The sequence below is a fragment of the Acomys minous genome (genome assembly GCF_964271855.1).
Source record: "Acomys minous genome assembly, chromosome: 20".
Lineage (NCBI taxonomy): Eukaryota > Metazoa > Chordata > Mammalia > Rodentia > Muridae > Acomys > Acomys minous.
The window spans coordinates 17,298,225-17,430,589 of NC_140502.1; the positions used below are offsets into that span (position 1 = coordinate 17,298,225).

Below are 132,365 nucleotides of genomic sequence, written 5' to 3' on the forward strand. Positions count from 1 at the left end.
AGAGCATATAAATATTCCTGGTGCTGGGGGTTGTCAGTGGCAGAGCAGTTGAGCATGTGCCAGACCTGTCTTGCCTCTCTTAACACATCCAGAAAAAGCAGTCCATTGTGGGGTGTTTTATGACCAGGCCCAAAGAGCCTCCCTGATTTTTCCTATGACAGCAGCAGCATGGGCATTTCTAACCTCACCATGGCTATGAGTAGCTCAGGGGAATCTCAGTTACGGCAAGGAGGGCAGGGGCCATGGAGTCAGGGCAGCAGAGAGTGGACTCTGTTTGAGCAAACATTTCATCCGTGCTGTTTAGATTCAGGAGATCACCTTCAGGCCATTGCAGGCTTGGCACAGTGGCCAGACTCACCCAGTCACCCAGAATCACCTGGAATCACGAAGTCTCCAAATTATAGTTGTTAAAAAGGCCCAATCCAGGCCCACCTACCCACTGAGCAGCAATGTAGGCATGTTCAGGGCTATGGGTGCCGCCCACAGTGACCAGGACTGTGGTCTGCCTTAGGTCAGACACAGACACGGGAGCCTCCATCTTGGCCTCCAGGGCTCCCACAGCTGTGTAATAAGGCCGTGTTTCCAGGTGCCGTCCGTGCTGGATCTGTTGACATGGAAGTGTAGGGCAGTGGTGAGGATGGAGTACGTGGCTTTTCAGGGGGAAATAGTCCCTTTCAGTTTTAAATCGCTGCCAGTATGGGAAGGGTTTGAAATCCACTTGCTAGGAACCCGGGGTATAGAATTTCATTGACTATTCATGTAGGTGATGAGGGCATGAACAGTTGTCAGGTCGCAGTCGTCAGGGGCTAGACCTCATTGGAAGACAGCGTTTGATCTAGTAAGGAAGCCTGTCGTCCCAGCCCATAGGAACCCCTGTTCATATGAACCCCTTGGAGATTGAGAAAGCAGAGTAAAGCCCAAAGAGGTGCCTTTTATTAAAAATAACTGGGGCAGGAGATGTAGCTCAGTGGGGGAACACTTGCTTGTCAAGCCCCGTAGCCTCAGCACTAGATGAGGCAGTGGGATGAGGAGCCCTAGATCCTTCCAGCGTGTGCAGTGAGGTTGAGACCAGCCTGCACCGTGTAAGACGCTGACTCAGCCAACAGACTAAAAGGCCCCTGTACTTGTGTGTCTCCCAGGCTCTTACTCAGGCACAGTGAGTGTAGAAGGGTGCTTTTACATTTTCAGAATAAGCCTTTGCAGTCCTTCTGGTTTGTGTCTTGGGATAAATTGCTAGTGGTATTTCTTTCATTGTTCATTGTTGTGCTACAGGGTCAGGTATAATTCCTGAAAATACAGCACACAGGGCTGGAGGTGGAAGTGAGTAGGTGAAGTACTTGCCTAGCATGCAGGAGGAGGCCCCGAGTCCCATCCCTACCACGTGACCTGTGGTGCACACCTGTGATCAGCACGTAGAAGGTGGCAGCCGAAGATCCAGAGCTTGAGGGCAGCCTGGGCTACACAGGAGCCTGTGCAGAACTAAAATAACAAGAGATACACATTTTCTGAAAGAGATAAATTGTGTAGATGGTGCAAAACAAACTAGTGTGCAGATGTATACAGTGGATAAGCCACCCTCACCCCAGCCCCAGTTCTGCAGGCTCTGCCTCAGGAAACAATGCTATTATTAGGTTTGGGTATATTTTTCCAGAAATATTTAGTGTTTATATACATATGTGTGTTTCTATTTTTCTTGCCCTCTTTATTTATGTGTGTGTGTGTGTGTGTTTATGAGCATTTTGTATGTATGTCTTGTGATAGTGTTTCTTTGTATGGCAGTCATATGCCATATCCACTCTGTTCTGAAGTATGATAACACACTCTGTAATGAGATCTTTGTGGAAGGTCATATGCAAGGCATAGGATCAAGATCAGGGATCTTGGGTCCCCCAGAATGCTTTGCATGCTCCTGAATCTGTAGATTTCCTGTGTCTTAAGTGGTCACCTACCACCTAGGCAGGAAGAAGAAAAAGCTGCAGAGTCCGGCTGTGCAGGAGGGAGGTCAAGAAACAGCATCACCACACACTGCCCTCCAGGGATGGCACTAGCAGCGTTGCACCTGCAGACTGCTGTATGCGGGAGTCAGGGCACAGCTGTTGTCAGGGCAGCGTGAGAGTTTGCTCTCGGATAGCAGACTGGGTGGTATCTTTACTTCTTTCTTCTCTTCCCTTCTCCCCCAGAGGCTCATCCAAAATAGAGGAAGCATGCGAGATCTATGCCAGAGCAGCGAACATGTTCAAGATGGCCAAGAACTGGAGCGGTGCGTGCCCTCAGCCCACAGGCCCCGCCCAGCATGCAGCCTTGAAGTTCCCTCTTCAGCATCAGGAGGCCACAGCATGAGACCAAATGGGATGCTTTACCCCTAAACTGGGGTGGTGGGGGGTGGGAGGGGAGAGGACGAAGGGAGGACATCTTAAGGCAGCCCATCACCGTTTGAAGCCTGCCAAGCCTGACTTATAGCATGGTGGGCGGCGTGCAGAGGTACAAGGTAGACTCAGTTATTGCCACAGCCTATGAGTGCAGTTCCCAAAGTCTGGTGCTCCAGGGCCTGTTTTGGTTTTGTTTTTGTTTTTTGAGACAGGGTTTCTCTGTGTAGCCTTGCTGTCCTGGACTCACTTTGTAGACCAGGCTGGCCTCAAACTCACAGTGATCCACCTGCCTCTGCCTCCCGAGTGCCGGGATTAAAGGCGTGCGCCACCATGCCCTGCTCAGGGCCTGTATTTTAATCACAGGTTGCATTCCTGCTCCTTCCCATGTTCAAAACAGAGGTCTTGGGCCATATGTCCCCAGATCTCAACTTCCTTCCTTCCTTCCTTCCTTCCTTCCTTCCTTCCTTCCTTCCTTCTTTCCACTGTTTGGAACTCTATAAAAATAATTCAGGAGCCTAGCATGATGTCTGAGTACTGTCAGGAGGTGGGTCAGGAGGCCCCCTGGGCTACTTTGGGAGTCTGAAAGAGAACCTGTCTTAGAAAATCAAAACACTACTATAACAATGACAAATACTGCTACTGTTACTGTGTGTGGGCAGAGTGTTAGCCTGCCATGGGTGAGGCTGTGAGTTCAATCCTCAGGCCCACACGTGATCTTCAGGGTCAGCTAACGGTAGAGCTAAGCCCTGGCAGGCTTTGTATGTCCTGTGCTCAGGTGAGAGGACAGGACAGGCCTCCCACAGCTTGGAGGCTCCCACTTACCTGGGTCTGGAGGAGCATGCGAGGTAGCACCTTACTGAGCTGAGCACTGTCTGCATGGACTCTGCCTCTTGCTGCCCATGTCCTGTTTCCCCTTGTGGTCAGGGACTCACAGCAAGGGTGTCCCTGAGAGCTTTGAGGAGTTGTGGAGGGGAAAAAATGGGCAGGAAGCAAATGGGAAGTGTCACATGGGCGAATTTGACCTGTACCTTCCCAGAGCACCCCTCCCACCCCACCCCAACTCCACCTTGCCTTCTGTTCGTGTTCTGAGCTTCCCTGTTTAAGGGAAAAGCTTCTGATCCCAAGAGTCTGGGTATTGTGTGTTTCCATCCCTCCATACTGCCTGCCTTCCTTTCCTGTCTGTGGAAGTGGTGGCTCTGGAGCTGCTGGCAGAGGCCAGGTAGAGGACATGAGATTGGCACTGGGCTCACCCTGGATGCTTCTGTAGGCCTGGGCTCAGGCTCCCTGGGACAGCTTCCTGCCTTCCTCGTTCCCTCAGGTGTACCACTAGGAAGCTCTGTCTGGCGTGGGGCTCAGGCTATGTTCTTGGGAGCCTGAAGTGCCTCCTGGGGCAGTGACTGAAGCTGCACTGAAGCTCGGACAATCTGTTCTATTCTAGCTGCTGGGAACGCTTTCTGCCAGGCTGCCCAGCTGCACCTACAGCTCCAGAGCAAGCATGATGCAGCCACCTGCTTTGTGGACGCCGGCAATGCCTTCAAGAAAGCCGACCCCCAAGGTAAGGGCCTGTGTGAGCCACAGATGCCAGAGTGGCTGAGCACTGTCCCCACATCCTCAGGTGTTGACAAAGATCTGGGTTTTTCCAGTGACTGATACCTGATAGGCCATGAGCAAAACAAACCCTAATTTCAGAATTGACTGGTCCTTGGCTGGCACTGGCATCCTACCCCCACATCCCCACTTCCCCCACCCTGTTGTGCCACCCTCCCAGGCTTTGAGCATTTGGGAGTGGGAGTTCCATTTTAGACCCACTGCTTGCCAGGGAGCCAGACAAAGCTGTTCAGTTGTCAGAATTAGCATGCAGGAGGGAGCAGGGCAGTCCAGGATGAGCCAGGTAGAGCGGAAATCAGCCTGACCTGGCTTCTCTGCACAGAAAGAGCAGAGCCTTAGATGAGTTGCCAGAGCCTAGTTCCTTAAGGCAGACCCTATGAGGACAGGAGGCTGGTATGACCAGAGCACGGCCCATGGACCTCAGACTGAGATTTCCTGCACTGCAGAGTTTGCCTCACTGTTTTTATTCTCTTACTTTTGTGACGCTAGGGACGCAGCATGGACCTTTGGTGTGCTGAAAATGTGCTGTACGTGTCCCCAGTCCCTAGAATGGTCTTTGGGTCTGTTGTTGTTCTTCTTGTTTATCTTAGAGCCACATAGATTGCCAACTTTAAATTTCAGCAAGCAAAGATACTTGTTTTTTACTTGTCTAAGCCAGTCATGGTGGTGCATGCCTGTTATCACAGCATTTGAGAGGTAGAGGCAGGGAGTTCAGGCATTCAAAGACATCCTCGGCTCTTGGCTACATAGTGAGTTTGAGGCTAGCCTGGGCTACATGAGACTGAATTGCACATGTAAGTTTTAAAAATACCTAGGATTTTTCTCTCAGGAGAATGGAAAAGAAGTAAATACTCTCTTCAGAAGGAGATGCTTAGTGTTTGGATAAAGGCCCACCTCTGAGGAGAAGGCAAGCCCCCTGCTCTCCCTAGCATCAGTGGATAGTGCTATCATTGTCCCAGGACCTCCCAGTTAGAGAAATGACTGTGTTGACTCTGTCCCTGGGCTGACTGGTCACTCCTGTTTGTTTAGGTGTGATGTGGTGGCTCTCAAGCCTGACAAGCAGAGAGGGACGGCTGGCCTCTCGGCTGAGTGGGACTTAGGTACACCTAGTGGCTCAGGACAGCCTTCTTTTCTACACAGCCCTCCCCCAAGCTTTCCCTTCTTGCTCCCTGGGTAACTGGCCAGCCTAGAAATGCTGCTTGGCATCTGTGCCCCTCAGCTTCTGCCCAACCGGAGTGGCTGGGAGGACTAGTTCCTGATTGGTAGTGGCTACAAACCTGCAGGATGCCATAGCAACATGAGCTCTTTGAACAGAACTGTACTTCCTAGTTTGTGGCCATGTCCTTTTCCTCTGGGGACTCGGGCATGGGCCCTGACCTCAGCAAGTGCAGACTAATGTGAGTGTATTGAGGGCACTGCAGCCAAAGGTTTGAAGGTAGGGAGAGTAGACTTGCTAGAGGCCTTACAGGGCAGGGAAAGCACCAGTGTGAGAGGAGAGCTTTTGATGTTAAAGGCTAGGGACTCTTGCTGGACAGGGAGGGATGGCAGCTGTGTGGCATCAGCCCTACCGTCATGATGCCCTCTCAAGTCACAGTTCCACAGATCAGGGAAAAGGAGCACATTTGCATGGGTGGCAGCTCTTCTATCTGGGGCCAGTCAGGGTTCACAGAGAAGAGTAGCTAAGCAGGAGAGGACACGCTCAGGCGGCCCGAGCAGATCACGCCCCCTCCCCAAGGAACTCAAGGCCTTGTGCTGCACCACTGAGCTGCAGCCTAGCCCCATCACTCTTCTGTGCTTTGCTTTCTCCTCCGTGATAGCACAGGCCTACTGTGAGGTATGCACAGCAGCTCCTGACACCCAAAGGGGCAACTCTAAGCACTAGAGCCTCCCCTGTGTGGCTGGGTGCCCTGGGAAACAGCTGGATGGCTTGAACAGCCTCAAGTGGAAGCGTGAACACCCAGTTTGTTCAGGCAGGATTTCCTTTAGCTGTCTGGTCACCTGTCTTATAGTCGTACCCATCAGCCCTTTAGGAATCTCACCTGAGGCCTGGAAATGTTGTGTGTATGCATGGGAGGGAAGCAGGGTGGCCCCACATGTCTTCCACCCCACACCCACTGTTGTTTCCTGATGTCTACTTTGTACAAGACTCCTGACATCTTCTCATCCATCCCATCTCCTTATTTGAGCTTGCTGATTGTCCCTGTTTATTGTGGGCAGTGCTTACTTAGATCTGCATATGATCCGGGGCTTTAGGGTTGTGCCCAGGTGAGCTGGTCTCCGTACCTCTCTACCTGCCCTCTCAGGCTGAACAACTAGGAGGATAGGAACAGACCAAGGCCCTTCAGGGGTGCACTGAGGCATATGGCGTTAGATAAGCCCTGTGGTGAGAGCAGGCCAGAGTGTCAGCTGCCAGTCTACCACTTTCTAAGCTGTTCCTAGAGCAAGAAGCTGGCATGAGGAGAGTAGGCCCTGTAAATCCATGTCTCTCCCCTGCTTCTGTGGCAGGGGCTGCCCCACCAACAGGCCTTAGCTACTGAAATCCCCTCAGGAAGCAGCCTTAGCATCCTCATTCCAAAAGAGCCCAGTCCACAGCATCCCAGTGGGCAGCCCTGGAGCCTTCCCGGCATATACCCTGTGGTTCACCTTGGCCCTTGACCATGAGCCTCCCTTAACCCCAGTCATTGCCCAGTACTCCCCTCCTGAAATGCATCAAAGTGGTTAAAAGATACTGAGAGTTCATTTCCATCTGCTAGAAAATGCCTCCCACTCGTGCCTCTCTCCTCCAAATAACTTGTCCAAAAAAGAAAAAGAAAAAACCTTTTCCCAATTTAAAGTCTTAGAAGAGATGGTACAACAAAGGTAGTCTGATGCCATCCTGGTGTTGGGTACAGGTTGCTATTCAAACAGCCAGCGGGGCCAGGACCTTTTGGAGGCACTGAGGAGGCTCTTCAGTACTGAGGGTGCAGAGCCCCCATGGAGGAGCCCCAGTGCTCATGGCATCCAGCCTTTTCTGCCAGTCAAGCCAGTAACAGTTATAGGACCTACTCAAGGGAAAGCCTCCGGGACAGATGGTAGGCACTGTGGCCTCCCTCCCAGCTCAGCTCTGGCCATCAGTTTGCCCTTTGACAGTAGGGCTGTGCTAGACTGATCCAAGCTCTGTGGGCGTCTGGCTATGCTACTGTGCCCTGATCCTGCTAAGAAGCTGGAGGCATAGCTGCCGAGGGAAGGGCCTCCCTGGGAAGATGTGCCCAGCATGTCTTTGTGCACAGAGAATCCCAGTCTGGCCAGGCGGCCTGAGGCCTGGGACTCCCACTCTTTCCTTTCCGGTTGCTCTGAGAGAGCCCAAGGGCACTGAAGCCAAGGCAACTGTGTGCCTGTCCTCTCCCTTGGGGAAGTACAGTCTGCCTCCTGCCTTCAGGACTTGCTATAATGACCTCCATTTTCTCTTTCCTCCCTAGAGGCCATTAACTGTCTGATGAGAGCAATCGAGATCTATACAGACATGGTAAGGGTTGCTTGCTGGTCCTGCCGTGCTCTGTCCCATCCTGCTTGTGCTGTGCTGTGGGAGGCAGTGGATCTAGTCGCTGAGCTGGGCTACAGAATAGGTGTCTGCTGCAGCACACACACACACACCCCCTCACGTGCTGCCTCTGCCCGCTTCATCTTCCCCTTGCCTGCCTCTCCCTTAATGTCCCTAGGGACCTGAGGAATGCTCAGCCTCACCCTGGTCTAGGGACAGTGTCTAGGAGAGACAGCTGCTAGGTAGTAGGCCACACTAGGCCACTGCTCCTGTTACCCCTTTCACATGTCACCTCCCTGTCCGTGTGGTCAGGCCCTTTACTGAGGTGGGGAACCCAAGGGGGCTGGGCTGGATATGGGTGAGACTTGGCATGGAATGTGCCTTTGGTACAGGCATCCCTTTCCTGTGTGTTCTCCCACCCCCACCCCCTAGGGCAGATTCACGATTGCAGCCAAGCACCACATCTCCATTGCCGAGATCTATGAGACAGAACTGGTGGATGTGGAGAAGGTGAGCTGATACCAGGCTCTAGCACACCCATCCTCACCCACCGTGTGCTCAGTGGGAGGAGGGGCCGCTGCTCTACTCTGTGCCCCATTCCAGTGGCTTCATTCTCATGTCTCCCCAGGCCATCGCCCACTACGAGCAGTCTGCAGACTACTACAAAGGCGAAGAGTCCAACAGGTAGCCCCTCCCCAGCCTGCCCCTCCTTGTGGGACTTGCCACTGTCCCTTCATGACCCTCCTCCCCACAGCTCAGCCAACAAGTGTCTGCTGAAGGTGGCTGGCTACGCAGCACAGCTGGAGCAGTACCAGAAGGCTATCGACATCTATGAGCAGGTGGGCTTTGCTTGGCGTTAGCCTCTGCCACCCCCTCTGCCTGCCCCACTGACACCCTCACCAAATGCTGCTTCCACCTACAACCTGTGCGTGTCACAGGAGCTGTGCCCAGAGCCAGGTGTCCTCTGCAGAAACAGTAGGGCAGGAGGGGAAGAAGCAGCAGAGCAGGGACCCTGCTCCATGGGAGGCAGCAGGTGTCATGCGACACTGTGCTTGTAGGGATAGCCAGGCTGTGGCCAGAAGAAAGGCAGGCAGCTGGCCCAGGGGAGAGGGGCGGGCACTGCTTCTCATGCTCCCACAACTGCCAGCCCTCTGCCTACCAAGTGCCACTTTACTGTATGGCTGCCAGTGGCGCCTCCTTCCCTACCAATTTGGGAGAGGCCCACAGACACCTGGCTTCTTTCACCCCCACCCCCACCCTCATTGTGTCCTGATCACTCTGGCCACACTTGGTAAGCTTGCTGAGCTATCCCTGCTCCATCACCCTGAGGTCCCCAGGCCTCACCTTAAGATATGGCTTTAGCTCTAGCAGGCTTTAGTGCTATAGTGACCTTCACCCTTGAACTGGCTGCCTAAGCTCATGGTGATATGTGGCTACAGGTGGGGACCAGTGCCATGGACAGCCCCCTCCTCAAGTACAGCGCCAAAGACTACTTCTTCAAGGCTGCCCTCTGCCACTTCTGCATCGACATGCTCAACGCCAAGGTGAGTCCACACCTTTCCAAGCTGCCACTGTGTCACTAGGCCAAATCACATCTTGGTGTTAGAGGCCGGTTTATCCACTTGGCCCCTGCCCTTTGGTTACAATGGAAAACAATTTGTATCAATGTTATTCACCCCGGTGCCCCTGCCTAGGCCTGGATGCTTTTGTGCATTCCCAGCTGCTAGCCAGCTCCTTGCTGGCCTGTCCCCTTCATGGGTTACTGTAAATCCTGACTGTCCCGTTCAGCTGTGGTACAGAAGCCGCTGAGGCCCAGGCACAGTTCCTGCCAGGCCCTGGGCTCGAGGTGGCGTGGTTTTAACTTTGACTCTATGCCTGCCTACTGATGTCAGTGCTTTCTGGCAAGAGAGGTCAGTGCTAGGGATAGCAGTGGGTGGTGGAAGGATCTAGAAACTGGGTGTTGGGTTTTAGTCATCTGACGCTTCTTGATCAGACCACAGGGGCTGCATGATGTCTGGCTGCCCTGCAGCCTCCTCCCCTGCCTGAGTACAGCTGGCAGCTATGCATTTGGGGGAGGTGGAACAGTTTGCTGTTTTTACTTTTTGTGGTGGGCATGGAACCTGAGCCTCATGCCTGCTCTGCAGATGCTCTGCCACTAAGCCACATCCCAGCCCTCACTGACAAACTTCACGCAGGCAGTTGGGTTTTGTCAGAGCAGGCTGCACACCTACCCCACTGACCTGGCATCCCCAGTGTTTTCCTACTGTCGCTGACCCACCCAAGGTTCTGACAAGGCTTCCGTGTGTGAAGGCCTGGCTAGAGGCCTGCTGTGTGGGCCTCCTCCCTCACCCCCTGCCTGGGACACCTCATCCCCTTCCTGTAGTCATCTCTGCCAACTGGACTCAGCTGAGTTGGAGATGGCACCATCAGGCACACGTCAGGTGGCCCTGGAGGCCAGGGCTGGGCATAGAGCACCAAATCAGAACCACCAGCCAGTGTTTCAGTGCTCCGGTCATTTTTTACCTTTTCTCACCCTCTCTCCTGTTGCTCAGCTTGCTGTTCAGAAGTATGAGGAACTGTTCCCTGCCTTCTCGGATTCCCGGGAATGCAAGCTAATGAAAGTGAGTGCTGGGTCTGGCTCCCCCTGACCTTGATGTGGAATGGGCAGGGACACCTGATGCCTGAGTCTCAGCTGGGGTAACCACCAAGATTGTTTAGAGAGATTCCCAAAGGGATGTGTTTGATTTTCTCCTGCCTTTCTGCTCAGTGTTCTGCATGAGACAATGCAGTGACAGTGGAGGGGAATGGGCAGGGCCAGGAGCCTGGGGGTTCCCTCACCACACATGTATTTACCATGAGGCCTTGACTGGGGTGGAACCTGTCAGTGTGGGGTCCGCCTTGCAGTTATACCCCCCAGTATCTGCTGTGTCTAGCTGAACATGACCCTGTTTACAGAAGCTGCTGGAATCCCATGAGGAACAGAACGTGGACAGCTATACAGAGGCGGTGAGTGGCTGGCACAGCGGGTCTGGCCAGTGGATCTTCTCCAGTGTGCTCTCATAAATTCTACCCTACTTAAGCCAGCTGTGGTGGCGCACGTTTTTAACCCAGCACTTGGGAGGCAAAGGCAGGTGGATCTCTGAGTTCAAGGGCAGCCTGGTCTACAGAGCGAGTTCTAGGACTGCCAGGGCTACACAGAGAAACCCTCTTAACACCCCCTGCCCATAATGGCCCTACTTGAACCCTAGGCCCTGGGTCCTGACTGTAATTTCCTTTCTTGTGGGTCACCCTGGAACCTCCATTGTTTACCCCACTTTATAGATGATGGCACAGAGGCTAAGAAGAGAGACTGGTATCTGCCTTGGTCCTTTGGAATGTCAGTCCATCTCTGCCCCCAAAGCTATAGCCTCTTCACACCCCTTTAATTGCCCCTGGGGGCAGTGAGGCTGCCTAAGCCCTTGGGGGGTTGTTTCCCTTTCCCACTCCGCTCTGAATGTTTGTTTACAACTGTGTCCTACCTTAGTTCCCTAGCCAGTAGTTGCCACTGGTGTCACATTCTGGGTTCCCTCAGAAATTAGGTCCCAGAGGGCAGAGGTCAAGCTAGCCACATCCCACTTGGCACAGGGTTGGGAGATACAGTGCTTTCATGCCTCCAGGCCTCAGTTCCACCCACAAAACCAGGGAGGGACTTACTTATAAGCTACAAAGTGTTTTTCCTCCAACTCATGTCCCAAGCTTTGCCAACTTAGGTGAAACCTTGGGACTGGGGCTGGGGAGGGTCCCAGAAGGGAGCAGTGTGTCACTGGTCACTCTCCCTGTGCCACAGGTGAAGGAATATGACTCCATCTCAAGACTGGACCAGTGGCTCACCACCATGCTGCTGCGTATCAAAAAGACCATTCAGGGTGACGAGGAGGACCTGCGCTAGGCCTCCAGCCACTGCCTCCCACCTGTCTGTTGGTCAGAGAGGTGGGGCCAACCAACACTTTCCTCTAGGAGTCTGAAGGCCAAGTGGGTGCAATGTGGGCCACATCCTCCAGGGTGCCAGACGGGCTCTGCTGGCTGGCTGGTCGCCCCATGCCCACTGCATCCCTCACCCTGCAATTTATTTAAGCCCCTAAAGGTGTCCTCCTGCCCTGGAAGCCACCTGGACAGACTCTCCAGTACAGATCTCTCTGTGTCCTGCAGGAACCTGGGGCCAGCATCCGGTCCCATCTCCTGACTAGCTGTGTGCTAAGGCTGTTTCCATCTCTCTTACTTTGTCCCCTAGCAGAGATAAGAACATAGGTAGCTCTGAGACTTGCTCTCCAAGGCTAGGAGTGGCCTCTGCCCCTGGAGCCTTCCCTGCTCCCTACAACGCCAGCATCTCAGGTTAGACCCAGCCCCGGCGCTCTCAGGGGTGCCTCGGCTCTGCCCTACGCCTGCTTCTTCCTGCATCCAGGTCTGTCTATCGACCTGAAGCTGCAGCTGCCCAAGGACAATAAAACCTGCCACTTTTGCATGAGCCTCTTCCGCCGTCCCTTTTGCCCTTGGTGTTCTTCCCCTTGGGCCCTGGCTGTCCTCTGGGGAGTTAGAGGTTTCTCCAACAGAGCCTTGCCTTGCAGTCAGAGTGCTTTCTAGAAGCTCTGTCCTGGCCTCTGGTTCCTGTCCCCACTCCTCTCCTTCCACAATGCCAGAGAAGAGATGGCAGGGGCCTCATCCCCATTCCACCCCGCAGTGGGGCTGCCCTGACTGAAGCAGACCTCATAGGAGAAGTTGGCCTTCAGACACCCTGCTCTGCTCCTCTGGCCCTCCAGTACCCCCACAGCTTCAGTCAGCTCTGGAGAAACCTGAGGCTGAAGACTGACTGTTGCCCACCACGGGATTGCCAAGAAGGCTTGTGAGGCTCTCCCTTTTATGCCTGAGTCTGAGTCTCAGCCTGGCTCTGCTTCCACATCACTGACCCATCTACAAGCCAGGGCCACACCCTGCTGTGTGGTTAGACTATGGTCACCACCCTCTGCAGTTTGGAGGCTTCGTTAGTGGCACAAACACACTAGGGTGGAAACTAAGTGAGCATGGTTTATAAGCTGCCACATGAGTCAGAAGCAGCCTGAGGAAAATAAATTGCCCTGCCTGGAGAGAGGGCTCAAGCATGAGGCCTCATGGTCAGATATCCATGTTTAAAAAACACTTGTGTGACCACACATACCTATAAGCCAGTAAGGGGGAACAATGACACGATTGCTGAAGCTTGGTACTCAGAAGCCTAGCAGCAGGTTCAACAAAGAGTCTCTTACTCAAGGGGGTAAGGTGACAGACCAGGACAGCTGTTGTCCTGTCTTCCTGTGTGTGTGGACATGCACATGATGCATTCAGTACATGGAAATACACAATAAAAACTTAAGAGGCAGCCAGGTGTGGTGGTGCATGCTTTTAATCCCAGCACTTGGGAGGCAGAGGCAGGTGGATCGCTGATTTCCAGAGGCCAGCCTGGTCTGAATTCCGGGACAGCCAAGGCTACACAGAGAAGCCATGTATCAGAGGAAGAAACAAAACCATGTCAGCAGCCTTACCACCCCCACATCCGTTCACTTTGGATGGCTCACAAAGCAACTGCCGGCTGCCACAAGCCAGGAGCTCTTTCTCAACAGACCAGGAGTCTGGAATACTCCATCTCCTCGCTTCGCATCATCTTCCATAACCACACTGTGCCTAAAGACAGCCCATGTAAGGCTTCAGTGCTGACAACACACTGGCCAAGGGCCCACCACGTAGCTGGAGGTTTCTAAGTGTGTACACACATACATTATGGCCCCCCATGTTGAGCACAGAGGACATAGTCCTCTCTTTCCTCCTTATTGAGGCAGGATCTCACTGTGTGGCTTTGGCTGTAGACCAAGCTGGCCTCAATGTACAGAAATCTGTTTCTCCCTCCTGTGTAGTGGGAATTAAAGGTGTGGGCTACCGTGCTGGGCAAGGCAGGGTCTTCTTTCTACTAATGTTCTTAGTACTGCAAGCTAGCCGGCCTGTGAACTTCCAAGCTCTGTTTCTCCAAAGGGTTACTAGGATTACAGAAGAGCACTTCATCTGGCTTTCTACACGGATTCCACAGATTGAACTCGGGGTGCTGTGAAGCTTGTACATCAAGCACCTTTTATCATCTCTGCCACCTATCTGGCCTGTAGGTGGTGGGTTTTTTAACATGTTCACTGTGCCTGCATTGTGTCGGACCATGCATTCTAGGTGCTGAGGTTTGATTGTGACCATGAAGTGGCAAATCCAGGCTCCCTGGAGGCCTTGAAGTTGGGAGCACCTGGCTTATAACCCATCTCCCATCACTGAGAAGCATTAACCCAGGTCCAGCTCTCTTTGGCTCATCCTCTGTAAACCTTTGTACAGCTCTGGTGAGGAGGTTGTGAGGAACTCTCTAAAGGGTGTGATGGCACCAGGTGCAGTCTGAGAGGACACGGTGGTCGTGGGTCCTGGTAGACTGTCGCTATGAATGTTCAGTCTGGCAGGTTCTCGTCTGTCACCAGGATGGACAGACCAACACCCCCCCCTACCCCCACCCCGGGATAAGAATACACTTTACCATTTTAAAGGTGATAGTGTTTAAGTATGAGTTATAATTTGTTTGGGTTTAATACCAGCTATTCTTACTATCTGGGTGGTCTTAGGGAATTTACTTACCTCAGTTCACCTGTAAAACAGATGTAAGAGTTACCTTAGGGACAGCAAGATGGCTCAGCAGGTAAAGGCACTTGCCACCTGCCCTGACCACCTGAGTTCAGACCTTGGGACCCACAAGGTGGAGAGAACTGCCAGCTGTTCTCTGACAACATGCCACGGTTCATATGCCCATACATAGACATATACACAAATAATTGTTTAAAAAATAAGTCATGTAAGATTGTCACAAGTTTGAAGCCAGCCTAGTTTTGAAGCAAGATCCTGTCTCTAAAAAGAAAAGAGATAAGGTATGTGCCTCAGCCTCAGCTTGCTTGTGAGTTATATAAATTGACAGATGGAATGTGCTTATCCAAGGGGGTATTAATTAGGTTTTATAATTCTTTTGTCACTGGGTGGGTTTTGTTGGGGAATTAGTGTTTTTTAGAAATGCATGTATGTGTGTGAGAGAGATACAGGGAGGTGGACTGGGGGTCTCTGTAGACGGGCTAGCCTAGAAGCTACCTGTATATTTAAGCCTGGCCTCAAACTATGTAGCAGAGGATGGCCTTGAACTCCTTCCTGATACACCTGCCTCCGCTTCCCAAATGCTAGAATTGCAGGCGAGCACACACACACCGTTACTCATTCATGGTGATTTTGAAAATTATTTTTATTTTATGTACATTGGTGTTTTTCCCGCATGTATTTCTGTGTGAGGGTGTCAGATCTTGGAGTTACTCTTGGAGTTAGACAGTTGTGAGCTGCCATGTGGTTGCTGGGAATTGAACTGCGGCCCTTTGGAAAAGCAATCAGTGCTCATAACTACTGAGCCATCTCTCCAGCCCCCGATTTTTGCTTGTTTTTTGAAATAGGGTTTCTCCATGTAGCGTTGGCTGTCCTCGACTGGCTTTGTGGACCAGGCTGCCCTCGAACTCACAGAGATCTGCCTGCCTCTGCCTCCCTGAGTACTGGGATTAAAGGCGTGCGCCACCACGCTCGGCTTCATGGCGATTCTTATTCTTCTGTCCACACCGTTTACAAAGAGGCCAGGAGCTGCCTCCATCTCCCATATCAAGTTCAGTAATACCCACTCCACAGCCCTTAAATGGAAAGGACAGTTCTTGGAATTGCAGAAAGGCATTGATGTCAGAGCCGCCAGGTCAGGAAGCCGGGCGCCATCTTTATAAAGGGCACGTACGGCAGCTTCTTGACGTCATCAGCGTGCGCCAGTGACGGGTCCCTGGCAGGCTGGGAAAGTAGCCTGCCCGCTGGGACCGGCCGCGGAGGGCCGGGATGGGGGAGGCGGTCGTGGCAGCGGGACCCTGTCCACTCCGCGAGGACAGCTTCACGCGCTTCTCGTCGCAGAGCAATGTGTATGGGCTGGCGGGAGGCGCCGACGGGCGAGGGGAATTGCTGGCCGCCACTCTTAAAGGCAAGGTGCTCGGCTTCCGCTACCAAGACCTCCGACAGAAAATCCGGCCCGTGGCCAAAGAGCTGCAGTTCAACTACATCCCCGGTGCGTGGCGCTGTGGGGTCGGGGTCGGGGCTGGAGTCTGGAAGATTCTAAGTCAAGAGTCTGCCAGAGTTTGTCACTGGGATGCGAGGTCAGGGTCAAAACTGGTAATCATTAGGATCCGAGACATGGGTCGTCATGGCCTGAAAGTAGTTAGGTTCCGGGATTCCGCAAACAGAGGTCAACAGCCTGGTACTCAGTAGTGAGAGGTCGTGGTGAATGGTGGTTAGGACTCCTGTAGACCCAAAGGTTTTTTACTGCGGTGGTAGGAAGTCAGTGTAACTACGGGTGCAGACCTGCCTGGCCAGTGAACTTTGAACTCTCCTCATAGTGGATGCTGAGATCGTCTCCATCGACACCTTCAACAAGCCACCCCCAAAACGAGGCCTGGTTGTGGGCATCACATTTATAAAGGTACCGGCGCTCCCTCAACCTGCCCATACCCTCTTCCTTGCTTACGGTGGGTGCCACCATGTCTATCCCACGTGGCCTGGAATCTACTCCAAATGCCTCCCACCTCCCCTGAGGGCAGTTTCCATCCCCCTCAGGACTCAGGAGACAAGGGCAGTCCCTTTCTTAACATTTACTGTGACTATGAGCCTGGCTCGGAGTACAACCTAGACTCCATTGCAGGTGAGTGGGGCCTGCGGGGAGAGGGTGGGTGTAGCTGGCGAGGGCTTCTCTGGGCTCAACTTGTGTCCTTCTGCAGAGAGCTGCCTGAATTTGGAACTCCAGTTCACGCCTTTCCAGCTGTGCCACGCAGAGTGAGTGACCCTGGGCACTGATGCCCTCCCACCCCATCCTTAGACTCGGAGGACTTTGCCCCATCTGGAAAATCAAGGGCTTCTAATACAGGAGGGGTTGGAGACAGGTACCGCTAGAGGCCCAGGAAGTAACGGGAAGTATAGTCAGGAAGTGAGTTTCCAGGGACCGTAGCCGACTGGAACCCGCAGCAGTCTGGGTCTCATGGTGCTCCTCCTCAGAGTGAATGCAGCCAACATGGCTACACTGTCACCTCTCGGGTGAGCCATTCCTGTGACTGCATCGAGCACCTAGAACTCAAGTTCAGAAGTTCTAGATCCCTACTTCCCAGGCCTGGGGTCCTTGTCTGGCGTCATACGCCCTGAGAGTCCTGGATTTACAAGATAGAACCGAGGGCGGAGGAGAGAGCACAGGCCCAGCACACGTGAAGCTCTGGGTTCCACCCGCAGCACCACGTAGGCCAGTCATGGCGGTGCATACCTCTAACTCCAGCACTCAGGAGGCAGGTGCTGGAGGTTCAGAATCTTGTGCAGGGCCACCTTGGGCTGCAGAATGAGTTTAAGGCTAGCGTGGCTTATATGAGACCCTGTCTCAGAAAGAAAGGAGAAAAAAAAAAAAGAAAGAGGTTCTATCAAACCCAGAGTTGATAGAAAGACCTGTAAGGAGGCAGAATATGACTGACCATCTAGAATCTTCATGTTCTAGAATCCCAAAGAAGGTGGGTTCTATTCCAGGGCTTCAGAAGAACACTGATTCCAGAGATTGGCAAATTTTTTTGTTTTTTGGTGGGTTTTTTTGTTTGTTTGTTTGTTTGTTTTTTGGCAATTTTCTTTTCTTTTTTCTGTCAAGGCCTAGCTGGTAAATGTTAGTTTTGAGGGTCAGACAGTTGGTATCACAGATGTACAGTTCTGCCCCTGGAGCAAGCAAGCAGCAGTTGACACTGAATGGATGCTTGGGCTTGTGCCAATAAAACTTTATAAAAAGCACTTAGTGGGTTGGTTTTGGACTACAGGTCCTAATGGACAACCTCTGGTCTAGCAGGTGAGAGATATAAAGTGAAGCTTCCTGTGTGTGTGCGCACGCGTGTGTGTGTACACGTACATGTGCATATACAAGTATGTACTAGTGTATACATGCATGTTCATGTGTGTCCCTTATTATGAAGATTCTTTTATATTTACGTGTGTGTGAGAGGGTCCCACGGCACGCAGGTAGAGGTCAGAGAACAATCCACAGGAATCAGTTCTCTCTTAGGGACCTTGGGATCAAATTCAGATTATTCAGAATGGTAGCACTTGGGGCTGGAGACATGGCTCAGAGGTTAAAAGCACCAGCTGCTCTTCCTGAGGTCCTGAGTTCAATTCCTAGCAACCACATACATGGTGGCTCACAACCATCTGTAACGAGAACTGGTGCCCTCTTCTGGCCTGCAGGTGTACATGCAGGCAGAACACTGTATACATAATAAATAAACCTTAAAAAACAAACAAACAAACAAAACCAGAATGGTAGCACTGGCCTTTACCCGCTGAGCCATCTCACGGGACCTCGCTGTGAGAGTTTGCAGACTGATAGACGACCCTCTCCTATGCAGCTGGGGCCTCTCAGAGCAGGGCTGCCAGAGGTCTCACAGTTGGGGTTCACAGTCCTCAGACCACTAAGCCATTCATGCGCCTGCCATGTCAGGACTCTTGCAGGCAAGTTTGGCTTGATTTGGTGTGGTTGTTTTTTTTTTGTTTTTTGTTTTTTTTTACAAACACTCGTTTCAGGCAGGGTGTAGGAAGTACAGGTAGTAGGATCAGTTGTGGCTACATCGTGAGTTCAAGACCAGCCTGGGGTACAGGGTATCTCAAAATAAACTGACAGTGGCGTTTCTAAACCCCCAGAGGAACCCAGTCTCGCTCAGGCTCTAGCACAGTGTACATTTCTCTGCTTGCAGAGTCCAGGTTGGGGACCAGCTGGAGACCGTCTTTCTCTTAAGCGGGAATGACCCAGCCATTCACCTCTACAAGGAGGTAAGATGGTCATCCGGGCGGGTGGACATCCCTACAGCAGCGATGACCTATGCGCACGCGCACGGAGGCTATGGACTGACTCCATGGCCTGGCGTGACTCTCACTTCCCCAGAACGAGGGGCTACATCAGTTTGAGGAGCAGCCCGTGGAAAACCTCTTCCCAGAGCTCACAGACCTGACCAGTAGGTAGGAGGGGACACCCCTCCCTCCCCCTACAACCCCCCCCCCCAAAGAAGGGACCAGGGCCCTGACTGCAGAGAAGCCAGGCAGAGCAGGCTGCCCTCTAACACGGCACAACAGGAGGCTGTCCTTAGAGAAAGTCAGAAGCACGGTGGAGTGTTGCTCGCTTGGTAGGAAGTTTGCCTAGCATCACGTAGTATAGGCTACCACAAAAACCTAGGCATGGGGCCTGGAGAGATGGCTCAGCAGTTAAGAGCACTGTCTGCTCCTCCAGAGGTCCTCAGTTCAATTCCCAGCACCCACATGGTGGCTCACAACCATCTATAATGAGATCTGGCGCCCTCTTCTGGCCTGCGGGTGTACATGCAGGCAGAGCACTGTATACATAATAATAAATAAATAAATCCAGGCATGGTAGTGCACACCTGTAACCCCAGGACTCGGGTGGTAAAGACGGGAGAGTCGGGAGTTCAACTTCATCCTTGAGTTTGAAGCCAGCATAGGCTACATGAGATCCTGTCTCAAAAAACAAAGCAAAACAAAAAAGCAGCTGGTTAGCGTGTTCCCAGGTTTTTAACCTGACTTCATTGTGGGTGAGTGTCCCCAGAACAAGCAGGATGGGGCTCGGTGAGCATGTGTGGTGGGGACTGGCCACCTAAGGAATCAGGCTGCAGGGTCCTGGTGGCTCAGGGAGGGGCTAGGTGTTCCTGGAAAGCAGAGAAGGGGCTGGGCTCTGGGCTGTCCACCTGTCTGTCCACCCCTCCGTCACCCTCCCACCAGTGTCCTCTGGCTCGATGTCCACAACCTCCCTGGCTCATCCCGGCGGCTCTCAGCTCTGGGCTGCCAGAGTGGTTATGTGCGCGTGGCTCACGTGGACCAGAGGAATCGAGGTGAGGGTCAGGCCCGGGGTGGGGACGAGCCCAGGGATGGGAGGGAACAGGTCGCTGAGTCGCTGCTTTCCACACAGAGATCTTACAGACATGGACAATCCTGCAGGATGGGCCCATCTCCAGGGTGATTGTGTTCAGCTTGTCGAGCCCGGAGGGTGAGCTTGTTTTGCTTGTTTGTTTGTTTGTTTTGTTTGTTGAGACAGGGTTTCTCTGTGTAGCCTTGACTGTCCTGGACTCACTTTGTAGACCAGGCTGGCCTCGAACTCACAGCGATCTGCCTGCCTCTGCCTCCCGAGTGCTGAGATTAAAGGCGTGCTCCACCACGCCCAGCTGGAGGATGAGCTCTTTGCTAGGCCTAGACGGCTGCCTCTACAGCCTCAGCTTTCCCCACCCTAAGACCAGCCCTCATGCTCCCCCTGGGCCCCTTCTCCAGCCCATAAGCTGTGCCACAGGTTAGACCATTTCTGTTAGCGCCCAACCTCCCTCTCCCCGCTTTTGTCTACCCTTGAACTTTTTCTCTACTTTTTTCACCTTTCCCTTTTTGTGGCCTAACCTTCACTCCTCATATTATTATACATTGACTTCCCCCACCTGAGTCTTCTCCCTCCTTTTGGATTGACAGCTGTCAATCATGGTCTCGCCCGTCCCCAGGTGCTAGTTTCCCCCTATCCCGTGAGCTTGGTCTGTCCCACACTGACAGTCACCTTAACCTGCCCTTCGCCTTCTAAGCAGGGTTTTCCCTCGCATCCTCACACTGTGGTCTAACCTTAGACTTCTAACCTTTGCCTCTCCTGTTGTAATCTACCTTTAGACTAACACCCATCTAAGTTTGGCTATGGTTGTTTCAGAGTCTAACCTCTAACCCTCCTTGTGGGGCACAATCTTGGATCTTTGTCCTGAGGTCTAACCTGTACTCGTCACTGCAGAGGAGAAGGGGATGAGGAAGAACCTGTCCCCACAGACCTGCTAACTCCTGTCTCTTCCATAGCAACCAAGGACAGCCCCCAGCAGGAAGGATACAGTCTGCTTGTGGCCAGCATGTTGGAGCCAGCTGTGGTGTACTGGTGAGAGCACCTGCAGCTTCTGGGCACAGTTTAACCTCGTGCCTGTGTGGTGTGGTCTAACCTTATCAACCCTGTGAGGTAGTTAGGGTTAGGAGAGGTGCTGTGATCAGGGAGGAGGTGGGGGTGCTGGCATCTGGATCTGGTAGAGGGTTTGTTAAGGGCGGGTGTGTCTTCCCTCTCTCTGCACCCATACCCCTGGCATGGGTGGACCAGGGATGCCAGCAGATACTCGTTTGGGAATGCCTAGCCTTGCAGTGGCTGCCAGTTTCTATGGTGTCCATACTCCCGCCATCTTGGATCTTAAGCCACTACAAATCGTGCAGTTGCACTGCTAACTAACACAGGAAGTCAGCATTGTGTGTGTTGGGGATGGGGGTCAGATGGATCTCATGAGGTCAAGGCTGCCCTCCCAACTGTGTAGCTAAGGATGACCGAACCCTCACAATCCTCCTGCCTCTGCACCGGGGTGCGTCACCACACCTGGTTTATGCAGTGCTGCATCAGGCCCGGGCCTTCATTCATGCCGCTTTCTACCAACTAAACCGCATCCCCATCCCCCACACCCCGTCCACCTCTCCCACTCCACCAGCCCCCTCGCTCAAGTACAAGCACACACATGCGCACACACCCTCACTGGCTCCTGTGAGCTAGCTCCATCTAACTCTGGCACACTCTGGATTGGGATTGGGAATGTCAAAGCAAGCATAGAGTTCTCTGTGTTCTTAAGTCCCTGGCGTTTAGAAGGGAGGGTCCAGGGTACCTGTGTCTTCAGGAGCCACCATGTGGGTGTGTATCCCTGGGAGCACAGTAGGGCATCCAGAATGGGGTCTGCAGGATGGACACTTGACGGCCAGCCACTGGAATGGCAGTTTGGCCCTCTTGTCTGGGGACTTCAAAGGCACACACATTGAAACCAAGGCGCACAGCTTCAGAGGAGTGAGTCTGGACCTCAGGGGAAGCCAGTCTGGCATTACCTACAGTCTGGAACGGAAGATGCCAAGGTCCTGTCATCTGACCTTAACTTGCCCTTTCTGTTCTGGACCCTCAGGGACCTTCTGAACAAGGGCCTGGAAGACCAGCTTCTCCTGCCCGGCAGTGACCAGTTTGACAGCGTCCTCTGTGGCCTGGTCACCGACGTGGACCTAGATGGACAGCCCGAAGTTCTAGTGGCCACCTATGGACAGGTGGGTCTTGAAAGTTGGGCCCATCACTCCCCTGTTTCCCTGCAGTGACCCTCCGCCTGCGTGACCTCGACCCCTCGCCCCACAGGAGCTGCTCTGCTATAAGTACCACGGGCTTCCCGGGGCCAGCCGGGGCTTCCGCCTCTTGTGGCGCAGGACCTTCGCCAGCCCCCTGCTCGCCATGGCCCATGTGGATCTGACTGGAGATGGGCTGCGGGAGCTGGCCGTGGTATCCCTGAAAGGGGTGCACATCCTCCAGGTATGAGGCCTGCCATTCTGTGGCAGAGGCTGCCACTCACTGAGGGACCTTGCCAGGGATGGTGGGAAGAAGGTTGGAAACAGGGCGGCGGGGGCGGGTCCTGAGCCCAGCCTAATTGCCCAGCTACAGGCATGGATGGTGTCTTGCCTTTAGGAGGGAGTAGCCTGGTCTTGGGGGCCACTCTGTCAGCCAGGAGAATGCCACCCAGTGGCATCCGTGAGGGAGGTGTAAGCCTGGGAAAGGGGAGTTAGATACTTTGGGTGTTTAGATCATGTGTGTGTGTGTATGTGTGTGTGTGTGTGTGTATGCGCGCTCATGCATATGTGTGTGTGTGTCTCAGGGTGTCTTGTGTGTGTGTGTGTGTGCGCGCGCGCACGTGCACATGTGTGTGTCTCAGGTGTCCTGTGTATGTGTGTGTGTGTGTGTCTCAGGTGTCCTGTGTGTGTGTGTGTGTGTGTGTGTGTGTGTGTGTGTGTATGTGTGTGTGTGTGTGTGTCTCAGGTGTCCTGTGTGTGTGTGTGTGTGTGTGTGTGTGTGTGTGTGTGTGTGTGTGTGTGCACATCTGTGTGTCTCAGGTGTCCTGCTCCCCTCCACTACTGAACCCCAAGCTAGGCTGACAGCTCACAAGCCCCTGAGGAGCTGCTCCGAGGTCTACCCTCCACCCCTACCTGGTTCTTGCTCTGTTGACCTCCCCTTTTGTTGGCCAGGATCTCACCTTTATCTTTCCCACTGTGGTCTAACCTCATCTTCTCTCTAACAATTAAGCCTCAGATACCCTCTAATGCAGTTTGTCATTTCCAGCCACCTCTGACTCTTCCGCTGCTTGCTTTTGTATTCCTTCCTCCCCTCCCTCTTTCCACTTATTTTTGTGTGTGGTATTTGGTATCAAACCCACTGTGCTATGCCTGCCCCCCACCCCCTCACCCCAACCCTGCCCCAGCCCTTGGGTTTGGGAGTTAGAGTCACACTGTATAGCCAAAGGTGTCACCAAATTTGCAGTCCTTCTGTGTCAGCTACCCTAGCCTCATGCTCAGCCAGCCCTTCTAGGGATTGCAGCCCCCCCCCCTTGAGTCTAAGCTCCGCCCCTCCCACAGGAAATTGACCCAAGTCCCTCCCCCAAGTCTGGCTTCCACTCCTACTTGGGGGATCCAGTCTCACCCCACACCCATACGTCCCTCTGTTGTCACAGCTTACCCTCTTCTTCTGTCCCCACAGCACAGCCTGATCCAGGCCTCCGAGCTGGTCTTGACCCGGCTTCGTCGTCAAGTGGAACAGAGGAGACATCAGCAGGGCCTTGGGGACAGGGTGGGTCCCAGGCCTGAGGAGCCCCCAGCCTCCTGAGCACTCACTCCCCCTTGTCAGGCGTGGGCATCTTCTCACGTCTGTCATGGATTGGGCACGGAGGAAGCATCTCAGAAGAGGGGTGCTCCCCTCCCTCAGACTGCCCAGAAGGGAAATGCTGGGAGTCCCTGCCTCACTGCTGTGCTGTGCAACCCTAGCTGTCACTCCTGTCTGAGCAGCCGTTTGTAAAGGGATGTTCTCAGCAACCTCACCCCCCACCCCGGATATCCCACCAGGTGTCCATCCCCCCACCCCCCCACCCCCCCACCCCCCTACCCCCCCACCCCCCACCCCCACCCCCCACCCCTGTCCCCATCCCCACCCTGTGACTATTTATACATGCAGACTAACAAAGCTGTCCTGGCTCTCTTCGTTTCCTTTGTCTGGCGAGCATCTATTGAGTACCTACTGTATGCCAGGTTCTGCGATGCTGAATTCACTCCCAAAGAACCAAGGCTGGGGGATTTCACAGGGAGTCGCAAGGTTCGACCCAGAGGAGAGGAAGGATGTTACAGTTTAGGGGGGTAGTGCATTTTTAAGAGCCTTGGAGCCTTTCTCCGCTCTGGTGAGCTAACCTCAGGAAGTATGATGCCACGCTCAGCCAGAGGCTTTTGGGTCTATATTCTCTGCCTCGGATGAAGGGGAAGTGAGAACTCACCCAGAGGGGCCTCATTCGGGCTCTGGGGGTCTCCTCTGGGAGACTCACAGAGACTGAGGGAATCTTTTGGGTGGAGGGACTTGGGGTTTTTGTTTTTGTTTTTGTAGCATCTCCAGTGAAACCAATAAGGAGTCTGTAGACTCCCTCAGCCCAAAATTAGAAGTGCCCATGTTAACTGGCCCAATTGTGAGTGGGTGGGGGGTCTCGAAAGAAAAGTGACCAGACTCAGCAAGGGCCAAGGCTTGCTGCTAACAGAAAGTGACTGAGCAGAGAGTATGCTGGGGGGCAGGGGGTGGGCATGATGTCAAAGCTAGAACAAGGCAGACAGACCCCAGGAGGTACTGTGCTGAGGTGGATATTGGGTACAGCTCAGCTAGACAGCCCAGGGAGGTGGGAGACAAGCAGTTACCACCCCGTGGTTCCATCAGAACCTCCAGCCGGCCAAAAGCCCTGAGGAAGTTAGCCAAGTAGGAAGTGTTGTCTCCCCAACCCCAGTGTGGTTGGGGAGAAAAAAGTGTCAGAGGGAATCCAGGCTGGGGGTGGGGGTTGGGTGGGACCCCTGCTTCCTTGGGGTTACGTGTGTTTGGTGGGTTGGGCTGGTACCAGTCATTCCTGTTTGGGAAGTCTACCTTTGAATCCGCCCACCCTCCTTCACTGCAAAGGTGCAGCCTCCGGGTCTTGGGAGATCAGAGGCGAACTTCCCAGGCTCCAACCTCTAGAAGAAGCCAGGCCGAGGCGTGGGAAGCCACAGGGAGCTGGAAACTTCCTCCTCCTGGCAGCAGGCCTGAGAGTGTCCCTCCAGAGCTGGCAGTGGACACCGGCTGCTGGCAGGGGCAGCCTTTTCTCCCTTCTGCACCTGTCCTGTGGAGGGAGGGAGAGATCCTGGAGTGGGTTTTGTCATGGTGAGGGTGTGTGATGCCTGTGTCCTGAGGAAGGTGTGTGTGTGTGTGTGTGTGCGCGCGCTAGCAGCTGTGCGTGCTTGCGTGTGCACAGCTATGTGTGTTCAGCCACCTGTAGGCTTCAGAATCCTAGGACTTTGCAGTTTGGGGGGAAAATTGAGACGGGGTCTTACATAGCTCAGGCTGGCCTCTAGCCAAGGGTGACACTCAACTCCTGATCCACTTCCACTTCCTTGGGATTGCAGGCATGCACCACCATGCCTAGTTTATACAGTACTGAGGGTGCCACCGGGGCTTAGTGAGTGTTGGGCACGCATTCTACCACCTGCCCCAACTGTTTTGAGTCTAGGTCTTGCTGTGAGGATGGCTTGGGACTCAGTCATCCTCCTGCCTCAGCCTCTTCAGTGCTGGGATCACAGCTGTGTGTCACCATGCCGGGTGGTCTTGATCCTTCCTACCTTGTCAGCCCAGAGGCAGTCCACCCTGTGGTGGTGAAGATACAGAGCCTGGAGCCGCATCCGCTGCCTTAGTTTCCCTACCTTTGAAATGTCGAAATGGAGCTAACAAAAGTCCCCTCCGAGGGTGGGGAATAAGACTGTTTCGGCGAGGCAGGGGCCGTGGGGGTGGCTCTCGTCGTACCTGGGCACTCTGGTGGCAGTTCCTCACCTTCTCTGTTTAAGTTGCCCTGGGCAGGCTTAGCCTGTGAACTGCGGCCCGACGTCCTTGCCCTCCCCCTTCCCCCAGGTCTGCCAGCCTGTGGCTATTTGTAGCGATGACTACATCTCTGGGCCCTTGTATGGACAGGATGCTGCCCGTGCATGATGTCTGGGATTGTGGGGGTGGGGAGGGCGGGGAAAGAGGATGCCACAGACAGGTGCACCGTCGCTGTCCTTGGCTTCTAGTGCTGAACCCTGAGACTGGGGCAAACTACAGCCCCAGCCCTGCCAGGCCCCTCCTCAGCCCCCTAGCTTTCTTGGCCACGCCCCTTCCCGGGCAACTACTCCCTCCTGTCCTTTTGCAAGACCTCCTCCCAGTGTATGGCCCCGCCCCCGGCTCCCCTGGCCACGCCTCCTCTTTTTGGCTCCTCCCTCAGCGGCGGGTTCCCTCGCCGGAGCTTCCAGACCCAGCTCTCCCTCATAAGCCCTGCCCTCCCCTGGCTCCTCCCTCTTTTCCTCCGGCCTCTCTTATTCCTCCTGGTGGTCCTTTCCCCAGCTCCCCTGTGCCAACCCTCTCCTCCTTCAGCTCCTCCCTCCTCCAGTCTGTCCCTGTCCTCCAACCCACAAGTACTCTGTTCCCATCTCATCCCTCTTTAATTTCTTCCCTCCCACCTCCTAGTGGTCCTTTCCCCAGCTCACATGTCCCACCTCCTCCCCTTAGCGGCTTCTCCTCTTTCAGCCTAGTCCCTCTTCGCTGCTGATTCCCCCGCCCCTGGTCCTCTGACCCCGCCCCCTCCGCGGGCCTCCTACCTCCTCCGGAGCTGTACTCCCTACCTCTCCAATCTAGCCCCCTCCCCGGGGCTCCTCTCTCCGCTCCCCCACCCTCCCTCTTCCACCCCCAGATCCTCTGTCCCCGCCCCCTCCCCTGGACTCCGCCCTCCTCCCGGCCCCTCCCCGGTTCCCCTCCTCGCATCCCCTCTCCTCCCTCCTCCCTGCTCTCCTTCAGTCCCCGGCTCCTCTCCCTCTTTCTCCCTCTCCTCCTCGGGTGGAGGCGCCCACCACGGGGGCCCAGCGGGGACCGGACCGGCCGCAAGGCAGGTAAGAGCACAGCGCGGTCTCCCGGAGCCCTCGGGGCTGCGGGGAACCCATGCTGCGCTGCGTCGTCAAGTGCGGGGGGCTTCCTGAGCCCTGGCTGCCCCGCTTTCCGCGTGCGCCATGTGTATGGTGTGTGTCTGTCTGTCCATCTCTGGGCACCTGGGTCTCTGTCTCTCCCCCTTTCTCCCACTGCCTGCAGCCAATTCACACCCACACACCTCTGTCTCCGCCCCTGATGCACGGGGACCTGGAGGAGGGAGGCCTATTCCCCCCCCCCCGCTCCCCCTCCCCGCCCCGCAGTGTGGACGGACTCCCTCGAGGGCCTGGAGTGCCCCCAACTCCTCCTCACCTCTCCTTAGCCCAGGACTCCCCATCCTCCCAACCCTGATATTCTGAGACTGGTCCTGCCTACATACAGCCTAACCTGTGTTGTCACATTTGACCAGTCCTTCCAAAGTCTAACTCCAGCCTCTCAGTGGTCGTCCATTCATTCTCTGGACAACTCTGAGACACTTCCTGGCTCCTGGGCACTGCCCGGAGGTCAGGCTAGACAGGTCCTGCGCATAGTCTCACATCCATTTCCCCAGCCTCACACCTGCTTACAGCGGGGGGGGGGGGGGGGGGGGCGGGAAACAGCCACCTCCTGCGGGGGCTCTACAGAGGGGCTCAGTCTGACGTTTCTCCTCCCTCAAGAAGGGCTGCGGGGAAGGTGGGCGAAGTGCTGCCCAACACCTGGGCCAGAGCTGGGGTGAGCTTTCACATACCCACAAGATCCCTGCCCTGTGTGTCAAGCGTGGGGACTCCAGATGGCTTCAAAGATCACCGGGCTAGGAGCCCCACATCTTAACACCACATTTCTGTTCTGCCTCTGGTTGGCCAAGTCCTCTCTCCTCTCTCTCTCTCTCTCTCTCTCTCTCTCTCTCTCCCTCTACTGGCCTCAGTTTACCTGTCTGCAATAACAACTCTGTGTGTGGCAGGGGCCCGGTGTGGTTGAGGGAGGGAGGGACGATTGTGTGTGTTCTGAATTCTGTGTTCCCACTCTGCATTGCACACACACACACACACACACACACACACACACACACACCAGCAGTCAGGATACACCACAGGTCCTCACCCTGCTGTGGCTGTCTTGAGGGACCCCACGGAGGGGTCCCAGCTAGCTTCCCAGAATCTCCCAGAGGCAGGCCAGGTAGAACAAGACACTCACCACTTTACCTGGCTGGCCACCAGCCCACAAGGTTGGGGGAGAAGAGACAGCCTTGAAGATGCCATCACCTCCGAGCCCTGAGAGGGTGCTACCATCTGCCCTCCGGGGGCCCCTCCTGGCCTCAACCTGATCCATCCTTTCCACGCTCAGGTCTACACCCAGATTAGCTTTCAAGGCTGGAGGAGGAAGCCTGGAGCAGAAAGTGTGGCTGCCCCAGCCACAGACAGACAATGCTCAGGCCTCTTGTCCGTGTGTTTCACAAATATTTATCTGGTGCTTTCTCTCCTGGGTCCCTCTTCTAAGACCTGGAGAGAGAGGAGGGAAGTCTGGATGACAGCAAAAAGGATTGAATAGACTGGGTGACCCCGCCCCTGGGCAGGCAAACACTAGTCTGGTCTTCCTGTAAGACTGCAGCTGGAGGGACAAATGATTAGACTTGAGCTAAGGCTTCCCGGGTCTCCCCCTCCCCAAAAGAGACAGTTAAATGTAGTTAGATGGATCTGCCCTGTTTCTCCCAAACACCAAGTCCCGCTAGGGATCCTGGTGGGTTCGTAATTATGCTTGAGTGTTTGCTAATTAGGGGCTGCTAATTAGATATATCATTAGGGGCCTTGCCTAGGGGGCTAATGGTGCAGTGGCTCTTTAAGAATCACCCCTCTCCCCGCCCCTACACACACACACACACACACACACACACACACACACACACACACACACGCTCACTCCTTTTCGGGAAGTTCTGCCAACGTGCTGCCTCCCTCCCCCAGGAGAAGCCCGTTCCTGATCTGTGGGTGTGAGTTGAGGGCAGGCTGTGGGTTAGACTCGCAGAAGAACTTCTCAGCCTGACGCGCAAGGTGGAAATTCCTGGAGATTTGAGGCTTGGAGGTATACCCCCCAAGGCATCTCTTAAGAGGGCAGCAGGCTCAGGTGACAGCTCGTCTGGCCCGCCTTTTTCTCTATAATAGGCAACTGGGTTGCCATAGTGACATGAGGGCGGGGCCAGGAGCTCTGAGCTTGGGCACCTTCTGGGGTGAGTGGATGCTTCCGTTTCTCTGAGCCTTGGTCCTCTCTGAGCCTTGGTCCTCTACTTTATGAACGGAGTGAAACACTCCTCCCCTAAGGCTAGGGTGTCATCCTGAAGAGGATGATCAGGGAATCAGGGAAAATGACACAAGAGTGGACCCTGAAGGAGGGGCCCCCCCTCCCGCCCCAGGCAGAAACTTGCATGGTGTGAGGAACAGCAGAGGGTAAGATGGCTGGGACAGAGCAGGCGGGACAGAGAGAGGCCATGCAGACAAGGGAGGGGACCACAGTCCTCTGGGACTGGAGCTGTGGAATGTTCTGGAAGGAGGATGTATGGGAGCCTGTGTGTTCTTATTCTTTATTTATTATTTCATGGATGGGTAAGGTCAGAGGACAACTTTGTAGAGTCAGTTCTTTCTTTCACACCTCCTCTTTGGCCATGGCACACTGAACCCATCCCCCAAATAAATTAAAATGTAATAAAACATCAACACAGGAAGTCAAAAATAGACCCTCAGGCCCAGAACCTACCACGGCCAAGTTGAGATGATGAGAATTGCCCAGTGAACTCCTGACGTCCGGCTCCAGGTTCACACAGAGTGTTCTTTGTACCTGGCGTCCTTCACTCAGCCCTGTGTCTCAGGATAGGGTGGGTTCCTATCTGTCATGACATGCAACCATAGTCCCCTCCCTGCTTAGGGCAGTATACTATTCCATCTGCTGTTTCTGCATCTACTTGTTGAGAGGCCTCTGAGTTGTTTCGAGATTGGCCCTGTTAGAGAGAGAGAGCTGCTGTGGACATTCTCCTGGGGGCCTTTCGGTGAGCTGAGTGTATCAGTCTGTCCTGGGAACAAAGCTGCTGAATCATGGAGTGTGTGATGGTTGGCTGCAGGCTCCCAAGGTATTTTGACTACTTTATGTTTCCAGCATTTCGCAAGCCCCTTCTGTCCTGAGCATTCCTGTGTCTTTTCCTCTGGGTGTCTGTGTGGTGACAACTGCACTTCCCGGAGTCTCTCTGTCTCCTTTGCTGCTTCCCAGCTCACCCTTGTCTCGTAGCCTAACAAACTGGGACTTTATTGTTTGACAATGCTGTTAAGGAAATTCAGGGCTTTCTGCAGGCTAGGTGGGCATACAGTCTATCAGTAAGCCCCACCCCCAGCCCCTCACTGGGAGATTCTAGGCAGGGGCTCTACCACGGAGCCACGCCCCAGCCCCTCACTGGGGGATTCTAGGCAGGGGCTCTACCACGGAGCCACGCCCCAGCCCCTCACTGGGGGATTCTAGGCAGGGGCTCTACCACTGAGCCACACCCCAGCCCCTCACTGGGGGATTCTAGGCAGGGGCTCTACCACTGAGCCACGCCCCCAGCCCCTCACTGGGGGATTCTAGGCAGGGGCTCTACCGCTGAGCCACGCCCCCAGCCCCTCACTGGAGGATTCTAGGCAGGGGCTCTACCGCTGAGCCACGCCCTCAGCCCACCCTGTGCCCTTTGAGTGACAGGGAGGCATGTGATCCACTCACTTTGACCTCCTGCTCCTCCCTGCAGGACCCCACCACCCGCCATGGCTCCCTTGGCCTTGGTGGGGGTTGCACTCCTCCTGGGAGTACCCCACTGCTCGGGGGAAGCCACTCCGACCCCTTCCCTGCCGCCTCCCCCAGCTAACGACAGCGACGCCAGCACAGGCGGCTGCCAAGGTTCGTACCGCTGCCAACCGGGGGTGCTGCTGCCTGTGTGGGAACCGGACGACCCATCGCTGGGGGACAAGGCTGCGCGGGCCGTGGTGTACTTTGTGGCCATGGTCTACATGTTCCTGGGCGTGTCCATCATCGCTGATCGCTTTATGGCATCCATTGAGGTCATCACATCCAAGGAGAAGGAGATCACCATTACCAAGGCCAATGGGGAGACCAGCGTGGGCACCGTGCGCATCTGGAACGAGACGGTATCCAACCTCACGCTCATGGCTTTGGGTTCCTCGGCGCCTGAGATCCTGCTGTCTGTCATCGAGGTCTGTGGCCATAACTTCCAGGCCGGCGAGCTAGGCCCGGGCACCATCGTGGGCAGCGCCGCCTTCAACATGTTCGTGGTCATTGCCGTGTGTGTGTATGTCATCCCGGCTGGTGAGAGCCGTAAGATCAAGCACCTACGGGTCTTCTTTGTCACAGCCTCCTGGAGCATCTTTGCCTATGTCTGGCTTTATCTCATCCTAGCTGTTTTCTCCCCAGGCGTGGTCCAGGTGAGTAAAAACCAGCGCCCCAGGGAAGCCTAGTGGTTTGGGATATCTCTGGGTGTGCATGTGTCCCCAGGCGTGGTCCAGGTGAGTAAAAACCAGCACCCCAGGGAAGCCTAGTGGTTTGGGATGTCTCTGGGTGTGCATGTGTCCCCAGGTGTGGTCCAGGTGAGTAAAAACCAGCACCCCAGGGAAGCCTAGTGGTTTGGGATATCTGTGGGTGTGCATGTGTGTGTGTGTGTGTGTGTGTGTGCGTGTGTGTGTGTGTGTGTGTGTGTGTGTGTTAACAGAACCACCAGGTACTGCTGTGCCAGTTACGCTCTGCACCAGAGGACTGAGCCAAAGTCAGGAGCAAGTCAGGAATGCGGGTGCAAGTAGAGAGCGCTGTGTGTGCCCACACAGAAGGTAATTCCCAAGGCTATGCATGGGCTAACAGAGCCCAAGGTCCATGTAAAACATGCCTCAGCTCGACACGTCCTTATCTGGGAGCACTCCTTTTGCATAATTTATCCCTGACTTTGCAATAAGGCGTCTCCATTTGCATAATTCACACTACACTTGCATAGTCCGTCCTCCCCGGGTTCTGACAGCACAAATCAACTTAGTGAATTTGCATAATATATCCACGCACCGGCATCTGTGGTACCCGCATCTGTGTAATTTAGCTCCCTGTAGGGCCGGAGAGATGGGGACAGTTTGCATAGTTTATTCATTATTCATCTTCAGTTCAGAGACAGTGTAGTTTATACTCCCATCCAATTGGCAGAGACACCAGCAGAGGCCGGTGTCCACTCTGCATAATTTATTTCCACACCGAGACAAATTTGAGACTCAACAGCTGCCTGGCTCACACCCCGATTTCCACAACGCGCCCCCCCCCAATCTCTCCCTCATCCAGTGTCTTCACCTGCACCCCTACCTGTCCTCAGCTTCCTTTACAACATTTTGGTTAATTTATTTCCCACAAGGCTAAGAATGCTCCGTCTATTTGCATAATTTATTCATGTCTCTGGCCTAATTCGTTTCACGCACATGCATAATTTATATGCGGTGCCCAAGACTCACTTCATTCACGCTGCGTGTGATCTGTTAACTCCTGTCATTGAAGAGATCCTGCTATAGGAGTACCCAGATGTAAAAGTGCTTTACGGCTGACATCAAAGTGGAGACTGCAGGGATTGTCTGGGCATGGGGTTTAAGCCTGTAATCCCAGCACTAACTAGGAAAGATGAGGCAGGAGGATGGCTGTAAGTTCGAGTTCAACACTGGGGGTATCAGAGTGAGAACGTAGGGGTGGAGATGTAGCTAAAAGGTGAGGCTCTTCCCTGGCATTCCATGAAGTCCTGGGTCCTATCCCCAGTACAGAAAGGAGGAGGGAAGGGAGAGAGAGAGAGAGAGAGAGAGAGAGAGAGAGAGTGTTTGCACCTGAACCATGGCTGTAACATTGAGCTTCCTAGTGGCCATGGTGAAAAGTACAGGACACAGGACGAGGCATCAGACACTTTTTAGGTTCTCTTAAAAAGGACAGCATCCTGGCTTAGGGGCCACACTGGCCTTTGTGTGAGTGGGTGTGGGCGTAGGTTTTTCGCGCGAGTCTGCGCATGTGCACAGACGCAGAGGTCGATGTCAAGCGGCTTCCACCTTATTTTCTCTCACTTGCTTTCCACCTTATCTTCTGAGTCAAGGTCTCTCTCTCTCTCTGAATCTAAAGATCACTGATTGGCTCGATTGGCTGGGCCTCCTTCCTCCCCCTGCTCAGCACTGGGAGGAGTTACAGATGTGAGTCCCATCACTCAGTATTTTACCTGGGCTTCTGAGGTTTAAACTCGGGGCCTCGTGACAGTCACCACTTTACCCACAGAGCCACCTCCCAACCGTGTGTGTGTGTGTGTGTGTGTGTGTGTGTGTGTGTGTGTGTGTGTGTGTCCACACAGAGAGAGCGAGCTGTGAAAAGAGAACTTTGGATACTATAGGTGAGAGGTTGGGAGGAGCAGAGTAGAGGAGACATAAGAGCTTGTTGTGACCTAGAGGGTAGAGGGAAGACGGAGGACGCCATGGCTCCAGGTGGAGAAGAGGTGACCAAGTTCCTTCAGCATCATCAAGGAGACTGGGCTTCTCAGAAAGATCAGCAAGGGTCCAGATGCCCCCACAATTGCTGTGTGACCTCAGGAAAAGGCTATAACCTCTCTGGGCTTCCATTTTCACATCTGAACCATGAAAAAGGGATATCCTAGGTCACCATGGAAAAAGAGGCTTGAAAGTCAGGTGTGGTGAGGCACACCTTTAATCCCAGCACTCAGGAGGCACAGGCAGGCAGAGCGCTGTGAGTTCGAGGCCAGCCTGGTCTACAAAGTTGAGTCTGAACAGCCAGAGAGCCCCTGTCTCAAAAAAGAAAAAAAAAAAGGCAGAAAAGAAAGAAAGTGGTTCATAGACCTATAGACCCTGAAGCCAAGTGCCAGGGTTCAAACCCACCCTCTGCTAAATCTCGCTGTGTGACCTTTGACAGTTCCTTTGTGTACTCTGCCTCACTTGGTCCCCAGAGTTACCATCAGGCTAACTTTAAGCAGTCTGTGTGGAAGGGCTTGAAGTGGTGTGCCTGGATGGAGGAAAGCCAGGTCTGCTTCCCATGAATGAAAGCGTTGACGCAACTGGCTTCTTGAAAAGTCAGTGTTGAGCACATCCTGACAGGACGTGATGTCTCACAGAGCCAAGTGAGTGTGCCATGCACAGCACATCTATCCCGTATGTAAGGGTAATCTGGGCTGAAAAGAAAGAAGCAGACCAGACATGTTAGGGGTAGAGGCAGAAGAGCCTCACAGTTAAACATAAACGCCCTTGGCACCTGCAGAATCACGCAGAGGAATAGAAAGCACACCCCAGAACAGGGTCGAGCATGCACACCTTGATCCCAGCACTCAGGAAGACCAGCAGTCCAAAGCCAGCCTGGGCTACGTGAGACCCTGAGTTAAAACTTAAAAACAAAACAAACAGGGGCTGGAGAGATGGCCTCGGTGGTTAAGAGCACTGACTGCTCTTCTGGAGGTCCTGAGTTCAATTCCCAGCAGCCACATGGTGGCTCACAACCATCTATAATGAGATCTGGCGCCCTCTTCTGGCCTGCAGGTGTACATGCACCTAGAGTACTCATATGCATTAAATAAATAAATAAAATCTTTAAGATGTATTTTAACAAACAAACAAACAAAAATCAGAATTGAACCCCGCGCTCCAATGACCAAAACAGTGCCTTTAGGGACAGGAATGCCCAGTGTTCTGAAGGGAGCAGGCCCATTCCCTATGGTGTGGGGCTGTCCTCACACCCTCCTCCCCAACTAGGCTGCACTCCTGGGGGTTGACTAGAAAGGCCCTCAGTCCCAGGGTGGCCACATCATCACATCTGTTGTCAATGGCAGCTCTAGACGGTGAGAACCTTCCAGAAGAAGCTTCTCTTTGTATTTATTAATTTATACATGCTATACGTTATAGTATGTATATTTATACAGGAGGGGAATGGAGTGGGAGGAGCTGGGGCTTTCTGTTGGTTAACGGAGAAGCTCCAAGATGGCTCAGTGGTTAAAGGCGCCTGTGGTCAAGCCCGATGGCCTGAGCAACATCTGAGAGTTGTCCTCTGACCTCCAGGCCTCCTCCCACTTCACAACAATAAATAATGTTATAAAAAAATTTAAATCTTCTTTTCTCTCTCACACACATGAGAAACTTGGGAGAGCTGGGCGTGGTGGCGCACGCCTTTAATCCCAGCACTCGGGAGGCAGAGGCAGGCGGATCGCTGTGAGTTCGAGGCCAGCCTGGTCTACAAAGTGAGTCCAGGACAGCCAAGGCTACACAGAGAAACCCTGTCTCAAAAAACCAAAAAAAAAAAAAAAAAAAAAAAAGAAAGAAAGAAAGAAAGAAACAAACTTGGGAAGCCCCCTAATCTGAAATACACTTCCATCTTTTTCTTTTTACCTTTAAAGAGAAAGACGGCATTGTGGGTACTTGTGTGAAAGCCTTCCAGGTTGGAGAGATGGCTTAACAGTGAGGATTGCTTGCTGCTCTCGCAGAGGAACCAAGATGGGTTCCCAGCACCCAAATCTGTGGCTCGCAGCTGCCTGTAAAGCCAGTTCCAGGAGATTGGATACCCTTTTCTGGGCCTCTTTAGGCAACTGCACAGATATTCTCTCCCCGACCCCTACCCCGTGTCTCTCTCTGTCTCTGTCTCTCTCTCTCATACACACACACACACACACACTTAAAATTAAAATAAATATTTTAAAAATAGGAAAAAAAGAGAATCTTCAAGGCCAGCTAGCAAGTGTCGTTGGATACTGCCCAGAGGACAGACAGGCTGAATCTATGCTCTCAGCCAACCCAAGACTATTGGACTATTTGATGATACTGAACACTTTTGTTACTTTTTTCTTTTTCTTTTTTAGTTTTTTTCCAGACAAGGTTTCTCTGTGTAGCCCTGGCTGTCCTGGACACTCACTTTGTATAAGCCAGGCTGGCCTTGAACTCAAGAGATCTACCTGCCTCTGCCTCTCAAGTGCTGGGATTAAAGGCGTGCACTACCATGCACAGCCACTTTTTCTTTTTCTTTTTCTCCCCCCCCCCCCCGTATTGGAGATTAAAGCTATGTGGGGTACCCTGGCTTGAGTGCCACCGAGCCCGTCAATGGTAGATCCTAGGCAAGCACTCTACCATGAAGCCATTTTCCTTTTTTTAAAGGATTTATCTACCTTTATTTTATGTATGAATGTTTTGCTGCACGTTTGTCTGTGCAGCATATGTGTCTGCTGCCTGCAGAGACTAGAAGAGGGTTCTAGATCCATGAAGCTGGAATTACAGATGGTTGCAAACCTTCATGTGGGTGCTGGGAACTGAACCTGGGTTCTCTGGAAGAGCAGCCAATAACACACACACACACACACACACACACACATATAATATGAATGACAAGGTCTTTTGTTTTTTAAGATTTATTTATTTATTATGTATACAGTGTTCTCCCTGCATGTACCAAATCACATTATAGATGGTTGTGAGCCACCATGTGGTTGCTGGGAATTGAACTCAGGACCTCTGGAAGAGCAGCCAGTGCTCTTAACCTCTGAGCCATCTCTCCAGCCCCCGAATGACAAGGTCTTACTATGTAGTCCTGGCTCATCTTGAACTTGCAGAGATCAACCTGCCTCTGTCTCCCCAGAGCTAACGGCATGTACCACCACCCCTGGCTAAGCCCTTCTACAACCTGATATTTATTTGTGTAGGGGGCATATGGGCACCCAGCGAAAGGCAGAGGACAACTTGAATGAATCGGTTCTCTCCTATGGGCATCAGGCTTGGCAGCAGGTGCCTTTACCAAGTGGGCTTACGGAGAAAAGATTTCACCACATTTCCTGGGATAGACCAGAACTTGCTATCCTCCTGCCTCCGCCTCCCAAGTGGCTACTCTGTGTACTTCATTCCACCTCTTGAGCGCTGGGGACGCGCGTGTCATCTGGAGCTTAGAGGTGGCCATTTGCAGGCTGCCGAGTTTCCTCAGAGCTACCCGGCATGCCGCAGCTTCTGAGGAATGAAGCGGAAATGGCTGCTGCAGATCTAGAGCTTCAGGAAATGACCTTTTAGAGTCAGGCTTTGCCCATCAGAGCTGCTCTGACTCAGGAAAGAGAGTCTGGCCAGAGATGTGGTCACTGGTGGTAGCACGGGGAGATGGGGTGGGGGAGGGGGAGGGGGTGGGGGTGGGGGTGGGGAGAGAGGATTGTGGTGGTCAGAGAGCAGCTGTTCCAGGTGGAGGGAAGAGGTGGAGGTTGATGGGCAGGAAGAGATGCAGACTCTGACCCCGATAAGCCTGGACCACAAGTGGAGACATGTGTCGCTTGGTGGTGTCTAAAAATGTCTCAGTGTCTAGCACACGTGCAGCAAGGCATAGCACTCAGCAGGTAGATGGGCAAGAGCAAAGAGCACACAGGCACACGGTGCCATTTGGAGAGGCACACTCACTGGGAGGACAGAGGAGAAAAAAAACTTTGAAGACGCCTCAAGGGATGGGCACCTACCAAAAAATTAAAAAAAAAAAAAAAGGACACAGAGACAGTGGGACCTAGGTTAAAAAGAACAAGTGGGAGGGAAGAAGAGCGAGTTGATTAAAAACACCAGCTTGGGGCGGCAGGGATAGCCGAGAGAAGAGACAGCCATAGGGGCAGCGACGAAGAGGTAGGCAGATTGAAGATGGCATGAGATGGGGAAAGGAGGAAGGGAGGAGGGATGGATATGAGGGACACAGAAGAACGCGCGAGTGGGTGAATGGGCAAGTGGACGGCTGGCTGTGTGCACGCTTGGGTTGGCAGACAAGTGGATGTGTGGATGGTAGATGGACGTGCGAGTTGATACAGGGATGGGTAGGTGAGGGGTGTTTGGGTGGAAGGAGGATAGATGAGTTGGAGGATGGATGGATGGATGCATGGATGGATGCATGGATGGATGATGGTTGGGTAAGCAGGTGAGTAGATGGAGGGAAGGAGGGATGGACACATGGTGAGCGGACACATGGATGGATAGGACAGTTGGAGGAATGGACAGTGAGGTGGGTGTGTGGGTGGGCACATGATTGGATGGGTAGATAGGTGGATGAGTGGACATATGACTGTATGGAAAGATGAGTGGAGGATGGGTGAGTGGAGAGGTTGGTGGACACATGGAGGGAAGGATGGGAATGTAGACACAAATATAAATGGGATGGTTGGATGCATAGGATAGGTGAGTGGGCGTGGGGGTTGGATGGATGGGTGGGTGGGTGGATGGATGGATGGATGGGTGGATGGATGGGTGGATGGATGGATGGGTGGGTGGATGGATGGATGGGTGGGTGGGTGGGTGGATGGATGGGTGGGTGGATGGATGGGTGGGTGGGTGGATGGGTGGGTGGGTGGGTGGATGGATGGGTGGGTGGATGGATGGATGGATGGGTGGATGGATGGATGGGTGGGTGGATGGATGGGTGGGTGGGTGGATGGATGGATGGATGGATGGGTGGGTGGGTGGGCGGATGGATGGGTGGGTGGGTGGATGGATGGATGGATGGATGGGTGGATGGATGGGTGGATGGATGGATGGGTGGGTGGATGGATGGATGGGTGGGTGGGTGGGTGGGTGGGCGGGCAGATGGATGTGATAGATGGGTATGGGTGTGGAGAAACGTGAGCGCAGTAGAAGAAGAAGTGAGCAGAGGTGAGCAGGAGAGAGACAGCCTCTAGAGTGCTCACAGCCTGCCACCCGCAGGTGTGGGAGGCACTGCTGACACTGGTCTTCTTCCCGGTGTGCGTGGTGTTCGCCTGGATGGCGGACAAGCGGCTGCTCTTCTACAAGTACGTGTACAAGCGCTACCGCACCGACCCTCGCAGCGGAATCATCATCGGGGCAGAGGGAGACCCGCCCAAGAGCATTGAGTTGGACGGCACGTTCGTGGGCACCGAGGTCCCGGGCGAGCTGGGTGCATTGGGCACAGGTCCTGCCGAGGCGCGGGAGCTGGACGCCAGCAGGCGCGAGGTCATCCAGATTCTTAAGGACTTGAAGCAGAAGCACCCGGACAAGGACCTGGAGCAGCTGGTGGGCATTGCCAAGTACTACGCACTGCTGCACCAGCAGAAGAGCCGCGCCTTCTACCGCATCCAGGCCACGCGGCTGATGACGGGTGCGGGCAACGTGCTGCGCAGACACGCCGCGGATGCGGCCCGCAGGCCTGGGGCCAACGACGGCACAGCCGACGATGAGGATGATGGTGCCAGCCGCATCTTCTTTGAGCCCAGCCTCTACCACTGCCTGGAGAACTGCGGGTCAGTGCTGCTGTCGGTGGCCTGCCAGGGCGGTGAGGGCAACAGCACCTTCTACGTGGACTACCGAACCGAGGACGGCTCTGCCAAGGCGGGCTCTGACTATGAGTACAGGTGGGTTCTGATACAGGTGACTCTCGGGGTCCACCTGGGTCCCGAGTACAGATGGCTCCTGTTCCAGGAGCCTCTTGGGCCCACATACAGGTGTGTCCCAGGTGGGTTGCTGTCCAGGTTGTTTCTGAGCATAGTTGAGTTCAAGAATAGGTGGGTCCTGGGCAGGTCACAGGAGAAGAAGAGAGGCTGGTGCCTCCTTTTAGGCTGAGCCTCAGGACTTCCTCTAGAGGCGCCTCCCTTACCTACTATATGCAGATCTGTAACATCTATGTACGAATGCACTCACTCCTTCCTGATCCATTCATGGATGCGTGCATCCCTAATCCAGTCATTGTTCAATCTTTCTTTTCACTGAAGCATGCCCCCTCCCTAGGAGGTTCTAGATAGGGGCATTGCCATTGGCCCACGCCCAAGCTTTACTACGGGATATTATTTTACTCCGAGAAAATGGCCTCCCTGCTGCTGAAATACATTTACAGAGTGCCTGTGGCATGCCGTTGTCGCTGATGTGTTAATGGGGCTGTTGGCACACCGCTTTCCAGCTTGCCCCAGTTACCTGGGGTTCTTGGTGCGCAGGCATGCCTTTGTAATGCCTACAGTTTGGTCAATTTCTTGGCCACCCTGAGGACAGGTACTGGTTATTTATGTGTGACAAGTCTGCTCTCCAGATACACCCAGACACTGTTCTAGGGAAGGCAGGGTTGCCTCTGAGATTTTTCCCCTTCGACATTCACACGTTATCTGTGCCTCTTATTTCTGGACCATGCTGGGTTTTGTTTGTCTGTTTGTTTAAGACGGGTTTCTCTGTGTAGTCTTGGCTGTCCTGGAACTGGATCAGTAGATCAGGCTGGCCTCAAACTCAAAGATCTGCCTGCCTCTGCCTCTCAAATTCTGGGATTAAAAGTGTGCTACTACTGCCCGGCATGCCATTTTATTTTAATTAATGAAATTGAGCAGACTGTACATGGTGAATCTCCAGCACCTGCTTGCATTTCCCAGGGTCCCCGTGGCATCCTTTGGCATATGCTCTTCCCTATCCTCCCGTTGAACCCATCACTTGAATGCCGCATCGCAATGATTTCCTTCATTCTGAATGTTCTTTAGGCTTCCCATGAGTTTTCTGTGTCCCTTTCTCTCTTCCATTTTCATGTGTGTAAGTGAGTAGCGTGTTCATATGTGTGTGTGAATGTTTGCGTGTGTGCTGGTGCACATGCATGAGGGTGCATGTGACTGTGGGAATCATCCATGACCTCTCTCTTCCACCTCATTCATGAGGCAGGGTTTCTCCTCATCAAACTCAGGGTTTGCAGATGCAGCTAGTCTTCCTAGGCATCATGCTCCAGGGATGCAGCTAGTCTTCCTAGGCATCATGCTCCAGGGATGCAGCTAGTCTTCCTAGGCAGCATGCTCCAGGGATGCAGCTAGTCTTCCTAGGCAGTGTGCTCCCAGGATGCAGCTAGTCTTCCTAGGCAGCGTGCTCCAGGGATGCAGCTAGTCTTCCTAAGCAGTGTGCTCGAGGGATGCAGCTAGTCTTCCTAGGCAGTGTGCTCCCAGGATGCAGCTAGTCTTCCTAGGCAGCGTGCTCCAGGGATGCAGCTAGTCTTCCTAGCCAATGTGCTCCAAGGATGCAGCTAGTCTTCCTAGGCAGCGTGCTCCAGGGATGCAGCTAGTCTTCCTAGGCAGCGTGCTCGAGGGATGCAGCTAGTCTTCCTAGGCAGTGTGCTCCCAGGATGCAGCTAGTCTTCCTAAGCAGCGTGCTCCCAGGATGCAGCTAGTCTTCCTAAGCAGCGTGCTCCAGGGATGCAGCTAGTCTTCCTAGCCAATGTGCTCCAAGGATGCAGCTAGTCTTCCTAGGCAGCGTGCTCCCAGGATGCAGCTAGTCTTCCTAGGCAGTGTGCTCCCAGGATGCAGCTAGTCTTCCTAGGCAGCGTGCTCCCAGGATGCAGCTAGTCTTCCTAGGCAGTGTGCTCCCAGGATGCAGCTAGTCTTCCTAGCCAACGTGCTCCAAGGATGCAGCTAGTCTTCCTAGGCAGCGTGCTCCAAGGATGCAGCTAGTCTTCCTAGCCAACGTGCTCCAAGGATGCAGCTAGTCTTCCTAGACAACGTGCTCCAAGGATGCAGCTAGTCTTTCTAGGCAGTGTGCTCCCAGGATGCAGCTAGTCTTCCTAGGCAGCGCGCTCCAAGGATGCAGCTAGTCTTCCTAGGCAGTGTGCTCCAAGGATGCAGCTAGTCTTCCTAGCCAACATGCTCCCAGGATGCAGCTAGTCTTCCTAGCATACGTGCTCCAAGGATGCAGCTAGTCTTCCTAGGCAGCGTGCTCCAAGGATGCAGTCTCCACCTTCTGAACTGGAATACCACCTGGGCCACCATGTCCGCTTGGCATTTATAGGGGCTCCTGGGGACCTGAACTCTGGGGCTCATGCTGGTGCAGCAAGCACTTTTGCCACTGAGCCAGCTCCTTAGCTTCCTCCCCAGTGAATTTGAAGCTAAGCCAGGTTCTAGAACCATCTGCCCTTTGAGTTTGCCTCGTGTGTTTCCTCAAAAAGAGACCGAGTTGTGTGCACTTCCTGCAGGAGGCCAGAGAAGGGAAACTGCATCCTCGGTGCACTTCACAGGTGCATGATGCCTGCTCAGTTTTTCCTGCTAGGGTCCAGTTTGATTTATAAAGATGCAGCTATTTCCAAGTTATGCTCTCCCTTAAGTTGGGGTTTCAAGTACCTTATTTTAGGATTCTGAGAGGTTTGTTTTTAGATGAAAACCGTCAGTCGCTCCAGGCTGGTCTGGAACATTCTAAATAGTGTAGGGTGCTCTTGGACTTCTTATCCTCTTTTTGAGTGCTGGTTCACAGGCATGCTGCCACTACACCTGGCTTATGCAGCGTTGGGACAAAACTCAGGACATTATGGCTGCTAGGCAAGCACTCTGCCAACTGAGCCCCAACCCCAGCTTATAGAATCCTATGATTCTAACATTAATATGCAAACATCACTAGATAATTTGCTTTATTTCCCTTGAGGCTGTTCTGCCTATATGACCCAGGCAAGCCTCAAATTGGTGATCTCTCTCTCTCTTTTTTAAAGATTTACTTATTTATTATGTATACAGCATTCTGCACCAGATCTTGTTATAGATGGTTGTGAGCCACCATGTGGTTGCTGGGAATTGAACTCATAACCTTTGGAAGAGCAGTCAGTGCTCTTAACCTCTGAGCCATCTCTCCATCCCAAATTGGTGATCTCTTCTGCCTCCCAAGGGCTAAGATGACAGCTGTGAGCCACCACATCCAGCTAAATGTCACTGAGTGCTTCTGTACGAACTCAGTCCCCTCCTCAGGCAATGAGGTAGCCACTGTTATGAGCTCCATTGTACATCTGAGCCACTCGGGTTGGTGGTCACTCAGCGGGCTCTGTGGTTGAGCTGGGCTCACAGCCGGTTGGCTCACTTGGCTAGGAACCCCCCAAGGGCAGTGTCTAGCAAGGCTAGGAGCCCCCAAGGACAGTGTCTAACAAGGCTAGGAGCCCCCCCCCAGGACAGTGTCTAGCAAGGCTAGGAGCCCCCCAAGGACAGTGTCTAGCAAGGCTAGGAGCCCCCCCAAGACAGTGTCTAGCAAGGCTAGGAGCCCCCCCCAAGGACAGTGTCTATAAGGCTAGGAGCCCCCCAAGGACAGTGTCTAGCAAGGCTAGGAGCCCCCAAGGACAGTGTCTAGCAAGGCTAGGAGCCCCCCAAGGACAGTGTCTAGCAAGGCTAGGAGCCCCCCCCAAGACAGTGTCTAGCAAGGCTAGGAGCCCCCCCCCAAGGACAGTGTCTAGCAAGGCTAGGAGCCCCCCAAGGACAGTGTCTAGCAAGGCTAGGAGCCCCCAAGGACAGTGTCTAGCAAGGCTAGGAGCCCCCCCCCCAAGACAGTGTCTAGCAAGGCTAGGAGCCCCCCCCAAGGACAGTGTCTAGCAAGGCTAGGAGCCCCCCAAGGACAGTGTCTAACAAGGCTAGGAGCACCCCCCCCCAGGACAGTGTCTAGCAAGGCTAGGAGCCCCCCCCCCCCCGACAGTGTCTAGCAAGGCTAGGAGCCCCCAAGGACAGTGTCTAGCAAGGCTAGGAGCCCCCAAGGACAGTGTCTAGCAAGGCTAGGAGCCCCCAAGGACAGTGTCTAGCAAGGCTCGTGCTACAGTAACAGGGAGCCCTGTCTCTTCGTTCTTCTCTTAGTTCTACACAACCCTGGGTTTGCTGAGTCCTTCCCACTGACCTGGGATTTTCCTGAGGAACCTTTATATAAAGCTGATCACAGTAGTGGTGGCTACCACTTTCCAGCCCCAGACCCCAATCCAAGGTCGTACTGAACCCATCCTCTGCAGGGTTCAGGACTCACTAACCTCTGAGTCTGCCTAGGATGTAGTTTACCCGTAGAACACCTGTGTAGACTCCCCCAGTGAGGGGCTAGGGTGTGGCTGCACCACCACGCTCAGCTTTTGGGGCTTTTTGTTTTATTTTTCTTTAATTTTTAGTAAAAGGCGAGAGATTTTCGTGATCCAGAATATAATTTTTAGGTTACGTTTTAAAAGTCATTTTTTGCTTTAATTTATGTGTCTGATTTGCCTGCATGTATGTCTGCACACCGCTGTGTGCTTGACACCTACAGAAGCCAGAAGAGGGCATCGGGGTCTCCTAGTACTAGACTTATAAATGATTATGAGCCATCGTGTGTGTGTGTGTGTGTGTGTGTGTGTGTGTGTGTGTGTGTCGGGAATCGAACTCGGGACCTTTGGAACAGCAGCCAGTGCTTTTAGGGACTGGTTTAGGAATCAAACTCAGGTCACCAAGATTAGTAGCCATCATCGTTACTTCCTGATCCATCTTGTCCAGCCTTGATTGAATGAACGATTGAATGATGGATGATTATTTTAATCAGAGAAACGTCAAGGTCTATTTCAAAGGCCCTAAATCCTAGCTATTCACCTTTCGGTCCCAGCACCACCCACAGCTGCTAGAACCAGTTACAAATACAGAATCTAGAAGCCAACCGGCTTTGCACCACACTCCCGCTTCAGCAGATACTAAGTGGACCTGAGGGCTGAGAAGGACACTAAAGCTCATCCTCGGGGCTGGAGAGATGGCTCAGAGGTTAAGAACACTGGCTGTAGCCCCAGGGGTATGTCCCATGAAAGGCTTTACTTACCAGGAAAGTGGATCAGAGGGGAGGACATCCTTTTAGGACTTTAGGTGAGAGAAGCAAGGGAGAATGGGGAAATAGAAGGATCCAGAGGTCCGGGAAACCTACAAGAACATTATGACGGGCGGATCTGGGTCCTGAGTCCTGCTCAAACTATGGTACCAGCCAAGGAAAATATAGGCAGTAAACTTCAAACCCCTACCCAGACCTAGCTGATGGACAGGATATTCTCCACCGTTGAGTGGTGAGTGAGATCTGACTTTAATACAAACTCTGGGGCCCCATTTCTGACCACGTTCCCTTAATGGGGAGGCCCGGTGGCACTCAGAAGAAGGATAACAGATCACCAAGAAGAGACTCGATACCCTATGATCATATATAGGGGGAGGAGGTCCCCCTCAGTCACAGACAGAGGGGAGGGGAGTGGGGGGGAAGCGGGAGGGAGGGAAGAATGGGAGGATACAAGGGACGGGCTAACAATTGAGATGTAATATGAATAAATTAATTTAAAAAATAAAAAAAGTAAAAAGTAAAAAAAAAAAAAAAAGAACACTGGCTGTTCTTCCAAAAAGTCGAGGATTTGAGTCTCAGTACCCATGCAGGGAGGCGCACAAACGTGTACCTCTAGCCCCAGGGGATCGCATGCGCATGTGCACATGACAGTGATGGCACCCTCTGGTTCTCGTCCGCAGCGAAGGCACACTAGTGTTCAAGCCCGGAGAGACGCAGAAGGAGCTGCGCATCGGCATCATCGACGACGACATCTTCGAGGAGGACGAGCATTTCTTCGTGCGGCTACTGAACCTGCGCGTGGGCGACGCTCAGGGCATGTTCGAGCCTGACGGAGGCGGGCGGCCCAAGGGGCGGCTGGTGGCGCCGCTGCTGGCCACCGTCACCATCCTGGACGACGACCACGCGGGCATCTTCTCCTTCCAGGACCGCCTGCTGCACGTGAGCGAGTGCATGGGCACGGTGGACGTGCGTGTGGTGCGCAGCTCGGGCGCGCGTGGCACCGTACGCCTCCCCTACCGCACAGTGGATGGCACGGCCCGTGGCGGCGGTGTACACTATGAAGATGCTTGTGGAGAGCTGGAGTTCGGCGATGACGAGACCATGTGAGCGCGGGTGGGAGAGAGGCGGAGCCTGAGGGAGGGCCGGGGAGGGCTTGAGGAACAGCCCTGGTTGCGCGTCGGGTGGGCCTAGGGTAAACCTGACCTGAAGAACAGCCCTAAACAGGGCGGTGGTGGTGCTGGCCTTTAATCCCAGCACGCAGGAGGCAGAGGCAGGAGGATAGCTGTGAGCTCAAGGCCAGCCTGGTCTACAAAGTGAGTCCAGGGCAGCCAAGGCTACACAGAGAAGCCCTGTCTCGAAAAACAAAAAAACAAACAAAAACCCAACGAGAAACCCTGTCCCGAAAAAACAAAGACAAAACGAACAGAACAGCCCTGACAGGCGTTGGGGTGGGGCCAAGATGTGGGGGTGCTGAGGACCGGCCTTGGCTGAGAGTGGGCGGAGCCTGAAGAATAATTTGACTGTGGATGGGGCAGGGCTAACGAGAGCAGAGTGTGGGAAAGTGGGGTCCTTGGCTGGAGGAGGGGGCGGGACTAAGACGGGCGGGGCCTGAAAAATGGCCCTGATTGAAGGATAGAACGGGACTGTGGCTGGGTGTGGCACCGCAGTAGGCAGGTCCTGTGAAATGGACCTACCTGGGAGGTCGAGAGGGACTGTGGAGACAGGCTTGGAGCCCTGGGAATTCTTGGGTGGATGGAGCATGCAGAGAAAAGGAACCCGAATGGGTCAAGCAAGGGGTGGAGCCGGAACTCAGGTCTGAAGAGAGCCTAGGTCAAGTCTGAAGAGACAGCGTAGGATCTTGACAGTGGGAGGGGCCGTGCAGAGATAAAGTTTGAACCAGCCGAAAGGCACAGCTTGAGAGAGGATGGCCAGTCTAAGGATGGGAGGAGACAGGGTTGAGGAGACCCAGTGGGGCTTTAGGAAGGAGAAGGACTTGAATGGGGCCAAGCTGGAAAATGGAACTTGACTGGGAAGAAAGGGGAGGAGCCTGAGAATGGGCGGGGCCTGGGTGGACCTTGATTGCAAGAGTCCGTTGATATGTGGGAGCAAGGAGGCTGTCTCAGGGGGAGGAGGGGCTTTGGAAAGGGGGCGTGCTTGTGGTGGGCGTGGCCTGCCGAACCAACCCTGAGAAAAGAAGCTTGGCTGAGTAGAGGGGCGTGGTCGAGTGGTGGGTGGGGCCTTAGGTGTGGGAGAAGTTTGAGAGGTGAGGCTCGAGAGGTCCAGGAAAAACCCAGGGTGCTGGCAAGAAGAAACAAGATTCGGGGGTCCTGGGATACGGAGTCCTGAAGACTGGGAGGTACCTGGACGCACGTGTAGACCCTGCAGATGCACAGACGGACAGGGCATTGCAAACTCTGCTCCCTGGCACTGCCTCAGAGTCCCCGGAGGCCCATAGCTCACCTCCCCCGCTCCTGCCTGGCGCAGCCAGCACCGCTCCTCCGCACTCGCCACCCCCGCAGCGGCTGGCTCCCTCCTTTTGCCACCCACGCGCTCCCTCCAGCCTTGGGGCCTCCGCCTCGCCTTCAGCCGACCGGTGATGGCTTTCCACCCCTACATCTCTGACCTCCCAGGCTATTCCTCTCTGAAATCCTGGGCTCTGCCCTCAGTCTCTCGCTTTCTGCCTTAGAGCTATGCTTTAGTCATAAGCCCTTCACAGCTCTCTCCATTTCTCTCGTTGGGATGGGGAGGTGGGAGCTGCTTGGAGCTCTATCCTCATCTCCCAAACTCAAGAGGCCGAGAGAATGTTACGGTTGTCTTTTTATGGTTCTGGTCCTTCTAATCGTCTGACTTCCTTCCTCCTTGCTGCTGCAATCCCATGGGCCTCTCCTCCCACAAGACGGCTTCCCCGGCCTGGGACACCCTCTGTCCTCCCCCACCTCCCGCCTCCGCCCCAAGCTTTCCAGCTGTGGCTTCAGGAGACAGGAGAACAGGAGGCTAATTAGCGTTTAGGGAAACACATCCTTCCTCTGACGGGCAGGCGCTAATTAGAGGCGCTTTGAGGCAACCAGGCTGGAGTGGAGGCCTGGGCAGGATCAACACAGAGACTGGAGGAGTCAGAGACTTAACGGAGAGAGCCAGAGACAGAACAGAGAGACGCAAGAAGGAAGCAGGGGAGAGAAAGGGAGCAGACTAGGAAAAGACTCAGACCCAGAGAATCGGGGTCATCGAAAAACAAGGGAGACCAGAAGGCAGAGAGACTGGAGTCTTGGGGCGGGGGCAGTGAGGGATGGAATGGAGTTTCCAGGAACCGCAGGAGAATAGGCTGGGGAGGAAGACTGTTTCCAGGACAGTTTTCCTTCCCCCACCCCCACCCCTCAATGTCTAGCTGACTTTTTTACTGTCCTATCAATTGGAATTCTCCTGGTCTGCCTGTCAGAGCGCTAATTGACACCAAGCATCAGCTACTGTGTGGTAGCGGTTTGTGGGGTGTCTGGGAGAGTGCACGATGAATTGTGTGCCACCATGTCAGTGTGTCACTGTGTCTTGTCTGTGAATTTGAGGAGCCTAGTGTGTCTTGGGAGACTTCCCTCATGCCAACCCTCTCTCCCAAAGATGCGGTGTTTCAGCACCGCGGACAGCGCCCAGCCCACTCCGGAGGCCCTGGTTGCCTCAGCACAATGTTTTGATACCCAACTGGCCATGGTCTCGCTTGCCTGTAGTTGGTTGAGTGTTTAGCATGCCTGAACCCCTGTGGTCCATTCCAGGTGCCCACATCAGTGGGACACGGTAGCCCACATCTTTAATCCCAGCACTCAGGAAGTGAAGGTAGGAGGGTCAGGTGTTCCAAGTTCATCATTTCCTATACATCAAGTTTGAGTTTTCACTTATTTATCGGTGTGAGCATGATGTGTGTGCACTGCAGCCCACATGTGAAGACTATAGAACAGCTTTGGGGAGCCCCTTTTATCCTTCAACCTTTTACATGGTATCTCTAGGTCAAATTTAGGTCAACAAACAAGTGCCTTGACTTGCTGGGCCATCTTGCCAGCCTGTCACATAGAATTTAAGGCCAATCTGGGAAACATGAGATCCTGTCTCCAATGAATAATTCTCAAGCCCAAAGAGTGGAGGTGGGTGTCTGTCCCTACATGACAGTGCCTCTGTGTGCTGTGTAAATTCATCCGCTAAGATGTGTTGATTGAATCATTGCCTGATTAGAAGTCTTCTGCCTGATTGTGTTAACTTTATTTCATTTGGGAGCCCCTGAGAGACAAAGAGGAAAATAAAAACAGATAAAGAAGAGCCGAGAGAGGAACACGGCAGAGGCAGGGAAATGCAGAGACACAGAGAAAGGCAAGAAGGTGATGATGGATTGAGAGAAACACTGAGGGGAAGGTACACAGACAGCAAGTGGCATAAAAAGAGGAATCTAAGCCGTAAGTGATGGCATATACCTACCACCCCAGATTTTGGAGGCAGAGGCAGGAGGGTAGGGAACTTCAAGGCAGTATGGGCTCCCTGGTAAGTTCCAGGCCAGCCTGGGCTACATAGTAACATCTTGTCTCAGAGAAACAAAAAGTAATTAAATAACAAAAGAGCAAGGTACATGGAGGCCGCTTCAGAAGGGTCCCACAGGGTGACAGTGTCTGTCTCAGGCTGTGTTGGGGGTGTCTCTCAAACGAAGAGGCATCTGTTCCCTGAGATCATGCGCTGCAAGGGGGATGGCTGGGCGGATGGCTGTGCATGTGGGCGGGTGACTGGTAGAGCTTCCTCTATTGGTGACTGCGTGGGTGGGGTGTTTGTGTGGCTGGGATCTGGGGCCAGGCCTTATGGGGCTGGCTACGTACACTGTTCCTCTAGCCAAGAGTTGCTGGCACCCAATCTGTGAGCATTCCTTGCTGTGGGGCTTGGAGATTGCAAGGAGGGGTAGGAGGTGTGGGGGTTCAGTGCGTTAAGGGGGACAGGTAACGTTGGGCTATTCCCTGCCTCACCCTGGTTACCATGGCAACAGAGATGCTGGGGGGAGAAACTGGGCACATTAGGCTGATCTTCCAAATGTGGTCAGGATGGAGGGTGGAGAGCTGTGGGTATTTTGTACTGACAAATTTAGTTAGTTGTTTGTTTCCTTCCTTCCTTGCAAAATAAAGTATAAGTCAGATTTTCTATTACCCGTTCCAGCTCCAAGAAAATAACACAGGGACCTATTAGATTTATTAATAAGTTTCAAAGCACCACAGCTGGGCAGATATTGATCTATTCAAACCCGCCTATACTAGTCTGGCAACTTCCCAGCCATGTGTCCTGTGTTGCTTGCCATCTTGGTCTTGCCTAGGCTGCTTCTACTCCATCTGTCTGTCCTCATGGCGACCTCCTCCTCCTCCCTCTCTCTTCCTCTTCTTCTCTGGTCCCTACCTGAGACCCCCTGACTGGAATCGGAAGTCATGCCTCACGTCCTCTCTGTCCAGTTATAGGCTGATCAGGTCTTTATTAACCAATCAGACGATGGAGAGTTTTTTTTTGTTTTGTTTTTTGTTTTTTTGTTTGTTTGTTTTAAAAATTATTTATTTATTTATTTTTGGTTTTGTTTTAAAAATTATTTATTTATTTATTTTTGGTTTTGTTTTTTTGTTGTTTTTGGGTGTTTTTTTTTTTTTTTTTTTTTGGAGACAGGGTTTCTCTGTGTAGCTTTGGCTGTCCTGAACTCTCTTTGTAGACCAGGCTGGCCTCAAACTCACAGCGATCCACCTGCCTCTGCCTCCTGAGTGCTGGGATTAAAGGTGTGCGCCACCACCGCCCAGCTTGGAGAGCAGTTCTTACACAACATTGAGACAGGAGGTTCTTCACAGAAGTGACAACGACCACATCTGACTGCAGCTAGATCTCTGGGCACATAAATCAGCATCTGAATACACAGTGCTCAAGACCACTCCCCAACCTTCCTTCCTTCCTTTCTCTCTGTAGTTCAGGCTGGACTTGATCCCATGGTAACACCCCTCCTCAGCCTCTCAAACAGTTGGGATTACAAACCCAGTTTTTTTTTGTTTTTGTTTTTGTTTTTTGTTTTTAATCTGCAAATGTGTGTATGCACATGTAGGGAGTGTTAATGTATGTAGAGGGCAGAGGACAATCTCACATGTCCTCATCAGAGACACTGTCCACTTCTTTTGAAACAGATCCCATTGGTCTGCTGTTCATCAACTTAGCTAGGCTGGCCAGCCTGTTTCCACCCCACTGACATGTCACCCTGCCACGCTTCTTTTCTTTAAAAAGATTTATTTATTATGTATACAGTATGCATCAGATCACATTATAGATGGTTGTGAGCCACCATGTGGTTGCTGGGAATTGAACTCAGGACCTCTGGAAGAACAGTCAGTGCTCTTAACCACTGAGCCATCTCTCCAGCCCCCCCCCCCTTTTTTTTCAACATGGATGCTGAGGGTGAAATTGGGGATCCTCACGCTTTCGTGGTGAGCACTTGACCAACTGAGCCATCATCTCAGCTCCTTGCAGGGACTAGCTTCATTCTCACATTTTTGTTTTTTATTTTTTATTTTTTAAAATTTACTTATTAGAGCCGGGCATAGTGGCGCACGCCTTTAATCCCAGCACTCGGGAGGCAGAGGCAGGCGGATCGCTGTGAGTTCGAGGCCAGCCTGGTCTACAATGTGAGTCCAGGATGGCCAAGGCTACACAGAGAAACCCTGTCTCGAAAAACAAAACAAAACAAAAAATTTACTTATTAGGTATACAGTACTCTGCCTGCATGTGCGCCTACAGGCCAGAAGAGGGCACCAGATCTCATTACAGATGGTTGTGAGGCACCACGTGGTTGCTGGGAATTGAACTCAGGACCTCTGGAAGAGCAGTCAGTGCTCTTAACCTCTGAGCCATCTCTCCAGCCCTCATTCTCACGTTTTATCTGAGTCTTTGAGATTAGGATTTTGCTTTTTTTTTTTTTCCAAGCAACGGAGACAAATCATGATTCTGTCCTGGGTGGGTTCGCATTTCGGTAGCCCCTTCCTGGCGAAGGAGTGGCCGCTTGAACTCCAGCAGCCAATAGCATCGTCCCGCTTGAACTCCAGCAGCCAATAGCATCGTCCCGCTTGAACTCCAGCAGCCAATAGCATCGTCCTAAGGTGGCTGTGTTGGGAAGGGGGCGGTGCTTGATGCTTCCTTTCTGCCTGTGCTTCTCCCCAGGAAGACCCTTCAGGTCAAGATAGTGGATGACGAGGAGTACGAAAAGAAAGATAACTTCTTCATCGAGCTGGGCCAGCCCCAGTGGCTCAAGCGGGGCATCTCAGGTGAGGGGGGAAGAGATGGGCTATGGGAGAAGCAGGGGGGTCCAGGGTTGGGGGCCCACCCCCCTCTGGGGGGAACTCGCGAGCCTGAGCTTTGAGGAGAAGTGACTCTCTCATTGTGTCCCCTTGTCTCTGTCTCTCCCCAGCTCTGCTACTCAACCAAGGTGAGTGAAAGGGACCTCTGGGTGTGGAGGGGAGGAGCCACTGGAGACGCAGGGGTGGGTTTGGGGGGGCGGGGAGCAGGTTGGAGGTGAGAGGCGGATTTGGGGGTTGGGCGAAGATCGGAGCCAGCTGGGGACTGGGGTGGGAGTTGTGGCATTCAGGGTGACAAGTATAATCAAAGTTCGGGGGAGAAGGCTTGAGTTACAAAACTCAGATCTGAGTCTGTGGCTTGGAGGTTGTTGTCAGGGATTGAGATGGGATTAGGTTAGAACTGGGGTCGGTGTTTGTGCTTAAACAGCGTGGGAGCTGGAGAGATGACGGTTCAGCTGTTAAAAGCACTGGCTGCTCTTCCAGAAGAATCAAAATTCAGTCCCAGCATCTATTCTGGGTTGTTTACAACCACCTGTAACTCCAGTGCCAGGGTACCTGACACCCCTGTCTGGCCTCCTCAGGCATATGCACACATGTACACACGCGTGCACACACGCACGCACACATTAAAAAGTTAAAGCTGGCCGGGTGCGGTGGCACACGCCTTTAATCCCAGCACTTGGGAGACAGAGGCAGGCAGATCACTGTGAGTTCGAGACCAGCCTGGTCTACAAAGGGAATCCAGGACAGCCAAGGCTAGACAGAGAAACCTTGTCTTGAAAAACAAAACAACAAAACCAACCAACCAACCAAACAGATTTAAAGCTGAACTTGGAATCTGAGGAATCTGGGTTAGAGGTAAGGTCAGGGAAAGCTGCGGACAGCTCAGTCGGCAGGGTGCCTTCCAGTATCCACAAAGCCCTTGGTCCCACACCCAGCGCTATAGCATCGCAGGCCTGTAGTTCCTGCACTTGGGAGAGAAAGCACCAGAATCAGAACCTTAAGGTCATCCTCAGCCACACAGAGTTTGAGTCTAGACTGGGATGTCAGAAAACAAAACCAGACAGACTTGTTAGCCCATGTCTTTAGTCCCAGAGCTTGGGGGAGAGGCAGAAGCAAGCAGATCTCTGTGATTTGGAAGCCAGCCTGCTCTAAAGAGTGAGTCTGAGGACAGCCAGGAATACATAGAGACCCTGTCTTAAAACAGCCATACCATCAAGAAAAAGGAGAGATAGAAAAGAAGAGAGAGAGAGGGGGAAAAAAAAGGAATCCATACATAGCCAAGTTGTCAGAATTGATGTTTGCCTCAGGCTAATCCGGATTTTATGCTACAGTGCAGATCTTGCTTTTAAACAATCACTGTATCCAAGCTACTGGCTGTAAGTCATCCTGAGAGACCCAGTAAGCTAATGTAACAAACAGGCCTTTTGTAGCAAATGCACCAGGCATGGTGGCACACACCTTTAATCCCAGCACTCGGGAGGCTGAGGCAGGCCGATGGGTGTGAGTTTGAATCCAGTCTGGTCTACAAATCGAGTCCAAGACAGCCAGGACTACACAGAGAAACCCTGTCTCGGGGGGGGGGGGGCGGGGGGAGTAGCAAATGTGCCTGGGCTTGGTGGTGCACGCTTTTAATCCCAGCACTCAGGAGGCAGAGGCAGGCTGATGGCTGTGAGTTTGAGCCCAGTCTGGTCTACAAAGCGAGTCCAAGACAGCCAGGACTACACAGAGAAACCCTCTCTGGGGGGAAAAAAGTAGCAAATGCTTGCTACAGTACTTTATCTGTTGCTTAGTCAAACTTTCTGAGTCTTCCTTTGTGGTAGGTGGTTTTCTTTTCTAGTGTGGCCTTTCCACACTGTGCCTCCACTTGCCTTTGAGCTGTTTGAGTTGCCTGCAGGCAACTGGGCAAGAAGATTCCCAGGACCACAGGGGAGATCATGGAGGCTCATCACTCCACCACTCCCCCTCCCCCATTCTGTTGGTATTAATTCAGTCACTCGGCTGTGTCCAGCTGCAATGAATCATGGGAAATGTAGTCCGTCTCTTTGCTTTGCAATTTGGGTGAACTGGTAGCTGTCGCTGCCACATGGCCAAGTTTGTTGCCAGCAGTGTTGTCCAGGAGTGGAATTGGGACTGAGGCCTAGGTATGGGTGCAGGGTGCAGGACTAGAGTGTGACGTTAGAGTGGCACTCGGGATCCTATGAGGTAGATACTATCACTGTACCCATCGATGGGTACAACCTTGGTGGGCTAGGCGGGCAGGTGGTCAGAGAGAGAGAGAGAGAGATGGACAAGTTCACCAGTGTCCCAGACAGACTAGAGAGTGTTGCTGGCTGGCCCTGTTAGGCATGCCTCCTGGGCATCTGACGTCCATCCCTCATGCTGCAGGGGAAGCAGACAGGACGCTGACTGCAGAGGAGGAGGAGGCCCGGAGGATAGCGGAGATGGGCAAGCCAGTTCTTGGGGAGAATTGTCGCCTCGAGGTCATCATTGAGGAGTCTTATGACTTTAAGGTGACTTTCCTGGGCCTTCCTTTTCCTGAATTCTGTCCTGAGCTGTGCTTGGTGGTGGTGGTGGTGGTGGTGGTGTGTGTGTGTGTGCGCGCGCGCGCGTGGGCGGGAAGGGGGGTGGAGAGGAGGGAGGTGGAGAGGGAATCCCAGGAAAGGAAAAGCACATAAAAGCATATAAATCTCAAAGTTGGGGACCACAAGAGCACCCCGGGGTGGTCTCCAGCCCCAGCTTTAGCACTGTGGAATTCTCATAACTATCTTCCTGGACTGGATGAAGAGACTCCTTGAATGTGGGTTTGATTTCCAGCCCCAAAGCGCCCCCTATCACATCAGCCCCGGGGCCACTGGTGGGCAGCCGTTCCTCTCTTCCCCAGAACACGGTGGATAAACTCATAAAGAAAACGAACCTCGCCTTGGTGATTGGGACTCATTCGTGGAGGGAACAATTTTTAGAGGCAGTTACCGTGAGCGCTGGTAAGTTAAGGGGACCGGGGGAGAGCAAAGGGAGGTGATGGAGAGGCGGGGACACAAATGTACTTGGGGCAGGGAGTAGGGAGATGGGGGAAAAAGACAGATAAGGAAGCGGTTGATAGGCAGAGTGTGAGCATCCCCTCGAACCACGGAGAGTCAGAGAGGGAAAAGGCAGAAAAAAATAGAAAGGAGAAAGTTGACACTGTGCAGTGGTCCCAGCTGCCGGGAGACTCAGCTTTGACTTCCACCAGAGGTAGGTGAGGGACCAGCTTGGCCTTTACCCTCGTTGCATCAGGAACTTAGAAGATAGGTGAAATGGCAGCGGCCCTCCCCCGCCCCCAGACAGCCTTGGGCTCCTCTGTTGCCATGGAGACAGTCACCAGGGCACCGGGCTCTCGCCCACCTGCTGTGGTCCTCAGCCTTCTTAGTTCTCCCACGGACCCGCAGCGCCCCCGTGTGGCCAGAGGCACACGGTGACTGAATCCACAGAGTTCGATCTTGGAAATTCACACGCAGGCCCCTGGCGACACAGATGGGGAAACTGAGGCTCAGAGAGAGGAAGGGGTGGCCCAAAGTCTCTCAAGGAGTTTATAATGGGATCTGGAGCTGCAATAAATAATATCAAGTTTTCTTCTGGGAGGCCTTAACTGGAGAGATTAATAGTCAAGGAATTCTGGTTAAAGACAATGTCAGACAGAGATGGTTAAGCAGCTAAAGGCAACTCCTGTCAAACCTGATAGTTTAGTTCGATTCCTGTGACTCATGCGGTAGAAATGACTCCCGCAATTTTTCCTTTAAGCTCCACGCACCACGCACACAAAAGCCAAATAAATAAATGTAAAACAAAAACAAAAACTATTGATTGAATGCAGTTCAAAGTTAGGGCTGTGGAGATATGAGGCCAACCTAGAGATACCCGTGTAGCTGTCACATCCCTCTGAAGCCACTTTTATTTATTTATTTATTTAGAGAGAGGGTTTCTCTGTGTAGCCTTGTTTGTCCTGGACTCACTTTGTAGACCCTGCTGGCCACTGCCTCCTGAGTGCTGGGATTACAGGTGTGCACTACCTCCAGCTGAAGCCACAATTTTGTTGTTTTATTTGTTTTTTCAAGACAGGGTTTCTATGTGTAATAGCCCTGACTGACCTGGACTCATTTTATAGACAAGGCTGGCCTTGAACTCACAGAGATCCATCTGCCTCTGCCTCCTGAGTGCTGGGATTAAAGGTATGTGCCACCACGCCTGCCTTGAAGTCACAATTTTTAATGTATCTGGAGGATATACTGTTTGTGTGGGAGACAAGATGGAGAAATGGATGAAACAGCACTGTCCTCCCCGTCCCTGTGGAATTAGCAGCACAGTGGAGAAGACAGACCTGTCACAAAACAGTAACAACCTGAGGGTGCGGGTGTGTGTGACAGAGGTAGGAGGAGAGACCCCAAGAGCTCCCATGGAGCTTCTGACCCAGCCTGGAGGCCAGGGAAGGCTTCCTGGAAAGGGATGCCATGCTACGGCCTCAACTGGGGACAGCTGTGTGCAATGAAGAGGAGCAGGAGCAGGAGCAGGAGCAGGAGGAGGAGGAGCAGCAGGAGGAGGAGGAGCGTGCCTGTCCTGGGTAGAGTAGCCAGGGCGGAAGTCTAAGTGTTTGGGGATGGTATTGACTTGCGGTTTAAGGAAGGGTTTGGCCACGAGGCTAGGAAGCACGTAGAGCCTGGCTTTGAGGGCAGTAATGAGACATAGTGGCGTTTGGAGCAGAGCAAGGAGAAACCTTAAAGTGAGGCAGTTTGTTGCACTGTCTGCACTGGCCTCAGCTGTCTCAGGTACGGTGTGTTCAGCAGAAAACCCAATCACAAATAGCTGATGCTCACAGAAGACTGTCTGTCTGTCTGCATGCCTGCCTATCTGTCTGTCCTTCGGTATGTCCATCCGTCGGTCTGTCTGTCTGTCTATTTGCCTGCCTGTCTATCTATCTGTCTGTCCATCTGTCGGTCTGTCTATTGGTCTGTCTGTCTGTCTGTCTGGATGCCTATCTATCTATCTGTCTGTCCGTCCATCTGTCTGTCGCTCTGTTGGTCTGTCTGTCTGCATGCCTGCCTATCTGTCTGTCCTTCTGTCTGTCCATCCATTGGTCTGTCTGTCTGCCTGCCTGTCTATCTATCTGTCTGTCCATCTGTCGGTCTGTCTATTGGTCTGTCTGTCGGTCTGTCTGTCTGTCTCTCACTACTCATTATGTAGTTCTGGTTGGCTTGGACCTCTCCATGTAGACTAGGCCGCCCTCAAACTCACAGGTATCTCCCTGTCTCTGCCTCCCACCACGCCTGGGTCTGGCTCCTCCTCTGCTCTCGTCATTGCAGAATGGCTGCTGCATCCTCCTGGTGTCAAGTCCACAGCCCTAGCAAGAACAAAATAGAAACCAGCCAAATGAGAAAGGTTGGGGTGCCTGCTGCCGTTTTTTTTCCCCGTTTTCATTCCTAATTTCCATTTTACTTGTGGTTGAGGCTAAGAGTTTGGTCTTGCAGAACCAAGAAACCACAAAAGCCACTTGGATAAGTACAAATTCAAGCATTTATTTCTTTGGCTAGCCAGTGGTTAAGTAAGTTAGGAAAAGGCTGAGCGGGACCTTGTGTCTGGAGTCCTACAGCTGGCGCGGGGTGCCTCCACCTCCGCGTGTTTCTTAGAGAGAAAACTTTGGGATTTGGCTTGGTCCTGGCAAGTGCCCTCAGGATTCCACCGCTGGCTTAGCCTCGCCTCGCCTCGCTGCCTGCTGCCTGCTGGCCACTGGCCACCTTCCTTATCCGCACCCTTCCAGCTATAATATTTGGCACACCAGAGCCTGCTCTGTTTCGCATTCATCGTCGCTTCCTGCTTATCGGCTCCGGATGAGGGTTCTGTGCTTTTCAAATCACACAAATGACTGGGTGCTAAAAAAGCCGCCCAGGCTCACAGTAAGGAATAAGTTAGGACTTTTTACAACGCTCAGAAAATCAACACGTGCAGGGCTCCTCTACTGAGGAAGCTAGGGGGTTTCAGAACCCCTCCTTTTGTCTCGTTGCCAGAGAGGGAGAGAGTGGCCCACTGTTTCGAGGGATTATGGGAATGTATGTATTTTAGCATTGCCAGAAGTGGGGGATTCTGGGAGAGGACGTATTTTTATCCAAGGACTTGGCTGTTGCTAACCTCAAGGGATTCTGGGAACTTGGCTAATTTTAGCTGGGTGTTTGTCTCTGTCTTGCTCCTGGAGACTCTGGGAAAGCCAGTGTGTTTAGCTGACTGTGGAATCTTGGCGTGCGTTTGGTTGGTGGTGCTCGGGATGGAACTCGGAGCCTCTCACGTGCTAGGCAGGCGGTCTACCTCTGAGCCAAAGCCCCAGGCCGCCGAGGTGACTCCCAGGAGTGAGTATTTCTAGCTGTACAGATGGCTGACAGTGGCTGTGAGGACTTTTGAGGAAATGACTAGTTTTAGTTCAAGACATGATGGTCATCTCTAGCAGTCAGGGTTTGCGAGACACTGAGTACTTTTAGCAAGGGATACGTGGCCTCCTCTAGCTTTGAGGGATTCTGGGAAAGTAAGTGGATTTACCTGTGCCTAACACTCCCTTGACTGCAAGGGATTATGGAAAATCTGAGAAGGCAAATAAGCTTCCCTCAGCCCAACACTTTTAGCTACTAGGAATACTGGGTAATTACATTTACCTTGGCCCAACACTCTCTTAGCTGCAAGGGATTCTGAGAAAATAAATATATTCATCCCAGACCAACATCCTCATAGCTGCAAGGCATGCTGGGAGAGCAGTTCCTGTGGAACTTTCTGGAAGCCTAATACAATGGAGTTGTGTAAGCAAGGAAGTCTGAGGCATGCTGTGTGCCCCAGCTGGGTCGTGTGCCCACAGGGGACGAGGAGGAGGAGGAGGATGGATCTCGGGAGGAGCGACTGCCATCCTGCTTTGACTACGTGATGCACTTCCTGACGGTGTTCTGGAAGGTTCTGTTCGCCTGCGTTCCACCTACGGAGTACTGCCATGGCTGGGCCTGCTTCGGCGTCTGCATCCTGGTCATTGGTCTGCTCACTGCCCTGATCGGGGACCTGGCTTCACACTTTGGGTGCACCGTGGGTCTCAAGGACTCAGTCAACGCCGTGGTCTTCGTGGCCCTGGGAACCTCCATCCCTGGTAAATCCCTGGGAGGCGACTCTGGCTGCAGAAAAATATGACAGTGCCCGGGAGGGGCCCTGTGGATGTGGTGTGCTGGCTCACCCCACCCCAGAGCAATCAGGGAAGGGGCACAGGGCTAACATGGCAGGACTCAGGTTCCATAGGAAGCAGGAGAGGCCACCGCTGGATTTGGGGATGGGTTCAGAGTTCATGGAAAACCTCACAAAAACCACTGGTTTGGGGGGGGGCTCCATAGAGACAGGCCCTCCCCAGATGATCTTAGTGGGAACCAGGCATCGATTCTCAGAGGCGTGTGTGCATAGATCAGAGAGCAGCTTGAGGGAGTCATTTATCCCACCATGTGCCTTTACCTGCTGAGCCATCTTGCCAGCCCAACACCCAGCCGTTTATATGGGCACCAGCCGGGCCGTGGTGGTGCACGCCTTTAATCCCAGCACTGGGGAGGCAGAGACAGGCAGATCGCTGTGAGTTCGAGGCCAGCCTGGTCTACCAAAGTGAGTCCAGGACAGCCAAGGCTACCACAGAGAAACCCTGTCTCAAAAAACAAAAACAAAAACAAAAAAATACATGGGCACCGGGATCCAAATTCGGGTCCTCACCTGTGCATGCACACTCATGGAGCCTTCTCCCCAACCCATTGTATTGTTTGTTTGTTTTTTGATGTAGCAAGTCTCAGGTAGCCCAGGCTGGCCTCGAACTCACTATGGAGACTAAGAGTCCGCCTTGATCATCTCCTGCACTGCCCATCCCCCGAGTATCTGGATTATAGGCATGCGCCACCACACCTTCGTTCATTTTGTTTTGAGATGGGGGGCCTCAGTTGGTAGTCTTAGTTGCCCTGGGATTGACTATGTAGCCCAGGCTGCCTCCAACGTGTGGCGCTCCTCTTTCTTCATCTTCCCAAGTGCTGGGCTTGCAGGTATGCACACCATCCTGGCTCAATCTCTGCCTTTTAACTCGAGTGAGAGTAGAAACTCGCCATTAAGGATTGAGCGCGCCACAAACACAGGGCAGTGACCCCTGTGTCCTGCGGGAAGGCGGTGGCCATGACCGTCTCAAGCCCAGCAAACCTGGGGAAAGAGAGCACCTTTGGGACAAGACGGGGGTGGGGGGGGGTGGGGGAGGGAGCGGCGGGAGACTCATTTCCTTCATCAGCAGGAAGACCGCGTGTGGGAGGAGGGGAGGGGAGGATACACGGCTGTTTCTAGAGCCGGTGTGTTGAAAAGAGGGCTGGACAGCAGAAATCCCTCCGAAAGTAAAAAGTGGACGCCCCCCCCCCCCCCGCGCGCCCCATAGGAGAGCACAAAGCCAGCGTCACAGAAAGCAAGCCTTAGGCCATTGAGCGAAGGCCTGTTGGATGCACAAAAGTCCCAAAGACGTGATCCACAGACCGTGGAGCCTACTGCGTGTAGACAGATCCCACAGGGTTAGGCGAGGGTCCGGTGGGGGTTATCACGCAGCCCCTCTCACCCCACCCCACCCCGTGTCTTGTCCTTGTAGACACTTTCGCCAGCAAGGTGGCTGCGCTGCAGGACCAGTGTGCCGACGCATCCATCGGCAACGTGACCGGCTCCAACGCGGTGAACGTGTTCCTGGGTCTGGGTGTGGCCTGGTCGGTGGCCGCGGTGTACTGGGCGGTGCAGGGCCGCCCGTTCGAGGTGCGTACAGGCACGCTGGCCTTCTCGGTCACACTCTTCACCGTCTTCGCCTTCGTGGGCATCGCTGTGCTGTTGTACCGGCGCCGGCCACACATCGGCGGCGAGCTGGGCGGCCCGCGGGGACCAAAGCTAGCCACCACCGCGCTCTTCCTGGGCCTCTGGCTTCTCTACATTCTCTTCGCCAGCCTCGAGGCTTACTGCCACATCCGGGGCTTCTAGGGCCCTAGCCATTTACTGAGAGTGGGAGCTTGGTGGCGTTTGCTCTTGGACCCGCCCCTGTCTCCCGGTCCAGACTCAGCCTGGGCTCCTGGGACACTCCTCTCCTAGGCTCCCTCCTTGCCAACCCTCTTGGGATCAAGCCGCTTCCCTTTCCACCTGGAATCCCATCCTTCGCCCTCTCTTCTCAGCCGCACCCCCTCCAGCCCATCCTCTGTGAGTTATACCTGCACCCCCTGGCCAGATACCCACCCACCAGACCCGCCTCCTCTGTTTCCCTGGACCTGATTTTTGTCTTCTATCCCCCAACCCACAAACCTCTATCTGTGACCCGGGGTCCTAGAACATCTCCCCAGGTACCTAAGAGTGAGGCTGTGGTATCCCAGGAAACCACCCACCCCCCTCCCTTACTCCCCCTTACCCCTCCCCCAACCCTCAGGGAGCTCCCTGCAGTGCCCAGGGGAAGGAATGAGTGGATGTATACAGGAGTCCGGCTAGGGGGCGCACTTTCCCTAATTTCTCCACTCAGAGGCTTCGAGAGGTAGGGAGGAGGGGCGTTTTGGAGTTTCTGTCCCCCAGGCTGAGCCAGCGGAGGCACGAGGCACGTCGTCTTGAACCCATCACTTCTGACATTCCAGCGCCCTACTTGCCCTCCACTACCTCTGAGAGCCCAGCCACGCGCCTTGGAGGGAGAGGGGGCCTGTGTGTGTGTATATATAGTGTGTGTTTTGGGGGAGGGGGGACACGGGAGGGTGCATGTCTTGGGGGAAGGGGCGTTGACAGACTTTCCCTTTTCGAAAGGGCAGCACGACTCACTTAGCCTTGAGAAATGGCTTAGTGGAGGAGACTGAGAACCAAAGGGAGTCCAGCCGACCTCCCCTGACAATATTCTAGAAGGTTCAACGACAATACTCTAGAAGGTTCATTTTGCCCTCAGTGCCAGCCAATCTGGGCAGGACCCTCGAAGAGGAGACCGAGGGTCCCAGAGGACCAATGCTACAAAGCCAGCAAAATGCTGCCACATCTCTGCCTGTTGGGGGGCGGGGGTGAAGGGAAGGGTGGGTGGGGGGTCTGGGTGGGCATTTTTAACTTTGCGGGCCGCACATCTGTTGGTAGGCCACCTGCATTTTCTTACTGTTGATGTTTCTTGCCCAAAAAGACATCCTTGGGAAATTGGGAGTGCTGCCCACTCCCTGTGACCCTAGGTGACCCTGACACCCTCATAGCCTTCTACTTTCCCTAAGTAGTAGTTGTTATTGTTATTGTTTATTATTATTATTATTATTTGCATTTTCTCATCCAGTTGTGCGTCGGACCCATTGCCTTTCTCACCCCTGGCTCATCAGCATCACTCGCTGTCCCTTCTCTGTGATTTCTGTAAAAAAAAAAAAAAAGAAAAGAAAGAAATTGCCATAAAACTTTGAAATTCTGCCTGAACAGTCCTCCCGTGGGAAGTTGGGGTGCAGGAGGAGAGAGGGTTGATCGCAGCTCCGACATCTAGGCAACAAGAAACAGACCAGGTAGCCTATGCTATAGAGTAGCCAGACGGCAGGAGGTCAGAATGCAGTAACCACAATCAAAGGCTACCAGAGCCTCCACTAGCCACGCCCCTGCCCATCAGCTATAGGCTTCTAGTACCACGCCCCCCGCCCAGCCTAGCCCTGATTGCCACGCCCCCTCACCAGACCTGAGCTTCTGCTTGGCCACACCCCACTCACCAGCCACAGATGTTTCCTCTTTATAGGGTATTGTGCAAAAGAGGAGGATCCTAATTTACCCCAGCCAGAGGGAGCTTGATGCAGTTTCCTAAAATAAAACAGGTCGCTTTCAGCCTTTAATCCCAGCGCACGGGACGCAGAGGCAGGCAGATCCCTGTGAGTTCGAGGCCAACCTGGTCTACAAAGGGAGCCCAGGACAGCCAAGGCTACACAGAGAGACCCTGTCTCGGAAAAACAACAACAACAACAAAACAGCTTGCTTTTTCAGAATCATGCATGGAACAGGAGGGTGTGTGTGTGTGTGTGTGTGTGTGTGTGTGTGTGTGTGTGTGTGTGTACATGCACTCATGTCTGTGTAGGAGGGTGGATTCCAGGGAGTAAGCACAGCCAAGTTAAGGTGTGCAGACCCATGAGGCAGTGGCTTTTTCAGAGTGGGACAGAGGATAAACAGAAACGGAAGACGTGCTTCCTGTGTGAGTTGGGAAGCAGAGAGAACCTCAGAGAATTAATTATAAAAGATGCTAATTACTACCCTAAAGATGCTTAGTATTTAAGAGCAAAATGGTGCCGTGGAAGGGATTCAGGAGGAACAGGCCAGCAGTTGACGTCAGCTGATTTATATATATTTTTATTTTGTGCCTGAGTGTATGTGTGTGCATGATGTGTATGCGGTGCCTGTCAAGGCCAGGAGGGGGCTTTGAGTCCCTGGAACAGGCAGTTGTGAGCCACACTCTGGATGCTGGAAACTGAACCCTGCCTGGTCCTCCACAAGAGCAGCCAGCGTTTCTTCACCGCATGAGCTGGCTCTCCAGCTCCCGATTTATCTCTGCAGGCATTCCTCGCGGCCTCCTGGGATATCAGAGGCTGGAAATCCCGCACTCAGGCAGGCGAAGGTGCGAGAAGGCTGGGCTGGGGTGCCGGGAAACGGGTAGCTGAGATGGCACTTCAGGACATCAGGCCAGTGGGAAGGCACAGGAAGAGCCTTTGGCTGGAAAGTAGCGGTGATTGAAATGGAGGGGAATTTAGGGGAAGGACATTGGAGTGACCGGGTTAGGGGTAAGGAAGGTGCAAGTGCCACTGGGCTGGCTGCAGAGGGAGGAGCTGCCATTCCTAGACATGGCGTGAGCAGAGGCTGCAGTGCCACCCCCCACCCCATCTCCCCCTCTGTCCCCCCCCCCATTCCACCTCCCCTACCCCCCGCCAGCTGCTGAGCATAGCATAGGTGACACAGACACACAGAGTCTCCAGGCCACGCCCAAGATCAGCACTGTGGAGAGCGGGCACACTAACCTTACCCTCAGGGCCCCACTGCCTCCCACAGCCACCTGCTGAGCCCAACAGGAAGCCAGAGGTCAAAGCAGGTGCCTGTCTCTAAGGCGAAGGGGACAGGAGGGCGGATCTAGGGCGCAGGGTGTGACAGATGCAGAAGAAACAGGAGGAAGACAGGCCCCTGTGGGAAGTTACCATGAGGGAGGTTTGGGACATAAAACCCATCCCTTGGTGCATGCACTAGGGCCGTGGAGGGAGGGAGGGCAGGAGATCCTGTCCAACCTGGGCCTGGCCTACACGAGATAGTCTCAGTCTCTCTCTCTCTCTCTCTCTCTCTCTCTCTCTCTCTCTCTCTCTCTCTCTCTCTCTCTTTCTCTTTCTCTCCCCTCTCTCTCTCATCTCTCTGTCTCTGTCTCTCCTTCTCCCCGTGTGTGTGTGTCTCAGTGTCTCTGTCTCTTCCTCTGTCTCTCTTTCTCTCTCTTTCTCTGTCTCTGTCTCTCTCTCTGTCTTTCTCCCTCTGTCCCTCTGTCTCTCTGTCTCTCTGTCTGTCCTGGAACTCACTCACTCTATAAACCAGGCTGGCCTCGAACTCACAGTGATCCGCCTGTCTCTGCTTCCCGAGTGCTGGGATTAAAGGCATGTGCCACCACCAATAGGACAGTGAGACTCTCTTTTTTGTAAGAAAAGAAAACATTTGAGCTTTGACCTTGCTGGGAGCAGCCTGGTGAGGTCTGAGTCCGGGTAGAAAGCATGTGGGGTATAATCGGCCCAATGTGCAATGAGTAGAGCTGGGAAACTGAGTCAAGGTGCCTAGACCACACTTTAGAAAATCTGGAGAGGGGAGAGGGGACTGGGAGGTGGCAAGGACTGGAGGGTTCTGAACCCAGGACCTGTATCAGGATGCCTCCCCGCATGGTTCCCTTAAACCCACCAGTTTAGTTTCCACAGACGAGGAAACTAAAGCCAAGTGAGATGCAGAAGTTTACCCGAGGCCTCACCGCAAGGAAAGGTGGAAATGAGGTCTGGGATGCAGAGGGACAAAGGACATTCATGTTAGCAAGACTGAATGGGTACAGTGGAACTGTGCCAGGGGAACATGGTGAGTGAGGTCCTTCAAGGGGCTGGGAGTGTGGCTCAGTGGTAGAGCCCCTGCCTAGAACCCCCCAGGGAGGGGCTGGGGGCGTGGCTCAGTGGTAGAGCCCCTGCCTAGAACCCCCCAGGGAGGGGCTGGGGGCATGGTTCAGTGGTAGAGCCCCTGCCTAGAATCCCCCAGTGAGGGGCTGGGGTGTGGCTCAGTGGTAGAGCCCCTGCCTAGAATGCCCCAGTGAGGGGCTGGGGCGTGGCTCAGGGGTAGAGCCCCTGCCTAGAATCCCCCAGTGAGGGGCTGGGGGAGTGGTTCAGTGGTAGAGCCCCTGCCTAGAATCCCTCAGTGAGGGGCTGGGGGTATGGCTCAGTGGTAGAGCCCCTGCCTAGAATCCCCCAGTGAGGGGCTGGGAGTGTGGCTCAGTGGTAGAGCCCCTGCCTAGAATGCCCCAGTGAGGGGCTGGGGCGTGGCTCAGGGGTAGAGCCCCTGCCTAGAATCCCTCAGTGAGGGGCTGGGGGTATGGCTCAGTGGTAGAGCCCCTGCCTAGAATCCCCCAGTGAGGGGCTGGGAGTGTGGCTCAGTGGTAGAGCCCCTGCCTAGAATGCCCCAGTGAGGGGCTGGGGCGTGGCTCAGGGGTAGAGCCCCTGCCTAGAATCCCCCAGTGAGGGGCTGGGGCGTGGCTCAGTGGTAGAGCCCCTGCCTAGAATCCCCCAGTGAGGGGCTGGGAGTGTGGCTCAGTGGTAGATCCCCTGCCTAGAACCCCCCAGTGAGGGGCTGGGGTGTTGCTAAAAGGCAAAACACCTGCCTAGTATGCAAAAGGCTTCATCCCTAGCACCCCAAAACACAACTGATCTTCAACACCCCAGTTTGTCTTGCTGAGAGGCAATGCCACTGCTGCCAAGTCCCTTCTTCCTCTGATGTTCCCTCCTCTCACCATCCATACAGACAGATGCCCACCGGGGCTTCTTCTGCAAGGTGCACATTTGGGCTTTAGGACCTCACTGGGATCTGAGTCATGTGCCAACCAGCCGAACCGGAGGCTAGGGAAGAGAGTCTTAGGGGCTCTCTCTGGCGAGAACACTCCCCCCCCAAATCCCCAGGGCATTCTGAGTGTGTATGCAAAAGGCAGCGGGACACAGGACAAGTAGCTATGTGCCGTTGGTTCTGGATGAGACACAGGTCTGTAGAGACTCGAACAGGATCAGAACCCTTCTAACAGTCTGACCCCCACAGACCTCCCAGCTTAAAGAAGCACAGGCTTTCTTCAGAGTCTGATGCTGGATTAAATCATGAGGTTAGCTGGGTTGTACTCCCAGGGACTTGGCCAGATAATCTGTTTCCAAGTTTCCAAAAGCTTCCGTTTTCATCTTCTCTGGCACCATCCCTGTCTGCTTCATGGCATCTGCCAGTGTCAGCCAGTCTCCTTGTGACACCCTTTTAATTAAAAGGTCCCAGGGGCTGGAGAGATGGCTCAGTGGTTAAGAGCACTCACTGTCTGCTCCTCCAGAGGACCTGAGTTCAATTCCCAGCAACCACATGGTGGCTCACAACCATCTATAATGTAATCTGATGCCCTCTTCTGGCCTGCGGGTGTATATGCAGGCAGACACTGTATATATAATAATAAATAATTTTTTTCTTTAATCCCAGCACTCGGGAGGTAGAGGCAGGTAGTTCACTGTGAGTTCAAGGCCAGCCTGGCCTACAAAGTGAGTCCAGGACAGCCAAGGCTACACAGAGAAACCTTGTCTCAGAAAACCAAATAAATAAATAAGTAAACAGACAAACAAACAAAGAGACAGAGAAAGAAAGACATGGAGAAACTCTGTCTTGGAAAAAAAAAAAAGAAAAGAAAGAAAGAAAAAGAAAAGGTCCCTGGTGATGTCACAATATGACCCACCTGGGTGGTTAATATTTTCCCCTTGTCCCCCCAATTTTATATTGGACACAACTACAGATTCTTCTGGGGTCACGTTTGGCAACATTCCCAGGTTCTGAGGACTGTAAGAGTGGACATTTGGGGGGCCATTATTCAGCCTGCCACCGTCTCCACTGTGACTTAATGGAATGCATCTGTGGTCCTCTCTCCTGCCGTGCACCTGCAGAGCTCAGCCAAGCCAGACACCCCTCGTACAGCTGTTTCCTGCGATTGAAACATGTGCTAATGCATGGAGCCGGGCAGCTCATGAGACTCACGCGAGGGGCTGGGGAGCAGGTATAGCACTTGCAGAGAAACCAAGTTTGGCTCCCAGTACCTAGGTTGGAAGGCTGGCACCACCTGTAAATTCCAGCTCCGAGGGCACCTACCGCCCCCTTCTGGCCTCCACAGGCACCTACACTCAGATGCACATAGCCACACACAGACACAGACACACATAATTAAAAATACAATACAATTAAAAAAAAATCGTTGTCGTCGTCGTCGTGGTTGTTTTGAGACAGGGTTTCTCTGTGTAGCCCCGGCTGTCCTGGAACTCACTCTGTAGACCAGGCTGGCCTCAAACTCACAGAGATCCATCTACCTCTGTCTCCTGAGTGCTGGGATTAAAGGTATGCACCACCATCACCTAACAATAAAAACTAAAAATATAAAAAATAAAAAATAAAAGAGAGGGGGTGGGGGGCTCAGTGGTTAAAAGCACTTGCTGCTTTTGCAGTGGACTCAGGTTTGGTTCTGAGAACCAACATGGTGGCTCACAACAGTGTATAATTCCTGTTCCTGGGGATCTAGTGCCCTCTTCTGGCCTCCCTGGACACCAAAGTTTGCACGTGGCATACATAAGTACAGGAAAAAGACTCATAAAATTAAAATAAATAAATCTTATTTTAAAAAAAAAAACGAGCCGGGCGTGGTGGCGCACGCCTTTAATCCCAGCACTGGGGAGGCAGAGGCGGGGGGATCGCTGTGAGTTCGAGGCCAGCCTGGTCTACAAAGTGAGTCCAGGATAGCCAAGGCTAACACAGAGAGACCCTGTCTCGAAAAAACAAACAAACAAACAAACAAAAACAAAATCAAAAAAAGAAAAATAAATAAATAAATTTTAAAAAAACACGAAGGACTCACGAGACAAAAGGACCAGGAAGCTCCCCAGGCAGGTTCCTCCCCCTAGAACAGTTGCTGGTGAGAGATGGGACTCTTAAGTGAAGCTGCCTGCATGTCACACAAGGGACCCCAGGAATGCAGTTTTTGTGGGTCGCTACCAACTCTGGGGTGAGCTGTTTGGTGAGGTGGTTGTCTGAGACTGATCCACACTCCTGGGGTAACCCCCAAAACACACTGGCTTAGCTAGCTGCGTGTCGGTGGAATCTTTTCCTAGGGAAGGCAATGCCTGCTCTCCAGGGTGAAAAGAAATAGTCTGCCCAGGAAAAGTCCTGAAACACAACGTCCAACAGCCCCAGGAGTGAGCTAGGGTGTCTGGACCCCAGATTCCCATCATGCCTGGCCTCGAACTCACAGCGATCCACCTGCCTCTGCCTCCCAAGTGCTGGGAGTAAAGGCGTGCGCCACCACTACGCGCCTTCTTTCTTTCCGTTTTCATCATTACAAATCAAATGCCTTTATTCTTGCTCCTTCAGCAGCTTGTGAGAAATGGCAGTGACCTTCAGAACAGGCCTGGTGTGTTCAAACCATCGAGAAGGCAAAATTTCAATATACCTGATGATTATTTTCCCAAAGTGTAAAAGACGGTGGCGGACCGCACTGTGTGACCTACGGGACATCAGGGTCAGCGGCAGGCAAGGCTGCTCACCTGCTTTTCTTAGACAGCCCAGCACCACCTATGTAGGGGAGGCACCACACACAGTTGGCCACCTGCCCCTCATCAATCATCAATCAAAAAAAAAATGCCCCCTTGGGAGGCAGAGGCAGGTGGATCGCTGTGAGTTCGAGGCCAGCCTGGTCTACAAAGTGATTCCAGGACAGCCAGGGCTACACAGAGAAACCCTGTCTTGAAAAACAAAACAAAACAAAACAAAAACCAAAAATGCGCCCCCACACTTTCCTACAGGTTAACTTGGCTACTCAGTTGAGGCTCTAAAAATTGTTTAGCCAATGCTGCACGCTTTTCATCCTGGCTCCCCAGAGACAGAGGCAGGTGGATCTCTGTGAGTTCAAAGGCCAGCCTGATCTACAGAGCAACTTTCAGGACAGCCAGGGCTACGTAGTGAGACCCTGCCTCAAACAAACAAACAAACAAAAACAACAAACAAACAAAACCAAGAAAAAAATGTTACAGGATATTTAACCACACTGTGAACCCCGAGATCGTGTTGTTTACTGGAATAACCTGTTTCTAGCTGTGATGTGGCTCAGCCCTCGCACACACCTTTCATCCTAGAGCTTTCTGCTTGACTATTGTAAACAGGATTAAATAAAGTTAACCCTAGATCAAGACGCAGAGCAAGGAATCAGTTGACAGGGAGTGAACACAGGGGGGGGAAAACCCCAAAGAGTAAGAGGCAGTTGGGGGGAAATATAGGGAGATGCACAGGAAGTAGAAGTGAGAAACATTCAGTTTGAGGGGTTTTTAGAAAGAAGTTCTCATTTCCTTTTGGGACATCAACTGAGGAGGGAGGGCCAGCTGGGTGCTTTCTCTGCCTCGGCCTGGCAGGCTTTCATCCTGGCATCTGACACCCCAGTCTTTATTATTAAAATTGAACCTTTGAGATTTTGTTAAAAACAACACACACACACACACACACACACACACACACACACGGTTCAGATTTATTTGTTTTATTTTTGTATATGTATGGATGTGTGTAAATGTTAATTTTTAACTCTTTTTAAAAAGATTTTGTTTATTTATTATGTATTATTTATTTATTATGTATATAGTGTTCTGCCTGCCTGCATGCCTTCAGGCCAGAAGAGGGCATCAGATCACATTATAGATGGTTGTGAGCCACCATGTGGTTGCTGGGAACTGAACTCAGGACCTTTGGAAGAACAGTGGAACGGTCAGTGCTCTTAACCTCTGAGCCATCTCTCCAGCCCTTTGACTCTGTTTTATTTGGGGTTCCTTAATACCTCTACCTCCCTTCCAACCTCCCCGCTCCCCTACCGTAGGCAGGAGAGAAAGAAGGTTGGAAGGGACGGGGGGATGTAGGCTGGGTAGGTTTGTCAGGTTCTTTGGAAAATACCCATCTCCGTCGTCAGGATATCCAGCAGTCCAGCAACAGCCAACGGCAAACACAGGAAGATGAACAAGCAGCCTTCTTCGTCCTCTGCCCATCTCCTTGAAGCCTCTTTCTCTCTCTCTCTCAGAGCATCCCTGGAAGCATCCTCTCTCAAAGCGTCTTCTCCCTCTCTCTCTCTCTCTCTCTCTCTCTCTCTCTCTCTCTCTCTCTCTCTCTCTCTCTCTCTCTCGTCTCTGGCATTTAAACCCTCTTAGAGTCCTCAGAATTAAACTGTCTGCACCTGGAAATAGACCACACCCCTCGCAAGACAAATTATCTGTGATGGATAAACTGGTGGAATTAAAAGAAAAATGTAACATAACTGAGTTGGGTTGTTTGGTTGGTTGGTTGGTTGGTTGGTTTTTGTTTGGGGGAGGTTGTTTTGTTTTGTTTTTGTGATAAGCTTTCTCTGTGTAGCCTTGGCTGTCCTGGACTCACTTTGCAGACCAGGCTGGCCTTGAACTCTCAGAGATCTGCCTGCCTCTGCCTGCCAGAGTGCTGGGATTACAGGTGTGCGCCACTGTGCCCGGCCGTAACTGAGTTTTTAAAGAAACCAACATTTCCACTACATGTCCCGCTTTTGTTTAAAAAATGGCCTTTTCTCTAACATTAATAAACTATATACAATAAGAATAATTGTGAGAATTACCAGATAAGAAGTGTATTTACAGTGTCCAGTCCATTTGTATTTGGCAACCTTGGAGAAATATTCCACTATCCTATCTTGGTGAGTCCAAAGTTTTATAGCTAAATCACTTTCTTGTAACTTGCATTTATCAACCTAGAAACATCTTTTTAGACCTGAAAATTTGTCTTAGTTCTTAAATAACTAAGTTTAATTGCAGTAAGACTATGAATATCTAGTCTTCAATCCCATCAGAGACTTTTTAAAAATATATTTTATTTAATCTTTAATTTATGTACATTGGTGTGAGGGTGTAAGATCTTAGAGTTACAGTTGTGAGCTGCCATGTGGGTGCTGGGAATTGAACCTGGGTCCTTTGGAAAAGCAGGCATTGCTCTTAACCACTAAGCCATCTCTCCAGCGCCCCCATCAGAGACTTTATTTGTTTTGGTTTGTTTTGGTTTAGTTTGGTTTTTAGACACAGGATTTCTCTATGTAGCGTTGGCTGTCCTAGACTTGCTTTGTAGACCAGGCTGTCCTCAAACTCACAGCGATCCCCCTGCCTCTGCCTCTGCCTCTGCCTCTGCCTCTGCCTCTGCCTCCCAAGTGCTGGGATTAAAGGCATGCGCCACCATGCCCAGCCCATCAGAGACTTTACAAGGAAATAATATTAGGCAAGTATGCAGGAAGCGTAGAGCAAGCAGCTCCAGCATCATAGAAATAACTGAGAGAGCTGACTGCCTGGGCAGTCACCAAGCATTTCTGTGTCATTGGGCTTCTGGCCTCAGAATATCTGACAGACTTTCCTCTGAAGCAGGAACTTTGAAGGACCAGTCTACTTAATCTCTGCAAAGTTGTACAGTCGATTTCTCAATGTCCTGCTTGGTCACAGTTTGGACTGCTATCAGCAGGGGAGAGAAGGACAATTCTTTCTCTAGTGGCTATCTTGCCCCACTTGGTTTGTTGTTGTTGTTTGTTTTTTGTTTTGTTTTGTTGTTTTGTTTTTATGACCGTCATCATCTTTGAAGTAGGTTTGTCTCTCTGACAGAAAAGCCTTGTATTATAAAAACATCTTTAAATGCCATATTTTTGTAGATCACTGAAGTACATCTCAGCATATCTAAATGGACAAGCATTACTTGTTTCTAGCCATGTACCATCTGCTTAACCTTGAAAACATATGCAAGAGACTAAATGAAGCTTATTTCTGTAATTAACTAAACTAGTATACAACAAGACTACAGTAAGATGATTTATAGGTGGCTAACTACCTACTTGCATCTCTTAATTATCCCAAACAGTTTACAATAGTTTTCATAAAGCGATAACTTTACATAACATTTTCAGATGAGTTGCATATGTACAATACATTAAGCAAAAGCTGACCAAAATAACCTTAGATTCCTATCAGTATATAGTAACTGAGTTGCATATGTCTGTGGCCAGAGCCAAAGCCACACCGCCTTCAGCAGGGTGCAAGAGATCAGCAATACTTAGTTTTGGTTTCCCTGCCTGCTTGTTTTTACCCTCCTGGCTATCCAAAGGAAAACAGCTCATTTTTTGTTGTTGTTGTTGTTGTTTTGTTTTGTTTTTTGCTGCAAGGCCTCCAGATAACAGGCCCCTCAGTTTCATTTCCTGATGGCAAGAGGTTACCTTGTATGTCCTTCTTGGACCTGCAGACCTTAGTCAAATGATCTCTTTTACCACAGGGTCTACAAACTCCAGGAAGCCTGGACATTTCATTGCAACCAGACACTGCTTGTTCCTGCCTGTGAGAGCGCTGTATTCTCCAAAGTTAATGCACCTGCCATTTTGTACTCTGAAGCTTTTAACCTTATAATGTCTTTTTTAAGTGACCAAATTCACTACAATTAAAGCACCAGATATAAACAGATACTGGGGTGCTGGGGATCCGAACCCAGATCTTCCCGCTTCATGGCAAGTACATCATTGACGTAGTTTCTTCAGTCGCTCTCTCTTCAGGCCTTCAACTTCTTGGACACAGCCCAATCTGTTTTGACTGATGAGCATTTCCCCAGCATCCTCGAGGCTGGCATTTAGCCACCGGCCGGGTACCCATGCCTTGCTGAGTAGGCAGCTACAAGGAGCCATCACAGGATGGGTGCCTTGCCTCCTGTCTCCTCTGCCCTCCCAATTGTGCCTGGTCACTGGCATCAGCTGAGCTCCCCACAAGCCAGGCGGAGACAAGAACAGAGGCGAATGGGAGCTGACAGGAATGTTAGGGGAGCCAGAGGGGGGTGTTCGAGATCATGGTAATGAGCTAGAGCCCTCTTGGGGGAGTGTGTGGGAATCTTCTTCGAGTTCCCCAGCAGAGGATGAAGACATTGAGGTGTCACAGGGCACCTCCTTGGGGGCAGTGACAGGGGTGATGCTTCAGGACAGTGTCCCCCTGGGGTCCATGAGCTCACGAGGGGCCTCTGTCATGGCTGCCTTGCAGAAGTGGGGGAGGGGCGACTTCCCCCATCCTTTCAGCAAGAGACCTTATGGGTGTGAGGAAGACAAGGCACTACTCTCAGAGGGTAAGACACTCCCATGGCGACACCCAGCCTACGGCTTCTGGTCTCTCTAAGGCGCCTCCTCAATCCTTTGAGGAATGAAGTCAGACCCTAGGGAGAACTTCGGAGAAGATAGGAGGAACAGGATACAGGTTGCCAGCTTCAGGGTGCTTCAGTCCTCAGGTGGTCCCCAAGGTGCCCCGTGCGTGTGTTATCCTGGCCCCATCTCCCTCTCTCTTCCCCCTTCCCTGCTCCCTTTTCCCCCCTCTGTGACCCCCTGGGGAGTGGAGGAAAGCGGAGGATAACAGATGGAACCCGAAGAGGAGGGGTGTGGGCAGCAGAGTGATGAGACACAGAAAGAGAGGGGACCAAGACGGGGCCAGGAAGGTCGCAGGGACACAGAGAAGAAAAGGAGGAGGAAGAAGAGTGAAGGAAGAGAAAGTAAAGTAGGAAGAGGAAGAGGAGGGGGAACAGGGAAGGGGGGAAGGGGGAAGGGCAGAAGAGACCAGAGATATTCAGCCAGGAGAAGGGAGAGGTCACAGCTGGCAGAGGGCAGAGACTGAGAAGGAAAAGAAAGGGCTAGGGAAAAAAAAATAGAAAAGAGGTGGGGGTGGGTGATGGTAGGGGCCTGGAGCAGACAACGGTGGCCTCCTGTGACACCCCCCACCCCCCGCTCCCCGGGGTCAGGCAGTGCTCCCCCCACCCCCACCCCCGGGGTCAGGCAGTGCTCCCCCCACCCCCCGCTCCCCGGGGTCAGGCAGTGCTCCCCCCACCCCCGCTCCCCGGGGTCAGGCAGTGCTCCCTGGGACTGCAAAGCCATGGCTAATGGAATGATTGCTTGGTGGGGCGGGAGGGGAGAGCAGCAGGCTGCAGGTGACAAACGAGCTTTGCCCCAGTCACCCACCCGCGGCTGTGATGGATGGCCAGGCCGGCAATGAGGAGGGCTCCTGAGGTAAATGGTTCCTTCTGCTGCAGCCGGGCCAGACAGGGAGGACCCAGGAGTGTGGAAAGAATCAGACAGGCAGATGGCGGGTCTCAGAGATAAGAGTAACAGGAGGAGAGAGAGAAAGAGAGAGAGAAAGACAGACAGACAGACAGACAGACAGACAGAGGGCTGGAATCTCTTGAGGACCTTGGGGGTATGGCTGCTCCATAGTCATAGTCGCCATGGTTTGAGCCCAGGTAGGAGAGTCCTGCCCTGGAGGCTGGGAAGACTTGGGAATATATATATATATATATATATATATATATATATATATATATATATATATTTTTTTTTTTTTTTTTTTCCCGGTGAGGGCTGGTAATGGATGTAGTCTGGAGCCTTCCCCCAATTGAAGTAGAGTCACACAGGAGCAGTCCCAAGCAGCCACACAAGAAGAGCCCAACACAGTCCCCAAGCCCCATCCAGAGGCATGCACAGTGGCCCAGACCCCACCCTCCCAGAGGGGACACCAGCTAGCAAGCCCTGGCTACCACAGCCCCTCCCGTCCCAGAGAAAGGCTCCCGCCATCATATTAGACAAACCGAGAGCGTGTGAGCCCTGCTGGCCTCTTTCCTGTAGCCACCTGCCTCGCCCATCAATTTCTCTCTGAGACACTCTCATTTTTTTCTTTTCCTGACACCAAGTCCCTTTCATTAATTAAAAAGATTTATGGCCCTGAGCTCCAGCCCCTGGTTTTTGCTTAGATCCTTCAGCGCTCAGGGTAACAGCAGCCGTCTCTGGAGTCTCTGTGGGCACACACAGACACACACACCCCCTCTTATTTCTGTCACCCACCCACGCCCTGCTATCCTCTGTGCACTCCCTTCTTTCCCATCCACTTTAGACAGAATGAGGCTGCACCTCGGCTCAGTCTCAGCTTCTGAACCAGGCACCGCAATGCATGCTGGTCATCTAGCACTGGGGAGGCTGAGGCAGGAAAGCCATGCACCACAGAGAGAGAGAGAGAGAGTTCGTTAGCCAGGGTCACATGAGACCCTCTCATGCCCCCACCCAAAAATCTGGTCCCATGAGGGCAAAGGTGATTCCCCCAAGACACAGATCAAGACTGTGGCCCCAGGTTGCTGGGTCCCACCCCTCCATGAATCTCCACTGAGGGGACTGGGGGAGGGAAGAGCAGACAGGAGATCTTTACACATGTAATTGAAAGTTATTTAAATTAATTTTCTACATCACAATATCTATGATGCGGTGTGTGTGGGGGGGGGGGAGAGATAGGGATGTGTAACCAGACCCCTGTCCTCTCCACGAGCAGTGAAGTGGGGAGAGCTGAAGGGGGGACCCCACTCAGTGTGATAAGCTCACGCTCAGGCAAGGTCCCCTGAAATCGGAAGCCCTGCCTTGTTGCAGACAGAGAAATGCATGTTGAAAGAAGGTCTAGACTCCAAACCATAGTCGTTCATCAGGATCAACTTGTCTCTGGGTGGGAGAGAAAGAGAGAGGGAGGGACAGAGGGGGAGGGAGAGAGAGAGAGAGAGAGAGAGAGAGAGAGAGAGAGAGAGAGAGAGAGAGAGAGAGCAGAGGCTCAGAGAAAGACTCTGGGAGGCTAAGGAACTCAGCCACAGTAGAGGAGGCATTCAAGGGATTGAAAAGAACCAGGATCCTGTCCCTGCTGGTCCTCTCTCCACAGCCTCCTAAGGTCCTTTCCCCATCGTAGAAATGCTGCCACAGCTGCCTGCCTCCCCCCCCCCCACCCCCATCCTCCCCCGCCCCACCAATCCCTCATACTTCAGGTCCACCCCACCTCTCACCCCTGCCCCTGGCTTTTGTTTTATTTCCAGCAGAGAAGATAGATGAAAGAGTGTCACACGCTGTTGCTGGGAGTCATACAAATGTACCTCCAGCTAGCCCAGCGGGGCTCGCACCGCCAACAGCGAGTTAGCAAGCTCTCAGATTCGCCGCCCCCCCCCCCCTCTCTCGGATTCTGTTCCCATGTTTCAGAGCCTTCCGTCCCTTTCTCAGTTTCCCCTCCTGTCTTTCTTTCCTCTCCCCCGCTTCCTCCTCAGACCCGCCTCCTCCTCCTCCTCCTCTTTCCCTCTGGTTTCCCAGGCTTGTAACCAACCCACGATCCTCCTGCCTCAGCCTTCCCAAGTGCCACACACCCCTGGCACAAGTACTTCTTGTCACTGGAACCCTGCTCCAAAGCTTGTCTGTCTTAGGGCTTGGCTGTATAGCAGCTCTTGTCTGCAGCTCATCGACGGCTTAGACCCACGATTCACCCCCCGCCCCCCGCCCAAGGCTTGGAGGTCCCACCCGTTTCTTGAGAGCAGCTTGAGGGAGTTTCATTCAGGCTACGGACCTTCCTGAAGGCAGGACTCAGGACTGGGACACACACACACACATCCCTGACGGCTTCTCCAGCAGCCCAGTACTTTGCCACTTCTGGGCACAGAGACACACGCTGGAGCCTCCGGCCCAGGGGAGGCAAAGGGACAGAACCAGAGCCGGAACGCAACTGAAATATAAGTTTAGTTCTTTGCTGCGCCTCCTTTGCTCTCATCCTGTCTCCAAGGAGAGACGGAAGCAGGAGGATGACAAGAGGGAAAGAGGGGCAAAAAAGCTACTGTAGACCCCTGGCGGCCAGGCAGGGAGAGAGCAGGGAGGACCAAGTGGGAGGGTGGGGACCCGGGGAAGCTCCAGACACAGGACCCCTCGAATCTGACATACAAAGGCCAAGGTGGGTGGAGGGAGGCCTGGAGCCCAAGAAGGGGAGAGGAGGAGGGAGGACTCAGCCCAGAAGGGGACGAAGGGGAGGTAAGGAAGGAGACAGAGGAGGGACTCAAAGGAGAGGGGAGGGACAAGACAGGGGAGGGGACGCTCGGGAGGAGGCCCCGCTCCGGCGGACAGCGGGTTAAGCGTCTCCGCGTGAACTTCCGGATGTGACACAGGCCGGGCCCGTGTGTGAGCGGAGAAGCCGCCGCCGCCCTCGGCCGCGATCGGCGGCTCTCGGCTACTTAGAGACCCCCGGCACCCGGCGGGGGACCTCGGGGACCTCCCGCCGCGATGAGCCCCAGGCCGTGACCGCCCGAGCCCAAGACGCACGGCGCCGGCCCATGGCCCGGAGGGTAGGTGGCCGCTCCTGTCCCGCCCCAAGCCCCTCTCTGCTTCTAAATGTCCCCCTTTACCCCTTATAGTCCTCTCTTCCCCTCCCTCTATTCCTCTCCGATGCTCTCTCGCCCCCTCACTGTCCCCCCCCTTCCCTCTGTCTCTTGCGTCTTCCCTATCCCTACCCCCTCCACTCTATCCTCTTCCCTTCTGCCTTCCCCTAGGCTTCTGTTGTCTGAGACCCACCCCGGGGTTAGGGGTGGAACAGCTCACCAGGCTGCTAAACAAGGGACTCTCTCTTCTTTGGTCCTGGAGAGGAGAAGAGATGGGAGCCCCCGAGGGTAGAGAGGGTTGGAGCCAGACCTGGCTGGAGCTGAGAACCCCGTCTTTTGCGGTTCGTGTTGAGCAGCAGGGAGCAGGTGAATTCACTTCAGGGCGCTAGAGAAGTTAGCCGAGGAAGCAAAAAAAAAAAAAAAAAAAAAAAAAGAGTGGCAGCCACACAGGTGGCCCAGTGCACTCAGGACGGCTGGAGCACACAGGACCCTCTGCCTCATACCAGTGAGCCCTTTGCCTCTTGGAGCCCCAGTCTTAGCCCCAACCGCTAAGGACAGTCTTCCACCTCGAGATCAAAGGTCCTGCTGCCCCATGATGACTCTGTGACAAGAGGATCCAAAAATCTGGCCCCCATACTCTTGTTTCTGGTTAGGGCTATTTGCATGGTCGATTGGGGTTACCCTCCCCCCAAATGTATTTATTGACTGTTGCAGACTGTGCTAAATATCTTTCCTTTCATGTCCTCTTTCATTCAGTTCCTTCTCTCTCTCTCTCTCTCTCTCTCTCTCTCTCTCTCTCTCTCTCTCTCTGTGTGTGTGTGTGTGTGTGTGTGTGTGTAGGGTTGTCTCTGGCAATTGGAGGTGTGGTGCTCTAAGCCTGAGTGCTGTGTAGGACATACCCTATAGCACATATGTATATGTGCATCTATATCACATGAGCATGTATATAGGCTGTGTGCCCAAGTGTGTGGATATGAACACGGTGAATTTACGTGTCGGATGTGATAAGTTGTTAAGACACTTGGAGATGCGTAGTTAGCTGCTTGGTGACTCACATCTGTAATCTCAGCACTCCAGAGGCTAAAAGCAGGAGGATTGCTCTGAGTTCCAGACCAGCACAGGCTACAAAGTAAGATTCTATCTCAAAAACCAAGAAGGATGGTACAGCCCCTGCTTAGAATCCCCCAGTGAGGGGCTGGGGGTGTGGCTCCGTGGTAGAGCCCCTGCCTAGAATCCCCCAGGGAGGGGCTGGGGGCGTGGCTCAGTGGTAGAGCCCCTGCTTAGAATCCCCCAATGAGGGGCTGGGGGCGTGGCTCAGTGGTAGAGCCCCTACCTAGAAGCCCCCAGGGAGGGGCTGGGGGCGTGGCTCAGTGGTAGAGCCCCTGCCTAGAATCCCCCAGGGAGGGCCTAGGGGCATGGCTCAGTGGTAGAGCCCCTGCCTAGAATCCCCCAGTGAGGGGCTGGGGGCGTGGCTCAGTGGTAGAGCCCCTGCCTAGAATCCCCCAGTGAGGGGCTGGGGTGTGGCTCAGTGGTAGAGCCCCTGCCTAGAATCCCCCAGTGAGGGGCTGGGGGCGTGGCTCAGTGGTAGAGCCCCTGCCTAGAATCCCCCAGTGAGGGGCTGGGGGTGTGGCTCAGTGGTAGAGCCCCTGCCTAGAATCCCCCAGTGAGGGTCTGGGGGTGTGGCTCAGTGGTAGAGCCCCTGCCTAGAATCCCCCAGTGAGGGGCTGGGGGCGTGGCTCAGTGGTAGAGCCCCTGCCTAGAATCCCCCAGTGAGGGCCTGGGGGCGTGGCTCAGTGGTAGAGCCCGTGCCTAGAATGCACCAGGCCTTGGAACCCAGTACTGCCTAAATAAAGTACATGTCTATGATTTGAGCAAGAAGAAGCTGTGCATATGGAGGTAAATTTTGTGGATTTTCTGGGTCGTGCCTCCTGTCAGAGCCTGCCCTTCCCTCTACGCTCTCTGTCCCTGCCTGGCTCCCTCTGTGTCCCTTCTCTATACCTCTGCCTTTTTCTCTCCCTGAGTTACTGGCCATCCAGATCCTTCCTAGACATCCCCTGATCTGGGCCAGTCAGTCCTTCTTTTGGGTCTTGAGTGGGACTCTCATACCCACTTAAGACAGTTCTGTGGGACTCTGTGAGCTTAAGGTCAGAGACCAGGATCCATGGAGACTAACGTGCATGGTTGTTGTGTGGCGTGGCCTGGGTAAGAAGGCTGAGCCTTGAGGATGCCGACCTCACTGGAGCTTGTCCCTTCTCTTGTAGTATGATGAGCTGCGCCACTACCCCGGCATTGCAGAGCACACGACAGCCCTGGCCAGTTTCTCTGAGGCAGCGTCTTCAGTACCTCGAGCCCCTGGACCCTATGGCCCACACCGGCCTCCCCAGCCCCAAGCCCCAGTCTTGGACAGTGACGGCTTGAAGAGAGAGAAAGATAACATCTATGGGTGAGTGGGTCTGAGGGCAGGGCAGGGGGCTCCGCAGAGGGTCCTTTCTGTCTCTTGGGATCTGTTTCTCTCCTGTGTCTGTCTCTGAACACTCCATACGGGCCCCTCATGAATGCCCACTTTCCTGTCGTTTCTCCCCCCCCACTACCCTCCCCACCCCCTGCCCCGCCAGACACCCTCTCTTCCCGCTCTTGGCCCTGGTCTTTGAGAAATGTGAGCTGGCCACGTGCTCGCCCCGCGATGGGGCCTCTGCTGGCTTGGCCTCACCCCCAGGCGGTGATGTCTGCTCCTCCGACTCCTTCAATGAGGACATCGCCGCCTTTGCTAAGCAGGTGGGCAGGCTCCCAGAACGAAGCACCAAGGGGAGGCAGCAGGAAGGGTGGGCGGGAGGTGGGATGCCTTGCCTGGCCTCTCTTCTCCCTCCCAGATCCGCTCCGAGAGGCCGCTGTTCTCTTCCAACCCGGAGCTGGACAACCTGGTGAGGCCCAGGCCCCTCCCCGTGTCCCTTCTGCGGCCAGCCCTTGTCCCTCCCCACCTGTGTTCCTGGGATTGGCTGAGGGGCGATGACATTTTCAAACCTATATTTTCAAACCACAAGGGCGTTGCCCATTTGAGAACTTCGGGTGGTGAGAGTTTGAATCCCGGCTCTGCCACTCTAGCTCCATGAACCAGGGAGCCAAAACTAGTGATGCTGTCACCCTTCACATCTGTAAAGTGCAGAGGGAGAGAGAGAGAGGGAGAGAGAGAGAGAGAGAGAGAGAGAGAGAGAGAGAGAGAAAGCTAATGAGAAATACCCTTTCTTTGCACCCCAGCACTTCCTTTGGGCCTCATCCTTTGGCAAAGATCTCTGGGAAATGTAGTTCACAAGATGGAGGTGGGACCCAGAGCCGAGGTCAGGCAGATCTGGGGTACAGGCTGTGTACTGCCGCAGCAGCTGGGAAATGTAGTTCACAAGGTGGAGGTGGGAAGTTCACAAGGTCAGGTAGATCTGGGGTACAGGCTGTGTACTGCCGCAGCAGCGCCTCTCAGCTCCCCCTGTGATGGATTCTCTCCCTGTCACTTCTCTTTCTACCTTAGCCATCAATCAAATTCTTCCTAACGCCGAATTACTAAGCCTGACTCTGTTTTGCCTTTGGCCCAATTGGTTTCTCTGCTCTGTTCCTGTTCTGTTCTTTGCTGATCTGTCTCAAGGATATTTCTCTATTTTTTTTTTTTTAAACAGTGTCTTGTCCTATTGTTTAAGAACCCATTATGTAGCCCAGACTGGCTTTGTCCTTGTGGGCAATCCTCCTGCCTTAATCCCTTCCGAGTGCCGGGATCCCATGTGTGCACCACCACACCTAGATGCTCTCCTTTTACCCCCCCACCCCCACCCCCACCCTCCTCTCTGTTTGCAGATGGTCCAGGCCATCCAGGTACTCCGGTTCCACCTGCTGGAGCTGGAGAAGGTGAGGGTGGCTCACTTGCACCTGCCCCGCCCCTCCTCCCTCTAACCCCTCTCTCCCTACTCCCCACTGGAGTGGAAGCAGAGTGCTCCCTCACCCTGTTCACCCCAGCCCTGGCTCCCCCGGGTGGCCCCCCCCAGTACCCCGCTGCCCTCCCAGGTCCACGACCTGTGCGACAACTTCTGTCACCGCTACATCACCTGCCTCAAGGGGAAGATGCCCATAGACCTGGTGATTGAGGATCGGGATGGTAGTTGCAGAGAGGACCTTGAGGACTACTCGGCTTCCTGTCCCAGCCTCCCAGACCAGGTGGGCATCAAACACGCCACCAGGAACTTCCTGGCAACAACAGCTGGGCGTGGGCACAGCAGGAAGGCATGTTTCACACCTGCGCACCTCAGATGCGTCAGCCACGAAGTGCACGTTACACTCACGTTTCCACGTCACAACAACACACGGGACACAGCTGGACCACAGCACAGACACGTGCCTACAGCCAACCGGCTTAAGTCAGGTATAGACACTCCTACTCAACAGACCATTATGAGTACCGCCTCCTGAAACAAGCCCCGACCACGAGACAGTAGCACAGACCCTACAGCCACCCAAGGCTCTGAAACAACCCACAGTCAGGAGACAACAGCACAGAACATAGAGCTGTTGCACATGGTCCAGCAAGCCACGGCCATGAGCTAATAGCACGGCCATGAGCTAATAGCACGGCCATGAGCTAATAGCACGGCCATGAGCTAATAGCACAGCCATGAGCTAATAGCATGGCCATGAGCTAATAGCACGGCCATGAGCTAATAGCACGGATCATACGGTTACTCCTGAGTGTAGCCACAGCATACACACACTGTCACACAGTTCATTCTGAAGGAGCCAAGGAGCTCTAGACACTGCTGTACAAACTCAGACACGGTCACACTTGCACAGAGACTGACCAAAAAAGCCCCTGCGCACACGTAACAACCGGGCCTTGCAGGCATGTGCGCACACATGCCATGTTGCCCAGCAGCCACGTGGCCTCATATTCATCCGTGTAAATTTAGAACTATAGGCAAATAAAATGGAATCAGCTCAGAACATCCCACAACAGTTACATATATAGTAGCTGTGTGGATCCCAAGTTACCTCAGCTAGAAAAAAAAAAGCCATAGAAGGGTCACCTCCAAATGCCATCAACACATCCAGCAATGGCACATCCCAGAGTCAGAGACAGGCACGCTGCATGACTCCAGAGCCTGGGGGGACACCCACACACTACCACACAGGAGAGCTTCACAAAGCTGGGGCAGGCAGCAGAGAGACAGCTCGGCAAGTAAAGCACTGGCCGTGTAAGCCGAAGGACTGGAGTTTGGCTCCACAGCACCCGTGTAGATGCTGGGTGAGTCTCATAACTTGACCATAATCCCAGCGCTTGGATGGCAGAGACAAGAGTACCAAGAACAAGCTGGCTAGCGAGATCGGTGAGCTCTGGGTTTCCTGAGATCTTGCCTCGATGCATAACGTGGAGAGATCTTGAGAAAGACACCAGACATAAACCTCTGGCTTCCACACACTTGTACACCCATGCAAATACGTACACGTAAGTGCAATGCACACACACACACACACACACACACATGCCCCCCCTAGAGTCACACACACCCTCTCTGGGGACAATACTGCCATCTGGGGGAATCTGGTGGAATAGCACTCACATTCAGGGAGGTCATGTTCAAAGTTATGTGATACATAAATGTCTCTGGGAAAAGTCTGCCATAGTAGGATGTTGGCTCGTAATTCCACAATCCTGAAGGCTGAGGCAGGAGAATAACTATGGGCTTGAAGCCAGCTTAAACTACATGGTATATAGGCTGGGCTACAAGACTGACCCCATCTCAAAAAAAAGAAAAAGAAAAAAAAAAGCTCACAAAGAAAAAAAGGACTCTCTTATGTGAAATTCTGGGGGTATGGGAGGACTGAAGATGCAGCTCAGTGGTAGAGCCTCTGCCTAGATCCCCCAGTGAGGGGCTGGAGGCGTGGCCCAGTGGTAGAGCCCCTGCCTAGAATCCCCCAGTGAGGGGCTGGGGGCGTGGCTCAGTGGTAGAGCCCCTGCCTAGAATCCCCCAGTGAGGGGCTAGGGGTGTGGCTCAGTGGTAGAGCACCTCCCTAGCATGAAGGATACCTTAGGATCTGTTCCCAGCACTGAACAAAAGACAACACATATGGAAACAAATTTTTTTCATAAGTTCGTAAGTAAACCCATTGGCAAAAAAAAAAATCCAAGCTGAACTAATGAGAGGCTATTTATAGCCTGTATATTTTCCACTTAGTTAATATTCATGTGGTTTGCCAGGGCACGTTAATGGGTTCGGTGCTGAGATGGAGCCCTGGCTCCTGCTGGGAGTGAGTTGGAAGCCCACTGCCCAAGAATCCTGCCTCGGAAAGAGAAAGGTTTTCTTTGCTTTTTCGTTCAGTTCATTCACTGCCCTTTTGAGGAAAGGTCCTACCCTGTCACTCAGGCTGCCTTGAAATTCATGACAATCTTACCTCAGCCTTCTGAATGTGGGGATTAATGGGCATCGCCACCCCTGGCTTTCAGGGTGAGGTGTAAAGTCTGAAGTATCTCTGGTCCCGAGGATGCCCGATGAGGGTGTCCTACAGACTGTGCTAGCTCCTGCTCACCTGACAATCACCACCCACCTGCACACGGATGAGCTCATCCCACACTTCTCACACCAAGGGCAGAGCAGCTATTGCCTTCCATTTCCCAGTTGAAAATGGCACAGAGAGGCCAAGGGACTCACCTAGGATCACACAGCCAGGAAAGCAGGGGACCAGTTTTTACCTCCAGAACCTGGATTCCCAAAGCTTTCCTACTGACATCCCCTTCTTGTTTCCTAGAACAATACATGGATCAGAGACCAGGAGGACAGTGGGTCTGTACATTTGGGGACCCCGGGTCCATCCAGTGCAGGCCTGGCTTCCCAGAGTGGGGACAACTCAAGCGACCAAGGTGAGAAATCTCGGAGGGGACCGAGGAAACATGGAAGCTGCTCTGAGGGTTAAGGCTACACTTCAAACGGGACCCCCAGGGAAACACCGCAGTGTGGTGTCTTGGGTCAGGGTACCATAGTCCTCTGTTGCTCACCAGCGCCAATCGGGCATGTCCCCCCCTCCCCCAGGAGATGGGCTGGACACAAGCGTGGCCTCTCCCAGTTCCGCAGGAGAGGACGAGGAGCTGGATCTCGAGCGCCGACGGAACAAAAAGAGGGGGATCTTCCCCAAAGTGGCCACCAACATCATGAGGGCCTGGTTGTTCCAGCATCTCTCGGTGAGAGCCTTCAGATCGGGCGGAGGTGGGCACGGTGGGAGGGAGGGAGGGAGGGAGGTCGCCATCCCAGAGGCCCAGCCCCTACCAAGAGCCACCCAGAGATGGGTCCTCCCAGCAGCCCCCACCCCACCCACCTACTCACCTACCCGTCAGTCACCCACCGGCCACCCATCCCAGGATACCTTGTGGAGGATGTTCTGTTAATAAATGTGTTGTGATGACAAAGCCCAGAGAGGTTTGGGGGTCTTACTTGGGGTCACCCAAGCCAGGTTCACATGCAGACAATCTGGCCTTCGCTTTTGTACCACACTGCCAGTAGAGAGAGAACAGTAAGATGACAGGAAGAGGCTAAAAATGAGAGATGGAAAGGCGCTTGCGGGAGTTGAGGGGGAGATAGAGATGAGGGTGGACTGACAACAGATGAAGAGGGAGAGAGGAAAACGGAGACTTAGAACCAGGAATGAGCCGGGCGTGGTGGCGCGCGCCTTTAATCCCAGTACTCGGGAGGCAGAGGCAGGAGGATCGCTGTGAGTCCGAGGCCAGCCTGGTCTACAAAGTGAGTCTAGGACGGCCAACGCTACAGAGAGAAATCCCGTCTCGGAAAAACAAAAACCAGGAATGGTGGCTCGTGCCTGCAATCCCAGCTCTCAGGAGGAAGCTGAGGCAGGAGGATTCTGGGGTTGAGCAGGACTGGTGAGATGTCTCAACAGAGCAAAGATGCTGCAAAGCCTAAATGTGGTCCCTGGGGCCCATGTGGTAGAAGGAGAGGCCTGACTTCCACATTGTCCTCTGACCTCCACATGCAGGCTGGTGGAAGGGGGTGGTGGTGAGGGAGGAAGGGGGGGGGACAGAGAGAGAAGGGGGGCTGAGAATATAAATGCAAATTTAAATGGGGGGGGCTCGAGCTGTAGTTAAGCTTGGTGGATTGCTGGCCTATTGTGAGGAAGTCTTGGATTGCACCCAGTGCTACCTAAACAGGGTGTGGTTGGTGGGGTACACCTGTAACCCCAGCACTTGGGAGGCAATGTCGCCCTCAGCTAAATAGTTAAGTTTGAGGCCAGCCAGGGCTACAGGAAGAAACCGGAAGGTAGGAGCACAGCCAAGCTATATATAGTGGAAGGGGAGGAGGCGAGGAAGGACTCCTTGGGACTCCTTGAGGAGGACTGGATGGGCGGGGCTGCTAGTCTCCCCATGTGTGAGTCCCCCTTCTACCCAATTTGCCTCTGGTTGGTGTGAGAAGTGGGTCTGGCAAGTGGACTTGGCCTCTTGGGCCAGGGAGGGAAAGTGGCTCTCCCACCATCCTCCTGCCTTGGAGACCAGATGCAGCAGGTTAGACCATAGGGAGCAGAGAGCAGTCGGGGGCAGGCAGAATGACTCTTGTTGGTGGCTGCAGCACCCGTACCCCTCAGAAGAGCAAAAGAAACAGCTGGCCCAGGACACGGGGCTCACCATCCTGCAAGTAAACAACTGGTGAGTGGCTGGGCTGGGCGCTGTCCAGGGTGCTGAAACGCCATCTCCCACCCCTTGGTCATCGCAGCCCCATGAGGATTCCTTCTGCTGTCCCTTTCTGGGAACCACTGAGTACTTCTTTACACTCTTTTTTTCCCCCTCTCCCTCCCCCCCCCCCCCACTTCCTAGGTTTATCAATGCCCGGAGACGGATAGTGCAGCCCATGATTGACCAGTCTAATCGCACAGGTACAAAAGGGACAGGAAGTCCCTTCAGCCTCAGGTAGGACCAGGCCGCCTGTGCCTGAGTCTGCACCACATCTATGGAACCTCCCTCCTCCCTCTCTCTCTCTCTCTCTCTCTCTCTCTCTCTCTCTCTCTCTCTCTCTCTCTCTTCCTCCCTCCCTCCCTCCCTCCTTCTCTCTCTCTCTCTCTCTCTCTCTCTCTCTCTCTCTCTTCCTCCCTCCCTCCCTCCCTCCCTCCTTCTCTCTCTCTCTCTCTCTCACTCTCTCTCTCTCTCTGAAAGGCCCCTGGTCTGCTACCTGTACCCTAGGCCACACTGAGGAGCTTTGGGGCCTCCCCTCCCCTCCACAGGGCTTTCAAGGCTCTGCCTGCACACTAACACTTTTGTAGGCCTCCTGGGGTTCACCATGTACCCCATCTCCTTTCCTAGGGCAGAGTGCATCCTTCAACCCTGAGGGCCAGCCCATGACAGGCTTCACAGAGACTCAGTCACAAGTGACAGTCAGGACACAAGGTAAGTCCCCTATGGCTGCTGAGCTACATTCTATGCCAGTCTCTGCCTCTCACCACAAACCTACACTCTGTTCATGAATGATTCATGGCTGCTCCCATTCTTCCAGGCTCACCCAAATTTGAGAGGAGTTTTTCATTCAGTTTTGTTTGTTTGTTTGTTTGTTTTCTGATACAGGATTTCTCTGTGTAGCCTTAGCTGTCCTGGACTCACTTTGTAGACCCAGGATGGCCTCGAACTCACAGAAATCCTCCTGCCTCTGCCTTCTGAATGCTGGGATTAAAGGCATGTGCTGCCACGCCCATCTGAAACTAGTTTTTCTTTCTTTCTTTCTTTCTTTTTTTTTTTTTTTTTTTTTTTTTTTTTTGGTTTTTCGAGACAGGGTCTCTCTATGTTAGCCTTGGCTGTCCTGGACTCACTTTGTAGACCAGGCTAGCCTCGAACTCACAGCGATCTGCCTGCCTCTGCCTCCCGAGTGCTGGGATTAAAGGCGTGCGCCACCACACCCGGCTGAAACTAGTTTTTCTTAAGGGACCAGAACTACTTTCTTCTTCCTCCTCCTCTTCTTCCTCCTCCTCCTCCTCCTCCTCCTCTTTCTAACAGGGTTTTTCTGTGTAGCCTTAGCTGTCCTGGAAATCACTCTGTAAGCCAGATTGGCCTTGAACTCATAAAGATTCTCCTGCCTCCATCTCCCAAGTGCTGGGATTAAAGGTGTGCACCACCACCACCTGGCTCAGAACCTTCTTAAAACACTTGACTCATTTGATCCTGGTGAAGGAGCTTGGGTAACAGAAAGGGGTGAGCAGGAGGTATTAGGGTGCCTGTGGGCAGGGAGCCTCACTGACCTTCTCTTTTGCTTTCCAGGATCAATGGGGATGAATCTGAACTTAGAAGGAGAGTGGCATTACCTATAGAGTCTGGGGTCAAAAAGAGAGTGAGTATTCGAAGCCTAGGGCTTGGCAATCTCAAACTTCATTAAACTCCAGTAGTGAACCCAACTAGAGCAGTGCCAATCTGGGTTCCTAAAGTGAGGATTTTCCATGCTCAATGAAATGATGCTTCACCTATCCTTCCATCTACCCACCCATCCATCCACCTACCCATCCATCCACCCACCCATCCATCCACCCATCCATCTACCCATCCACCCACCCATCCATCCACCCATCCATCCACCCATCCATCCACCCATCCATCCATCCATCCACCCATCCATCCACCCACCCATCCATCCACTCATCCATCCACCCATCCACCCACCCATCCATCCACCCATCCATCCACCCACCCACTCATCCATCATAAATACCAGCTCAGTACTTTCTGACTACGTCTTACCTTCCCTCCCACAGGCCCTGGCCTCTGACTGTGACCAGCAGCCTTGTACTTAATTGGTCCCCGTTGGTCTTTGGGATCCAAGACTTCACCTCCAAAGCTCCCACCCCATTCAACGCCTACCTCCCTGGGGCCCCGAGAGGCTTGGGGACCCAAGAGCCCACTTGGGGGTCTCTCAAGGGCAAAGACAAAGCCTCCAGGTCCTGTACCCTTCTTCTGTCCTCTCTTTTGCCCAGGACCTGAGTAAGAACTGGGCCAAAGTCTGCAGAAGATAGTGGCTGGGGCCCCCCAATCCAGGACAGAGAAGGGATTGGGGTTGGGCAAGAATGGTCAAGGAAGGAGGGTCGCCTGGATCCAATGTTTGGGAGAGTATCCTCCATCCTTCTTCCCTCTGCCTCCCCCATCTCTCTTCTCTGACACTGTTCTGCTTTTCTTTCTTTCTTTTTTTTTTTAAGGATAAAGTCTTAAAAATACAAATCGAAATTCTCATTTGTCTTCTAAGATTTCAAATACTTGGTAATTTGAAACTGAAGGGTCACAAATGCTAATAGTCACTATTATTATTATTATTATTATTATTATTATTATTATTATTATTATTATCCTGCTCCCTGCTCTGAAATACCATGTGCATCAGTTAGCTGATGCTGTGTAACAAGCTGACCCCCCACCCCCCAAATCTGTGGCTTAAAATGAATGCTACTGTTGAGGTCATCACGTTTCTGCTTGTCATCTTACACTAGGCACAGCTGGACTTTAAAAGTGGTTACAGGGGTCAGCAAAATAACTCAGTGAGTAAAGGTGCTTGCAGCCAAGCCTGATGACTTCGGTTCGAGCCTCAGGATTCACATGGTGGAAGAGAGAACAGACAACTTCCAAGTTGCCCTCTGACCTACACACACACACACACACACACACACACACACACACACACACAGAATCCCTCAAAGAGAGCAGCATAAAAAACCAGAGCTGTCAAGATGACTCAGCAGGTTAAAGCCACCCACCACCACCAAGCATGAAGACACTAGTTTAATACTTGGGCCCCACAGGGTGGAAGGAGAGAGTCAGCTCCCATAAGCTGTTCCACGTGCATGCCATCACACGGACTTAAGCTCTCCCACTGAAATAAATGCCAAACAGTGTTCTCAAGAAGGAAGCAAGCAAACCTTAGAAACAGGTCGAGTTTCTGCGTGGGTGGCCAGCTCCAGCAGCCACTCAGACCTGGGGTAGCTGTGGCAGTGATTGGCATGGCAGAGAGAAACCCAGCTGTGAAGCCAACAAACTCAAGGGCAACCTGATGCTTGCCCCCAAGACACCACGGAGCTGCATGCAGTCAGGCTGCTCGGATCTGAGCGCCTGCTTGTGGAGCATGAACAGCTCCATCCAGCTTCACAGACTGTCTGCTCAAGTTGTCAGGTGGACACCAACCCATACATGCTCAGCCCTTCACAGAAAATGGCATAGTGGGCGCACAGAGCAGGTTAATCTTCTGTACAATATGAGTCGCTGAAGATGACCTGCAACGTGTCACACAGTGACAGCATCCTGTCCATAGCAGCTATGCGGAACTGTGTGATAATGAGGAAGAATCTATGGTAGCGATGTGTATCAACAGTAGAGCTGGTGTCGGGAATCCTCTAGTTAGGGGCTGGGGGCGTGGCTCAGTGGTAGAGCCCCTGCCTAGAATCCCCCAGTGAGGGGCTGGGGGCGTGGCTCAGTGGTAGAGCCCCTGCCTAGAATCCCCCAGTGAGGGGCTGGGGGTGTGGCTCAGTGGTAGAGCCCCTGCCTAGAATCCCCCAGTGAGGGGCTGGGGGCGTGGCTCAGTGGTAGAGCCCCTGCCTAGAATCCCCCAGTGAGGGGCTGGGGGCATGGCTCAGAGGTAGAGTCCCTGCCTAGAATCCCCCAGTGAGGGGCTGGGGGTGTAGCTCAGTGGTAGAGCCCCTGCCTAGAATCCCCCAGTGAGGTGCTGGGGGCGTGGCTCAGTGGTAGAGCCCCTGCCTAGAATCCCCCATTAAGAGACTGTCCCTTGACCTCCACAACTCCCCATGCCGTACATGTGTGCGCATGCATGCGCACACTTGAGCCTGCACACACACACACACACACACACACACACAGAGAGAGAGAGAGAGAGAGAGAGAGAGAGAGAGAGAGAGAGAGAGAGAGGGAGGGAGATTAAACTAAATAAGGGGCTAGTGAGATGGCTGAGCAAATGAAGGCATTTGCCCCCTCAAACCTGACAACCTGAGTTTGCTCTCTGCAACCTGCATCATGGACGAAGAGAGCCGACTCCGGGCCACCCCCCCCCCCCCCCCGCAAGTTATCTTCTGGCCTCCCGACTTGTCATGTGGAGCTCAAGTCTGCACACACACGCACGCACGTATGCACGCACACCAAATACATTTAAAAAGTAAAACAGGAGCCGGGTGGCGGTGGCGCAGGCCTTTAATCCCAGCACTTGGGAGGCAGAGGCAGGTGGATCACTGAATTCGAGGCCAGCCTGGTCTACAAAGTGAGTCTAGGACAGTCAAGGCTACACAGAGAAACCCTGTCTTGAAAACTAAATAAATAAACAAACAGGAGATTGATTGATGGCTCAGCAGCTAAGAGAACCAGCTGCTCTTGCAGAGGATCTCGGTCCCATGCCCAGCACCTACATGTTGGCTCACCACAAGCTGCAACTCCAATTCCAGGAGATCAGATACCCTCTTCTGGCCTCCATGGCTGCTGCACGTATGTGGTGTACATGCATACATGCAGGAAAAAATATCCACACACTCAAAATAATAAAATAGAGTAAAACAAAAACAAACCTCCAAAATTCTTGGATTTAAGAGAGAGGGAGGGAGGGAGGGAGGGAGAGAGAGAGAGAGAGAGAGAGAGAGAGAGAGAGAGAGAGAGAGAGAGAGAGAGAGAAATGCCAGGTATGGTGGGTCATGCCTGCAACAGCATCACTCTGGGGCAAAGGAGAGAAAGAATTGTGCATTCTCAGCCAGCCTGGACTACAGAGCATGCCCAAAAATAGGCGAGGGTCTCAGCAGCAGGCCAGGGGACTGTGGGACTCCAGCAGCAAGACCCTGGCTAGTTGTGGGGCAGAGGTGGGTACTGCTGCCTTGGCCACCTCCATCTTCTCAGTGACACCGGAAATGACTCCCACTTCATGCTCCCTTAATTAGTAGGGTCTGATGGGCCACCCCGGAGGAGGGAAAGTGGGTGGAAGGTTAATTGCAGCTAAAAATACCTCTTCCTGGGGGAAGAGCGCAACACAGCCAGGTGTGAGTGGAAGTTCCCAGAAAAGAGAAGGGCAGTGGAACCAAACTGAGGGCGAAGAGATCAGGCCTGGTTCTCAGAGGCGGGAGGGGTATCCGCTGTCACCAAAGACAGGACGTGGTGTCAAGCGGATCCTTCGGCTTTTTGGAGGGATCATTGCAAGTAAAACCACCGGTGGGTGTGTCCCTGGTCAGACACAATACAGTGTACCACGAGGGAGAGGTGTGTCCCAGGCTGTCCGTCCTGGTGCCTCTGTGTGAGTTCCCATCTGGAAATAAGAGACTCTGTGTATCCCAATGACATATTGGATGGTTGGAAAGACGGGTCCGTGTCTTTGGGGAGGCCACTTCTTAGGTGTCAGCAACTGCATCCCCGTGTGAGGAGCTGGGCAAGAAGAGCAGCCACCATCCGCGTCCACCCAGCGAGACCTCCTCCCTGGCCTGCCGCATGTGGCTAAGTAGCATTGTGTCGAGGGCTCAGTGTGGTTTGGGTGTGGTGAGTCCTCCACAGATTCAAACAGGTAGCAAAGTTTAGCGACACCTTTGGTATGCAAAGCCTTGCTCGTCACCAAGGGCAGGCTTGGAGGGTGACAGCTCACGCCCACTTCCAGCCTGTGCCCGCCAGGTGTTCTTTTACTGGGAATAACTGCTTTCCCTGCGTGTATGTCTGTGTACCTCGACCACTGAGGTCAAAAGGGAGGGGGGGGGGCTTTAGATCCCATACAACTGGAGATACAAGCAGCTGCAAGGCACTGTGTGGGTACTCGGGAATTGAACCTGGGTACTCTGTAAGTCTAAACTGTTGGGTCAGCTTTACACTCCATCTCTGAACTGTTTCCCCTTTCTTCTGTTTTTGGGGAAAAAATTATTTTGCATGTATGTATGTGTGTGTGCCTGCAGGTATGTATGAGCACCCTCTGCATGCAGAAGCCCATTGTCAGCAGGAGAGGGCACTAGATCCCCTGGAACTGGAGGGTGTGAAACGCCACGGGGATCCCGGGAACCGAACCTGTGTGCCCTGCCACAGGAGTACGCCCCCCTTAACCACTGAGCTGTCTCTCCAGTCCTCCCTCTCTGTCTTTTTGCTCTAACCCATGATGTTGCAACCCAAGCTAGCATCAAACTCCGTGATAACTTGGAGGGATGGTGAACACCTCACTCTCCTGTCCCCGGCTCCCTGGTGCCTCCGTGCTGGTTTCCAGCCGGCATCCTTGTCATTTACTTACCTACTTACTTCTGAGATAGGATGTCGGACAGTCCGTGTTGGCCTTGAATGCCTCTACCTCCCAAGCCATGACACTACAGAGGTGCTTGTGCCTCTGTACCCAAGAAACACTTTTCTCAGAAGTCAGAACTTTTTTTTTCTTTTCTTTTTGGTTTTTCGAGACAAGGTTTCTCTGTGTAATAGCCCTGCCTGTCCTGGAACTCTCTTTGTAGACCAGGCTGGCCTCGAACTCACAGAGATCTGCCTGCCTCTGCCTCCTGAATGCTGGGGTTAAAGGTGTGCATCACCACGCCTGGCACCAGGAGGCAGAACTTAAGGGGAGCTGCTACCCCGGACATAGAAACCTTAATCTAGTGGGGTTCCTTTCACAAGCTTCAGGGTCAGAGGCAAGCCAGGTGCTGCTGCTAAGGTGGACAGCTAAGTCAAAGCAGCTGTTGGAGCCCAGGGTGTGGGAGGATGACATTGGCTTCTAGAAAACAGACAGACAGACAGACACACTCGGTCTCCAAAGCCCTGGACTGCATCATAACAGTTTAGGCAACAACAGGTCACGTGTCCATAGTGTCCCCACAGGATTATGCACCCAGGGAATCTGAGTCCATCTGAATGTGTGTAAGGCACTCTCTGATGTCTACCAACACTCCTCTCAGAGCGTCTCCATCATTAAGTGAGGCCAGAGAGCATGTAGAAAGAATTTCAGGCCAAGTGAAGGCAAGCCTAACTGAATCCTAAGCAGAGACACAAGCCCCTCAGGCCATTCGCAAGATATAGCCACTTCCAAGTCCCAGAGCCCTTTGCATGAAGCAGGGCATGGTGGGAAAAGATGGTGCCAGGCATGGAGGGCTGCCTGCGAGGCCAGGGCCTGAGAAGGTTGAGGCAGGAGGATCTTAAGATCATGATCAGACTGTACAACTTAGTAAGGTCTATCTCAAAATGAGAGGGTCTGTGACATCCATTAGCTGGTGAAGATGTGTGTTTCCAAGCCTGAGGACATGAGTTCGATCCCTGGACCCACAAGTTGTCCTCTGAACTCTCCATGTCCATGCTATGGCATGCATGCGCCCCCTACCCCAACACACATAATAAATACATTTTTAAAAAAACCAGTGTTGGAGAGACGAATCAGCAGCTAAGAGCACTGTTTTTTTTCTCTTGCAGAGGATCTGGGTTCGATTCCTAGCACCCACATGGTAGCTCACAACCATCCTTAATTCCAGCATCAGTAGATCCAAAGGCATGTCCACGGCACACAGGAATGCAGGAAAAACATATATAAAGTAAAATGAGGCTGGAAGCATGATGGCTCAGTGAGGGGCTGGGGTCGTGGCTCAGCGGTAGAGCCCCTGCCTAGAATCCCCCAGTGAGGGGCTGGGGTGTGGCTCAGTGGTAGAGCCCCTGCCTAGAATCCCCCAGTGAGGGGCTGGGGGTGTGGCTCAGTGGTAGAGCCCCTGCCTAGAATCCCCCAGTGAGGGGCTGGGGGCGTGGCTCAGTGGTAGAGCCCCTGCCTAGAATCCCCCAGTGAGGGGCTGGGGTGTGGCTCCGTGGTAGAGCCCCTGCCTAGAATCCCTCAGTGAGGGGCTGGGGGCGTGGCTCAGTGGTAGAGTCCCTGCCTAGAACCCCCCAGTGAGGGGCTGGGGTGTGGCTCAGTGGTAGAGTCCCTGCCTAGAACCCCCCAGTGAGGGGCTGGGGTGTGGCTCAGTGGTAGAGCCCCTGCCTAGAATCCCTCAGTGAGGGGCTGGGGGCGTGGCTCAGTGGTAGAGTCCCTGCCTAGAACCCCCCAGTGAGGGGCTGGGGTGTGGCTCAGTGGTAGAGCCCCTGCCTAGAACCCCCCAGTGAGGGGCTGGGGGTGTGGCTCCGTGGTAGAGTCCCTGCCTAGAACCCCCCAGTGAGGGGCTGGGGGCGTGGCTCAGTGGTAGAGTCCCTGCCTAGAACCCCCCAGTGAGGGGCTGGGGTGTGGCTCAGTGGTAGAGCCCCTGCCTAGAACCCCCCAGTGAGGGGCTGGGGGTGTGGCTCCATGGTAGAGTCCCTGCCTAGAACCCCCCAGTGAGGGGCTGGGGGCGTGGCTCAGTGGTAGAGTCCCTGCCTAGAACCCCCCAGTGAGGGGCTGGGGTGTGGCTCAGTGGTAGAGCCCCTGCCTAGAATCCCCCAGTGAGGGGCTGGGGGCGTGGCTCAGTGGTAGAGCCCCTGCCTAGCATGAAGCCCCACACTCAATTCTCCACATTGAAACATCGTTGATCTTTCTTTCCTCTTCCCAAAAGAGACTATGGCTTCCTCCCTGAGCCACTATGTACTGGAAGAAAGAAAGTAATCAAAGTTTTGGGGGAAAGATATCCCCAATCCAAGTGGACCAAAATGTCACTGGGGGCCGTCCATCAAAGCAGGAGCTGATGGAGTCAGGTCAGCTCCAGGCCACTGCAGCCCTGGAGGGCTCAAACCCCTCCATAATTATCTCTGGGTCTCCTCAGTACCTAACTCCCTAACAGGATACAGTTGCAATGATGCGGGCAGGTGAAGTCATCAGGCCCCTCATAGACCTGTATGTGTCTGTGAGCCTGAGATGTGTGGCACTAGGAGCATGGGATTTCTCAGATTTCCGGAGACCTCACAGCCAGAGAAAAGGCCATTGGCCGGGCTAGGCGTCAGGTTCAGCTCCTCAGAGTTGGTTGATGGCGTGGGCTAAAAGAGTTGGAAGAGAACATCACAAGGACCGTGGAGCCGCAGTGCGTCTGGGTACCACAAGAGGGCGCTGAAGAGCCACGAAGTTTTTCCCCAAAATTTTGCCCTTTTTTTTTTTTTTTTTTTTTTTTTTTTTTTTTTTTTGACAGTCTACGTAGCCCTAGCTGCTCTGGAACTAACTATGTAGGCCAGGCTAGCCTCAAATTCACAGAGATCCACCTGTCTCTGCCTCCCAAGTGCTGGGAGAGAAGCTGTGTGCCACCACACCTGGCTTTCCCCTCGCCCCTATTTATTTCTTCAGTTTTTGAGAGAAGGAGCCTGTGTACCTGTCGAGGTCAGAGGACAAAGCCTGGGAGGCAGTGCCTTCTCTTCTTTCTCCTAAAGAGTCCTGGGGACCAAACTCACATCATGAGGCTTGGCAGAAAGCGCCTTTTACACACAGGCCCCTGATAGGTGTTGTTGGAAGGCAACTTCAGAGACACAGCTGTATATAATTCAATAGCTCTTAGCATGTCCTGTAAGCCGTGCGTCCATCATTAATAATTGTTTTTTTAATTTACCTATTTTATTTCACATGCATTGGTGTTTTGCCTACGTGCATGTCTGTGTAAGGGTGTCAGATCTCCTAGAGCTGGAGTTACAAACGGCTATCATCTGCCATGTGGGTGCTAGGGACAGAACCCCAGGTCCTCTGGAAGAGTAGCCAGTGGTCTTAACCACTGAGCCATGTCTCCAACATCAAAACACTAACAATTTTTAATGTCTATTTTTGTTGACAATTTTATGCATGTATATGATGTCTAGATGCTTTTTTTGTTTTATTTTGTTTTGTTCTTTCTTGTTTTTCGAGACAAGGTTTCTGTGTAGCCTTGACTGTCCTGGACTTGCTTTGTAGACCAGGCTGGCCTCAAACTCACAGTGATCTGCCTGCCTCTGCCTCCCAAGTGCTGGGATTAAAGGCGTGCGCCACCACTGCCCATCTTAAAGTAGTGGGAAGGAACGTTACATAAGTCACTGCCCATCTCCCAGCCCTGGCAGCTAGGAACCCACTTCCCCCTCTTTGTGGACACTGTGTGAGAGGCTTTTCCCGCGGAGACACAACACACGTTTACTCACTCCAGATGGGAGCCCATAACAAAGGAAAGCAGAGAAACCGCCTAAGTCTCCTTTAGTGAATCAATGAGTGCTATTGTAGTTACTTACAGGAGTCAAAATGACTCAAAGACAGCTGCATCACCAAAACTCACCCCAGCATGAGGGACGGCTCTGGGAATCTGGAGCACACAGCTTGACTCCCAGCCGTCCCAGCTGTTTCCTCTGAGGGAGGTTGGGGCCTAGTTTATCTGGTCAGTTTTAGGGACTTCCTGAGGCAATCTTGAGTTGTTTACTTCCTGGTTTAAGGTGCTTCCCTTCAGGATGAAAAGAAACTGCTACACAATGGGTTGTCCTGCCTGCTGTGGACCCTGCATGCTCGTGAGCACAGATCATAATTGAGGCTGCATCCATGAGAGGGTAATGCACCCAGACTTCACTATTTTTTTGTGGCACTGAGGATCTACGCCAGGGCCTTGCACTTTCTAGCATGTACTCCACAAGTGAGGCCCAGCCCTGCACGGGCGGGGGGAGGACTCTAGGCAGGGGCTCTACCACTGAGCCATACCCCAGCCCCTCACTGGGGATTCTAGGCAGGGGCTCTACCACTGAGCCATGCCCCCAGCCCCTCACTGGGGGATTCTAGGCAGGGGCTCTACCACTGAGCCACGCCCCCAGCCCCTCCCTGGGGGATTCTAGGCAGGGACTCTACCACTGAGCCACACCCCAGCCCCTCACTGGGGGATTCTAGGCAGGGGCTCTACCACTGAGCCACGCCCCCAACCCCTCACTGGAGGATTCTAGAAAGGGGCTCTACCACTGAGCCACGCCCCCAGCCCCTCACTGGGGGATTCTAGGCAGAGGCTCTACCACTGAGCCACGCCCCCAGCCCCTCACTGGGGGATTCTAGGCAGAGGCTCTACCACTGAGCCACGCCCCCAGCCCCTCACTGGGGGATTCTAGGCAGAGGCTCTACCACTGAGCCACACCCCAGCCCCTCACTGGGGGATTCTAGGCAGGGGCTCTACCACTGAGCCACGCCCCCAGCCCCTCACTGGGGGATTCTAGGCAGGGGCTCTACCACTGAGCCACACCCTAGCCCCTTACTGGGGGATTCTAGACTTTCATTGTACTGTTGAGCCACACTCCTAGCTCTTGGCTTTTCAAGACAAGGTCTTGCTTTGAACTTGAGGCTGACCTTGAACTTGAGGTCTTTCTGCCTCAACTTGAAGCGCCTTATACTCAGTCCACGTGAGTGCCGTGTACCCATCATACACACTAGGGCTTAACACCGGATACGGATGAGAAGTCTGGAGCTATAGCAACACCAGACTTGGGGCCCTGTGGCATTCCTCCCTGACATCTCAGGGTGTGGCTGGACTCTTTGTCACTGTTCACACTTCCCTGGTGATCACCTAGGCTGCTGTTTGCTGAGAGCTAGCGAGGGCACTTGCCTATCATGCGCAAAGCCAAGTTTTGATGCCCAGCGTGAGGTGCTTTGCATGCACATGTGCAGGGTGGGTGAGGGTTGGGGGGACCCACTGTTCATCATCTGAAGGGAAAGATTTTCACATGTTAAGCCATTCTGGCCAGGAGAAGGGCATTCCGAGTCAGTCTTAGGTAGTCCGGGCTAGCCTTGATGAAGTCACTATGTTGATGAGGACTTTGAATTCCTCTCCTTCCTCCTTGTCCCTCCCTGATTGGTGACCAGGAGGGTGACACACAGCATCACTGTTCCATCACCAACAGAACACAGAGCTCTTCAGTCTGTTTCCTCTTGAGTGAATGGCTCTAACAGGCTCAAACTGCTTTGAGAGGCCATGGACCCTCTTGGGCAAAGGCCATAGGGATCTCAGGCTGCTCCATTCCCAGCCCAAGCTTCCTGGGTGCTCCTATGGATAATCAGTGGCCTTCACACCCCCACAGCCTCCAGTGGCTCCTGCTACCCCTCCCCCCACCCCCAGCCCTAAGGCAATAACCCGTCCTCTCTCAGTTCTTTCAGACAGACAAGAGAAGCAACCCCAACCCAGTTGCGGTGTAGACTGTCTTTCAAGAAAGCCTTTAATCCCAGCACTCGGGAGGCAGAGGCAGGTGGATCCCTGTGAGTTCGAGGCCCGTCTGGTCTACAATGCAAGTCCAGGTCAGCCAAGGCTACACAGAGAAACCCTGTCTCGAAAAACCAAACCAAACCAAAGAAAGCGCCCCATTGAGTTGACCGCACCTGCTCTGCCTGCACTGTTTGTGTGCACAGATGTGCATGTGTGTGTGCGTGCGCATGTGTCTGTGTGTATTAAGGCTGGTTGGTGCCAGGTATCTTCCTTAATTTCCCTCCACCTTGTTTGAGACAAGGTCTTGGGCTAGGCTGGCTGACCGACCTGCCTCCAGGCCTAGCCCAGCACTGCAGTTAGACTGCTGATGCTAGCCTCAGTTTCCATATGCAATCTGGAATCCACACTCAGGTCCCCCTGCCTGAGGGGCAGGCACTTTGCCGACTGAGGCATCTTGGGCGGGGAGTGGGGGGGTTGGGGGTGCGGATGGGACTGAAGACATTGTGGACCGCTATGGAGCCTTCATGGGGTAGGACCCGGCTGATGGAAGTTTCTGGGTACAGCCCTTAGAGGGCTCATCTCTCTCTCTCTCTCCTGTCCTAGTCTCTTGCTTCCTAGTCTGCAGTGAAGTATGTGGTCAAAAGCCCTTTGTCCCTGGGGCTGGAGAGATGACTCAGAGGTTAAGAGCGCACTGTCTATTCTTCCAAAGGTCCTGAGTTCAATTCCCAGCAACCACATGATGGCTCACAGCCATCTACAATGAAATCTGCTGCCCTCTTCTGGCCTGCAGGTGTACATGCGAGCAGAATATGTATAGATAATAAATAAATAAATATTAAGAAAAAAAATTTTGTCCCTTATGCCGACCCAGGACAGAAGTAATAGCAATACAGAAGTGATTTACCGCAGCTGGGTTCCACCTCAGACTCCAGAGGCTGCAAGAGGCTAGGCAGGCATTTCCAGACAGCCCATGGTCCCACAAGAGCATTAACTCCATCCTCCATCTTTACTTGGAACTTTCAGAGAACCGAGTGGAAGGCCAAACCTGGGGCAGCAGACTGAGGGGCCTTGCGGGAGAGCGGCTAGGCTCCGGGATGCAGCACACCAGCAGCCTCAGTGTGGCTCCCTAGCCTGACCTGCCCCTCAGGGGTGCAAACGCACGAAAGAGACCAAGGCTGTGGCTCCTCCCATGGGGAGGCACTGGTTCAGAAGCAAAGACTGATTAAGAAGAGACGTGATACCCTATGAGCATATACAGGGGGAAGAGGTCCCCCTCAGTCACAGTCATAGGGGAGGGGAGTAAGGGGAAAGCGGGAGGGAGGGAGGAATGGGAGGATACAAGGGATGGGCTAACTATTGAGATGTAATATGAATGAATGAATAAAAAGGAAAAAAAAGACTGATTTTATTTGCACAGACTCACTGCTGCCCTCCCCCCCTCAACTTGGGGGGGGGGGGGAGGAGCCCAGGAAGCTCCAGCCATGCAGCTCTGGCTCACACGTGCTGCCTGCGATGTCTCAGCACCTCAGTGGGAGTGAAGAGGAAGTCCTCCCCGCACACCTGGCAGTGGTAGGGCCTCTGCAGGGCCGATGTCTTCTGTGGCGGTGCAGGAGCAGCCTCCTCAGACCCTGTGAAGGAATTGGGGTGACTATGGCTCCCACCCACCCCTGGTGCCTTCCTGTGAGCCCGGCTGCCCCAGCATTTGGGGCACACAGTCTTCTCCCTGTGGCACTGTGGGCAGATGTGACATAACAGCCACTTTAGAGGAAAACAGATGAGAGGTAAAGAGCTGGCCGTCCAGGTCCTCCCTCCCTCCCCTGACTGGGCTTCAAGGATCGTGTGTGGTCCCAGCCGGGGCCAGGGGCTTCAGCTGCTGGTCAGCAAGCCAGACATAGGAAGCAATGTGTGATGGGCAGTGGTTAAAAACACCATGCTTGCTGGGTGGTGGCGCACGCCTGTAATCCCAGCACTCAGGGAGGCAGAGGCAGGCGGATCTCTGTGAGTTCGAGGCCAGCCTGGTCTTACAAAGTGAGTCCAGGACAGCCAAGGCTACACAGAGAGACCCTATCTCAAAAAACCAATACAAAAAACAAAAAACAAAAACAAAAACAAAGTGAGTCCAGGACAGCCAGGCTACACAGAGAAACCCTGTCTCATAAAACCAAAAAAAAAAAAAAAAAAAGACATCATGCTTGGCACAGGACAGACACACACACACACACACACACACACACACGCACATACACACACACACACACACACACACACACACACACACACACACACACACACGGACTTGCCTGGACCATCCCTCGGTGCCTCAGGGCAGGTGTTCTCATGAGCAATGCGCTCCAGGGGTGTGAACGGCATGTGCAGGCTGCAGTGCGGGCAGGTCCAGAAGGAACGCAGACAGTCACTGTACAGGTCGGTGTCACTCTACAATGGAGGAGAAGGTGTCAGGACGCACGTTTCACCAGCTGGGAGCCTCCCAGACCTTTCAGGGCAGCAACCCATTCAGAAGTTTAGCCTGACTGAGACTGTGGCTGCCAGGTGGGCCTGGAGCTTCCAACGGCCCATGTCCAGAGCGGGGTGTGTGTGTGGGGGGGGGTCGTTTGGGGGGGTGGGGGTGGGGGTAGAGGGCTCCAGGCAGCAAGTGGCCACACTCACTGTGAGGCAGTTGTAGGTGAGAAAATCAGAGACAGCGTAGCCCCCCTTGGTGGGGTGTGGGGTCAGGGCAGAATTTCCAAAGAGGCCAGGCAGACTAGGGGCAGTCGTGATGGTCTGGGGTCCCACATAGAGGTTCTGGGCTTCGAGCCCAGTGAGCCTTCGGAGGCTGTATGGAACCTGCGGAAAAAGGAGAGCAGAGATGGAGATGGGGTGGGCACGCGCAGAGCCACCTCTGCCTAAAGCCCTCCCTTGGACTTTGTGGGACGCAACTACCAGCCTAAACCACTCACGACTTGCATTCAGGCCTCTGTGGCCCCACCGGCCCCTCCAACTGCCCTCCCCAGGCTCTCTCTCTGCTCCGTCACTACAATGAGACCACAGCCAGCCCTTAGCCACCTTGGCCCTCCTGCAAGGTGTCTGAGGCTTGGTCCTCTTTCCCCAACTGCCCAGACTGATCCTCACGCCCCACCTGAAGTCAGCCTGGATTCACCCGTCTTCCTGGGCTCCCCAGAGGCAGAAGCGGGAGCAGCGGTGTGTTCCCACCTAAGGGTAGGACCGCATTTACCTACATGTTCCCCTCGGTCCTCACAGGGGACACCTGGGTCCTCACACCCCACGTGTCCTTAGCTCACACCGCGCATGCAGAAGGCATGTGTCATCTGCCTAGTGAGTGGCACAGGGCGGTGTCTAACAACATGGCCCCGGAGCCAAATACTAGTGCCTCCCTTTACAAGCCACGTAGCCTCTTTGAACTGAAAATCCTTAAGTGAGCCTCCACATTTTTTGGTGGTGGTGGCACACGCCTTTATTCCCAGCACTCGGGAGGCAGAGGCAGGAGGATTGCTGTGAGTTCGAGGCCAGCCTGGTCTGCAAAGCAAGTCCAGGACAGCCAAGGCTACACAGAGAAACCCTGTCTTGAAAAACCAAAAAAAAAAAAAAAAAAAAAAAAAAAGAAAAGAAAAGTCAGCCCCCACTAAGTGATGTCCCCTTCTGGCCACACAGTACCTTGGCCGCTGTGAACTGCAGCAGCTCCCGGCTCAGAGCAGCCACCTCCTGAGGGCCGACAGCTGGAGGCTCCACTTCTTCCTCCTGTTCTAGCTTCCTTCGCTGGGCCTGGCGGGCCAGCTGCCGGTCCAAGGCGCTTTCCCAGCGGGCACGGAGCCGCAGGGATGTTGCCAGGAGCCGGACGGCACTCTCGCTATCTGCGAGCTGCAGCTCCAGCCACCCATCAGCCACCAGGCGGGAGCAGTCACCGTTGGTGTCAATGGAGCGACTGAACAGCAGGAGGGACTGGAAGAGGCAAGAGTCGGGAGCTGGGGAGCAGCTGTGCGGCTTAGGGTGCCGGCTCAGAGTATCCCCACCTGGCTGTGACCCTGCCTACCGTCCATTTGCTTGTCCAGTCAATGCACTGACCTGTTCGTTCCTCACCTGCTCATAACTGGATCCAATGTCCCTCCCTCTCCCACTAATCTGTCCCATATTTCTACCCGTCCACCTCTCCATCCATGTACCCACCTGTCATTTGTTGTCTACCTCCACCTGCCCATCCCCCACGTGTGCCCCCATCACCTGTCTGCCTACCTACTCACCCACCCACCTCCCTGTTCTCCTCCCATCCACCTGTCCGCCCTCCCCCTGTCTACACAACAGAACCACCCACAATCCTGCGGGCCTCCTCTGCCATGATTGGGGCCATGCTGGAGACGCAGTGAACAACACAAAGCCAGCCAAGCCGGGCGTGGTGGCGCATGCCTTTAATCCCAGCACTCGGGAGGCAGAGGCAGGTGGATCGCTGTGAGTTCGAGGCCAGCCTGGTCTACAAAGTGAGTCCAGGATGGCCAAGGCTACACAGAGAAACCCTGTCTCAAAAACAAAACAAAACAAAATAGAAAAACCACAATCTAAAATAACCCAGCCTGGCTTCATGAGGCGCCTACTGGGATTGCAGGTATTCACCTGAAGGTGGCTTCCCTGACCTGTGAGGGCAGGAGAGGGCGTGGCTCCTCAGTATGCCAGTGGTTGCTAGGGACACTGCTGGGCACCAGCCGGCACTCAACAAGTAACCATGGAACAGAGCCACGTATGAGGACCACCCACAGCAGCAGCCAGACCATGGCAGCCGCCAGCGCGGGTGGAAGGCAACCATCCAGCCTGAGTCAGGGCAGAGGCCTACCTGCAGGGCCGGGATGCGGACACAGTTCACCAGGTACGGCTTGTTGGTCTCCAGCAGGGAGACGAAGGCCAGCAGTTGGTGCTTGCAGCTCATTTGGTCCTTGCCATCTGAAAGGTGAAAGAAACAGGGCGTGGTGGCACACGCCTTTAATCCCAGCACTCGGGAGGCAGAGGCAGGCGGATTGCTGTGAGTTCAAGGCCAGCCTGGTCTACAAAGTGAGTCTAGGATAGCCAAGGCTACACAGAGAAACCCTGTCTCAAAAAAAAAAACAAAAAACAAAAAACAAACAAACAAACAAAAAAAAACAAAAGAAAGAAAGAAAAGAAAAAGAAAGGTGAAAGAGGCAGCTCAGGCCTCCCTGACCAACTCCTCTGACACCCATGACCACCTGTCTGTCACGCCGGGCCCATCGTGACAAGGCACACCCTCAGTGTGAGACAAGTTTAGCTTACTATAAACACTCTGCCACGGCCTAGGAGCTTTTGGGTCCGGCCTGACACTAAGGAACTGCTATCTACCTTGATTTGACGGGGTCATCAGCAGTGTCCTGACACAAACGGTCCCCATTATTATATGGCATGAGCTTTAATGTACCCCCAGCAAGAGCTGGAGAGGTGCTTGCTGCCAAACCTGACAACCTGAGCTCAATTCCTAGAACCTACATGACAGAAGGAGAAGTGACTTCTGAAGGCTGACCTCTGACCTCCACATGCATGCAGTGACATGTGCGCCCTCAAATATACACAAAGTAAGGAAATGTAAAAAATATTATTGTAGTGTAATCCCAGCACTCGGGAGGCAGAGGCAGAGGCAGGTGGATCACTGCAAATTCAAGGCAACCTGGTCTACAAAATGAGTCTAGGACAGGCAAGGCTACACAGAGAAACTCTGTCTCAAATATATATATATATTTGTAAAATAATGTAATAATAAATATAAAATTAGATGTAAAAACAAACAAACAAACAAACAAACCACAATGCTCCAGCAAAGACTGAAGAGGAAAACGTGAACACATTGCTCACACAGTAAAGTTAGGGAGTGAGAGGACAGAACAAACAAACAAGGCTGACGAACAGGGACCATGGTTGAGGTCACCCAGGGCTCATCCCTATGTTTGTATGATCGGAAAATTTCAAAATGGAGGAAAAGAGGATCTGAGGCGTAGCTGAGGCTGCCTCGCTTGTGTGAGGCCATGTGGGGTTCATGTCTAGTGCCGCAGCCACAGCAACAGAAAGGGAGGAAGGAAATGTAGCGGCAGAGAGGACGGCGGCAACCCAGTCACGGTGGCTAACAAAGCTGATTCTGCCCTTGACCCTGCCACGCCGCCTCCGCCATAGCCAGGCTGTCTTCTGAGCATGCAATCAGGCTGCAGGGACCCCTGTGGCTCTGTACAAAAGCTGGGGAGCCCCCCTCAGGGGCCAAGCTGAGGCTTTCACAGGCTGGACAGAAGCTCAGCAGGCCCAGGTGTGAGAGGGAGCCCTGGGGAATACCCGAGTGAGGGACCTGAGCTTTTGTGGTGCCGCCATCTCTCACGTGCCACCAGGGTCACTGTACCTTGGCTCCCTTCGCGGCCTGAGGCTTCCGGTCCCTGCGTGTGCAGTACCTCGGGGTTGTTGGCGAAGACACAGGTTGGGTGCAGCACGGTGCCCTGCTTGGCCTGGGTGTGGAAAATCTGCAGAGGCCGAAGGCAAGAGCTGGAACAGAGGCCTCGGACCTCCAGTCCGCTTTTCTCCTCCCCTGGGACAAGGTCCTTCCTTCATGACTGCTCTCAGATCCACAAAGTCCTCCAGACTCCTGCCCAAACTGGGTCTGACCCACCACCGCCTTGCTCTCCTCCAGGTCCTGTGCCCCATGGCTAGTGTGCAGAGCAGCCCAAGGACAAAGCCAAGGGTCCTTCGGTCACACTAAGTTCCCAGAACACAGCAGGTGCTCAGTTAAGTGACAGACAAAAAAAAAAAAGCAAGAAGGAAGCCCACCTGGTCCGAGTCCTTGCGCCCACTGTTGAATGCATCGGGCACAGCCAGCTGTGGGTAGAGGCCCCGCCCCAGCACCAGCTTGAGTAGGGCCAGCTGGTCCCGGCTCAGGTCCTGGGCTGAGCTGGCGGCCGCCTGCAGCTGGTCCAGGTTGTGCCGAAGCTTAAACTTCACATCCTGTAAAGACAAGGATGGAGGAGCTGGGCGGTGGTGGCGCACGCCTTTAATCCCAGCACTCGGGAGGCAGAGGCAGGTGGGTTGCTGTGAGTTCGAGGCCAGCCTGGTCTACAGAGTGAGTCCTGGACAGCCAAGGGCTACACAGAGAGACCCTGTCTCGAGAAACCAAACAAAACAAAAAGACAAGGATGGGTGGCCACTCTGGGGGATTCCCCCATCCACACCCCTCGCTCTGGAAGGTGCTATGTTAGGATGTATGGGTTGCGAGGGGCTGTGAAAAATCATCCAGAGTGAGGTCAAGGCCAACACATCTCTTGGGTCTTTTGCAGGGGAGGGTTGTGCCTCCTGTGTCACATGCCCCTTCGTGTCCCTGACCCAGTACCTGGCTGCCCCACCTGGATGTCAACGCTGTCGGCCCCCTGGGAGGCAGAGCCCTCGTCGTCGCTGGAGCAGCCGTCCTCCTCCTGCAGCCTCAGCACCTTGCGTCTGCGGCCCCCACCCTCCTCATGCTGCCTCTTCAGCTGGTGCAGGGCCCTGCGCTCTCGGCGCTGCTGCAGCCGACTGTAGCTGTCCCCTGGGGCCACTGCCTGGGTCCCACTCAGCAACCCATGATCCTCCAACAGCTCCTGAGGACAGGAAGGGCACAGGTTGAGTGGGCGCTGAGGCTGACACAGGCTCACCGGCTGGCATAGGAACCTTTCCCCCGGTTAATGTTCTCCTCAGTGCAAAGTGAGGGTACCTCAGTGCCCCCTGCAGGGCTTGGGATTGAGAGGGTCAGTTCTGTACCCTGAGGACGGCTTGCTACTAGTTAGCCCAGGCACACCTGATCAGGCACAGATGGTTCACAGGAGGGTCACAGCAGCTGCTCCCAGAGCTGCCTGCAGGCTCACTTGAGGGCTGGAGAGGGTCCTCTGGCCCCAGAAGATTCCTCTCACAGCCGGGCTGTGCCTGGGAACCTGTCGACGTGGCCATGCACACCGGTAATCCTGGCACTCAAGAGGCTGAGGCAGGAGGATCACGGGTTTGAGGCCAGCCTGGGCTACATAATAAGGCTCTATGGAAAAAAGAGGGCCTGGGAGTTTCCCCTCAGTGATGAGGTCTTTACCTAACATGAACAAGGCCCTGGGTTCAAGACCGACAAGCGTGGGATCACAGCTCTAGACGCCGCAGGTATGGAGAGGAAAGGACTGAGCCCAACACTGGGACTCTGGAAAGGCTTCTGAGCCCCCGTCTGGCCCACCTGCCCTCAAGGCCATAGATTCCTACCCCCAGAAACTCCTGTGGCCCCCACACTCCAGACGCTGCCGGACCACTGCAAAACTCAACGCATCTGAGCTTCCTGTAAGCGTTGGAGAGACCCATGCACGTGCGAGCACACACATACACACAGAACAGAAGCCATAAGCCGGTGGAGTCCGAGTTCAGGATGGAGGGCAAGCACTCTGTCCTCACTCACCTCCAGCGACCACAGTGACTGTCCACACAGCCACCCACAAGCACGTCACGCAGCGTCTGGCAAGCTACGTACAATATGCTCACTGGGACTCACTGAGCTTGCAAAAGTGGCGCCACTTTCACCTTCCAGTTTCCAGGGTTAAGCTAAAGGCCAAGGGCCAGTGGCGGGGGACGGTGCCCACAGCCACACCGTCAGAACATGGCAACGGTGCAGCTCAGCACCCTGGGCAAAGGGTGGAGGCAGGGGAGAGGGGGCTTTTCCATCATTATTGCCACACGGCCAATGACCCGTGCACCTTCCCCACGAACCCCCGCCTCAAGGTCCACGTTTTTTGCCACCTTGCCCAGGCTACCCCAGTCCTGCTTGTCTTCAGGAACAGTGATGTGGTGGGGCCCTGGTCACCAGGAAGAGTCTGGTCCTCACCTTGAACTGCCGCCGCAGGTCGGCCATCTCGTACAGCCGATGCTCCTCCACGCCCCGGCGGCGGCACCACTTGCGAGAGTTGCCGCTCTGCTCAGACTTCACCTGGTTGAGGGGCAGACACCTCAGAGTCAGCGGCCTGGACAGCAGCTCGGCGAGGGAGCCCCAACATGAGAGGCTCTGAGGCAGGGGCGGGGTGGGGGGGTGGGGGGTGGCGCTCTCAGGGACTCTGCTGGCCTCCCACACACTGGGTGAGGTGCTTTGGTCCTGACTCAAAACCGCCACGGGGGAGGACTCAGGACTGGGTATACGATGTCCCCCAAGGAGGATGTGGCTTTTCCTCTAGACAGCACTGGTTTCTGTAGGGCTTTGGCAATCCCAAGCTCCCTGTGGATCCCAGGCTGGACGGTGGGGAACGAGGGATTCTTCGGGTAGACGCCGGCTTCAGAAACACGAAGCACTACAGCTACAAGATTCCCCAGTTGGGTTGAATGACAGAGGCGCCCAGCCCAGCCTCACCTGCACCCAGGCATTGAAGACATTGAACAGCGTGAAGGGGTCACCCTGGTCACTTTCCAGGGGCCGCCGGGCCGTGGCGCAGTCCAGGTTGCTCTGGGCGCTGCGGGTGAACGGTGACTGGACGCTGAGGGCGGCGGCAATGGTGAGCACTGGCTCTGCCAGGCTGAACATGGAGCCGAGGATCAGCATCTTCCCTGTGGGTGGCAGGGGCCGAGCTAAGCCTGGGGAAAGCATCCTCCCCGAAGCCCTGAGCTCACCTCCTTCTCCCTTGCTCACAAAGAGCCATCAACAGACGTGGCGGCGCACGCCTTTAATCCCAACACTCGGGAGGCAGAGGCAGGTGGATCGCTGTGAGTTCGAGGCCAGCCTGGTCTACAAAGTTAGTCCAGGACAGCCAAGGCTACACAGAGAAACCCTGTCTCAAAAACAAACAAAAATAAATAAATAAATAAATAAACCAAAGAGCCATCGGGAACCAGATGGACAGATTCAGACCCACAGGATGAAATTCAGTGCTGGATGCAGCTTTGCGCTACCCGCGTATTCACAACAGCCTCCCAGGCCACCGCTCTCCTCCCCGAGTGAAACCTGCACACAGCCTGCCCTGGTCTGTCCTGGTGCGGACTGTGCCCACAGCAGAGTGAGACTGGCTTCAGCCTTCATTTAGCTCTAGGAGGGGGGAGGGGGAGGAAGAGGAGGAGGAGGAAGAGAAAGGGGGGCTGAAAGCCAGCGTGGTGGAATAGTCCCCAGGCTCTGGAGACCTGTGTGGACAGGACACCTGCCGGGAGCTCAGGCCCTGTCTTGTCTGCCCCTGCCACATGCCTACCCACCCTCCCTGCTCTCCTTGACGACCTGTCAGATATTGGCCCCATGGAACAAGAGATGCTGAAAGGAGGCCGAGGCGGCAGCCGGGCTGATCAGGGCCCAGGCCTGCATGAGGCCCCAGCACTCCGAGCTCTCCAAATTGTCCACCTGTTTTGTGTCTGCGAAACAGAGCAATTGGCTTCTGGGGACTGCCCCCCAAGACCATCAGAGAGAGGCCACCGTGGGTCACCTGTGCCTCGTGCCCTCTGCTCTGCCACTGCACATGATTGTTTTCCCCCAGGTGTCAACTCCCACCTCGGGAGACACTGTGGAGCATAGCTCTACAGCTCCCCTGAAGGCACCTGCTCCATGCTCCTGGGGTACATGTCAGCTCCCGAGCTGAGCCTGCTTCCTCGCCTATCCCCATGAAGACCAGAGGCCTGACCTCATCAGCTCTGACCCCTACACTTTAGCCTGAACTCCTTCCAAACAGACAAAACCAGCCGCCTGCTGAGCCACTGGAGGTCTCAGCCTCTCTGGCCTGCGCTGCCGGGATTAGGAAAGACACTCACAAGATATTCAAACCACTGGCCACAGATGTGGGCAGTGGTGTGGGAGTGGCCCTGCTGAGGTGGCAAAATGTGGGCTGTGGTGGAAAGGGAACATCATGAGTCAGAAAAAGTGAGGTACAGGGATGACTCAGAACGAGCAAGAGGAAGGGCTGGCCCGCTTGACACATCCGATGACAAAACAGGGCCACCAGGACAGAGCAGAGACAGGCTCTACAGAGAAGCAGGTGGATCTGAAGAAGTGGTCTCTCCAGCAGTTCTTGCTCAGTCAGGTACTTTCATCTTGCCCTTGGGTCATGCTCATGCCCACTATTAGCGCCTGCAATGGGATAACTGCCCTGAGAGGGTGTGTACTGATGGTGTGTCACAGGTCAGAGTTCATGGGCCCAACCCCTCAGGGCAAATGCCCCTCCCTGCTTGGTAACAGTAGAGACAGGTTCACCCCATCTTTTCCAGGACACCGAAGACCTCACAGTGCAGAGTCGGAGACAACTCAGGCTCCGCTGCAGTGACAATTTTGAAATTTTAGTTTCTTTAAAAACAAAACAAGCCAGGCGGTGGTGGTGCATGCCTTTAATCCCAGCACTTGGGAGGCAGGGGCAGGCGGATCGCTGTGAGTTCAAGGCCAGCCTGGTCTACAAAGCAAGTCCAGGACAGCCAGGGCTACACAGAGAAACCCTGTCTCAGGGGGAAAAAAAAAGTGGATTCTCCCATCTCCCTTTGCTGAGTCTGAAATGACACATGCCACTTCCGGCTACACTGGGAACAGACTGCGCAGTCCACCCACACTGCTCACACCTTTATCTCTGTATAAACTGACACACAACTGTCAGCTTCCTGTTGGGTGACAGTGGGGCCTGGCCCTCCCTACACCTGTCCATCTCCTGCACTCTCTCTGTCGCCAGCGCCATTAGGCCGCTGTGCACACCGCGCTCCCTTTCCTGGTCTGTGTGTGTGGTGTCCACCACCCACGGCCCCATCCCAGCACCAGGCGCTGGACCCCTCCTGAGTGTGAGGGAGTGTCCTGGGGAGGCCCAGACGTGCCTATGGGGCACTCAGAATGAGCAAGTCTGTGAGCGCTGCCGGAGGGGAGCCTTACCAATCACAACGTCCACCGGCAGCTGGGCCAGCAGAGACCCGATGGGGGTGAGGGCCTCTGAGCTGTCCAGGGCCCCCTGGTCTCGGAGATAGAGGATGGCAGTTTCCAGGCTGGCAGGTGGAGGGGGCTCGATGAAGGGGAAGGTCCGTGGATCTCCTACACTCATACTCTTCATCTGAAAGGAGAAGCGAATACCCTCAGGGGACAGACATGTGAGCTGCTGTGGCACATGGATTCGTCAGACTCCAAAATGTCTCCGGTGTCGAAGTTTGCCTCCCTCACAGATCTACACTGGATGATCTGCAATCCCTCAACCCATTCGAGCATCTGACTTCCAATAAGCATGTAACTGCACTGGGACAACCTGAAAGCCCTCCTGGGACACGGTGACCGGAGTGCCTCTGACACCCTCTCTGGGTTCAGGAAGCTGGATAGAAGCCTAGAGCTACCATGTTGATGTACTGCCTGGATCAGTCCGCCACAGCAGAAAAATCCTTGGGCTGCTCCTCAGCTGGGCAGGCCGCCTCTGAGGGGACAGTGACACCCCTGTAACAGTGTGACTGTGCTTTTCTCACTTGTAGACTGAAGACTCCCATCCACCTAGAGGCCCGGGAGGTGAGCCAGTACCGGGTGAATGTAACAAAACACCCCCCAACACTGGGCTCATCTTGACAAACAGAACGAGCACCCCTCTGGTGAGTGGATCACAGGAGCTGTAACAGGAGCTCAGAGAGCCCACCTGGACCATCTGGCCACCTGCCATCTCACCTTCCACCCTGTTCCCTGACACTGTCAAAAAGAACATCCACGGGCCGAAGAGATGGCTCAGAGGTTAAGGGCCCTGACTGGCTGCTCCTCCAGAGGTCCTGAGCTCAACTCCCAGCAAGCACATGGTGGCTCACAACCATCTATAATGTGATCTGATGCTTTCTTCTGGCCTGCAGGTGTACATGCAGCCAGAGTACTGTATACATAATAAATAAATAAATAAATAAATCTTTTAAAAAAAAAGAGAGAGAGAACATCCAATGAGTAAAGTATGTATCATCCTAATACACAAGAGGCTGAGGCTAGAGAATTTTGATTCAAGGCCAGCTTGTGCTATAGAGTGAGATCCTGCCTCAACACACACACACACACACACACAATGCACGCACACAGACACACACGCACACTCACACACATTCTCTCTCATACACACATGTGCTCTCTCTCACACAGACACACACATGCATGCACACACATATTCTCTCTCTCACACATGCTCTCTTTCACACATGTGCACACACACATACACACACACACTGAAAAACCGGAAAAAAAGGTAAGAAGGAAACCAAAAGTGAAGCGTGTGGCTTTTTGCTTTAGATTGCCTACACCGCTCTGGCCAGTGCTTTCGAGGTTCTAGAGACAGGGTCTGTATAGCCCAGACTGCCCTCACACTCTATCTACATCTACTCCAAGGGGCTGGGGTTCAAGGCTTGTACCATCACCCCTGGGAAGCCACTGTCATTTTAAGTGGTAAGTGGATAAGTCAACAGTGGGTCAGAGGATCTGTTGTGTCACAATCAAAACCCTCTTTAAAACTGGACCATAACGGGGGACACCAAAGTATATGCCCGTAGGAAGGGCACTGGCTCCTGTCAGCCCCAGACACACCTGGCAGCGTGGGCCCCACAGCAGGCAGGGGGCCACCTCACTTGCTTTCTCCCTCCTTTTTCTTTCAATCTTTGACAATGAAGTTGGGGCTCACGTGTGGGAGGCCAGGGGTCGGTGTCAGAGCCAGACGGCCGGCTTGCCCCACTTTTCCATTTTAAGACAGATGGGCTGGCCTCCACTCGCTATGGAGCCTGAAATGACCCCGGCCGCTCAGACTCCACCTCTGGAGGGCCGGGATGACAGCTGTGGCTGCCATGCTGGGTTTCCCAGAGCTAAGGGCTGTCCTTGTGTTGGGTAGCCGCTCTACCCTTGCCAGCTAAGCTGTTGTTCAGGCCCCTGAGTGCTAGATGACAGATGCACAAAGTCCTGGCCTTCCTAAGGGTGACGTGGCAGGTAACTGAGCGGTGCTGGGCCTGTATCAGGGTCCCACGCCTGGCTGTTCTCACTCCAGACTCTTGTCCCGTGAGAGGTTCCCTGAAGAGGAGTGGTGCATGCTGGGTCATGCCAACAACCAGGAGGCAAAGGCAAGAGGGCAGCTGCAAGTCAAGGGCAGCCTAGGGGAGCTGGGTGTGGTCTTACACACCTGGAATCCCAGCACTCAGGAGGCAGAGGCAAGTGGATCTCTGTGAGTTCTAGGACAGCCTGGACTACAGAATAGAGAAACTTTACCTCAAACCACACACACACAGAGGGGGGTGGTGGGGGGAGGGCCAAGCCTGGGCTACATAGCAAGTTCCAGAGGAACCCACAGAGAACCACTGAGAGAGTAAGAGCAAGAGCGCTCGTTAGCCATCCCAAGAGGATCTGTCGCAGAAACTAAACTGAAAGCTGTACTAGGAGGCAAAGGTCATGGCTTAAATGTCTTAAGGAACCTGGTACCTGGGGCTGGAGAGATGGCTCAGCGGTTAAGAGCACTGACTGCTCTTCCAGAGGTCCTGAGTTCAATTCCCAGCAACCACATGGTGGCTCACAACCATCTATAATGTGATCTGGTGCCCTCTTCTGGCCTTCAGGGGTACAAGAAGGCAGAGCAATGTATACATAATAAACAAATAAATGTTTTTTTTTTAAAAAAGAAAGATGGTGTCAAAAGCCACTTTGCAGCGAGATCTGCTTCCAGGCTGTGCCCTTGGATCTGAGGAGCAATTCTCCAACCTGAGTGTGTGCTCCCTGAGTGATGGCGGCATCCCTGACTGGGTCAAACCCCTCTGGACCACTTCCTGGCAGCTGAGGTCAGAAAGCCTCACCTGAAGCACCAGCGTGTCCAGCGCCACCCTGCGGATCTCTGGGACTGGGTATGGCGCGAAGGCATCGTAGTCTGACTCGGCGTAGAGGCGGTAGCAGACACCGGGCCCCGTGCGGCCCGCTCGGCCCTTGCGCTGTTCGGCGCTGGCCTGGCTGATCCAGAATTCTTGCAGCCGCTGCAGTTTGGCCTGTGGGTCGTAGCTCATCTCCTTCACCTTCCCTGGGTAGAGAGAAGGCAAGGGTGCGTGGTGAGGAGGGCACTGAGTGCGGGACGCAGCCGCGCAAAGAGCTGCTGAACGCGCCCGCGCGGCCCACACGCGCCGCTCTCCTCAAGCCCCTGTGGTGAAGGTCTGGGGGCTCCGTGGCCACATCTGTGCCCCAACACTCCGCTCACAAGCCCAGCACGTGCAGCACCCCAACCTGTCAGACACAGGACTGGTAGGAGGGTCAAAAGAGGTCTGTGGGGCTGGACCCTTCCTCCCCCCATTTCGCTTCCTGGCCCTGAGTGAGCTGCCTTGCTGTCACACACTCAACACTTTCCACCGCAGCCCCGAAGTCTCAGAATAAGTCGAGGGCAGAAGCCAGGAGCCAGGGCACATCTCTGATGAAGCGCACACCCCTTTTTTTTTTTACCCTTTTTATTCCCCTCTGATCTTTTCTCTTTCGGATGGTCAGTCATCCCCCACACACTGATTAAGTAAGCAGCCACAAGCAAAGGCCCTGGTGTCCCAGAACCAAGTGCACTGCTGCACAGCATCCACAGTCTTTGACACACTCTACAAAGTCAAGAGCATGCCATGTCTAACCAATGGCATTTAAACAATGTCTTCATTGCCCTTGGGAGGCGGAGGGAGGCGGATCGATGTGAGTTCGAGGCCAGCCTGGTCTACAAGATGAGTCCAGGACAGCCAACGCTACACAGAGAAACCCTGTCTCAAATACAAATAAACAATGCCTTCATATACATGGTATTATGGGATGTTGTACCTGCCATGCCACCATGGCTCCTGAGGCTCCTGGGCATTCACACTGTACCATGTGCCCGCACACCTGAGAGAACCAGTTCACCCCTCCTTGCAGCCTAAGGTTACCGTTTCCAGCTTACAAAAGGATCGATGAGAAGGCCCCTCTGGCCGGTGCTGGTATATATTAGCAACTACGCTGGGCTGACTTTGCAGTGGATATTCCAGTTGGGAACACAGGAAATAAACAGAGCCAGGGATTTAAAATATAATGCTGCCCTGCCCCCCAGCAGTGGAAGCAGGGGGGGCGCTTACTAGGTGTGAACGCTTGTGCAAGGCCTGATACAGGAGGAGAGAGAGAGAGAGAGAGAGAGAGAGAGAGAGAGAGAGAGAGAGAGAGAGAGCGCACTAGGGCCAGGATAGCTAGAGAAGACAGCTCTCACCAGGGAGGCCCTGGGACAGACAGATGTAAGCCTGGGACATGTGGGGGACACTGAGGTGTGGCCTGGGCTCCTCCCTACGGTGGCCCGGGGCTCGGCGGCCACATCTGTGCCTCTCTCACTACGCTTGTGCTTCTGTCGGGTCCTCGTGGCGCTGCGCGGGCAGCTGTGTGTGCCATCCTTACCGGAGTCCACCACAAAGCGGATCCCGTCAATGGTGACTGAGGTCTCAGCTATGTTGGTGGACAGGATGCACTTCCGTACTCCAGCTGGAGCCACATCGAACACCTGGGGCGAGGGAGGAGACCACATCAGGAACTAGCTCAACCCTGACTGACCTGCTTCCTTGATGGATGGCCTCCTGGGTATTCCAGGCATACATCCTTATCCATGGCCTGAAACAGCCTCAGCACCCTCCCGGGTGCCCTACCTCCCCCTCCACACATCTCCTGAGCCGTCATCCCGGGCCTCCCTCCCTCAGCTCCTCAGCCCCTGAGCGGCTCAGCCATTCCTTCAACTCCTTCACCCTCCCCAAGCCCTGACCCCTGCCCTAGTCCAGGCCTTCTGTCTCTGCCCTCAGCCCACAGAGCCGCTCTGCTCTCTGGCCTCTGGGTTCCATTCCCGGTACACCCCCGCCCTGCTCAGAGCCTTCCTGTGGCTCCCTGGTAGGCTCAGGGCAAAGCCGCAACCACCTCCCTCGTCAGCCCCATCTCTCCTGACTCCTGACTTCCTCGCACTGTCACCGAGGCCCCTTTTGCACACGCACTTCTCTTGGTGCTTGGGAACAGCTAAACATGGTGGCTAAGAACCAGAGCCATGGCCACAGCCAGCCTGCCACATATCTTTGTAAATAAAAATTTTCACTGGGACTCAGTGAGAGAACCTGTGGCCTACAAACCTGAAAACAGCTCCCTCTGGCCTTTCATAGGAAAGACTTCTGCCTAAGAGCTGCCCCGTCCCCACCGCCCCCCAGGGCTAAATATTCTGGGTTTATAGGCTATCCGGCCATGTAACCCGATAAAATTCCACTGACCTGGGACTTGGGGACACAACCAGTGCTATGCGTAGCTACACTTCGTTCCTGGCCTCGAGACTCCCACCTGCCCCCCTCCCCCACTTTGCAGGCTGCGCTCATACCTTGTCCTGGTCGGCCACGGAGAGGGCACTGTGCAGAGGCAGCACCACCCAGCGCTGGGTGAGGCTGGCGTAGGCCTGGACGGCGTCCAGCACCGTGCTGATCTCTGCCATGCCACTGAGGAAGACAAGAAGGTCCCCCCGTTCCTCCGGGGGGTACTTATTGTCGATGGCCTCCAACACTCTCAGGAAAGGTCTTGGATCCAGCTTCTCGGCCTTGGACCCTGTCTGCTCTGCCTCCTGCGGCTGGTACACTACCTGTGAGGGAGCCCGTGCAGAAACACGCTGTCACTGTGGACCAGCGATGATGGGGCGGGAACTATGGGGTCACGGGGCTCTGGGGGACGTGGGGGGTGGGGGTGGGGACGACTAGCACAACTAGTAGGCAGGTGGCACACCCAGGGTAGGTAACTTTTAGAGGAGATAGTGAAGTCAAAAAGTATTGAGGTGAGGCTGGGCGTGGGGACGCATGCCTTTAATCCCAGCAGTACTCGGGAGGCAGAGGCAGGTGGATCGCTGTGAGTTTGAGGCCAGCCTGGTCTACAAAGCAAGTCCAGGACAGCCAAGGCTACACAGAGAAACCCTGTCTTGAAAAACCAAAAAAAAAAAAAAAAAAAAAGCATCGAGGTAACACAAAGGCTTCTGGGTACTGGCGGTGCCAGGGGTTCTTTAAGCTACTGGCCAGCACCTGTGCTCTCAGAAAGTCACACCCTGGGCAAGAAGAAGAGCTGAGTCAGCGAGGGCGCCACCCAGGACTTGTTAGGAAACACCCTTATGAGCATGCAAAACCACAAACTTCCAGTCTGCGCACTTGAGCACCCAGACAAGGGCAGGGCCTTGCTGCACGATGGCAGCATCTGAACTGTGCCAACGGACGTCAGGAGAACATATCCGATACGTACGCCGAGGGAGGGAGAGACGATTAAACGTTCTGTGATGACAGTGTCCCCACCCTCCCCCAACCCCCCCCCACGGACCATCCAGCCCAAAGCTTCAAGCCTGCTGCCTGTGACAGCCATGCGTCCCTTCCCTCGCCCCCGTCCCCACAAGATGGAAGAGCTGTGAGAAGGGAGGAGCCTGAGCCCCTGCGGGACCCCCTGGGGGCCAGGGCGGTGCTCACCGTGATGGGGAAGAGCCTCCCCGGCACCTGCACCACAGGAGCGTGGCTGAAGTAGCTGGAGAAGAGGGAGATGTTGATGGTGGCCGACATGAGGATGACCTTGAGGTCAGGCCGCTGGGGCAGCAGGCGCCGCAGGACGCCCAGCAGGAAGTCATTGTGGAGGTGGCGCTCGTGGACCTCGTCCACGATCAGGACCTGGTACTGGGGCAGGCTGGGCTCCCGCTGGATCTGACGGAGGAGCAGCCCCACGGTCAGGAACACGATCTTGGTAGCGGCTGATCGGGTGCTTTCAAAGCGGATCTGGTAGCCAACCTGGGGTGGGAGGGAGGGAGGGAGGAGAAAACATGACGAAGAGAGCCGCGGGGGGGGGGGGGCAGGGGGGGGCAGGGGGGCATGGAGGGGATACGAGAGCTCCTCCCTGTCCAACATGCAAGTCAGGCCGTGTCTGTGGGTCACACAGGAGTCCTGCGGGCTTGTCAACTAGGCACACAAGCTCTCCTAGGTACACAAGGCCACCCTAGAGACTGGAGTTTCTCCTCCGGGATGCATGGGACTACATGTGCTTACGCTCCGGCAGTGTCTCTGGGTGCAGTTCCTGATAGCAGAGTAATGGGGAGTATGGCTCCCCTTACTATGCACCAGGAACACTCCTCTGTTACACACGCAGTAAGTGTGTAACTCGTGGCACCCTTACCCCACCATCCTGACTCCACACAAGGAAACAAGGCCACTTATCTCAAGGGACAGCTGAAACGATACTGAGAAATATGTCTTAACCCTGACCTCACCCTATACTACATCTTACACACACACACACACACACACACACACCCCATACACTCACTCTTTTTTTTTTTAATTATATATACAATGTTCTGCCTGCATGTACACCTGCACACCAGAAGAGGGCATTAGATCACATTATAAATGGTTGTGAGGCACCATGTGGCTGCTGGGAATTGAACTCAGGACCTCTGGAAGAACAGACAGTGCTCTTAACCTCTGAGCCATCTCTCCAGCCCCATACACTCACTCTTAATGAACTCTGGCTCTAAATGCAGAAGTTCTGGTTTTTTGTTTTTTGTTTTTTTTTTAACCTTTTTAAAATTGTTTTTGCTTTTTGAGACAGGGTTTCTCCGTGTAGCCCTGGCTGTCTTGGACTTGCTTTGTAGACCAGGCTGGCCTCGAATTCACAGAGATCCACCTGCCTCTGCCTCCTGAGCACTGGGATGAAAGGCGTGCGCCACCATGCCCTACCCTCACCCTCCACCCCCCACCCCCACCCGCAGGAGTACTTTCTTGTAGCCTGAAAGTAGGCAAAATTCTCAAAACAGGACCCAAAGTGCACCAGCCACAGGAAGAACAAACGGGAGAAAAGGCTGAAGGGATACGCACTATAAATTCAGCAGTAGAAATGGTCCAGTGGCAGAGACGGGATTAGAATCCTAGAGACTGCCGGGCGTGGTGGCGCACGCCTTGAATCCTCTCACTCAGGGAGGCAGAGGCAGGCGGATCTCTGTGAGTTCGAGGCCAGCCTGGTCTACATAGTGAGAGCCTCTTTCAAAATGAAACCCAAGGGTTCTAGAGGTTAGAGGAAAGAAACAGGCCAAGGATGTGGCCAGATGACAGAGCAACTGTTTGGCATGGATGAGACCCTAGTTCAACGTGCAGCATTCCCACAAAACAAAACAAACAAACAAACGAACATTTGGAATCAGAATTTTCTAAGGTGCTATACTGGTTGATGCTAGTTGCCTCTGTCATCTGTAGCCTGTACAAGCTGATCTGCAGAGAGGCATTCTAGAAGAATCGTCTCTGGGTCAGTGCCTAAGTGCTAACTTTTTTTCCCCGAGACAGGTTTTCTCTGTGTAGCCTTGGCTATCCTAGACTCACTTTATAGACCAGGCTGTCCTCGAACTCACAGAGATCTGTCTGCCTCTGCCTCCGGTGCTGGCGTGCGCCACCACGCTCGGCCCCTAAGTGTTAACTTTTATGCACGCGGCCGCGAGGACTATCAGCTCACTCCCCGGAGTCTCACTGGAAACCCTGGGAACCCGCCATGCCGCTCACCTGGGAGCCATACTGACTGAGGCTCTCGAAGCCAACGCGCTTGGCCAGGGAGATGCAGGCGATTCTCCGGGGCTGCGTGCACGCCACGTGACTGAAGCCGGCAGCCAGTAAGTACTGGGGCACCTGAGTGGACTTGCCGCAGCCTGTGTCACCGGCCACCACCACCACCTGGTGCTCCTTGAGCGTCTGCAGGATGCGTTTCCCGTACTGGGCTATGGGAAGCGCGGCCCGCTCGCGCTGCAGTTTGGCGAGCCGCCCAAACGCTTGCTTCTGCTGGAAATCCAGGTAATGAAGCAGTGCCCGACGGAACTCCGACACCCTCTCGGGGGGCAGCCCCCTGCCGGGTCCCTGACGGCCTCGGGTGTCTGGGCCCAGGATGGAGAGGTTGATGCGGTAGCGGGGGTCGTAAATGCGAGGTAGGTCAGCTAGAGCGGGGACGCCATGTTTGGGGTGACCAGGGTCCTTTTCCTCCTTCCGGGAGGTCTTGAGGTGCTGGAATCGCTGCAGGCGGTCGAAGAAAGCCCAGAATTTCTGGCACTCCTCTGAACCACGACGGATATAATCCTCATCACGAAAAAATACATCTTCCAAGAGGCTACGGGTCTCTGAACAATTCCAGTCCCATTTCTCTGGGGCCTCTTCCTCCCTGGGAGCGCGATGGTGGTGGTCCCGGTCTCGGCGATGGTCTCGGTGGTCCCTCCCCTCCCTTGTCCTGGGAGGGGGCATGGTTCCTATCACAGAGCTGTCACAGAAGTAGTGCCCCCGGTTCTGATCACGTGGACCAGGTATTCTCACCTATTCCCCACCCCCCTGAGACCCACCCCCCCAAACATCTCCAGCAGGCAGGAACCGCTTTGTCTTCAAAGAGTGACCCTCCCTTTCCTTGTTCGGGAACACTGTGGATGGCAGGGTGGGTAGCCAGGGGCCTGGAGGAGCTGGGGACACACCACGCCCTTCACGACTCCTGCAGTGATGTCTGGAAGGCTCAGGGCTTCATCCTGGACTTCCAGGTCCTAGATGCTTGGAAAAGAAAAGAGATGACATCCACTCACTTTCAGAACATCCACCGAAAGCCTGCCGCTCTTCAGACTAGCGATTGCTACTACATACGGGTCACATGGACAGTCAACAAGAGAATCTTGTAAGAAGGAATAATCCGCCGGGCATGGTGGCACACGCCTTTAATCCCAGCTCATGGGAGGCAGAGGCTGGCGGATCTCTGAGGTCTACAAAGTGAGTCCAGGACAGCCAAGGCTATACAGAGAAACCCTGTCTGGAAAACCAAAAAAGGAGGAGGAGGAGGAAGAGGAGGAGGAAAGAAGAAGAAAGAAGAAGAAGAAGAAGAAGAAGAAAGAACGTAACAGAAATGATGAAAATAGGGCACCATCTTTTCATGTGGGGGACCACCGGGCTTCACGACACTGAATGGATGGGGCCCCTTGAAATTGCATGGGCCGTTTCTATGGTCCTAGGGATTGGTTTTGCCTACCTGGCCTGTGCCATCTTTTGCCTGGGAAGTTGTCCACCTTCCTTTGGTGAGCATCCCATCACATTCACGTGACGTGGCTCTGATGGGTTTGGGCAAACATCAAAGGCCTGGCCAGCCACGGCTCACTTTCTCCCCCCTTGAACCGGGGATTGGTCAGAGGAATGGACAAATGGCCCAATCAGGTCCCTGCCCTGGAATTTACACTTCATTGCCAGGTGAGAGAAGCCCACTGTTTTTATCTGTTCTAGAGAACCTGGGTTAAACCTGAGCCCATTCAGCGTAGCTCTGGAGCGCGTGTCTTTCCTAGATAAGTACCTTGGACAAAACCCTGCATATGGCCACAACAGGCACACACAGGAATGTGGGAGATGCCTGAGAGTATCATTAGTGTTCAAAGCTTAATTCCTGTCAACCCTCCACTTCTTGGCTAGGTAAGAAAATGCCTTCAGAAGCCGGGCGTGGTGGTGCACACCTTTCATCCCAGCACTCAAGAAGCAGAAGCAGGCAGATTGCTGTGAATTTGAGGCCAGCCTGGTTTACAAAGTGAGTCTGGGATAGCCAAGGCTAATATAGAGAGACCCTGTCTCAAAAAACCAAAAGAAGAAGAAGAAGGAGGAGGAAGAGGAGGAGGAGGAGGAGAAGAAGAAAAAGAAAAAGAAAAAGAAGAAGAAAATGCCTTCCCTCTTCCAGGGACGGTGCTTAGAGGCATTCAAAATGGTCCAACGTTTGACATACCGTTGTAGGCTCTCCTACAACACAGCACTAGGCTGTCTCGAACCCCTGGCAACAGGATTGTTTACCTGTACACCAAGAAGGTTGGAAAAGCACCTAAATCGGCATGCGGTGTGTGCCCAGGCCGACTGCGCAGGGTTCGTGCTGTGAGGCCTAAAGTCCTGATGAGGCTGTCCAAGACAAAGAAGCACGTCAGCAGGGCCTATGGTGGCTCCATGTGTGCCAAGTGTGTCCCAGACAGGATCAAGCGGGCTTTCCTTATTGAGGAGCAGAAAATCGTTGTGAAAATGTTGAAGGTACAAGCACAGAGTCAGAAAGCAAAATAAATATGTAGCTTTTTTAAGTAATAAAGGTCAAGGCTTGGTCTATGAAAAAAAAAGAAAGAAAAAGAAAATGCCTTCAATGTTCCTGCAGGGCTGTAATGGAGCCCAAAGCCTCACACATGCTAGGCAATTGCTCTGCCACTGAGCTACACCACCATCCCACAAAAATGCCACTTTGCTTAAAGTCAGAATCTTGTCTCTCAGTTGAAAAAAAAATCACAATAAAGCACATGTAATTAGCTATATGTACGTTTCCTGGAGGGAACTTTATCATTCTTCCTTTCTTAAAAAAAAAAGAAAATTGTTATTTTGTGTTTCTGTTTTGCTGCATGCATGCACGTATACCACTTTTTTGCCTGATGCCTTTGGAGGCCAGAAGAGGGCGTCAGATCCCCTAGAACTGAAGTCCCAGGCCCTTGTGAGCTACCAGGTGGGTGCTGGGATTTGAACCTGGATCCTCTGGAAGGGCAGCCCATGCTCTTAACTGCTGAGCCATCACTGCAGCCCCTCATTCTTCCTTCTTTAAAGGGTTTATCAGGACAGTGCAGTAGCTCAGTGAATAAAGGCGATTGCACCCACGCCTGGCAAGCAGAGCTTGAATCTTAGAACCCGTATGGGAGGAGAGACCTGACTCCCTCGTTTTCCTGTCCTCTACGCACGCACAACACACACAAATAAATAAATAAATAGGCCAGGCGTGGTGGCGCACACCTTTTAATCCCAGCACTGGAGAGGTAGAGGCAGGCAGATCGCTGTGAGTTTGAGGCCAGCCTGGTCTACAAAGTGAGTCTAGGGCAGCCAAAGCCACACAGAGAAACCCTGTCTCAAAAAACCAAAAATAAAATAAAATAAAATGTAATAAGGAGGTTGCTTATGATGGTGAGAGGCTCACATGCTTCCTTGGTAAAGAACCTGGAGAAAGGCAGATCACCAGGTTTGAATCTGACTATTTAACACAAGTAAATAAATGTATTGGAGTGCTTTTCTTCATCTATAAAATGGGGGGCAAATACCCACCAAATATCAAAACACTGGCAAAGAGGCCAAACAGCAAACAGCAACTGTTACTCAGGTTCAATGCTAGCCCACAAATCATCTCCTGATGGCATTCGAATCTCACCAATTCACCCTTCAGTCTCTCAAGGAACCCCATGAAAGCATCCAGAGGTTTGCATGGAAGAGGACTTGGTCCCCTCCTGGGAATTGTTAAGAGCTACATTTGAGTTTCGAGTGAGAGAGACCTTGTGACGTCACAGGGTTGCCTCCCGTAGACACAGCAGGCACTGCGCAGAGGGCAACACTTGTCAATAAACACCTAAGCTGGGCGATGGCAGGACTTGCTTCAAGAACTCCTATTCTAGAAGGGAACGTGGGCAAGGCCTTGAGAAGCTACTAGAAGATGGAGTGGGGCACCCTCAGAAACAGATAGGGACAGAGAAAAGGAGAGGGTTTATTTTAGGCAACAAAATGTCTACACACGCTGGGCCTAACATCAGCATCCTATGGCTACCAAGGGACCAATACCCTCAAGCATTCATTCACTCGATTGGGGTTTTGTTTGGGATGCAGGGAAGCACCATCATTTACTTCAGACAGGGTATGGCTTCTGGATCCAAACTTGCCATGTAGCCCATACTAGAATAAAATTAAGCCTCAAAATTGCTGGGATTGTAGGGATGCACCCACCACTCCTGGCTTCTCTTAGGCTTTACAGTAATACCAAGATCTTCCATTTTCCTTTTTTTTTTAATCTTCCATTTTCTTTATAAATTTGTTCTCTCATTTCTCTGGACTACTTCTAGACTTATGTCTCTTACTGGGTTTGTTTCTCGCTTTCTCTCCATATGACATCCATCTCTTTCTGTCTATTTTAGCACTGTATCTTACTTTTTTCCTACCAGCAGGAAGGAAGCAGGTATGAGCTGCCCTTGCCTTCAGTCGTTTTGGTTTTTGTTTGTTTGTTTGTTTGTTTGTTTTTGTTTTTGTTTTTTGAGACAGGGGTTCTCTTGCAGTCCTGGCTGTCCTAGGCTCACTTTGTAGACCAGGCTGGTCTCGAACTCACAACGATCCGCCTGCCTCTGCCTCCCGAGTGCTGGGATTAAAGGCGTGCGCCACCACGCCCGGCTCAGTCGTTTTTTTTTCTTGCCCAGCATTTTTTTATAAACCAACTCTCTTGCTCAGACCTCCACTTGACTTTCTCCACCTTCTTCATTTTGTTTGAACTTCTGTTTTTCTTAGATTTACTCATTTTTGGAGACGAGTCTTCCTACATAATCTGGGTTGCCCTTTAAACTCACAACTCCTCGCCCCAAACTTCCTCGCCACATTAGGCAAACACTATTCTCCCTCTGTTTTGCTAAAGCTGAAGGAACAGTATGAGGAATGTGAATTTGGGGTGCATGTCTTCCCGATCGTCATTTTTCAGCACGACTCTGCATCGCCTCCAACTTTTGGGGGTTCTGTTTCAAACTCCATCTTTCCATTAAGTGTGGGTCTCAACCACCATCCCGGCTTTCTTGCCAAGCTGTTCCTGGCGCCCTTGTGAGCCTCTCTTGGAGGCACCCCCATCACCCTGGACCCCTTTTTCTATCCTGTTCCCGGATAGGACCCCTTTTTCTTCCAGTTCCGGGTTTCTTGGTCCTCTGGCTTTTCACTAAGAATCGCACGCCACCAGAGCTCCCTGGCTCCTGGAATATTCTTTCATTTTATATACAGGCTCTCCTAACTCCCCAGCCCGCTCGCAACCAGCCCCAAACACGTTCCCCATCAAGCCCCATCGCCACGCAGTCGCCCCGCGTGCACGCCCCGCCCCTTACCTCAGAAAACAGCCGCGAACGCCTTTACTTCCGGTCCCGAGTGGTCTGCGCCTGCGCACGTCCCGCCACGCTCCACGCTGCGCGTGCGCAGAACGCTAAAGCGCGCCCTCTCCTCTCGGTACAATGGAGCCAAAAGAGGGGCGGGTGAGCCAATGCTGCGCCTGCGCACAAAGCGCTCATTGGCTCACCTCGCTCCAGGCAGTGTTTGGGGTGGCTCGACGCCCTCTAGAGACCAGAGACGGGGTTACAGATAAGCGCGGGTCCCTGGCCTTGCCCTCTCCACAGGGGTCTACAGGATTGGTAGAAAGCTAAGGTTTCCGGCCAGCAACGGAGCTCAGGCACTGTGGGGGCTGGAGAGATGGCTCAGCGGTTAAGAGCACTGACTGTTCTTCCAGAGGACCCGGGTTCAATACCCAGCACCGACATGGCAGCTCACAACTGTCTGTAACTCCAGGCAAAACACTAATGCACATACAATAAAAGTAAATAAATTATTTTAAAAAATAATAAAGAGTCCTGTGGTGGTGCACACCTTAAATTCCAGCACTTGGGAGGCAAAGGGAGGCGGATCTTTGAGAGTGCAAGGCCATTCTGGGCGATATAGTGAGTTCGAGGTCATCCAGGACTAAATACTGAGACTGTCTCAAAAACTAATTAACAAAAGAGTCATGTGGTTACTTTATTACTGTCATTCACTAAGAAGTAATCAGCCTTAAGCTAGGGGCCAGCTCTGTGCCTTCAAAGCCTGCTACAGAGCCACAAATGTAGAATTAATGGATGCGAAAAGACTCCAGAGAAAACTGCTCAGAACTCCTAGATGTGCCAAATCCCTGGGGGACCGAGCCTCCGTTTCCCCATTCATAACCCATTGCAAAAAACAAAAACAAACCAACCTGAAAAGTCTTTATAAAAATAAATAAACCGGAGCTGGGCATGGTGGCGCATGCCTTTAATCCCAGCACTCCGGGAGGCAGAGGCAGGTGGATCTCTGTGAGTTCCAGGCCAGCCTGGTCTACAAAGTGAGTTCAGGACAGCCATGGCTACACAGAGAAACCCTGTCTCAAAAAACAAAAAAACAAAACAAAAAAACAAAAACAACAACAACAACAACAAAAAAAAAAATATATATATATATATATTCCATGCATCCAACTTTTCCCCCCTACTCAACTATTATTTCACTGAAGCTACCGTCTCTGACCTTGCTTCTAGAAACACCATCCCCCCACTCCACACCCACTTTTCCCATTTGTGTTTCTCCAAATAGCAGGCAATATTGCTCAAGTATTTTATTCGTTTACTTCTTCATGTATTTCAGAAAAGAGCTTTCTGTTCTGTCCGGGCTCCAATTTGTCACCTTCCACCCTCAGCCTCCTGTGTGCTGGAACAATGTCCTACTTACTCCTGTCTTTGTGACTGTCTGTGTGTCCTCTGGTAAGCCGTGCACACTCTAGAAGCAGAAACTTCATCTGTTTTATCCACCAAAGTCTGGTCCATGCATAGAAGCAACCCCAGACCCTACGGATGGACCCTTCCAAAGGTAGTGCTATCCTAAGGATAAAGAATGTCATTTTGGAAGTAGCCAATCAAAATTAAAGATCTATGCTTTATTAAGTTACTATATGTACAGCAAGCAGCGAGGGAAAGAAGATTGTGTAGTTTTTGTTTGTTTGTTTGTTTTGTTTTGTTTTTGAGACAAGGCCCCATGTAGCCTAGGCTAGCCTTCACTATGTAACTGAACCTGCAGTTTCACTTGGCTCTGTGCATTGATCCCAAGGCTTGTGTAAGCTAGGCAAACAAACAAGGAACAGTGAAGAGGGAAGGAGGCCTCTGTGACTGCAGGGAGGAGAGGAAGTAGCCTGGCAAGGAGGCGAGAAAGAGGGCGGGTCGCAGACTTCGGCTTGTGAGCTGAGGTGGAGCGGAGTCACAGGAGGACCTGTAGACATGACCTGGTGCCCATGTGAGAAACAGAACAGTAGGGAACTGTATTAGCCAGGGTTCTCTAGAGCATAGGGTGAAGCTGTCTTTCTGTATTACACAGAAAGGGCATTCATGGGCTGGAGAGATGGCCTAGCGGTTAGGAGCGCTGTCTGCTCTTCCAGACGTCCTGAGTTCAATTCCCAGCAACTGCATGGTGACTCACAACCATCTATAATGTGAACTGGTGCCCTCTTCTGGCCTGCAAGTGTACATGCAGGCAGAGCGCTGTATACATAATAAATAAATAAATAAATAAATAAATAAATAAATAAATAAATATTTTGCTGGGTGTAGTGGCACACACCTTTAATTCCAGCACTTGGGAGGCAGAGGCAGGTGAATTGCTGTGAGTTCGAGGCCAGCCTGGTCTACAAAGTGAGTCCAGGACAGCCAAGGCTACACAGGGAAAGCCTGTCTTGAAAAACAAATGAGAGAAAGAGAGAGAGAGAGAGAGAGAGAGAGAGAGAGAGAGAGAGCTAACTAGGAGTAGTGTGGGCTTTAGAAACCTCAGATCCCATGCCCAGTGATACACCTCCTCCAAGAAAGCCACACCTCCTAATCCTTCCCAAACAGTTTCACCAACTATGGAATAGCATTCAAATATATGGGCCATAAAAAAATAAAATAAGTAAGTAAAAATATATGGGCTATTCTCTTTCAAACCACCACTAGCCTGAAGGTAACTTTTACACCATCGTTGGAGGAGACTGTGGGTTTTGTTGTCGTTTTGTTGGTTTGCTTTCAGTTTAGGTTTGGAGTTGGTTTTGAAAGATTTGTTTCTTTTATATGTAGGAGAGTTTGCCTGCATGTATATATTGCACCATGTGGGTGCAGTGCCCAAGGAGACCAGAAGAGGGCATTGTATCTCCTGATATTATAGTTACAGATGGTTGTGAGCCACTGTTTGGGTGCTGGGAATTGAGCGCGGGTTCTCAGGAGAAATAGCCTTTAACTGCTGTGTCTCCAACCTCTCAAGTAAGGACAGGGTCACACACCCACCCTGCCACAGCTGGGTTCTTAACATAAAAATACAGACTCCCTTAAGTTTTCAGTGAATCACCTCTGGGTGATTTTCCAAGAACTGCTTGCTACGAAATGGTGCTGGTGGTGGGTGGTGGCTTCCTATACAACTACAGATTTGCCATTTATTTACTTCATTTTTCCAAAAAAAAAAAAAATAGTTTGCTGAGCTGTAGTGGCACACAGTTTTAATCCCAGCACTTGGGAGGCAGAGGCAGGTGGGTCTCTTGAGTTTGAGGCCAACCTGGTCTACAGAGCTTCCAGGACAGCCAGGGATACACAGAGAAGCTCTGTTTTGAAAAACAAAATAAGCAAATAAATAACCCCCCCCCAAAAAAATTAAAAAATGTAGGTCTTCTTTGAAAGATTTTTTAAAAAGCTTTTTATTCTGTCTTCTTTTGATGATTATGACTGATTTGGAACCTGTATAAGTTATTTTCCAATTTTCCCATGAATCTGAAAGCCAGCCTGGGCGACGGAGTGAGACACTGTCTCAGAGAACAAACAAATTTTAAGAACCGCACAAATAGGGACTACAAGATGGTTCTGTGGGTAAAATATTTGCCGCACAAACAAGAGGACCTCGGTGTGGGTCCCCCATGACCCGTGTGAAAAGCCAGACACCATCTCACACACCTGCAACCCCAGCACTGAGAAGGTAGACACAGGAAGGGTCTGTTTCCTCGAGAGTGCTGCTTGGAGAGATGGCTCAATGGTTAAGAGCTCTGGCTGCTCTTCCAAAGGACCCGGGTTCGATGCCCAGCACTGACTTGGCAGCTCACAACTGTCCAGTTCCAGGGGATCTGACATACTCACACAGACATACAAGCAGAACACTAATGCACATAAAACAATAACATTTTCAAGATTTTTTTTTTTAAGGTGAAGACTGACGGGGAAGAAACCCCATCCTTCTCCGCACACACCATTGCTTGCACAAAGACTTATCACATCCATACACATAAAAAGAAATCATAAATAACTTAGGTTTCTACCATGTGACGCTACTGAAGGCACGTGAACAAACTCATGCCAGATAGGGAACTGCCGACAGTCCCAAAATCAGGATGTCACTAAAGTCCAACTTGCCCATAGGAAGAGGCATTATCAGGAGGATATGGCCTTGTTGGAGTGGGTGTGGCCTTGTCGGAGGAAGTGCGTCACTGTGGAGGCGGGCTTTGAGGTCTCCCGTATGCTCAAGCCATGCCCAGTGGGACAGTCTCCGGCTGCTGCCTGCAGATCTAGATGTAGAACTCTCAGCTCCTCCTCCAGCACCATGTCTGCCCGCATCCACCATGCTGATAATGAACTAAACCTCTGAAATTGTAAGCCACACCCAGTTAAATGTTGCTGTGGTCATGGTGTATCTTCACAGCAATAAACCATAACCAAGATATTGTTTATATATCTTGGTAGACCAGGCTGGCCTCGAACTCACAGTGATCCGCCTGCCTCTGCCTCCCGAGTACTGGGATTAAAGGCGTGCGCCACCACGCCTGGCTTGATTTTGGTTTTCAAAACATGGTTTCTCTGTGTAGCCTTGGCTGTCTTGGACTCACTTTGTAGACCAGGCTGGCCTGGAACTCACAGAGATCCAGCTGCCTCTACCTCCCAGAGCGCTGGGATTACAGCTGTGCTGCACCCGCCACCCCCACGCCCGGCCCTGGCTTACTTCCAACAGTCTGAACAAGAGAACATTTGCAATAAACAACAACAAAATGGTGTTTTGAACATCAAGAGATTTTATGTATGTGTAATTGCACAGAAATACATTTAGAAGCTCTCATAAAATTTCTCCTTCATTTCTTTAATGCAAACAAATTAAATAGAAACTCTCAAAACTTGTACTTGGAAAAAAAAAAACAAAACAGAAAACAGCCTTCTGAAAAGGCTCTCTGGTCCCAGCAAATCAACCAGAAATTCTTTGAAATTTTCAGGCAGATGGGCATATACATTGTTCAAGGGGGATTGGCGGTGGGGAGCACTACAGGGACATCTGCCTAGAATCCGCTGGTGAGGGCTGAAGGATGTGGCTCAGTGGACAGAGCCCTTGCCTAGCATGCGTCAAGCCCTGGGGTTGAGCCCGAGCACCATATAAATCAGGTGCAGCGATTCCTGACTGTGAGCGCAGCACTCGAGGTGCTAAGGGTCATCCTTAGCTACATAGTGAGTTCTAAGACACTCTGGCTATATGAGACTCTATCTAAAAAATAAAAATAAAAAAATAAAAAAACTACAAACAAAGCCCAACCCAACCATTCCTGGAGGAGAGTTGCCTGGACACAGTAAACTGTAGGTGTTAAAATCCTACAAACCCTGGGGGTAAGGGTGGGGTTCTACTTAATGGACAGTATATACCCATATGAAATGTTTTAAATAAAATTGCTAAAAGGTCCTCATTAACAAATTAACAAAAAAAAAAGGCTTCAGCAACATCAACAAGCCCACACACCAGTTGAAAAAAAAAATAAGTAGAGTGTAAACAGAGAAAATACAGTGTTTCCTAAGGCAGAGGAAGGGAGAGGAGACCAGAGTGAGGTTTTTGGGGCTGCTGAGAGGGCTCAGCATGCAAAGGCGCTTGCAGCCAAGCCTGAAACCCTGAGTTCAACCCCAGGATCCACGTGATGAAAGGAGTCGACCCCTAACCACACGCACCGCTCCCCCGAAGCTCCCCGACTCAGGCAATAAATAATTAAATGTAATACGAAATTGTAAAAGGTGGAGTAAAGTCTAGCTCTCACCTTCGGGGAACTTACGAGTTTATCTGGGTACTGTGTTGAAGAGATTGCAAGAAAGGCAGAGCGCTTGTTTCTGGGAGGGGCGCAAGTCAGGGAGGGTTTCTTGGAGGAGGTGCCCAGAGCATTTGTTCTGCCTGCTTGGAACAGTTCCCCATTTAAGCATGGATCCTGTCTCCAGTGCGTGCGAGCGTGCGCATGCGCGTAAGGTCAAGGCTGGATAGCTTCACCTAATGCTCTCCCTGGACCTCACTATGTAGATCAGGATAGCCTACACCTCACAGAACTTCGCCTGGCCCTCCTCCCAGACGCTGTAATTAAAAAGATCACCACCATGCCCTGGCTCCACTGTATTTCTTGAGACAGGGTCCCTCTCTGGCGTTTGTTGACTGAGCTAGACCGACTGTCCAGAGAACCTCTAGGATACACTTATTCCCTCGGGGCTGGGGTTAGAGGTGTACTGCCACACCCAGCTTTTGTGTGGGTGATGGGGTTCAAAATCAGGACCTCTTTTTTTTTTTTTTTTTTTTTTGTGGTTTTTGGTTTTTGGTTTTTGGAGACGGAGTCTCTCTGTGTAGCCTTGGCTGTGGCTGTCCTGGACTCGCCTTGTAGACCAGGCTGGCCTCAAACTCACAGTGATCCTCCTGCCTCTGCCTCCCAAGTGCTGGGTTTAAAGGCGTGCGCCACCACGCCTGGGTAGGACCTCTTTTTTTTTTTTTAACAGCAGGCAATTGATCAGTCTCCCCAGTACCCAACTCTAGGCTCTATGAAACACGTCACCCTTGACATAGACCACAATCCTTCAACTGTTCCCTAGCTGCCTTCCTCTGCAACGTGCTGGCTCCTGGCGGTAGGAATTATTTCCGGCCACTGTCACCCCCAGCACCTGTATATCAGGGGTTTGCACGAGCGAATGTTTACTGATTGAAGAGTAAAAGCCGTCTGTGAGCTCCCGGATCCAGCTCTGCCCGAAGCCACCCAATTGTGAAAAAGGACCGAGAAACTTTCAAAACCTCCCTTGCCTACACGGGCATCTCGGACGTGACTTCCTGGCTGGAAGATACCTTGGTCACCTCGCTTTCCTCATCCTGTAGATCCCTCAGGGCCCAGTGACATGCAGCCTGGAGTGACTTGTGGAGCTGCTTTCTTCCAAAATACAAAAACATGATGGGATTGAGAGCACTGTGAGCAAGGGCCAAGCCCGTCATCACAGGCTCGGCCTCCAGGCCCCGGGCAAGGAGCGCAGAGAGCGGCTGAGCCACTGCAAGGATGATCCTCAGGATGTGGTAAGGAGTCCAGCAAACGAAAAACCCCACCACTACCGCTGTGCCCAGGGGCCAGTGGCGCCGGGTCACTTGCCTTTGGAGGATGCCGTGGCAAGTGGCCATAAACACCAAGGGCCCCAGGAAACCAAAGAGAAACCGAACGGTGGTGACGGTGACTTCTGCCGCGACGGAGCCGCCGTAGTCGGTGGCGCACACCAGCCGGGAAGGGAAGTGCTCCTCAACCAGTCTCCGGTAGACAGCAGAGGGCACGGTCAGCAACAGGGCTAGCATCCAGGAGGAGGCCTGGGCCACCCTCACCCCAAGTGTCCGGTGATCTGCAGTCTTCCAGGAGGGCCTGAGAGCCAGTAGGAAGAGGTCAGCGCTGAGGGCGGTCAGTAACAGCACACTGGCGTACATAGACATGACGGTGACGGAGGAGAGCAGCCAGCAGCCCGCTGCCCCGTACGGCCACTGGCCCTTCTGGGCGATGGGCACAGCCAGGAAGGGCAGAGACACACAGCAGAGCAAGTCAGCCACGGCCAGGTGCAGGAACCAAGAGGCCCCGAGCCTGTGGCGGCACTCTTTCCAGGTCACCCAAGCCACCAGGCAGTTGCCTGGCACACCCACCAGGAAGATGGCGGCATACAGCAGAGGCAAGGCTATGAAGTAGACGTCATTAGAGGAGCAGTGGCCAGCTGGGCAGTCGACAGGGACATCCGGCAGGCTGTTGTAATTATAGACATAATACTCATACTCATAGTCATAACTGGTGGTACTGTTCGTCATCCTGGCCCCAGGCACCTGCACGGGACAGATAAGAGGAAAAGTCAATAGGGACCTGCCTCTGCGTCCTGAGTGCTGGGATTAAAGGCGCGTGCCACCGTCAAAAAAAAAAAAAAAAAAAAAAAGTCAATGGGGAAACGCTAAGAGCCTTGCTGTCTTGGGACGGGGCACCCAGCAGCTCCATGCTAGGTCCATGGAGGTTTGGGGCGCCATGGGAGTTTATCTTTATTGTGCTAACTGACGTGGGAAGACCCACGCTAGCTGTGTGAAGGATTACTTCCTGGCTGGGATCCTAGAGAAAGAGGAGCCAACAGGGTGGCTCAGTGAGTGCAAACACTCACAACCAAGCCTGACGACCTGAGTTCATCCCCCCCCCCCCCCCAGACCTACATTGTGAAAGAGGAGAGCTGACTCTAAGGAGTCATCCTCTGACCTCCCCACGGGTGCCAAGCAGCACGTACACACTCACACCGGCACAGAATAGAGATTTTTAAATGAGATTTAAAAAAAAAAAAAAGCAAATAGGAAGGGCAGCTGGGCAGCAGCATGCATTCTGTACTACTGTTTTGGGTTTTT

At 53.2% G+C, this 132,365-nt stretch overlaps 6 protein-coding genes and 1 pseudogene across 15 annotated transcripts in view; 5 read left to right on the plus strand and 2 right to left on the minus strand.

Moving 5' to 3' along the window:
- The window catches only part of NAPA (NSF attachment protein alpha), a 19,146-nt gene extending 7,145 nt beyond the window's left edge, over window positions 1-12,001 (plus strand). The window contains exons 2-11 of the mRNA XM_084769988.1: window positions 2,181-2,260; window positions 3,808-3,924; window positions 7,436-7,482; window positions 7,930-8,007; window positions 8,126-8,181; window positions 8,252-8,336; window positions 8,937-9,041; window positions 10,050-10,118; window positions 10,453-10,503; window positions 11,324-12,001. Coding sequence (XP_084626114.1) covers window positions 2,181-2,260; window positions 3,808-3,924; window positions 7,436-7,482; window positions 7,930-8,007; window positions 8,126-8,181; window positions 8,252-8,336; window positions 8,937-9,041; window positions 10,050-10,118; window positions 10,453-10,503; window positions 11,324-11,425 — 790 coding nt within the window. The 3' untranslated portion in view covers window positions 11,426-12,001. The remainder of the gene's footprint in view (window positions 1-2,180; window positions 2,261-3,807; window positions 3,925-7,435; window positions 7,483-7,929; window positions 8,008-8,125; window positions 8,182-8,251; window positions 8,337-8,936; window positions 9,042-10,049; window positions 10,119-10,452; window positions 10,504-11,323) is intronic.
- Window positions 12,002-14,837: 2,836 nt separating this feature from the next.
- On the plus strand, window positions 14,838-23,652 carry KPTN (kaptin, actin binding protein). Of its 2 annotated transcripts, none has more exons than XM_084771117.1 (12): window positions 14,838-15,664; window positions 15,993-16,075; window positions 16,210-16,294; window positions 16,371-16,425; window positions 18,363-18,438; window positions 18,551-18,624; window positions 19,399-19,508; window positions 19,586-19,663; window positions 20,497-20,572; window positions 21,621-21,756; window positions 21,842-22,012; window positions 23,228-23,652. In XM_084771117.1, the coding sequence occupies exons 1-12, from the start codon at window positions 15,442-15,444 to the stop codon at window positions 23,351-23,353; spliced, it is 1,293 nt and encodes a 430-aa protein (XP_084627243.1). In that variant the 5' UTR covers window positions 14,838-15,441; the 3' UTR covers window positions 23,354-23,652. The 2 variants fall into 2 exon arrangements, with proteins under 2 accessions (XP_084627243.1, XP_084627244.1); XM_084771118.1 differs by having other exon boundaries at window positions 15,643-15,752.
- A 2,789-nt stretch (window positions 23,653-26,441) lies between these two features.
- SLC8A2 (solute carrier family 8 member A2) lies at window positions 26,442-61,658 on the plus strand. 3 transcript variants are annotated; one of them, XM_084770934.1, is made up of 10 exons: window positions 26,464-26,664; window positions 30,441-31,131; window positions 38,404-39,068; window positions 44,925-45,347; window positions 51,445-51,548; window positions 51,692-51,709; window positions 53,967-54,091; window positions 54,463-54,562; window positions 58,450-58,728; window positions 60,232-61,658. In XM_084770934.1, the coding sequence occupies exons 2-10, from the start codon at window positions 30,457-30,459 to the stop codon at window positions 60,606-60,608; spliced, it is 2,766 nt and encodes a 921-aa protein (XP_084627060.1). In that variant the 5' UTR covers window positions 26,464-26,664; window positions 30,441-30,456; the 3' UTR covers window positions 60,609-61,658. The 3 variants fall into 3 exon arrangements, with proteins under 3 accessions (XP_084627059.1, XP_084627060.1, XP_084627061.1); XM_084770933.1 differs by lacking the exon at window positions 51,692-51,709 and having other exon boundaries at window positions 26,442-26,664; XM_084770935.1 differs by lacking the exons at window positions 26,464-26,664; window positions 30,441-31,131 and adding an exon at window positions 31,201-31,212.
- Window positions 61,659-76,528: 14,870 nt separating this feature from the next.
- On the plus strand, window positions 76,529-88,377 carry MEIS3 (Meis homeobox 3). 5 transcript variants are annotated; one of them, XM_084770985.1, is made up of 14 exons: window positions 76,529-76,675; window positions 76,887-77,063; window positions 79,358-79,539; window positions 79,712-79,871; window positions 79,967-80,017; window positions 80,937-80,987; window positions 81,144-81,293; window positions 83,877-83,988; window positions 84,158-84,306; window positions 85,700-85,776; window positions 85,945-86,003; window positions 86,428-86,511; window positions 87,373-87,442; window positions 87,861-88,374. In XM_084770985.1, the coding sequence occupies exons 2-13, from the start codon at window positions 77,052-77,054 to the stop codon at window positions 87,420-87,422; spliced, it is 1,137 nt and encodes a 378-aa protein (XP_084627111.1). In that variant the 5' UTR covers window positions 76,529-76,675; window positions 76,887-77,051; the 3' UTR covers window positions 87,423-87,442; window positions 87,861-88,374. The 5 variants fall into 5 exon arrangements, with proteins under 5 accessions (XP_084627111.1, XP_084627112.1, XP_084627113.1 ...); XM_084770986.1 differs by lacking the exon at window positions 76,529-76,675 and adding an exon at window positions 76,679-76,752 and having other exon boundaries at window positions 87,861-88,377; XM_084770987.1 differs by lacking the exon at window positions 76,529-76,675 and having other exon boundaries at window positions 76,813-77,063; window positions 88,080-88,376.
- Window positions 88,378-99,545: 11,168 nt separating this feature from the next.
- DHX34 (DExH-box helicase 34) lies at window positions 99,546-124,131 on the minus strand. Of its 2 annotated transcripts, XM_084770932.1 has the most exons (17): window positions 124,007-124,131; window positions 118,647-119,666; window positions 116,577-116,888; window positions 115,460-115,714; window positions 114,508-114,610; window positions 112,923-113,140; window positions 110,017-110,191; window positions 107,545-107,738; window positions 107,029-107,130; window positions 105,545-105,775; window positions 104,976-105,149; window positions 104,554-104,671; window positions 102,997-103,103; window positions 101,829-102,113; window positions 100,824-101,000; window positions 100,457-100,592; window positions 99,546-99,784 (listed from the first exon to the last, which is right to left on the minus strand). In XM_084770932.1, exons 2-17 carry the CDS (start codon window positions 119,370-119,372, stop codon window positions 99,651-99,653), a joined length of 3,447 nt encoding a protein of 1,148 aa, XP_084627058.1. In that variant the 5' UTR covers window positions 119,373-119,666; window positions 124,007-124,131; the 3' UTR covers window positions 99,546-99,650. The 2 variants fall into 2 exon arrangements, with proteins under 2 accessions (XP_084627058.1, XP_084627057.1); XM_084770931.1 differs by lacking the exon at window positions 124,007-124,131 and having other exon boundaries at window positions 118,647-119,784.
- Window positions 120,752-121,261, plus strand: LOC311590973 (large ribosomal subunit protein eL34-like; annotated as a pseudogene). The gene has a single exon. The product of its transcript is annotated as a large ribosomal subunit protein eL34-like (transcript).
- A 4,594-nt stretch (window positions 124,132-128,725) lies between the features above and the next one.
- C5AR2 (complement C5a receptor 2) overlaps window positions 128,726-132,365 on the minus strand; it is a 13,151-nt gene continuing 9,511 nt past the window's right edge. The window contains exon 2 of the mRNA XM_084771526.1: window positions 128,726-131,807. Within this exon, the coding sequence (XP_084627652.1) occupies window positions 130,764-131,792 (1,029 nt within the window). The 5' untranslated portion in view covers window positions 131,793-131,807 and the 3' untranslated portion in view covers window positions 128,726-130,763. The remainder of the gene's footprint in view (window positions 131,808-132,365) is intronic.

Bases quoted from the DNA above. Each gene is read 5' to 3' on its own strand.
- KPTN (XM_084771117.1), top strand. From the start codon at position 15,442: ATGGGGGAGGCGGTCGTGGCAGCGGGACCCTGTCCACTCCGCGAGGAC. The intron at 18,439-18,550 runs GTAAGATGGTCA...TCACTTCCCCAG, and splicing joins CCATTCACCTCTACAAGGAG to AACGAGGGGCTACATCAGTT. The intron at 19,509-19,585 runs GTGAGGGTCAGG...CTTTCCACACAG, and splicing joins CGTGGACCAGAGGAATCGAG to AGATCTTACAGACATGGACA.
- SLC8A2 (XM_084770934.1), top strand. From the start codon at position 30,457: ATGGCTCCCTTGGCCTTGGTGGGGGTTGCACTCCTCCTGGGAGTACCC. The intron at 45,348-51,444 runs GTGAGCGCGGGT...GCTTCTCCCCAG, and splicing joins TTCGGCGATGACGAGACCAT to GAAGACCCTTCAGGTCAAGA. The intron at 58,729-60,231 runs GTAAATCCCTGG...TTGTCCTTGTAG, and splicing joins CCTGGGAACCTCCATCCCTG to ACACTTTCGCCAGCAAGGTG.
- MEIS3 (XM_084770985.1), top strand. The intron at 81,294-83,876 runs GTGGGCATCAAA...CTTGTTTCCTAG, and splicing joins GTCCCAGCCTCCCAGACCAG to AACAATACATGGATCAGAGA. The intron at 86,004-86,427 runs GTACAAAAGGGA...CTCCTTTCCTAG, and splicing joins TGACCAGTCTAATCGCACAG to GGCAGAGTGCATCCTTCAAC.
- DHX34 (XM_084770932.1), bottom strand. From the start codon at position 119,372: ATGCCCCCTCCCAGGACAAGGGAGGGGAGGGACCACCGAGACCATCGC. The intron at 110,192-112,922 runs GTGAGGCTTTCT...TTCTCCTTTCAG, and splicing joins TGGACACGCTGGTGCTTCAG to ATGAAGAGTATGAGTGTAGG. The intron at 100,593-100,823 runs GTGAGTGTGGCC...CCTCCATTGTAG, and splicing joins TCACCTACAACTGCCTCACA to AGTGACACCGACCTGTACAG.